Genomic DNA, 122736 nt, shown 5'->3' with positions numbered 1-122736 from the left:
ATGAATAATTGCTGTTGGTGTCCGGGTGGAATTCTATGACACCAAGTCTTTTATATATGGGAACAGAGCTGTGAAAGAAAAAAACTGGAGCAAGATTCACCACATGTGCACCACTTTGACATTTCGCACCAAGCTGACACCAACTGCAGGTGGTGGACAATTGCTAGTAAACATTCACAAAGAAAAAAAAGAAAAGTCCCTCCATGTTACCACACGAGTAACATGCCGGGTGTGGTCGAACCTTTAAAGCCGCTTAAAAACAGCAAACAAGCCAAAATGCAAATCACGATCGGGAACCTAAAAGAAAAATTCAACAGTCGTTTCAGTTTCTGAGGAGTCTGTAGTGTCATCACTAAGTTCAAATTTAATGACTGCAGTTCGAAAAACCCACATGAATCCATGGATGTGATTCAGCTCTTTACGTCTGGATGAATTACATCTGGCTTCAGCTCTTGCTGGTACAAGCTCCAAAACAGTAGTTCACAAAGTTCAAAAACATGTAAAATCCTGGACTCATGCCTTAATACGATTGGTCCTCTTCATCAGGAGGTGTGGCTTTGTTCTTCACTGCCATTGGCTGGACAGTGCTATCTCTGTCAGGTGGTCAACTCCACAACTAAATAAACAAAGTCAGGTTTCCTGCTTGACAGTCCTTCACCCAGCCAACTGACATTTAAAACCTCATTCACACGATTAACTATAGTTTGAATGGAGAAGCTATGGCTTTAACCCTGGATACAGACAAAGAACATAGATTCCCAGTAGACACACTTACATCTAAATATATTTGCATATAAATCTATAGTTCTCTCTTACAAGAAACACCACCTTAACCCTTGTGCTATCCTATGACCCCACCCTTACATTGGTGTGTTATCCCTACAATGACAAAGGTGGATAAAGGTGGAAAGATTTCATGTAATCCATGGACACCAGTGAAGATCACAAATCAGTGAAGAAAAAAAGGTTCAGAGCACTGTCTAGTGGGTCTAGATGACCCAACTCCCATTGTTAAAGTGCCTAGGATAGCACAAGGGTTACCATGGTGATGGAGGTTGAGTGATTGAGAAGTCCCAGGGGCTATTCTGGCAGAGAGATGTTCCCTTGGTTGAGTGATGCATGGCACACGTCCTGATGAAGTGGTTTACATAAGAAAGGTTCAAATATCAGAATGTGGTGTTAGACTTCAGTGCCAGTCATAGTTTCTTACTTTCCAAAATACAACTAAGTGACGAATAAAGGTATACAAGTCCTCCATCAGAAAAATACTACAAGAACATGTTAAAAACACCATTTGTATCTAAGTGGCTCTATAAATTGACCATGTTAATGCCTTCAATACACCTACTATTCGCAAAGCACATCCGCTTGAAACTTTTACCATAAACATGTGAAGTTATGTCGTCTATTTGTTTTTAAAATGAAATGCATTCTGGTTGGTAGCAGCAGTCATGAGGTGTCCGTTTTGTCTCTCTGGTGCCCTCTCCTGCCTGTTCTGTGCTGCTGCTCCTCTCCTCCACCTCCACACCACTATGCAGTTCCAGCAACCAGGCACGGGAGACTAAATTAAATCATTCCTGGATGTGTTTTCTGATAGTGATTACTTTTTAAAACCAATAGTAGAATATTCAGCTCCATAAAGACTTGAGTTTTGTCATCCGGACCCTCTTTGTTCAGACAAGCATGATGCTTTTGTTGATCTCAGGACGGAAGCAATTTGATGATGAGCAAGTTTTAAGTTCAAATCCCTTTTTTGCTGCATGCGTTAGTGAACTTTTCCAAGTTTTCTTCCTCTCAGCACCATGAATTCCCACAGGAGTAACAGACCCGGCTGATTCCCGTTGGACTCCCCCTTTCCAGCCCTCACTGTCAATTCCCATCAGGCCCTCAGATGCTGGGACATGTCCAGTTGTGGTTCATTAGCCCACATGCACCCAGACGAGGGTTGACCCAAAAGGGTACTGCAGGTTTTTGGGTTGTCTGGGGCCAATGGAGGGTTGTAGAGCGGAGGGGTTGCATCTTCAGAGGACCACAGGTGTGTCTTGCAGTTTCGTTAAAGCTTGTGGGGCCGCCTTAAGGGATGTCATGAAAATGGAACGTACCATTATGTATGTGAAACATGTATCATCAAGAATTTGTTGTGTTAATGTAAGTTACACCCACTCATGACATATGGGTGATGACGGCATACGGTCTCCATGCACCACAGTCTGGTCATTAGGAAAGTACAAGTACTGAATCCTTACAGAGTTTGCTCATTTTTGCCGGCAGACAGTCCGTATCCACCTATATGGGCAGTTGTGACCAAGACATTGGCATACCGCAGAGACCAAGCTGCCCCCCAACACAAATACCAACCCAAGACCTCAGTGTGACTCTAAGGGCACCTACATGTTTCCAAGGAGAGATAGTTTTATTCAAACATCCGTTTTGCAAAACATGTTTTAGCACAAAGAACCACAACTGCAAGAATACAGAATCCATTGTTGAAAATAGACTTCATTGGTTTTAGAAGGAAAAGAAGTAACCGTTTTACCAATGTGATCACTCCCTGACGCATTTCTAATCAGGAAGTTCTTCCAAAACGACTCTTCCAGAGTTTTCTCTGGAAAAACAGGGAGCTGGACAGAAACAGAAGAAAGAGAAGCTGCTAGTTCCAGAAAGAGGAGATGGAGGCTCAAATGTCTGTCAAAGTTCAGCCGAGTTGGGTTTGAGTCACGCCCTCTGTGACAGAAGCGCCTTCAGAACATTTCACAGTTTCTCCAAAGCTTCGGCGTCCTGTCGGACTTCTCAAATGCTGCTGAACTCAACTCTCAGACAATTTACTCCCAGAACATAAACAGTGATCCTAACAAACCTATACAGCAAGTCCAGCAGCTCCCGCGCTCAACCGGACCACCAGAACTCCTGAGTAGGTCCTCCACCCGGGACCAGGACCCGTTATTGGGCAAAGGCTTCACGCCCAGCGTCCAGCACATGAGGTTGTAGACGTCCACTGCTCGGATGGGTGCCGCTTGCACATGCTGCTTAAAGTCTGCATACAAAAACAACAATTCAAGTTCAGTGTTGTTCCAAAACCAGAAATGAATAGAGCTTCAGATGCAGCTCACAATAGAGCAGATCAGGAGCTGTCGCAGCAGAAGCAGCACCGGAACTTGGAAGGCGACCCAACATACAAACAGGTGAAGACTTTCTGTACAAACTACCCTAAACTGAAAAAGTGAAAAACCTTCCTGAAGGATCTTCAGGGTCTCTGAAATCAGACGCTCACTTGCTAACAGGCTAATAAAGTTGCTTTAGTCTCATGCGCACCTGCGGGGTTGATCTGTATGGATGCTGTGGGTTATTTGGGTTTTCCGAGCCCGTATAGGGTCATAAACAGGAGGGGCGTAAGCGTGTCTTAAAGCTCACTTGTGGCTCGTACGCCCCCCCTCAAGGGATGTCATGAAAATGGAACATACTGTACCATTGTTGTGCATGTAGTAAGCATTTTGTGAAGTATTTGTAAGGCTAGTGGAAGTTACACGCACCTATGACGTACAGGTGATGCTGTTGTACGGTGGCTTTTACACAGTACTCCAGTCTTTAGTAAGGTGCCAGTACTGACTCCTTACTGACTGCACACCTGCACGCACGGGGTGCGCAGGAGATACGTTAGTGCCCGTAGAACGCCCACACAAACTACACTCTGATTGTCTAATTATCTCTTTTCTAACAGCCAAGATGTGTGCAAGGAGCCTGCACCTCTCACTTGAACAGCACTGACAGACACCTTGCACCGTGTGCAGGATTTGGAGGGGTTGACAAAATGTAAAAACTGTACAACATGCCTGCATTTCACCTACTTCCACCTTACGTGTTGTATAAGTGTTCACTAAGACCCATTGCCCACAGCATACCCATAGAGAAAAATGTGCATGAACATTGTCTTTGATCCTAAAATGTTCTGCGTACAGGTCTGACTACTTTAGGGCAGTTTTGACCACGGCTTTACTTGTTCCATCTTATTCCTGTTGCCTGGTTTCCATAGTTACTGCTGTGCTCACAGGCCCTTTCTAACGTGTTAGAAGGTTCTCGGAGTGGGTGTGGGTTCTTACCAGGTCCAGCAGCCAGGAAAAATCCCCGCATGTCAACTAATTCGTTGTCATAACCGTGCCAACCGTTCTGCCAGCCTGAGGACTCGGAGCCATTTTTCCAGAACGGGAGCTTGGCCTTGTTCTGAAAAAGAAAGACACACAGGCACACTTTTAATTTGAGCAGCAGCTCAGAGCTTCAGCATCTTCTGAGCTGCTCCCCCTGTTTGGCAAACAGCTCCAGGAGAACAGGAGGGATGTGCTAAAAAGGTCTTGGAATAACTGATAGCTGGAAGTGCTGCATCAGCCTGTCTGAGCTTTCATGCAGCTACTGCTCACCTCACTGATGAACCAGCCGGGGTCCGCCACCAGGGTGAGGGGGGACACAAACCTCCCCCCTCTGTAATGGAAGCGTTCAGGAACCTCCTGCTGGCCATAAACACGCATGTTGGGCACCCGGGACAGAGCAGCATGCACCTGCAGCGACACAAACACCTTCAGAAAGACATCATGAGACAAAGATCAGGCTTTCTTTAGCCTTGACGTCCCCAAAGTCCTAAGGAGAAACATGATTCAGCAAAACCTAGTGTTATCCTTGTTTGTCTGTCTCTTTTGTTCAGCTGGAGGGTTGCCCCCTAATCCCAGCCAGCAAGGCCAAGTGGGCCCCATATGGTTTATATGGGCAGAAAATGTGGGCCCCGAATGGGTTTGTCTGCAGTTTTTGTAGTGGCCCCACCTGTGTTTACCCACAATGGCTTAATCAATTCAATTTTATTTACATAGCCACATATTTACAACAATAGTCATTTAAATAGAATAGAATAGAATGCCTTTATTGTCACTGTACACATGTACAATTCGCATCACACACACATGCAGTGAAATTAAAGCCGCTCACCATTCAGTGCAAACATGCAAGAGAGAAGTAAACTCGCACAATAATATAATAATAAAATAAAATAATTGGCTAGAAACTGGTAACTGTGTAATAAACATGAATCATAAAGAACATAAAGTCATAGAATTCAATAGCTGATTGCTAAACTAAACAAACTTAACTAAACTGGACATCCCTGGCCTTGACAAGAAAAACTCCTAAAAAAACAGATTCCAGAAAAAAAAAGAAGAAACCTCAGGGGTGTCCACATGAAGGAGGGATCCTCCCCAGGACTGACAAGCTTATCCAACTCTAAAACTACATATTTAAATAGTCCAGCAGATGGAGAGTTGGGGGAGAGCTGGGGGCGCAAGACGAACCAGAGGCAGAATCCAAAGCCAAGTGCAGGAGCACAGAATCTGGAGTCACACCCCGAAGAGGAGAGGGAGTGAGGCTTAATGTCCAGATAGAACATAATCATTTGTGCAAGCTCAGTTATCTACAAAGGAAAACCCCTTTAGTCATAGGAATGCATCAATGTCCATGTCCGTGTATTTTTTTCATACCCTCTGTGTTCCATGAAAGGTCAGGTTCATTACTCCTCTTTGATTTCCTCTGGAGAAACCAGAGACAGACCACGCTGTGACCATGTTCTTATGGAAAAAGTTTCAATATTACTGACAGATTTTAACAGGAGATTTCATGCGGAGCGCACAACCACAGGAGAGCTTTTTTGGAATGAAGCCGATGGTGCAACAACTGTGTGTCTGCAGGACAAATCTCAATTCAACCACTGATACAAGCAACTTCTTTGTGGTGGTCTTTCTGTCTCAGCTTAAAGCACTCCAAAAGGTTTTGGTTCACCCTATGATCATGCTTTTATTACTACAGTATACTGCATTGATTCCAAGCTTTACTTTTCGGTTGCTCCTCAGAAAGGTGGGCAGTAATTAGAGCAGTAAATAGTATTTGGTGTTGGACAAGAACTTTCACTGTTAGGGCTAAAGTGGCTTTTGTGTGCCTGGGGGAGCTGCAGAAAAAGCCTAGCCTTTTTGGAGCGTGGGGGGGTTCCACCTATGATCAGAGCTGCATTGACTTCTACAGTACCTGCTCTCGCTACATCCACATAAGCACAAAGACTGATGACTCTGCTTTCCACTTCATTTAGCTGTAAAGAGGACTGGCATCTTTCCTCGTCATACCCTCAATTTACTGCAAAAAGAGAAATTGCGCTTATTTTGCATATATGCAGACACTGCTTATATTCTGAAAAGCCCAAAACATTAACCTTAAATTAAGTCCAACAAACATAAATACCGTATCGCTTGTAATGCTTTCCTATCTACAAATTTGACTGACTAAATGAAGTTTGGTGTCCACACAGTCTTCATTTAGTAGTAAAATGTCCCGTCTGTCTGGACAGCACCTTCTTTTTGTTTTGGTTTATGTGTCAAAAAGATAAAAGACAGACGACTGGAGATTACTCAAGACTTTGTTTTCATTGGGGAGATGTCTCATCATATTTCATCTCTACATCTGGACTTAGTTTTGTTCACATGCAAAGTTTTCCCCGAGAAAGTTTCATTAATCTGGTTTTACATTCCAGAACATGGCATTCCACACATGTTTAGCAAGCAAGTGGATCCTCTTAACACCATTATCTGCAGGTGAAATAATCGTTTGACCTCTGCGGTCAGTTAACAGCAGTCATGATGTGGACAACTAATTATTTATGTTTGTCACCTCATTAACCCCTAACATCAAAGACAATCTTGCTGGAGACTGTCCTATTGTTGGGAACGTTAAGGCCCTAAGAGATATTGGATTTGGTTTAAATGAACTCCTCAGACGAAAAGAAAAAAACAAAACAGCCGCTGCTTTATATTCCTGACCAGAACATTCTGAAAGTTTGAGTACTTTATGAGAATTTTTATTTCTGATAAAGGTTTTGACATATTCATCTGGGCTTGACAACCAAGACACACTGGAAGTCTGTAAATGTAGCGTCACTGGGTTTCTCCTCATGCTCAGACACCCTAGCTGGTTCTGTTGCGCAATATTGCAGGAAACACAATGGTAAAGCCTTAACATAATATCCCTGCAAACCTTTACACCTGCTATCGAGCATCTAAAAGTGTATCCTTAAAAAATGTGTCTTTTAACGCTCCCTTGGTTACTCAGTGGTGTAGCACAGTGGTCCCCAACCTTTTTATCACCGCGGACCGGTACAACGAAAGACACATTTACCGCGGACCGGTGGGGGTGGGGGGTGGGGGGGGGGGTTGAGGTGCAACGCAAGGTACGTTTACCGCTGCCTGTTAAAGGCAGATTTCCCTTTTTTTGCAGGTGCAGGTTCCTCTTCTGTCCCTTCATTGGACCGTTTCCCCTTGTCAAAGCAACTTTCTAAAGAAGTTTGTTTTTTGCTCTTTTTGGTTGTTTGGGTTTAATTTTGGCGGGGTGTATCACGTGATGTTTGTGTCGCGACTTTGACGTGCGTTAAGTGTGATGGATGTAACAGAGAGAATCCGGTCAATTTTCAAAATAAAACGTTTTTTCGAAAAAAACAATTAAATGGAAATTATTTTTTCTGTCTGTGCGTCCCGGTGCCAAATTTCCCGCCCGGTGCCAAGTGTCCTGCGGCCCGGTACCGGTCCGCAGCCCGGTGGTTGGGGATCACTGGTGTAGCACACCTGAAACGGTGAAAATGTGCAGGATTTTCACACCTCTGGAGCCTCTGGACAGAGAAGGAGCAAAGTCAATAACACCACGAGTCTGCAGGAGACTGAAAGAGGAATTTAAGGAAAATAAAGTTCCAATTTCTGTTTGTCAGGGTGAGGATGAGTAAACTGACACTTGTAGGCTGCAGTAGAAATAGAAAAATAAAACAAAAATGGAATATTAGCGCGGCAGCACAGCTGGCAGCTCCTGAATGTCGGTCAGCAGAAGAGGGAAAGACACGCATCGCTGATGTCATAATTATAGTACGTTTGTCTCGGTTTAGTTTTCTCCATTAGTCCAAGATTACTGAGTTAATATAGTACTGAGCAGTTAAAGTCTAGTGATCTTTGGTTTTTGTTTCTGTGTGGCAGTAAGGCACGAGATGCTGAACTGTTTTTGCTAAACTCCCAATCCTTTCTGGGGCTTTTGGTCAATTATTGTCTAGTGTCCCCTGAACTTAATGTTACGGTCCTGTTTTCTGTTTCACTACATGTTTTCGAGGTGTTGATTGTGGGACCTGTGACTATTTCTAATCGGAGTCCTGAAGTTCTTCTGTGTCGCTGCATGACCAGACTCTAAACATCCTCCGTCAAGTCGGGCTCAGACACATGGAAGCCATTCTTGTGTGAACTGGGGGGTTCCTACACCTCCCTCACTGCAGATCTCTGCCTGCTCTTTCAGTTCTGACCCACACCGATATTTTTGTAGATCTTATTGTCAGAGTGAATGAACGCCGACTACAGGACTGTTACAGCCTCAAGTCTTTTGTGTGTATTTTTGTGTGTGTATGGGTGTGTGTGTCTATGCTTTACAGAAGTCGACTACACCACACCGTCTGACTTCACCCCCTGCAGGAGATGATTGCGGCCTCCTTCCCTCCTCCAATCACCAGGCTGGGCGGGAAGCATAAAAGCCTCAGCAGCCTCTGTTCCAGTAGCAGTTAAATCCCCATAGAGGGATCCGTTTGTCAGCTTGCCCCTGCTGTTGGACTTGGCTTTAGGAGCCAGTGAAAAAGGCCTGGTTTTCCTTCTTGCGAGTGGTCTTTTGTTTCATTTATTGTTCTGTTTTGGTAATGTCCCTCTGGTTTAAGTTCCTCTTTAGGTTTTGTTAGTTATTATTATAGTGCCTGAGAATTTAAGTTATTGTTATTTATCTTCTCTAACCCCACTGCATCTGTCATTTAAACTAACGGCTACCCTGGCTGTCTAAACCCTGTCGGCTTTAACTTTGTTATTTATGTTAGCTATTTTCTCCCTCCCCCTGGGATGGGATGTAACAAAGACCCTTCTGAGCCCACATTTACTAAGGATCTGGGGATTGAGGATTCTCTTCTTATGCTGCACTTTACACTTCTGTTTAGTAAGAAGGTACAGTTGTTGATCCCAACCAGAACAAACCCTCTACAGACTAGATGGAATTTCATGCTGTCCTGGCTCCTGTTCACCAACTGTGAAGACGAAACCCCACCTGAAAATGGAGCTCTTGAACCATCCATCCATCCATCCATCTTCTAAACCCACATAACCCTTTCCAACTACTGTTAGGCAAAGGCATGCTACACCCTGAACAGGTCGCCAGTCTGTCAGTTAACCTACAAAGCATGTTTATGGACTGTGGGAGGAAACCAGAGTACTTGGAGTAAACCCACACATGCACCAGGATAACATGCAAACTCCACACAGAAAGGCCTCCTCTTAGATTTGAAACAGGGCCTTCTTGCTGTAAGTGAGAGCACGGACCACTGCACCATTGTGCAACCCTTGAAAACCGTCCACTAAGGATAAAAAACCTCAAATGAAAAACAGTGCTGCTGTTTCACCTCCTGGTACTTGGAGTTTTTGGGCCACAAACTGACCACCGCTCCTCGGTCCATCATCTTCAGGATGTCCTCCATTGCGATGAACTTGTCCAGCTCGATGACCTTCTCCATCCACTGGATCTTTGTCATGCCGTGGTCTGAAAACAGCAGAACATTCAGCTGCTCCTCCATGTTCAGTTCCTGCAGGAGCATCACAACAACAGACGGCAGTGAAGAGCCGGAACACAGCAGACCCACGAGTGTGCATGCACAGCATCATCACCTTCATTTTTCTGTTGAACATCTGCATGACGACATCCAGCTGCTGCACCGTTGACCGGATCTGCTGGGAGTCTGGACCAAAGTGGTGTCCTTCCACATCCACCTTCTCATAGTACACTGCTGCCATGTCAGCTCTCCCCGACCTGCACAGAGATGCTTACAGCTTGGAGATGCTGAGCGCCCATCCAGTGCTACCATCATCAGAGTTCCTTTGATGACTTCCTGGATCTGGACGTCTGAAATTTTTAAAGCTCTCCTATCTGACAGAAGCAGTGTACCTGCTGCAGAAGCAGGTAAAAGTTCTCACCACATGGTTGTAGGTTATGCTTGTTCATTAACAGTTTTAAACAATGTTGTGAAAGATGTAAGACTTTCTGATGGTCTGTGTGTTTTCCATGAGATGTTGGTTCTGCCTGCTGCTCAAAACACACGAGCGGCTGCTGACAAGACGTACTTGAATGATGTCATCATCTCCATTTGTAGGAGGCCCTCATCAAGTCCAACATCAGATTACAATGATTCACTTTTCAATGAGTTTAGCAGGAAAACCTGACAACTAGGTTCGACGAACCTGGTTGGATGCAGGTTTCCAACTGCACTATCAGCATTTCATGAGAAGCTAAAGTGGGTTTAACTGTTAGATGTGCACAAAGGAGCATGACCACTTGAGTCCATCTGCAAACCTAAAGAAGTAGATGTTCTGCTTCTCTTGTTGTTGATCCTGAACAGTCTGGATCTGGTTCCATTTGTCTACCAGTTCTCTGTCCTTATACGTTACAGGTAAGATCTTAAGCCCGAGCCCGAATTTCGGGTCGGGTCGGGCACTAAATGACAATCATTACGTTCAGGTCGGTTCGGGCCGGGCTTCTCTCTCGCTGACTTTTTTAATAAATATATTTTAATGGCTGCAAAGAAGTTCCTTAGGTGCGCGGTTTTCAGACAGCTCTTTATTAATCCTGTATGTCAGAACGGTTACCGCATGAACCGAAAGGCACAGTTAGCTTCTTCTTACTCAGAGGGAGAACATTCACCGAATGCACACACACACACACACACACACCGGTAGACCCCGCCCCCTCCCACCAGTCACCAGCCCACCGTTGATTGACATACACTGTGGTCCAGCAACTGGCAGAAAGAGGGGGACGCTGGCCACCCGCAGCTTTGCGCACGTGTCGTGAATGTAATCTTCCCTCCGCAAGTCCGCATCTATTTTGTTTAGGTATCCCCGATATGGAGCAGCAAGATAAACTTAAGACAGGGGAACTGAAAAGGCAAACACGCACCGCGGCTGCAGAATTTCTCCGCGTAATGAAGCGAGTGCGCATCAAGGTCTCTCTTTCACTCTCTTTGTCTGGCCTTATTCTGTGTTCCAGCGTTATTTCGTTGTGCAAATACATTTATCATGTAGGGAGGAACCTATGCACAGCGCTTCCGGCGGAACTCTATGCCACAACAGCGAGCTTGACTACGCGCGGGTGCAGCGACCACTCTCTGTTCGAAAGAAAATAACTTTCATGATCATAAAAATATGTAGATTATTTTACCTTTAAGAAATCTTGCGTTTTTTTCTGCCAAAAATACTATGGGATAAATTGAACTTTAGGGTTTGCTTCGGGCTCGGGCCTGCAAATCAAGTTAATCGGTCGGGTTCGGACCGGGTTCGGCTTTAATGCCCTCGGGCCTGTGTCGGGTCGGGCTGGATTTTTTAGGCCCGATCTTACCTCTATTATAGGTCAACCTAAGTGCTGATGAGCAGCTGTCGTGGACTGTGGAAAAGAGCTCACTGGGTTGATGTGAACCAGAGGATGAAGATTACAGGCTTTCATGTACTGAACACACGTCCTGCTTAGTCCCGAGATCAGAAAAGAGCTGGACTCACCTAAGAACATCCAGAGCCTGAGTTATGGACTCAGACAAATTCTCCTCTGTTGGGTTATAGATGTACTCTTTACAGAAGGCTGGACGAACGCCCAGAATCTCCACCTCACAGCCTAAAACATGAACAGTGATACTAGCATCTTCAGCAGGACATCAAAGCCAACCTCCTTCCCTTTTTACTGATATCACACAGGAGTTACTCTGGATCACCCACCACCCCACCCTGTTCCCCGGTGAACACTCACCCGGCCAGTAGTACATGAAGACCTTCTTCCCCAGCTTCTGCAGAGTGACCCACAGCGGTTCTGACCCGTCCCACCACAGAGGCAATCTGCTGTCATCATTTGTCCCAATCAGAAATTCCTTCTGAGAGCTTTGGTCCCACATGTAGTTCCCTGTCATCTGGTGGCTGTTGCAGTGACGGCCTAAAGCAGAGAGGATACAGAAGCCGCAGGAGCACAACATTGCAGAAGTGTCTATGTCTGCGGCTCTTTCTACAGTACAATGTGCTCTATCAAAACACAGCATCAGCACACGATGGGTGAGGATTCTTTTGTTTCTGAGCCTCACAGACCGGATGAAACTCGCAGGCTCAGACCTGGAAACTCTTCAAACAGCAAGTGTGGAGCACAGTCTATGTAATGCACGAAAATCTGGGTTTCAGAATTCCACGGTAAAACGATTGCGCCACCCAATAAGCTCCACCAAATGAGAAAATGACTTTGAGTTCATTCTTCAAAAAAATGGGGCCAGTACCACCTCCTCACCAATCAGAGGCAGAAAAGACTGAACTAGCAGCCTACCTATTGACAATTGAGGCAGACCCAGACCCCTACACACGTCAATGGTGGAAGCACCAGGAACCAAACTTTCCAAGGTTCTTTAAACTTGCTAAGAAATATCTCTCCATCCCAGCTACAAGTGCTCTATCAGAGAGGGTTTTTAGTGTGGGAGGGGGAATTGCTGCCTGCCACAGGGCATGATGCAGTAGACCGGCTTGTCTTCCTTGCCAAAAACTTGTAAAGAGGGTTAGTTTTAGACCTTTTTTTTAATGTAAACTTATAATTTTATGTTCTGCCTCTAGCTGCAAGCATTTTGAGTTATAATCCTATTGTTCATAACACTGCAGCAGAGTCTGCCACGTTGTTTTACAAGGTTTTTTACAGCTTTGAATTCAGGTCAACTCCCAAAAGAGAGGTTAAATCAACAGAGGTTCTGTTAAATATATTCCATAATTTGTCATTTTTGTTTAGGACAGTAAAAAACAGATTAAAATTGGAAACTGAATTTGGTGTGAAAAATATCAAAGATACCATTTCTAGGCCAGCCCTATCCGGTGTAATTTGTTTCCAGTCACATGATCACCTCAGACTTTCAAATGTAAAAGGGTGAAGGTGCAGCTTCTGTTAATCATCAACTAACTTAAAAAGGAGAGCATTTGCAAGAGAATTATAAGAGCATGTGGATAAAGACAGAAAGTGGTGCCATAAAAACAACACCAAATATTTCTCAACCCTCTGCTGCATAGCGTTGCCTCAATGCAACAAACCATATTTTCATGTCTCACCATTGGCCGTCTTTTATTTATTTATTTTTTCAAAAAAATGCAACAAGTCATATTACTGTCCAATAAAATGATGAGTTGAATGTGGTGTGACTTAAATTATCCTTTTAATTATCCTTTTCTGTAAGCTGGGCAACAGGGAGACGTCATCATAATAAACTAAGACAAAGATCACGTTTTTACATGTTTATATTGATGTAAGTGTAATTTTAAAAAATGTCTGAATGTGCATTAAGATGTGAAGAAGTAATTTTGATAGTTTTTTCTACATTTAAAAATATTTATACTCTGTTTGTTTTCTTTCGTTTCCTCAAGGCAACACTGTGTAGTTAGTCATTGTCTTTCAGGTTACACAATGAAATAAAACGTAAAATGGCAGATAACCTGAGTTCTCATGTAACTTATATAAATGGAATCTGTGCTAAGCTGAGCTACATTATGAAGGGCAGTGATTTCATACCTCACAAACCAGTTTTATGTCAGACGATGTTTTTGGTCACCGAACCGGGGCGAGGCTGAAGTTAGTGTCCGATTTTTAGCTTGCAGTTTCGCATAACTTTTGAGGGTAAAGTTACTCTTCGTCCTCTATAAAATATCTGCAGCTGTTTAAAGTTTATTTGTAAACCAGATTTCATGAAGGAACCATTCAAATGTGATTTTCGTAGAACTCATAACTGTCAAAGTGGAAGCGGTAACGCTTTCTTTTACAGTACAGTACTTACAGTGTACTTAAGTGGTATTTACATGGTACTTATTGTGTAATAACTGGGTACTTTCAGGGTACTTATGGTACTTTTTATGGAATTTACTGGGTACTTACAGTGTGTTTACATGGTACTTTCTATGGGACTTTACTGGGTACTTACATGGTACTGACCGTGTATTTATGTGGTACTATTTGGTTCATTCCTATGTGGTACATACTGGGTATTTATAATATTCTTACTTGGTATTTACATGTTGTGCAAATGTGTCTTTTATGGTACTTAACACATTTATGAACAAGGTAAGTACAAATAAAGTACCTTGAATTTAAGTCTGCACTCGTATGTTTCATGGTATTTACCATAAATTTACCACAGAAACTACTCCTTACGTATACTGAAACTGGACTGTAAAAGAAAGTCAGGCCTATTTCCACTCAACTACATGGTAATTTCAGTACTAAATACTGGGTATGTTCACTTGAATATTACTTGGTACTGACAACTTAAGTACAATGAAACTGGACTGTAAAAGAAAGTCAGCCCTATTTCCACTCTATTACATGGTACTTTCAGTAGTAAATGCTGGGTATGTTCACGTATTACCTTCCCGTGCAAACAACAATCTTTAATATGAAACACTTCTGCATACAAAGAGTCATCACAATGAAATTTGTTTTTTTTCATGCTAATGCAAATTGTAGGTGCAAATAATATTTATAAAGAAGAAATACACACAGCTATTGCCAATTAAAACATTACTTTTGTCATTCTTTGTCTAAACAAATTAGATTTTTTATGGCAATACTGATTTTTTTCTTTTTTTTTCTTTTTTGTTGCTTTTGTTTATGTAGCTAAAATATAAAGTTGTGAATAATCCATCATGTTTATAAATGAGAATAATTGATTAATTTCAAGCATTACAGTCAAAGCAATAAAGAATTCACAGAGATTTATCAAACTCATTGCAGAAATGATTAAATAAGTCAAATATACTTTGTATTTAATAAAAATCTTTATGCTTTTTATGTTCATTTGAGCTCATATTGTGATTTTTCTTGCAGTTACAAACCCTGAAGAAGTCCTGCACCGTTACCAAACTCTGCTGAAAGAATTTTGACGGACAAAAAGCACGACCCTCAGGCCAATAATGTGTTTTTTGGAAAGCTCCTTTTTACTGTTTTGTTGAGAACTTAAAACAAATTTCATTGTGATGACACTTTGTATGCTGCAGAAGTGTTTCATATTAAAGATTGTTGTTTTCACTGCTGTCTTTTTTCTCCTTATATTTGCCTCATGTTACAAGAAGTAATCAGGCCACAATATATTTTTACATTGCAGTTATTTTACCCTTACCAACAAGTTACAATTGTCTCATTTGGTGAGGTCAGAAGACCAAGTGTGTATGTACACTGCACAGGAAGGTAATACGTGAACATATCCAGCATTTACTACTAAAAGTACCATGTAATTGAGTGGAAATAGGGCTGACTTTCTTTTACAGTCCAGTTTCATTGTACTTAAGGGGTAAGTACCAAGTAATATTCAAGTGAACATACCAAGTATTTAGTAATGAAAGTACCATGTAGTTGAGTGGAAATAGGGCTGACTTTCTTTTACAGTCCAGTTTCAGTATACTTAAGGAGTAGTTTCTGTGGTAAATTTATGGTAAATACCATGAAACATGCAAGTGCAGACTTAAATTCAAGGTACTTTATTTGTACTTACCTTGTTCATAAATGTGTTAAGTACCATAAAAGACACATTTGCACAACATGTAAATACCCACTAAGAATATTATAAATACCCAGTATGTACCACATAGGTATGAACCAAATAGTACCACATAAATACACAGAAAGTACCATGTAAGTACAGAGTAGACACTAAAAAGTACCATGTAAGTTCCCAGTAATTTCCAGAAAAAGTACCATGTAAGTATCCAGTAAATTCTATTAAAAAGTACCATGTAAGTACCCTGAAAGTACCCAGTAGTTACACAATAAGTACCATGTAAGTACCACTTAAGTACACTGTAAGTACTGTACTGTAAAAGAAAGCGTTACCAGACGGAAGCTAAAAAATCACCAACTACAACCTCATCTGACTTTTTAAGGTCCAATGGATTAAAAAAAGTCTTTTATAGATTTAATCACTGACTTGTATCCACCGTTTAAACATCTTTATTAGCAGCATCCTTGTAACATTAGACAGCCGGTTCTTAAACCTTCTGCATCTTTATGGTCTGTTGGAACTTCTGTCACAATTGATCCATATTTGGAGTAAAGAGTCCTAGTTTTTGGCTGGTAAATGCAGATTTCTTTTACTTTATGAGGTCAAAGGCTCTTCTTCTGTTTCCTCGCTAACTGTTTTCTGTGTAAAGAAACGTTCAAAATACATTTGTTTTTGGTTAACTTTGCTAGCCTGGGGTTTTCATTTTATTGGTCGGTGCAGCCACTTTACCCCTTGTGCTATCTTAGATGAACCCACCCTTACTTTGACGTGTTCTCCCTACCATGACAAAGGTGGATAAAGGTGGAAAGATTTCATGTAATCCATGGACACCAGTGAAGATCACAAATCATTGAAGAAAAAAGGTTCAGAGCACTGTCTAGTGGGTCTAGATGACCCAACTCCCAATGTTAAATTGCCTAGGATAATACAAGGGTTACGAAAGTAGCAACTAGATTTTCAAAATAAAACTTCCTTCAGAAGGAGAATATAAATCAAAACAAAAAAAGATGTAGGTTGTTTTTTTTTTTTTTATGCAGCCCCGGTACCAACTATTCCATGAACTGGTACCAGTCCTCGGCCCTGGGTAAGGGGACCACTGATATTAACCACAAAAACTACAAATGAGTAAACTTTGGTGCAATTTTAATGAGGAAGACCTACCTCACTTCCTGGTAAGCTGGTAAGCCGAACCGCCAAAAGACTAAAGACTACATACTACAGACTATTTCATGCACGTTTTTCTATAACATATAAATCACTGTTAACATTGCTAAGATCTCTCCTCATTGAAATCATATTTGGATATATCTTTCTCCTCAAAGATTGTTTCTGTTCTCTGAGCTTCATAAGCAGTCTGTGTTTGTGGGAAACATACAAGATCATTGGAGGCAGCTGAGCGGCAAAGTGGCATCAGTCACACTGTTTTTCTATCAGTATGCACAAGTGACTGTCTGGTCAGCCTCCAACTCAAAGGCATTTCAACTTCAAGTTGCAGCTGGGAGCTCTGGAGACATCAGAACCATGCAAAGTTGACAGTCTCTTGCACATTTCAAGTGTGAAGTTATGCTTTTGTCAAGAGCGCACTGCCAGGAGCACGTGTTCAAGGCCGGGACGTCCTGTTCACGGATGGATGGATTTACACAAACACATCATGTCTCTGGGCCAGATTTTGTTTTCTCTACTAAACCAGCTAAATGTTTAGAGTACAACAGATTCATCACCAAACACCAGATATGAAACACACCACAGATGACAGACTAAGGTAAAAACATTACATCTAAGCAGAATAAGTCCATCAAAGCAGAACATGTTCATGAAAGCTAAACATGCTTATCTAAGGGGAATATGTCCAACAAATTAAAACGTTCCAAAGTATAAGGTTTTTGAAAGACCATGTCTATTAAAGCACAATGTGACAATCAATGAAGAAAATCTTCCTTTAAGATGAACATACATGTCCATAGATCCAAACATCTCAATCAAAGAATAAAGTACCCATCAAAGCAGAACTTGTCCATTAAAGCAGGAAATCTTCATTAAAGCAGAACATGTCTGTCAAAGAAGGCAATGTCCATCCAGCAGAACAAGTTTATCATATCAGAACATGTCAAAACAAAGCAAAACATCTCCAAAAGATCAGAACATGTCTTTCATAATTGATGCAGTACTAACAGTAACCGCAGTACCAGTTGAAAACCACAGATGCACACAGGATTGTGTTGGTCAAAAAGTATCAAAGTAATCTCGGGAAATGTTCAACACCACGGTCGGCCAGTTAGCTGGAGATATTTTCAAAAATCGCCCGGTTGCGATAAGAGCCCTGGAGTTTTGCCTGAATAGAGCTGTCATCCCAAATATTAATCCAATCAGGGACCTCGCCTCCTTCCACTAACTGGTCTCAGCAGCATCATCCACCATGGTTGCTGTTTATGTTTTCGTTCCCACCTACTTCAACGCAGAATTATGAAGTTTGTTGCGTATCAATGACGTACGGTTCGGAATCAAGTCGCCTGGCCGTTCAGACGGCGGTCACATTTTAAAAGATTAGATACTTTTTCGGATTCAGGACCACATACCCAAGTGGCCTGGGTTGCATTTGAAAAGATCGGATCTGTGTCGTTCAGACTGTCATGAAAGATCAGATACAGGTCGCATAGGGGCAAAAAAATCAGAATTGGGTCGTCTCAGCCAGCAGTGTGAAAGTAGCCTTATATTGAGGCATCTGATTGGTCAGTTTATCACTTGAATAACAAGCAATAAAGAAAAAAAACAGGATTAACCGGAAGGTGTTAAAAATGTAACAGAATGGTTATTCTAAGAAATAGAATGACTGGGTAACAGCTGTTTATTTCTCTATAGAAGTCTAAGGGATTTTGGCTTTATGGTCAACAGTACTTCTTAGTTGGAACTCGACAGCAGCTAAGTCATTTCATCCAGTTCTCTACACAATCAACGCAGGAAGTACGGTAAATGTTTGGTTTCTGACAAATTTTATCAGTTTCTCTTCCTGTTGTGTTATCCAATGTCTGCCTTTTTATATTTTTGTATGTGACACAAACAAAAGAAGATGTCCAAAAGTAATGGAAATAAACCCCTAATCAGAATAAAAATGTGTCATGTAAACACGCCGTTTGGAATACTCTGCCCCCATCAGAATCATTCGGATCAGAATTTCCTTCCGGATTGAGATAGGTGGGTTATGCCGATTGTTGATTTCGATCGTGGTGCACGTAAACAATTTATGCCGATTGTGGGTCATTACTGCTCTGGTTTTACGTCATGCATAGACGGCTTTGGAGCAGGAACAGGACCGTCCGGCCGCTCCACTCGAGGGAAGCATGTCTCTGAGCAGAGCAGCAGGACTCGTATCTTTGTGTTTGTGGGCAGGCGAAGGTGCTTTGCTACAATTTGCATTCCAGAGGAAGTTTTGGACCGCAGTCCGTCCGCCTGCTCTGCGTGAGCGACTCAGGAGAACCGTGTCTTCCGAGAGAACTGTGTCTCCAGACGGCCCGTGAGCTAACGGAGGCGGCTTTTGAATGCAGAATGCCGTTCCACACAGTCCTGAGAAACCGTGTAAACAATCATGTGGATTTGTGTTTCCAGTTGTGTCCAGACAAAATAAAGGCTGATGTTATTCCCACATACCGGTATTTACATGTAGCCAATATTCACATTGCAGCATTGACCAGATGGGTTTTAAATTCATTCAAAGCTTAACATTATTGTTGGAACGTATTAGCTCAATCCTAACCTTGCTTCTTCCGGGTCCGTTTGGCCAAGGATAAAACAATAGCTGCACAGATTTCAAAAATTATTAATTTTTTCATTTTAATTTTGAGTCATTTGTTGCAGTTACATTTTGAAAATGAAAAAGCATTTCTATTAATCCATTTTAATTGTCAAATTAAACATTTCTAAATGAATTTTGCTATACATTTACCAGAGAACTTTTTTAAAATGAAATGTCAAATACCATTTTCATTATCATTTTAATTAAGTGACAGAATAAGCAGTGTTGAAGTAGAAAATGAAAAAGCATTTTGAAGGATTGCTTTTTCATTTTAATTTTGAGTCAAAAATGCTTTTACATTTTGGAAATGAAAAAGCGTTTCTGGTTTTGACTTATTTTTAATTATGCAACAGAATCACTTCCATACTGTTCTGGAGGGGCGCGAAACATTTGGGGGCCTTGCAAAAAATAATTGAGAAGCACTTCACCAAACCAAAAAAACATCATGTCCATCCAGACAGATCCTGTGTAACAAGAAATAGACAGTAAAACCTAAATAACGGTTTAGAACATGGAAGAAGTGTGCATTGGTTTATTTTACTGAAAAGTGTCCAGATGTTATCTGTCATGTTTGTTTGTTTCAAATAAATAAATAGACATAAAGATGCTTACCAGTCATTAAGGTGTAGTAGTTCGGGTAGGACAGACTCGGGAAGTCTGGAGTCATGTAGTCCACCTTTACCCCGCGCTCCACGAGCGCGCGGAAGCCAGGCAGAGCCTGCAGGTCATCCAGGTAATCGTACCGAAAACCGTCGATCAAGAACACGAGCAGCGGACGGGCAGCCAGACACCGCTGCAAGGCGACGAGCAGCGCGAGGGGCACGAGCTGCAAGGGGCGCGTGCGCAACATGCTGTCTGCCTCTCAGGCTGCACCATGCAGCGGGCTGCTAAATAAGGTCTGGGGGCGGGGCGTGCGGGGATGTACCATGTGTTGGGAACGCCCAGAGAAAAGGGGGTTTTAAACCCACACACCCTAGGACACAAACTTCAACAGTAAAGTAATCTAATTACATTATTAACATTACATTATCAATGATTATTTTGTTAAAATACGTTTATCCATCTTACTAACCAGTCATGATTGAATTGTGATCATTTCTAACAAGTAAATAGTAATTGGCGTGTACTTTTACAGCGCTTTACTATCTTAGAAGGCCCAAAGCGCTTTGCAGTCACATTTCCATTCACACACACGCATAGACTGATGGCGGCTCACTGACAAACACTGGTGCCAACCTGTGACCATCAGGAGCAATGTGGGCTTCAGTCTCATGCCCAAGGACACTTCCACACATCCAATCAGAGGTCAACAGCTCTATGTGTGACGTTTTGATTAGGCAGCATGGTGGTGTAGTGGTCAGCACTGTTACTTGCGGTCTGAATCCCAGCTGGGTGCTTTCTGTAGTTTGATTTTCTCCAGGCCCTTCCAACAGTTTGCTTCATTGGTTGATTTGTGGCTTTGTTTTCCACGAGTGTGTGTGCTTATGTGTGGGTGTGTCCCCTGTGATGGATTAAAGGACCGTCCAGGGTGTACCCCGCCTTCACTCTAAAGCAGCTGCGATAGTCATCAGCAAATCCCATGACCCTGCATGCATCAAGGAGGAACGGAATATCAATGGACTTTGTGTTTCACAGCTGGAAATTAATTTCCAGTTAGATTTCTTCTGCTACAGTTCTTGTGAGAACCCAAAATAATTCAGTTGTTTTGAAACTTTTGTGTTTTTATAACGGATTACGTTAAGATTTTCTGTAAATGTGCTGGATTTCTGTCAGTTTTCTGGGCCGTCCCTGGTTCTGAGGTCAGGCTGGGTTTCTTAGGAAGAAAATTTTCCTGTGAGACAGGCTTGTGCACACCCCCTTAAAGACACACTCCAAAAAATAGACAATCTTTAGTCAGGTTTCTGTGAAAACTGTGAAGTGAGGCAAGAATTTGGCATCAAAAACTGCTGTTTTATGCAACAATGTATTACCAAATGCTGCAGCTGCTGCAGCTGGTTTTACATCCCAAACATGAAACCAGATACAAACTGAACGAATGGTGATAATCTCAGCTGCATAAAGTAAACTCTGTGCAGAGAAGCTTAGTCTCCACCAGATTTCTCAAAACGTGAGAGTGCCTGCTGCAGAGGGAAGACGCTCCTGACTAAGATGACCATTTCAAGCTAATCGTGGTTCAGTCTGCAGGAGCTGTCAGGTTCCCAGTTTTATTTCCACATTAACAGAACTCACAATGATGGTGGGTAGTTAATGTTTTTTAAAAGCGGCTGTTATCCCATAGAACTCAAGCAGGTATAAATCAGGAATTGATGTTATTTCTGATGAATTTCTCTTTTAATATTATTAACATTTCGTCATTCGATCTGTTATCAGAACACAACACTTTAGGAGTCAGACCCTCTTTAAAAGTCGTGACCAAATTCCTTTGCTGATCCTGTAGTGTAGTTGAAAGTTATGGCCAGTAGATGGTGCTAATACCCAATGATTTGGACCAAAAATTACACTTTTTATCCTTTGAGACAAACCACAGTTCTGTGGAAGCATTTCTGTAGCATAATTAAAAAATAAAAGTCAAAACCAGAAACGATTTTTCATTTTCAAAATGAAGCTGCATTTGTTGACTCAAAACTAAAAAGAAAAAGCAATCTGCCAACGACTTTTTCCCTTTTCTAATACTAATAATAATAATAATTGATACTTTATTCATCCCACAATGGGGAAATTCTTCTCCGCATTTGACCCATCCCCTGTGGGAGCTGTGAGCTGCAGCCAAACCGCGCTCGGGAGGCAGTAGCATTAAGGGTCTTGCCTAAGAACCCTCACTGAGTGATGTTAATTGCTCGCCATTGATATGGTAATTGCCCCCAGTGCCATTGCTCATTCCCCTCCGGGAATTGAACTCTGGATTCCACCTTACCAACCGAGCTACCCAGCCGCTCTACTTCAACACCGCTCATTTTGTCACTTACTGGTAATTAAAATGTTAAAGAAAATGGTTTTTGACATCTCATTTTCAAAAAGTCTTCTGGTAAATGTGTAGCAAACTTCATTTAGAAATGTCTAATTTGAACATTAAAATGGATTAACAGAAATGCTTTTTCATTCTAACAATGTAACTGCATCAAATGACTCAAAAGTAAAATAAAAAATCAACCCTCCTACATGCTTTTTCTTTTTCTACTTCTACATCGTACATTCTGTGACATAATTAAAGCGAAAATGCAAAGAGGGAATTGCATTTTCGTTTTCAAATCCCCCTCGCAAAAATTGTGGGATAATTCAATGCCAGTCAGCATTTCCAGGGGGGAGGCAGGGCGATCTAAAGTTCTTCATTCAGTTACTATATTTTAATCAAATGTTATTTTTATTAGGTTTTCTGGCATAAATATTACAGTTTAAGGTTATTCTCATTCATTTTTCATCTTCTAATCCGTTTGTTTAATTTCGAGGTCACAGTGCTGCTGGAGCCTATCCCGGCCACCCGTGGGTCGCAGGGCCACAAATCACACACTGATCATGAACATTCATATTAACACCTATGGACAATTTAGAGGAAACAATGAACCTATGAAGCATGTTTTGGTGGGAGGAAGCCGAAGTCCCCAGAGAAAACCCCAGGATCATACACACAGCAGGGTATTTAACAACTTTTTATACTATTCAAATGAATAAAATTACAGGATTTGATACAATATCAGAAAATGCTAACAACGTATAAGGCATTTAATTTTTTACTGACAGACAATATTCAGAAGTTATATATAATCAAAGAAAATACCCCTGAAGTAAAAGGAATCTGAAACTTTAAGCTACCAGTAGCATGAAGAAGATTTCCTTTCACCATGTGCGGACCAAAAATCAGGAACAGCTTGGATCCAAAACAAAGACAATGAAATAATATCAAAATGTTCAAATATGCTTACAAACAAAGGATATGGGGCAAAATACAGAAATATAGGAAAATAAATTATAGTGTTGTGTGACATTAAGACTGCTAAACTATGTAATAATTATATTTGGAATGCTGAAATGTATCCACAGACTGTTTTTCTTAATTTTTTTGTATTTTTTTGTTTTGTTTTTGCGAAGGTTGCAAGGTGTTCGATCCCACCTTGCGAACTGCCACTGAATGGTTGTAAAGAGTCATTGAAGAAAGAATGCTTTGGGGGTAGGAGCAAAAGCCACAGATGCCCTGCTGTGCAGAGCAGAAGCTGCACAGGCAAACCCGCAGGAGGCCGACCAGAGGGCAGGGAAGCTGAGAGGTGAAGCATGCCCTCAGCCGCTGGGAGGGTCTATGTAGAGACCCATAAATGTTAACCCCTTAACGATGTCTGATGCAAACATGTATCAAACCGCTTTCGCTCCAGCCTTACCTTAAGGTAGCATTTACATAAAGTAAAAGCATATGCAATTTGTTTTCATAGCTGGAAATAAATTCAGGCGTCAAAGGATGAATGAGCAGCAGTCCTAAAGGCTGATTAATGATCGGTAAAAAGGAACTGATGAGGAAATGTTCTAACTTGATCAGACTTCAGGGAAAATAAATCACCTGAGAGCTTGCATTCTAACTTTTTCAGTTCAGACTTCAGACACGGTTTTTAAAATCAGCTTTTATTTTTATTTTCCTCTCAGAAATCTTGAAATTACTCTGCAGCAAACCAGTGGAACTTCCCTCTTGAGGTGGTCACCTGACTTCTGTGTGGATCTTCTTCTCCAGCTGTCAGCTTCCTGACAACCACATGGAGGTTAGGATAAGCCCCACCCCCAAGATCAGTATTTCCAGGAATCCCCTTTTTTGACAGCCCAAGGGATTCCTGGGAAAACTGGACCCCAGGAGAGAGGAGGAGAAAAGACCTTGATCAGCCACCAGGTTCAGGTTCACAGAGATCTTGACTGAAGTCTCCCTCTGGTCTTGAAGGCAGATAGGGGCTCTGGATTTGCTCAGACTGAGACTCCTGCCCTCCGTCCCGAGCTACAGTGCTTCATCTCAGACTATCAACTGACCAGAGATGCAGCACTGCACCATGGGCAGCAGAGATGGACCAGAACCACAGGACATCCTTGTAGGTGGACCTGAACACATCAGAGAGTTTCAGACTGGATCTGCACTCAAAGCAGGCTACATAATAGTCTTTGTTCAGACTGTTTTGAGCTCCTGAACCTATAAAAGCCGTTCATGCAGATGTTTATTTTGTGTGCATGTGTCTATTAAAGCATTCAACCAGATGCAGGTGTTTATGCAGATGTTTAATGTATATGCTTATGCTGCAAGTGTGCATCCAGGTTTTAACAAGGTGTGCCTTCAGGTGTTCATACACGTATGCTTGCAGGTTATAATGCTGGTGATAGGAGCTTGTGCATCCAGGTGTTTATGCAGGTGTGGATTCAGGTGTGCGTGCAGGTGTGCATGCAGGTGTTCATTTAAGCGTGCATGCAGGTGTGCAGCCAGGTGTGTATGCAGGTGTTGATTCAAGCATGCATGCAGGTGTTGATTCAAGCATGCATGCAGGTGTTGATTCAAGCATGCATGCAGGGGTTCATTCAAGCATGTATGCAGGTGTTCATTCAAGCATGCATGCAGGTGTGTATGCAGGTGTTCATTTAAGCACGCATGCAGGTGTTCTTTCCAGCAGGGGTTCTTTTGTCAGGGAGAACGTTTAGAACAGCGTCTCCTCATGCTACATTGCCTTTTCATATGGCCCAACATTCACATGTTCTCCTTTGTGCATGTGTGACTGTGTGTGGGAGGAGGGAGGCCTGCACAAACATTATCAGTATAAACAGGATATGCTTTGAACTCCCAGCTGAGCTTCATAGCATCAGCTTCCGGTCATGCTCATGCCCCGCCTTCTGCGGTGGATGTATGAGCAGAGTGTCAGTGCGGTCGTAAGTTTCTCCTGGGCATGCACATGTGCACAAAATGTAGAGATATGAGTTATGTCAAGCAGGGGCAGAGGCGACCTTGTTCTAACAGCAGGGGGCGACGTCTCACCTGCAGTGTAGAGGGTTGCACTTATTCATCCTGTGAGTTACAGAATGTGTCTGAGGAGAAACCAGAGGAGTCATGTCAGGGGAGAACATAAAAAAGAAGACTCGGGTGGGGGCAGACTTTCTGACTTTTTCATTCTAGGAGTCTTCTGGGCTGCAGCGTTCCGTTTTATCCTTATAAGGCAACTTTAGTGTTTTCAGAGCATGGAAAATAGGATGGCTGCGCTGGATAAACATTCCCTCCTCCAGTCTGCGATCGCTCCCACTGATAGGCTCCCACCCCCCTAATACGCTCTCACACACACATCTGCCCTTGCTGCTTCCAGCTTTCTGCATTCATTCCCTTTTCAAGCCACAGCGGAGAGGGGAGAGTGGGGGTGGGCAGAAGAGGTCTTCAGCTCCTGTCCTGCTGCTTCACACAAACAAGTCCTTATTAAGAAGCAGGAGCTGCTCTTTGGTTAGGGTTAGGATGAAAAGCTGCAGCTCAGGGATGTCCCCCCCCCCCAAAACCGCTTCCAATACCATAAATGCGCCGCATCTCCTTCATCTCCATCATAGTCAGGACGAAGTCTGGGTTTAGTTCAGAGAGATGGAGGGTTTGTCAGTGACACGCAGCAAGACCTGAGCGATCATGGAAGCAGAAGCAGATTTGATGCAAATGTATGTGTGTGCAAATGTGTGTGGGTCTCTCTGTGTGTATATATGCTTATTGTGAAACCGTGAGAAGAACCTCAGACTAGTTCCATAGATCACTTTGTTCCAAAACTGCACAAAAACTTAACAGAGAACAAGTTGCCGATGAGACTTGGGATTTTGGTTTGCTGCTGTGACAAAGCTGGCCTCAGCTGATCAACAAAACAACATCAAAACTTCAAAAGTTGCAGATTAGCACCCACAGGACTTTATACTAGCACGGACATCAGCATCACTCAGCAGGAAAATCCAAATGGACTGAGTCTGAAGCTGAGCTGGACTGGGTCCCCAAAGGGCCAAATGTGGGCTGCATTCAGATTTCTACCAGCCCGCTGGTTTCTATCATAAAATACACAATACGCGCCCCCAGCGCTTTCTAAAAACTGTCTTTACAAATTCTTGATTGTGTTTGGCCAAATTCGGTTATCCCTTCTGCTATCTTGTGCTATTAGATGACCCCACTAGACAGTGCTCTGAACCTTTTTTCTTCAATGATTTGTGATCTTCACTGGTGTCCATGGATTACATGAAATCTTTCCACCTTTATCCACCTTTGTCATGGTAGGGAGAACACGTCAAAGTAAGGGTGGGGTCATCTGGACCCCACAAGATAGCACAAGGGTTATTGTAAACCGGTGGCAGCACTGTCACAGGTTCCCTCTGTGACACTTTCTAGCTCATTTCTAAAATGTCGACTGTAAACAAAATGAACAAATTTAAAAAAAGTATGTGTTCATTTGAACACAAGAATTTTATTTACCTGTTCACATTTGCTCCTAAAAGTCTACAGTGAGCATTTAATAATGAATACTATGTATGTGAACACAGATTTAACATTGATAAAAGTTTTTTTCCTCCACACTGACTGTATTCTTCAGATACAAAATTCGCATTACATTGAGTGAAAATGTATTTAGATGTATTTCTGTTTTATGTGAAGTATCCCATTGCAATTTCCATTAAATAATTCGTTTGCATTTAACGTTATTGTAAAAGTTCAAAGAATGCAGACTGAATGGTTGGCCCTCACACATTTTCCGCAAACCAAATCAGATGTTTAGAGAACTGCTGTTTCCAAAATCCTGCAGTCTGAAGCGATGGCCCAGGCGGACGCCGTCACGTCACTGAGCATGAACTCAGAGCTCTCGGCCATCGTCTGTGTTCAGACTGTGACAGCGGTCGGACACAAACATTACCTAATATGGACTGAAGTCTGCTTCCTCTGGGCTCCAAAGGTCCTCAGGAACTCTCTGCAACGTTCTCCGTCTGGCCATCATCTTCATTCCACGGGACAGCTCCCTCTGCAGAAACGAGGAAACACACAATAAAATCATTTCGGTTAAATGAAGAAGTCAACAGTCATGTGAGGACAGCTGGCTCTTGGTTTAGCATAACGCTGCGATTGAACCAGAAAACCAACAGTGAATGAAGACACAAGAGGCAAGGAGCAGAATCACACCTGCAGCCATCATCTGACACAGAAGAGAGATGCTCTTCAAACCTGGAAAGGAAAATGAGGACAATTTTCTGTGAAGCTCCTCTTTCACTGTTCCTCTGTAAGAAGATCTGGAATCAGCGTGAATGGCTCTAAAAGCCAGCCCTGTGGAAGGCTCTTTCACATTTTTGAACGCGCAGAGGAGCTGATCACTTCCTGAGCACAGAGATTTCTCACCTCCTGAAAAAGACTCCTCAAGTTCCACTTCAGAAAGTCCATGCTGTCATAGAAAAATGGCAGTGAACCCTGGTCCTCAAGGTCCAAACCCCTTGTTTCATCCCACTCACTGCTGGATCAGGTGATTCACGGTTTTGATTGTCCAAACACCTGATCCAGGTAGCAGCAGATAAGAGGTGAATGTCTGGAAAACTAGCCAGACCTAGATCTGCAGGACCAGCACTAAAGACCCCTCATAGGACCACTGACTCACTGGGGTTTAAAAAAACAAAATTTTCTGTTTTCTGATCGACATCTAACAGGAAATAAGCTCCATGCACAGTTCTCATCTGGACTTAAATGCTTCCGTGGATCCACAGCTGGAGACACAGACCAGCAGAGCGTCAGCAGAAGCTCTCCCGCTCCACGTGAAGTTTCCTGCTGGAGGAGCTTTGGATTGATTACAGACGGAGAGCAGTGTCACATGGAGTCTTCTGACCACTCAGAGCCCTTCATCATTATGAACTCTGGGTTTACAGAACCTCTGCCTCTTCATCCTCCACATCCTGTGACCTTAACCCTTCACTCCCCCCACCCCCACCCCCCACCCCTCCTTAACGTGAGAACCCGGCTGGTAACTGCCCCTCTGGGTCTCTGGGGGGAACTGCTGCTGTCGAGGGTTATGTGAAAGTCTGTCCAGCTGAGAGAGTTCCAGCACATCCAGCTCTGTCAACAAACACAGACTTCCTTTGCCTCCATGCTCTCACAGAACCATCAGCTGGCTCTCTTCACGCAGCAGAACCTCCCTGACTCCATGAACGTCACCCTTCAATGGATCCTGCTCGTCACTTCTGCTTCATCAGGACGGATCTGCCATTCTGCCCAGAGGACCACAGCTTTTTGTCTACATAGTCCATCCAGAACCACCATTATTCTGTCATCCAGATGCTTTAAGAGTTATTCTTTATGTCAGAAACTGATTAAAAAACCCGTCTATGTATTGTCGGACCAGGAATAGTGGAGGTCCATGAAAACAGGGGCAAACCAAACAAGACAAGAGGGAAGGCTGTCTGAAAGTGCTCAGACAAAAAGAGGAGAGCCTGTGTGTTGAGGAGTGTGGAGTCTGCAGACCTACCTTCTGCGGAAACAGCGCCGGCTTCACACCGAAAGATCTCCATCTACAGCGGAGGATGAGGAGATGCTCAGTGAAGCTTCGCCCCACGCAGGACTCTGATTTATGAAGCAGACCGGCTGGACTCTCCACTCTTACCTTGTATGGTCGCTGCAGGGTGGGCCTGGCTGCTAGGAAGCCCCCCCCTTCAGACCTGACTGATTGGCCACAGATGAAGGAGAAGAGCAGGATAAACAGTGACGTGGAAGCATGTCAGCAGACACAGAATCAGAGCAAAGACAGGAGGAGAGGGGAAGTGGACTTAACAGGAACGGAAGAGTTTTAGTGGAGGGGGGGTAGAATGAAGGGGGGCAAAGGGGGAGTGGAAAGATCGGAGTGAGAAATGAAGAGGCCATGGCGTCTCAGCGAAGTTTGACTGTTCATTTTTCTTCTAAATTTGGGCTTTTCTTTTTGTGTGTGTGTGTGTGTGGGGGGGGGGGGGGTGTAGATTGAGCGAGGACAGGGACAGCTCTGCACTGAAGAATCCACAGCTTCCTGCTGCAGCTTCTGTGGCCCTGAATCAAAGGAGGATAGCAACCTTGTGAAGGTTAATAAAGATGACCCCCCCCCCCCCCATTCCACTTTATCTGTTTAGATCCGGTTCACAACAAAAGCGGTCTCAAAGAACACAAATGCCAGAACATTTTCTACACTTGGTCTAATAATCCAGATGAAATGAAAAATGGACAATCGATTTATCTTCCTACCAGATCAATATGTCTGAGGCAAGTTGTTAATCGAATTGACATATACCATTAAAGAATCATTACTGGGGGGGGGTCCCTCCTTCATGTGGACACCCCTGAGGTGTGTTAGCAGTTTTTCCTTACTGAGAAAGGAGGGTCTGGGCCGGGATGCCCCGTTCAGTTTAGTCTGTTTAGTTCAGTTTAGAATTTCCCCATTGAATTCAATGTATTCATCCTTATGATGTCATGTTTACTTTACAAGTAGCGGTACAAAGCCCATTGACACGACTGTTGTTGTGATTTTGGGCTACAGAAATAAAATTGAATTGAATTGAAAGGAAATCAGATATGTCGATAATGTCAAACACCATTTGGATTGAGACATGGTAGGATGATCGTTTTAAAAACTATCACAGCGGACAACAGACATGTGATGTCAGCAAAAAAAGATCAATCCATAATTACAGCACAGTGTGGGGAAACACTTTGGACATTGGATCCTTAAGACAGAACCTTGAAACACTATGAGTTGTATCATCAACCACAAATGGAATCGCTGTTCAAATGAACTGCTACGCCCAAACTATCAGTGCTTGTTCCTCTGCATCTTCTTTCTCTTTCGGCTTTTCCCATCAGGGGTCGCCACAGCGAATCATCCTTTTCCACCTCACTCTATCATGAACATCTTCTACCCTAACGTTAGCCAACTTCATGTCCTCTGTTAAGACATCCATATATCTCCTCTTTGGCCGTCCTCTTGCCCTCCGGCCAGGCAGCTCCATCTCCAACATCCTTCTACCAATATATCCACTATCCCTCCTCTGAACATGTCCAAACCATCTCAGTCTGGCTTCTCTGACTTTGTCGCTAACACAGGCAACGTGAGCCGTCCCTCTGATGTACTCGTTCCTTATCCTGTCTAACCTGGTCACTCCTAAGGAGAACCTCAACATCTTCATCTCCGCTACCTCCATCTCAGCCTCTTGTCTCTGTCTCACTGCTACCGTCTCTAACCCATAGAGCAGAGCTGGTCTCACCACTGTCTTGTACACCTTTCCTTTGAGTCTTGCTGGCACTCTTCTGTCACACAACACTCCTGACACTTTCCTCCAACCGCTCCAACCTGCCTGCACTCGCCTCTTCACCTCTTTTCCACAATCCCCATCACACTGAACTGTTGACCCCAAGTACTTAAACTCCTGCACCTTCTTCACCTCAGCCCCCTGTAACCTAACGCTTCTACCTTGATCCCTGTCGTTCAGACACATGTATTCTGTCTTACTACGACTGACCTTCATACCTCTTCTTTCCAGAGCAAACCTCCACCTCTCTAGCTGTTCCTCCACCTGCTCTCTACTCTCACTGCAAATTACAATGTCATCCGCAAACATCATTGTCCAGGGAGATTCCTGTCTTACCTCGTCTGTCAGCCTGTCCATCAGCATAGCAAACAAAAAAGGACTCAAAGCTGATCCTTGGTGTAGTCCCACCTCCACCTTGAACTCCTCTGTCTGACCTACAGCACATCTCACCACCGTCATACTTCTCTCATACATGTCCTGAACTACTCTGACATACTTCTCTGCCACTCCAGACGACCTCATACAGTACCACAGCTCCTCCCTCGGCACCCTGTCATACGCCTTCTCTAAATCTACGAACACACAATGCAGCTCCTTCTGACCATCTCTGTACTTTTCCATCAACATTCTCAAAGCAAAAATGGCATCAGTGGTGCTCTTACGGGGCATGAAACCATACTGCTGCTCACAAATCTCCACCTTCTTCCTAAGCCTGGCTTCCACTACTCTTTCCCACAGCTTCATTGTGTGGCTCATCAACTTTATTCCTCTATAGTTGCTGCAGTTCTGCATGTCACCCTTGTTCTTAAAGATCGGGACCAGAACGCTTCTCCTCCATTCCTCAGGCATCTTCTCACTCTCTAAAATCCTATTGAACAAACTCGTTAGAAATTCCACTGCTGTCTCTCCTAAGCACTTCCATACCTCCACAGGTACGTCATCAGGACCAACGGCCTTTCCGCTCTTCATCCTTTTCAGAGCCTTCCTAACCTCATCCTTTCCAATCTCTGCTACTTCCTGCTCCACAACAACCACATCTTCCTCCCTTCTTTCCCTGTCATTTTCCTCGTTCATCAGCTCCTCAAAATACTCCTTCCATCTTTTCTGTACACTCTCTTGGGTTGTTAGCACCTTTCCATCTCTGTCCTTAATCGCCCTTATCTGTTGCACGTCCTTCCCATCTCTGTCTCTCTGTCTGGCTAGCCTGTACAAGTCCTTCTCTCCTTCCTTTGTGTCTAACCTGTCATAAAGCTCATCGTAAGCTTTCTGTTTGGCCTTTGCCACCTCTCTCTTCACTCTACGCTGCGCTTCCTTGTACTCCTGTCTACCTTCCTCAGTCCTTTCTACATCCCACTTCCTTTTAGCCAACCTCTTCCTCTGGACGCATTCCTGTACTTCCTCATTCCACCACCAAGTCTCTTTACCGTCTTTCCTCTTTCCAGATGACACACCTAGCACCTTCCTACCTGTTTCCCTGATAATCTCTGCTGTAGTTTCCCAGTCATCTGGAAGTTCATCCTGACCACCCAGGACCTGCCTCAACTTCTGCCTAAATTCCTCACAAGTTTCTTCATTCTGTAGCTTCCACCACTTGGTCTTCTTTTCTGTTTTCCCTCTCTTCTTCTTCCTGACCTCCAGAGTCATCTTACACACCACCATGCGGTGCTGTCTGGCAACACTCTCTCCTACCACCACTTTGCAGTCATTAACCTCTCTCAAATGACCTCGTCTACATAGGATGTAGTCCACCTGAGTACTCCTACCTCCACTTCTGTATGTCACTCTATGTTCCTCTCTCTTCTGGAAGTAAGTGTTGACTACAGCCATTTCCATCCTCTTCGCAAAGTCCACCACCATCTGTCCCTCCAGATTCCTTTCCTTCACACCAAACCTGCCCATCACCTCCTCATCACCTCTGTTGCCCTCACCAACATGCCCATTAAAGTCTGCTCCAATAACAACTCTCTCTCCTCTGGGAAAACTCTCTATGACCTCATCCAACTCACTCCAGAATCTCTCCTTCACTTCTAACTCACAGCCAACCTGTGGCGCATACCCACTGACTACATTCACCATCACCCCTTCAATTTCTAACTTTAGGCTCATCATCCTGTCTGAGACTCTTTTCACCTCTAGAACACTGTTTACAAACTCCCCCTTCAGAATCACTCCTACCCCGTTTCTCTTCCTATCAACACCATGATAGAAAAGTTTGTATCCTCCTCCAATACTACGTGCCTTGCTGCCCTTCCACCTTGTCTCCTGCACACACAGTACATCTACTTTCCTTCTCTCCATCATGTCTGCCAGCTCTCTGCCTTTCCCTGTCATTGTGCCAACGTTAAGAGTCCCTATTCTCAAACCTATGTTCCTGCCTTTTCCCTTCTCTCTCTGGCCACGTGCCCTTCTGCCTCGCTCTTTCTTCGACCAACAGTAGTCAAATTTCCACCGACACCCTGTAGGTTAACAGCATCGGTGGCGGTCGTTGTTAACCCGGGCCTCGACCGATCCGGTATGTCTAAACTATTGTGGATGATTCGCATGGTTATTTGGCAATTTTTACGCCGGATGCCCTTCCTGACGCAACCCTCTCTATTTATCCGGGCTTGGGACCGGCACAGAGGCAACTGGCTTGCAACCCCTGTGGCTAGATTGCTTGTTCCTCTGCATGAAAGACAAATACCTTTCCTGTCCTTTTGACCCAGTGGTGGTGCCAGAAATGTTATGCAAGGTGCTAGCGGACCGGGAGCAATGTGGGGTTCAGTGCCTTGCCCAAGGACACTTTGACACGTTGCCAAGCAAAGAGGGAAGCAAACTTGCAGCATTCTTATCAAACGTGGACCGCTGTGCACCACAGATTCATTTAAACCTGTACTAATAGTCTGCTCATCTAGGAGTTGTTCACATGTAAATATTTAAATGAGACGGGTGCAATTCTGGAAAAAGCATTATTGCACATTCCTCTATGCTGGAGCTCCTGTGTATTTGGTTGTAAATTTAGAACTAATCTGAAAAAAAAAAAAAAAAAAAATGTAGAAATAAATAGGCCTATTTTTTTTTTTTTTGTAATTGAATGTTTCTGCTTAGAATTAGTCATGTTCATGTTCTATTTTAATATAAAACATTTTTATAATTATTATATACGACATTTCTCAGAGATCACAGATGTCGGATGAAGGATTATTAAACCCTGAATCACATCCTTTTGGGATTATCTGCACTTTCTCATAGTATTTGATCGGTCTGGTGAGTTTTCATTCTCTTCCTCCATAACAGATGGTGTGGTAAAGATGTGAAGGCGTTCATGCAGATAGCAAGAATATGAAACTCATAAAGTTATGGATAAAAAAGGAATAATGTATATGTGTATGTATTTTATAAAAGAGAATTTTTTCATTCTCACATTTCATAGCATTGATCTTTTTCTTTCCTTTGTAGAAAAAAAATTCTTAAAAGACTTTCAGAAGATTTTTTTCAAACCAACAAAAGAAAAGAATTGACTAAAGATCAGCCCATAAGGTGCTAAATGACATCAGAGATGTGGAGCAAATTACGTTTAACGTCTTTAAATATGACTTAATTATGGAAACACAAAATGAGAAGTGAAACAGATCAGATTTTTACTCTATCAACATCTGATCTACTGAAAGGAAATTTGTCAAATATCATCTTCCATTAAGACGCCCTGAATTGACTTCCTTCCTCCATGACAACAAAAATGAAACGATGAATCTGACGGATCCTGCAGGCTTTCAGGTGGGAGACGCCTGAACTTAGTCAGGATCTCTTCTTCTTAAAACCAGCAGCTGTGACCTAAGAAAATCACTACATTTCTGCAAAAATGATCATGAATAATGATGAAAATTCAATGGGAAGAAAAGGATAAACTGAAAAAATGGTTACAATTGAACAAATTAAAATAATTCTGAAGAAAAGGGACGTTTTAAAGATGTAAAACTGGTTTTAAGATCCAACACTTTTTCACCCAAAAACAACAAAGTTCCTGACTTAACCCTGTCATTGGATCAATAACAGTACCAAGAACATGAAGCATAGAGGCTATGCTTCATGTTCTTGGTACTGTTATTGATCCAGTGACGATTTTGTGTGTAGGGAGGGGGGCTTCCATCACTGCCCTCCACCTCTCTTTTCCACCTAGACAGTGCTGGTTTGGCCGTCCTGCTTCCCGTCAGGATCTCATGAGGACAAGCAGAGGTGTGTGTGTGTGGGGGTCAGGATTTGGAGACAGTGCAGGCCGACAGGAACGTTACTCTGTTTATGGAAAGCAGGACTCCTGCTTCCGCCTGCTTCCCGTCAGGTAGACGGCCTCATGGCGCTCCGAGATGAGCTGCAGATCCAGAGGATCTCAGACCGCTCTGACGACCCCGTTCGTCACACCTGAGCGGACGGCTGAGGCCGTCAGGAGCTACAGAGGCTTCTCCTCAGCCGCATCGCTGAAGCTTCTGAGTCATTCCACCGTCTCCACTGGGGGGCGCTGCTCCCAGTTTGTGAGCAAAGAGTCCACAGAATGTAAAAACAATATTCAGAGCAGAGTTTCACTTTCATCTGGCCCTCAAGCCCCCCGGCCCCCCAAGACACAGAGACACGACTCGACGTGGTCCGTTTGTGGGTTTATTAGAGTACAAATAGTTTAAAAACGTCATCAGATCATGGATCGTCAGCCATTCCTTTCATTGTGCCCCCCAGTCCCCAGTCCTGGATTCAAGGCTACTGCAGACTCGGATACTTCAGGCAGAACCTGTTGAAGGCGTCGTAGATGGCCTGCCTGGAAGAACAGAAGGAGAAGCCGTGAGGTCAGATGGGCTGGAGCTCGATGAGGAACGTTGGCTCACAGGGCACGTTTGGACCTGACGGTATCGCCTGTGCGGGCTCAGTACGGACAACGATCTGGACTGAGCTGGATTATAACTGTAATAACTCATGAATCGCTGTCTGTTCTTTGGATTTTGTGCAGTGCTGTGCTTTATAAGTACCTGACCTCTAGCGGCTGAACTGGTTCCCGTCGTGTGAAGGGTCACCTGAGCGACCACATAGGTGAGGAACTCCAAGATTATGCCAGTCTCTGAGAATACTGATCTGGAAAGGTGACTGCTTTATGCAGGATCTACCAGTCCACCAAAGATCAGAACCTGATCAAGGCTTCTATGGTAGAACTGCTTATAGGAAAGTTCTAACTTCAGAGGAACGCAGAGAATCTAAACAAATCAAATCAAGCTTTATTAATAAAGAAGCAGCTCAAAGCTTGTGGTATGAAAAAGGTGATGTCATTATCGTCACCTGCTCCATGAGCTGGCTAGTGAGGTTTACCTGAAGACATTCTGCTTGAACAGGTAAGCACTGATGTGCCCTCCGCTCAGATATCTGACTTCACAGCCCGGCCAGATCTCCTGCAGACTGAGGACCCCGGCCCGAGGAACGTAGGCATCCTCTTTGGCCTGGACCACAATGATGAGGCTGGTGTCTACAGGGACTGCAATGACAGAGAGGACTGCTTAGGGAGAGCTGCTGCCACCAAAACCACGAGCCAGGCAGTTGTTGAGACTCTGGTTCAACTCTGCAGCTCAGTTCTCTATTTCAAAAGCTAAAGTGTTGGTAGTCCTGGTCCTGCAATGGACTTCAAAGCACCTGGTCCAGGCGAGCCTCAGTTAGTGAGAAGATGATGGATGAAACATGACAGAGAGTTCTGCCGCCAAGGTCAAAGAATTTGCAAGTCCCCACTTTCTGTTGTTAAATTTGACAACCAGGAAGTAGCAACGGTTGCAGTTCCTCAAGTGATCATTAAGGAGTGATTGCAGACTGGACCAATCAGGACAGATTTGACACAAAACAGAAACCTCAGTACAGCCGGATGTCAAAAACTTTTTATATGCCGATTTATTTTCTATTCATCACAACTGTGTGTGTTTGTGTGTGTAACTATTTTAATGTGTGTAGAGCTTAATTTGCATACATTTAGGAGTTCATTTTGTTTGATTGACAGGTGGGTGGAGCCAACCAAACTCCAAACTTTGACCTGCCTAATTGCCCATTTTGTTAAATGTTGTTGAGGTGGGCGGAGTCAACTCCCTCCCCATCCTTCATTTCTCACTTAATCCTGTGTGATGTTTAAATATGTATGGTATTATCCAACCACTACTTGTTCAGGAGTTAGATGTGACCCCCGGTACAGGGGGCGTGTCAGGCCTGATCAGCCTGAGCTCCAGTGTGTGTCTGTCAACGACAGGCATCAGCTCCTGGAACAAGACTCGTATCTGCTGAGCGTCAGCGGTCTGGCAGCAGCGTGGCAAAACGGTGCAGCATCAATTCTAACACAGAGTTCAAATATCTGAACTTTGATGAAGAATTTGCATCATCTCAACCAATGAGGAACTCGGCTTTTGCCTGTGACGCATTGTTCTAGACCAGGGGTCGGCAACCTTTTTTACTCAAAGAGCCATTTGGGACCGCCCCTATTGAAAAAAGGCACCCGGAGCCACAACCCTTTTTGACATCATTATATATATTATGCATGTATATATTATATCAGGGGTGCTCATTACGTCGATTGCGATTGACCGGTCGATCTTCAAGGACATTTTTAATTTTTATAAAATACTCATTATTTTCCAAAGTCACAGGGAACCACAACAGAAGGATGAAAGAGCCACATGTGGCTCCGGAGCCATGGGTTGCCGACCCCTGTTCTAGATCATGGATCTGGACTGGAATTCTATGACATCAAGGCTTTCAGGTATCAGAATAGAGCTGTGAAAGAAAAAGGCTGGGGCAAGATTTGCTAGCTATGAGATTTTGGAGCAAGCCTCTTCCAACTGTACATGTACTAGTCACCAGTAGACAAAGAAAAAGAAGCCCCTCCATGCTTGTCCAGTGTGAACACCGTATGTTAAAAGCATGTTCATGAAACCGCCTACATGCCCACTGTGAAGGTAGCATCAGTCACACCTACCAGAGAAGTTGGCCATGTGAGTGCACTCATCCATCACGCCCTTCATAAAGCTGATGGACTCCACATGTAGGGACGGCCGACAGAACCGGGTCGACTCCGTCTTTTCTCGTCTGGGAGAACTGTAAAGATTTGACATCCATTTAGATGCACACAGAAAATGAAACATCTGAGTCTGTTTATGCTGAAAACTGTAGTCCATCTGTGTGAAAGCTGAATCCCAAACCAGGTGATTGACAGAATCCTGACCCAAATTTGTCCAGATGTGCATTGTTGAAGAAACTACAGAGTAATAAAGCTGATGAAGCACAAAATGACGTTATGAGAAAAAGCACGAGCTAGACTGTGATCAGAAGTGAACATTAGTTACAAACAAAATGATTTCATGCACAGAAAGAGAACCACCAATGTACTATTTGTATGAAGAAGTGTGGAGTGGCAGAGAAGAATGCAGGAGTTGTTCAAGAATTGGATGAGAGATGGAAGACAGTGCTGAGATGTGCTCTAGGTGTGCAAAGCAGAGGTGGGACGGCACCAAGGATCAGCTTTAAGCCCTACCTTGATGGCAGGTCCGAGCTGGCTCCTCTGTAGCCCAAAGCTGACACAAGATGGTATCGTCTGTCTGCTGCCTGGTGCCTATTATGGGCCCCATCAACTCCAGGAGACCTGCCAGCAATAAAGGTCTGGTCTGAAGTCATACTAAAGCCCTCAGGGAAGTTGTCAAGGTCCAAAGAACTTGATCTTCTCCAAGGTTCGGGCCCCATTTTAAAGGAATCAGCCTGGAAGTCACACACACAAACAGAAAGGTAATATCAACTCACCCAAGAACACAACTATGATCGCCACCCAAAAAACACCTGGGAAGACATCTGAAATCACACCTCCAAACATAGCTAAATATGATCCCCAAAGCACACACAAAAGATAAACATCAGAGCAAAACCATATTACACGCCTGAAAATATCCCTAAAAACACACCTGACAACATAGCTAAGATTATAACACTGTTAAAAACATCTAAAAACGCACAAGAGATCACAACTAATACCAAAATACATTACTAAAACATACATTACAATATAGATAAGTCATACCTAAAGCACACGAAAACTCACTCGATAACCAACCTAAAGCACATCTGAAAAATAAACACCCACCTGCAAACAATACTGAAAAGCCATCATATAAAAACACATGCAAACTCACTTGAGAACAGACATTGAGCCAATACTAGGAATTTAACTGAAAAGATACTAGAGAACACCTTTAGATGCGCATTGTATCAACAATCCCACTTGAGAAGATTCTTGAAAAAAACACCTAAAAACATAGCTGGAAAACACCCAAATACACCAAAGTCCTCACCTGAAAACCACTTGGAACACACCAAAGAAACCCTAAAAAACACCTGAAATACCATAAGAACACACCTCAAACTACTCCTGAAAAACACCTGAAATACCATAGGAAGACACCTGAAACTACACCTTAAACACCATAAGAACACACCTTAAACACCATAAAAACACCTGAAACTACACCTGAAACACAATAAGACCACACCTGAAACTACACCTTAAATACCATAAGAACAAACTTGAATCTACACCTGAAAACACCATAAGAACAAACCTGAAACTACACCTGAAAACCCATAAGAACACACCTGAAACTGCACCTGAAAACCCATAAGAACACACCTGAAACTGCACCTGCAACACCATAAAAACACCTGAAACTACACCTATAAAAACACACCTGAAACTACACTTGAAACACCATAATAACACAACTAAAAACACCATAAGAACACACCTTAAACACCATAAGAACACACCTGAAACACCATAAAAACACCTGAAACTACACCTAAAACACAATAAGACCACACCTGAAACTACACCTTAAATACCATAAGAACAAACTTGAATCTACACCTGAAAACACCATAAGAACACACCTGAAACTGCACCTAAAACACCATAAGAACACACCTGAAACTGCACCTAAAACACCATAAGAACACACCTGAAACTGCACCTGCAACACCATAAGAACACACCTGAAACTGCACCTAAAACACCATAAGAACACACCTGAAAACCCATAAGAACACACCTGAAATTGCACCTAAAACACCATAAGAACACACCGGAAACTACACCTATAAAAACACACCTGAAACTACACCTATAAAAACACACCTGAAACTACACTTGAAACACCATAAGAACTACACTTGAAACACCATAAGAACTACACTTGAAACACCATAAGAACACACCTGAAACTACACTTGAAACACCACAAGAACACACCTGAAACTACACCTGAAAAACCACAAGAACACACCTGAAACTACACCTGAAACACCATAAGAACACACCTGAAACTACACCTGAAACACCATAAGAACCCACCTGAAACAACACCTGAAACACCATGAGAACACACCAGAAACTACACCTGAAACACCATAAGAACACACCTGAAAAGATAAAAAAAACACCTGAAACACCATAAGAACACACCTGAAAACATAAAAACACCTGAAACACCATTAGAACACACCTGAGAACATAAAAAACACATGAAACACCATAAGAACACACCTGAAAACATATTAAAAAAAACACCTGCAACACCATAAGAACACACCTACAACCATACCTGAAAACCCATAAGAACAAATGTGAAAATACACCTTTTTTAAGGCACATCGAACAGAGGATGAGAACATGTGTATCCATTTCAGGATGAGACGCACCCCGCAGTACTCCAGCAGCTGTATGATCTCCTTCTCGTACACAGAGTTGACTGCGTATTGCTTCTCCAGCTGAGACCAGTTCACCGCTTTACTCAGCACTCCCTGCACACAGATATGCACTGTCGCAAATGTTGCCAAGATAAAAACAGAAAGAACTTTGGCTTTGTTGTGAAGAAAGTATCAAACTTTTTTTCTTTTCAGTTTGGCATGCAATATTTACTTTGTTTCAAATAAATATGACCGAATGTCAGAGGTGGTGTCCAAATATTTAATTTATTGTGGTTTTTCTAAAGCAGGTTGCTGATTCTGACACAAAGATGAGGTGAGCAGATGAGCTGAACCGTGTGATGCACACTGAACAAAGAGATTTACCGTGGTGAACACACTGGAGGCAGTGGACCAGGACAAACATGGAACCAGGGGGATTGGTTTAGGCCAGTTGGTTACCGCCAGAGACGCCATCTAGAAGGAAAGGAACTCCATCCACTTGATATACTGGACAACCCTTATGACTTCTGATATATTTTTGTGTAGATCTACAGGATGTTGGTGTGTGACTTTCAGCTGTGAATATTTGTCAAACATGGCAATGAGTCAGGACCAGTCCAACCCAATGAGGATGAGTTTGGAGATCTGACCACAGGTCTGATTGGCCACCACTGGGAAACCACTTCCAATGAATCTGCCCTTGACACTCACATATCCCCCCATTGAGATGCCAGTCATTCCCAGAGGCCAGTATCCTTCTCTCTCCAGCCAGCGGAGGAGTGCCGTCGACTCCAGGATGAGAGCCCCGCCCATCACAAACAGGTCTGACACATTCTTCAGGCTGGATCGTCTGAAACGGCCACACAAAACAGCTGCTAAGTGGATTTGATGAGCACCTAAAATCCCCACCCCCTGAAGGATAGACCCTCAGCTTCATCAAAATCATGAAGCACGGTGGCTGAAAAAAGTCAAGCATCGCACATGGGGGTGAGTCTTAACTTTAAGTGACTGTTAGAGGATGAAGCCCTGCAGTTCTGCTTGGATTATAATTACTGGGAGAGGGTCATTATTGTGGATCATGGTCCACATGTCACATTATACCTGCAGCATGCTGAGATGCTTCTTGTTCATGCACAAACCAGAAGGTTTTTTTTTCCTTCATCTGAAATTGATCAAAAAGTCAGACAAGAATTTACTTACAGCTGGTCCTTGGGTTTTCGATAGCCATGTGGTGTGTGGTCAAGGATCACTTATCAAGTAAAGTCGAAACAAAGATGTTACTGGAATATGCTGGTCTGAGTCTATGGGCATACCCTGCTATTGAGACACATTCTAGTCTGAAAACAAATCCAATTTTAGGACAGATCTGGGGATACATCCAAGTCTGAGAAAACATCCTGGTCTGAGGACAGATCCAGGTCTGAAAACAGTTCCAGGCCACTTTCAGCCCTCCTTCACCATTTTCTGGACCACTGCGAGTTCTGTGATGAAGGTAGTTCACGTTTAGGAGTGACCTGAACAGGTACCGCTAAACATCACACAAACAAAAAGAACAATTCAACAAAGGGTGAGCTAGAGTCACCTGACATGCAGCTTACTGAACTGAAGGCAAAAACTCAGCCAAGATTCAAACTAGCACCTTTCCTCAGACCGTGCACAGAAGAACAAGTCCATTCACATGTAGCAACACCAGCACTGACCTCTGAGGTGGCCAAATGTCCTGCAAGGAGAAGCGCTGGATACCTGACCCCTCAGCTTTCTGAGGTGTTCTGGAACACAGACACCAGGAAGGAGAAGATGTGACTAAGGAATTCAAGGTCACTAGGAGGGCTTAGAGCAGAGGTGGGCACTGAGGGCCGCATTCCTGCATGTTTTCCAGCATACCCTGCTCTGGCATGTTCTAATTGGCTGGACACACCTGAACCAGGTAATCAGCCATGAGTAGGGCAAGATTATTGGCTGGACACACCTGAACCAGGTAATCAGCCATGAGTAGGGCAAGAATATCTGGAAATCATGCAGACACACCGGCCCTCGAGGCCTGGAATTGCCCACCCCTGGCTTAGAGGGAACCACCTATGCGAGGTCACCAGCACCTAAAGGTCTGTGTCTCTCTTAAGCATGTGTGGCATGTTCGAGAAACATGCTGGACGTCTTTTTTCTACACGCTTTTAGCATATGGTGTTCACACTGGGCTGTCGCTACCCGATACTAGTACATGTACTCACAGTTGGAAGAGGTTTGGTGTGAAATGTCAAAGCGCTGCAAATCTGGTGAATCTTTCTCTAAGCTTTAACTTTCACAGCTCTATTCCGGTATGCGAAACAGTTGGTGTTATAATTCCGGCCGGGCACAAAAATCAATTATTAATTTATCCTTCATGATCACTTTTTTCAAAAACTTCCATGCTTTTAAAAGAATGCTACCCAAACGTCACAACAAAGGACCTGCGGCAGACTGGCGCCCTGTCCAGGCTGCCCCCTGCCTTCGCCCACAAGTGGCCGGGATAGGCTCCAGCAGCTCCGTGACCCCAAAAGGGACAAAACGGAAGATGAATGAAAACGTCACAACAAAATCAAAGTCCCTGATTGGTCAATGGGGTGCATTTTGTACCTAGAACCTGAAAACGGACTTAAAAACGTCTGTGTTGACGCACGAACACAGAAGTCTGAAGCACGCATGTGCACGCACTTAAATAGGCTTTTCATTGGAAGCAGTCGTTTGAACGTGCGTTTCCGAGCCTGGTGTGGATGTAGCATTAGAGGTGCAGTCAAAGACTAAAGACTGACTTTATCGACAGTTTAACACCGACATCAATGCTTTATCTTCCCAGCTACATCAAGGTCAGCGCTGATGTGGGGTATTTAACGCCCTGGCTCCATCACAGGACAGACTCGGTAATCAGAGAAAACCAACAACACCTTCATTCAGGTCTGAAAGATCAGATCAGCATCTGGTCTAACACAAAGTTGCAGACAAAAAAGGCCTCGTGCGACCTCCTGCTCTTTTTAGCGCACATAAGTGAACTACAGTACATTCAGGTTCCCATACAGCATAGTCACACACTGATGAGTTACAAATAAGTGATTGACATACAGGTAAATTACACACCGATGATAGACACATGTGAATCACACACAGATGACAGACACGCATAAATAACACACAGATGATAGACACACAAGTGAAGTAAATCACTCACAAATACACTAGAGCCACATACAGGTGAACCTCATATAGGTGAGCCACATATGGGTAAGTTACACATATAGGAGCCACACTAAGGTGGACCACAAATATTTGAGCAACACAGGAAATCAACACAAAGATGAGTCACATCCAGCTGAGACAAGAGTAGATGAGGAAGTAAAGACAGCAGCAAGACACAAAAGGATATAATATGGATTCTCCAGAAGAAGTGAAGCAATCCCCGCCTCTTTGATCATGGGCCGGGCCATCAGAGTCCTCCTCCGCCAGAAGAACTGAACACACAGGAGAGACACACATGAGGGTTAGTCTACTGAAAACATGAGCTTGTCAATGACCACCATGTTTTATTGTTTTGTTAAACATGTGGTAGTCAAGTAGGACCATCCAGCAAAACATGAACTCTTACTGTCCGCTTGTCCACCCAAATTACACTCAAAGTTGTCTAGTGGGACCACACTGCGGCCTGGAAGCCTGCTGAACTCACAGTCAGTCCTTTGGACCATGCTGTATCATCGTCCTTCTAGAACGCTGCACCTACATTCACTGCATCTGGATCCCAACTTTGTAATCGCCTTGTGGGACCATGCTGCATTCATGATCTTCCTAAGAGGTCATGCTGCATTCATGGACCTTTTTTAGGACAATTCTGCACTTAGGGTCTTGTGAACCCATAACAGGCTCATGGTTATGTCAAGAAGCATTCATGTTCGTCTCGTTGGACAAAAAGCTAATTATAGAAAAGCCTCACATGATCTCCAGTTCCAGCTAGCTGGATGCACACAGGTCGGTTCTTTTTCCACACCTTAGGAACGATAAACTGGAACCTGGAAGAACACAAATACTGTGTATAGAATATGTTTAAAAACCTGAAGGTGTTCACAGAGATACAGGACTGTTTTATTTTCTTGTCTGATTCAAGTTGCTCAGGAACGTTTCCACCATGAAAACTTTCAGCTAATGTTCTGTGTTTGAAAATGAAACGTTTATTTGCCTGATATTTCTCTAGAGTTAATCTGAGAAAATCTTCAAAACATTTGAAAAACTCCAGTATCTGCAGGGGAGACAGACCGGAGACTCCATCAGATTCAGTACCTGGCTTTAATGGCCTCTGGGGGCAGGATTCCTGGCACCAAGTGCTCCAGAGGAGAGATGAAGAAGCCATCGTGGATGTGACAGTCAGCCTGTTCTTCGGTCTGGAACCAAGGAACATCAGAACGTGAGGAAAGCCCAAATGAGCCAAAAAAAAACAACAAGTAGAGAAAATGAATGAGACCTTGTCGATGTGAACTGGATAATCTTCTGAAACCAGAGCCTTGCACTTCTCCCGGTCTCCAACGATCTTACGGAACTCAAAGATTCTGCAGAACAAGAAACACATGAGATGGACTTTGGCTGCCGTCTGGATGTATGTGGGTATCTGAGAAGACGTTCGGATCACACAGCACATTTAGTGTTTTATATGTTTATTAAGTTTTCAGTTTTAAAACACAATACAAACAAATTCAAAACCCAGTCCCCCACCCCCTGATGCTGTCAGTGACATACACACCAATATCAATTTAAGTAAAGAAAATATAAGAAAATGAAATGGTACATGTTATAAGTAGAGAGAAACATGAATATATAAAATCAGTCACAGTATAGATGAAATAGCATATTTATATAAAATAAACAACAAGTAACGTGCAAATGTATCAATACACGTAGAAAAAAAGAAAATAAAAAGAGAGAGAGAAAAAAAAGTGGGGCATCATTCTGTCACACTCGTAGATGGTAGACTAAAAAAGTTGAGAAATGGTCTCCATACCTTTTAAATTTAAGCTCTGACCGTCTCCCAGTAAATCTTATTTTTTCAAGTTTAAGATGGTAAAGCACATCTCGAATCCAATGTGATAAAGTGGGTGGGGCAGCATCTTTCCACTTAAGCAGAATGAGGCGTCTCGCAAGCAAAGTTGTAAAAGTAATGATTCTCTGACCACCTGCAGGCAATGTGGGAGCCCCACTGTTTATTCCAAACAGAAATACAAGTGGGTTCAAAGTCAGTTGGACTCCCAAGATGCAGCTAAGTGCCTCACATATATTTCCCCAAAAGCACTGTATTTTTGGGGCAGTACCAAAAAGTGTGGATTAGTGTGGCCTCTGCTGATTTGCATCTGTTACACAGTGGATCAATTTGTGGATACATTTGGGCTAATCTGGCTTTACAGAGGTGAGCACGATGCACAACCTTAAACTGCAATAGACAGTGTTTTGCACACATTGAGGATGAGTTGATGTTCCTTACAATATTTTCCCAGTCTGTTTCACTAATGGTTTCATCAAGATCCTGCTCCCAATATGTTTTTACAGTTAGCATCGAGGGAGACTCTATGGCTGAGATCATGCTAAGCAATTTAGATATGGATTTCTTCCGGGTGGGATTGAAGATCAAAATGTTATCCAGAGTATTTTGAGGAGGTTTAATAGGGAACCCTGTGATGGAGGCACACAGCACTTTTATGTGGGATCTTTATTGTTAAAGGAAAGCCACCTTTCCCAAGCTGCTAGCCTGTCCTCAAACCCAGAGCAGTTAGCTTTCACTGCAACCCAAGTATTTTCATAAAGAACAGAGTTCCCCCATGCCAAAGACCTCAAAATGATCATTGATAACTCTTATACTGGATCAGCAGATCAGTTCTGTGGTCAGAAGTTTTTTTTTTTTTTTTAACTCAATTAAGAATGCTCAGAAAGGTTAAGATTGACCTCCCAGGAAAGGAATTTGAAAGTCATTCATCTATTATGCCATGCCTGGTCTTTATCATGGTCTGGGTCACCTCTCCATCGTCTACAGCTCGCTCAGAATGCAGCTGGTCACATGCCAACGGGCAGAAGACCTCATGACCACGTCGCCCCTGCTCTCCACTGGCTTCCAGATTGCATTGTTAAAACATTTCTGAATGGTCGGGTTCCAGCGTATACATCTGATCTGCTGCACCCATCTGCTCCAGCAGGACGTTTGAGATCTTCCACTTCACCAGAAGAAGACTCAAATCTAGGGATGACAGAGCATTTGCAGTGGCAGCACATATTCCACTTATGGAATGGTCTTCAGCAGCTCTTTCATGTTCTAAACCTGCTTAAAAGCCACAGCTGAGCTCGACATGGATCCTAAGTATGCTTCTATTTTTAAATACGTTTTTTTTTTCTTAAAGAATTTGTTTTTATGTTGATGAGATTAAATAGACGCCTGTGATTGGCTAAAATGTATTGATCCTAAACAGACTTGTTAAGTAGAGGTTTGATCCTGAAACCCAGAGAAATGAAGTCATAATCATATTTTAGACAAAAATATGGACTACAGGGGAAAAAAATCAGTTACTTAGGAACAAGTTCTGAAGACCACAGAGCTTTGAAACTGGTTCTTTGATGTTAGGAGCCACTTAAACTGCATTTGATTTCACATAGAGCAGAAAAAGGCAGAGCAGACACGAACTCCTAACCGACCCAACAAACAGAACCAAAGCACAGAAAGAACAGAAGCAGCTGTATTCCTTTCATAGAAGGACGATGTCTCTGTGCTATGAGGAGCTCGTTTCTGCTCACCTCTTCAGATCTTCTGGTTTTCCCCATCCGCCGATGAAGAGTTTTGTGAGGAGCAGTCTTCGGTAAAAGACATCTAGCCGGCTCACCCCCATGGACCACAGCTTGGCATCTGTACAGAATGGGACGAAGGGCTTCACCAACGGGACCAATCCTGACCTTCAGGACACGAGCTTTAGGATTTGAGCTTCCCAGTCTCACATGCAAGACCTGAACTTCAGGACCTGACGTTCAGAGTCTGAGCATCTGGTCCTGAGCTTCACAGTCTAACCTTCAGGGTCTAAGTTGACTTTTCACCATCTGAACTTCAAAGTTCCACTCCAACTGTCTTTGGATCAAAGGGTCCCAGCGGTCTAGTAGGTAAGGGTTAATGGCCAACAAAGTGTGCATTATCAGAAATTAACACACGCTGAGGAAGCCTGAACCATGAACATCAAACAAAAAAAAAAACTTTTCATTGAAGAGGGTTTCAAAAATTTGACCTTTGGCGTCTGATCTTCACAGTCTGACCATCAGTCTACCCTCCATGGTCTGATCTCTGAACTCTAGGCTCCTCCCCTTTGAGCACGTGTATCAAACATCGTGATGTCACTAAGCTGTGTGACTGTGAGCGTCAGCGTGAACAAACCACACTGAGGATCGTCGTGAGTTTGGGACATTACGGCGAAACGTGATGGTTCTGCTTTACATGATTACCCTGACTCTGCCTCTGATCGGAGCAAAGTCTTCGATGATAGACCCAGACTCCTCCTTCTCTACCTGTCCGAAATCACTAAAGTATTACATAAGTTTTTTTCTTTTTTTTTTATCCACACGCGGTCTCCTGACCGGCCTTTCAGCTCAAACGCCCGTTGGACAGAACCAGAACTAGAACGGGTTTGCTACCTCAGAGCCACAGCCGATTCTGTCCACCTTCCCGCGGTCCTAGTCCTGGTTCTGTCGCGCGCAGACCCCACGGTACAGTCGCTCCTGAGGAAACACACGGTGGCTGACAAAGGTCAGTTGCGCATGCGTCAACATTATGTGACGTCACCGCGCTGGCTGCGTCCCCTTTGACCGACTTCTTCCCGGGAAGGAGACAAGAGAAACTGTCCCAGCAGGACAAATTCTAGTTTCTTTCTAAACCAAAGTTCAAATTTCATACCCACAAAAGAAATAACGTTTAGAGAATTCTGTGATTCTGCAATAGTAGAATATGCCCATTAGCTAATGCAAATTCTCTGTCCATAGTAATAAACTTCAGCTCTCTTAGTGAAATAAACATATTGAATGGGAGAGCCTCAGGGAAATTGTAAACAGTAAATACAGAATTAGGGAAACTACAACAATGGTTTGACAAAAATAAACTCAGTGTAAACAACACTAAATTTATGATTTTCGGAAATCGCCACATTCTTACAGATTCAGAAATAAAAGTTGCCATTGATAACCATGTTCTGGAAAGAGTGTCTGAAATCAAGTTCCTTGGAGTAATTCTGGACGACAAAATAAACTGGACACCACAAATAAAGCAGGTCAGAGCTAAAATTGCTAAAAGCATAGCAGTGTTGGGAAAAACGGGCCATACTCTCAATAACAAAGCACGTTTACTAATATATTCATTCATAATACTACCATATGTACAGTACAGTGTAGAAGTTTGGGGAAATTACATATAAAACAAACCTACAGTGTTTATATATCTTGTCGCGTTTATTGAAACTATGGGATTTGGTGATACTGAAAACAGCTCTCGTCATGTACAAAGCCAGATACAACTTACTTCCAATAAACTTACAGCAGATGTTCAAAGACAGAGACGGGAGTTACAATCCAAGAAAACAACTGAATTTCAAAAAGCAGTGCATTCGAACAATAAAAAAGAAAATGTATTTATCTAATTGTGGTGTGGATTAATGGAATGGATTGGATGAGGGTTTAAAACAAACCAAAACTTTACATGTATTCAAAAAAACCTACAAGAAGTCACTAATAGAACTGTATAAGGCCAGAAATGATTAATTAAAACAAAAAATGTCACTTTAGCACAGTTGCCATGCAGAATTGTACCGTGAATTTTTTATACCTATCGGTAATTAGAAATACGCACATCATCAGGTTTTGTAAAAAGGGGTGGGAGCAGACAAGATTTCACTTCAACCCACTCTTTTTCAAGCATACTGTATTGTTTTATGTCTTTTAAACCACTGTGTTGATTTTTCATTTGTTTTGTGTTTGAAATAAAAAACTAAACTGAAACTAGCGACCTGTAGGTTAGCCCCTAAGACTCATGGGAAGTGGGGAATTTTGATGTGAAAACCACGAGTGAGAGGGCTGGGAACATTAGTGACCACCATGCTGTTTGGTTGTTTGTGGTTAGTCCAAAGAACTAGGCATTGATGCTAATAAGGAGACATTGTTTCTCTGCCTATGTCTTCCTCACTGAGACTGTGCAGGATTGTGTGGTGTATGAGGCACTTACAGCTCCCCAATGAAGCCACTTGAGTAGCAACTCGGCTATAGTGATATACCAGCTGGGTCATTAGATTGGTGTCAGAAGTGGGATCCTTAGCCAATACTGCTGCGCCATGGAGAGCTAAGCTGTGGAGCGAGAGAAGGCTGAGATGGAGGAACAAATTCACAGCCTGGAGCCGACTCGGGACAAGGGAGGAGCAAGTGCGAAATCATACCCCTGATGGTACGAGCACCTTCCGTCATCTGCAGCCTGTCCCTGCGAGTTGGGTTTCCACGCCAGTGCAGTCTAGAGCAGTCTGTGATGACGGTGTGCAGCCCAGTCGAACTTTTGCGACGCATTGCCTTAACACCACTGGAACCACACCTGGCTCAGGTCAACTTGGCGACCGGCCATGAGGGCTGGAGTCCCGAGGAGACTTGTTACACACCCAGGCCTGGCGTTGGAGGACGCTACACTCCAGGTACTACTGGGCCTCTCCTCTGCGGAGCTGCGAGACCTGTCTGCACGGACAGCAGCATTAGAGCGACAGTGTCAGCAGGTAGTTTGTGTCGGCTTGCACAACTTGCTGATTGTGGATGAAGGACACCTGTGTGGGAGGGCGTGGTCACACACAGAGCAGGGAGGCTGTTATTCTCTTATAGAGCACCAGTGTGTGGCCGGTGAGGGCAGGAAGAGGACTGTTGGAGCCAGCGTGTGGGGTTCCTGACACTTGGGCACAGCCTGCAGCAAGAGGACTGTTGGAGCCAGCGCCTGGAGCCTGTGGCGTTTGAGTTTGGCCTGCTGTCGGAGCCAGAGACGCGAGGTCCTTGACGCTTGGGTGCAACCTGCAAGGGGCAGGCAGGAGAGGGCTTGGAGCTGGAGGTGTGCAATTCACGACGGGGAGGCGGCAGAGCACTGGCCACAGCCACCACAGGTCTTCATCAGGGCGTGGACCAGCAAACCGCTCACGTGGAGGAGGAGGGAGGCAGCACAGCCCCGGAAAGATCTCACACTGCCATTTGGAGACGCAGAGGGGTGAACGGGCTTCACCCTTCCTAAAGTTAAGTGTGCCAGCTACACCCTGAGATTCTATGAACAGCCTGTAGCTCAGTCACCAGTGGATTTTAATTGGGTCTGTATGGATTGACTTTTATCTCTCTTGCATGACTGTTTTAGTGCTTTTAAGACTATTTGTGGGTTTGCCTTGTTTTTATTGCATGTGTACTGGTGGCTTGGAGTGCAGGCCTGCTCATGTGAAGGACTTGGGTGTGGGACGAACGTCAAGGTGGACACTTGGACAATACCGTCATTTGGACAATAACCACCACCGTTCTCCTGAAGACTCCTGATGCGACGGCTTTACATGTGTTTTATGTCATTCTTGTTTTTTTCGTTTTTTTTTTTTTTTTGTTTTTTTTTACCATTCCTGGTTTTAGACAATTTTATTAAAACCTTTTAACTACCAAGGCTTTGGCTGTCTCAGGAGTGACTGGCAAACTCCCCAGCGGATCCCTAAAAGTTTTGATTGCTCTGGGGCTTCACCCCCACCCCTCTGACAACAGCAGCTGGAGTCTCTCCAGTCTATAGTAGAAACGACAAACGCCTGGGGACCTTCGCCGCTGATGTGCAGCTCTTTGTTTTGAGAGAGTGTACTTCCCCAAGGTGACGTGCACCCTGATGGAGGTGTTGCCGCGGCTGCAGGGACAGTGTTTGACTCTGCTGGCTGGGCACATACTAGCATGAAACGGTGTCAGTAACAGGTGTGCGAACCCAGCTAGCTGGGAGGTGGTGGTTGGAACCCAGGATTGTGAGCATGAGTCTTCAGCCATGGTGTTCATGTGTTTTGCTGTTTGTGTTTGGTTCTCAGCTATGTGAGGGTTGTGGGGGATGCTTAACCCTCTCACGTGGGGGCAGTTTAGCAACCTGGGGTTAGCCCTGCCTCCAGCCCCTAAGACTCATGGGAAGTGGGGAATTGTGATGTGAAAACCATGAGTGAGTGGGCTGGGAACACAAATCACGTCCATGCTGTTTGTGTGTTCAATTAAATGGGTGTTGATGCTGAAAAGGAGACTTTGCTTCTCTGCCTATTTCTTCCTCTCTGAGACTGTCCAGGGTCGTGCGGTGTATGGGGCACGCTCAGCTCTCCAATGAAGCTGCTCTATTAGCAGTTCAGTTATAGTGATGTACCAGCTGGGTTGTTACAATATTTACTTAATTTGAGAAAATCGTATAAATGTAATGCTGCATTTAAACTGGGCATGTGATGCACGTTCTTGAACCCACGTTTAGCCCTTGTACAGCAGGGAGCAGATTCTTCTTTTTCTTAGCACGTGTCTGCCACCTACAGTTGGAAGAGCCATGGTGAAAAATCTAAGTGGAGCAAATCTGGTGAATTCTGCTCCAGGTTTTTTCTTTCACAGCTCTATTCCGATATATGAAAGATTTGGTTTTCATAGAATTCCCGCTGGGCGCAAACCGCAATTATTAATTTTTCCTCTATGACCAATTTCCAAACTGTTGGTACTTCTGTAAATTAAAAGTGGACCTCATCTATACATCACTACCAAATCCAAGTCCCAGACTAGTCAAAGTTCAACCTGATTGAACTTTTAATGGGCATTCAAAGGTCTCATGTGCTACTCGTAGAGCCTGAAAACAGTCCTAAAAATAGATGTAGCTACAAGTGAATGTGAGAGTTCTGAAAAGCCTGAAACATTTATGAGCATGGATTTTTCATTGAAAAATGAGCGCTTGAATGCATATTGGTTTCAGGTTAATTAACTTAGTTTAAGATAACTGGACTTAATGAGTGTGACTGTGCTCCAGGAAAAACGACTCACCTCTGACTCCAACGTAATGAAGCCAATTCAGTCACCATTTTCCCTTAAACATTTGTCAGAATTGTGTTCTGCATTGGTCATGTGAACATTTCTCTGGCAACCACTCTCGCCAATCAGGAGTGAGCTTGTTGGAATTCCACACCCCGACCACAGGACAGCGGGCTCAGGAGAATCTGTCAAGCAGACATTTCAAAGTTTGGACGTGACACCAGATGCTTTTACAGAGGCTGCTGATAGTCAGTTTATAACTTGAATAGCTTGAACTTCAGAAAACACGTTAAAAAAATAACATTAAGAAGAACATGCTAAAAAAGGTAGTAGAGCAAGAACGGTTAATCTGACAAATAGAAAAAATAATTAATGGTCTTCTTGGAACCAGCTTGTACTTCCTGTTTGGAGTGCTGGGATGAAGAGGTCACTCAGTCCCACATACAGCCAAAGGCCACAAGACACTGAAGTTCTAAACTGCTCTGACCTTTTGTTCTGAGGTTAAAACCATCGTGCTGTCACATCCTGTTTCTGCTTGGAATGCTGTGACTGTTTCTCATTAAAGTCTCTCATCTTCTGCAGTTTTTCTCATAAACACATTGGAATTCTCCATAAACATAAGACCAACAGTTTCTGTTCAATAAAATGCTTATGAATTAAAAAAAAAAGATGGATCCAAATTTTCTGAACCCAAACCAAGATCCCTAACTTTCCATGACAACTTTACCATCTCCCTGAAAACACCACCCCACCCAAAAACGACTCACTCTGACTATAATGATTTAAAGCACTAAGTTGTGACCTTTGAATGTGTTATTGTTTTTGTTGATATTCTTTAGGTTTGTGCTTTTATTGCACCTGTCAGATGTCATGTTTTCATTCATGATTCTGCTACTTTGGCTTGTCTTTGGTTAGACTCTACACTAACACAGTAGTTAATTTTGTATATGAACTAAACGTGTTGTCAATGAGAAAGCAGACTGGACCAATTTATAGACTGCAGTGATAGCTCTGTAACAAAAGGGACAACAGTGTGTTGGCTGTGACAGAAGGATTTTTGAAGATCATCTGTACCAATAAAGGAAGAATTGACATTCTGACCAGAAGCTGTTTCAAACGGGTCTGGATTTAACTGAAGTTAATAAATTACTGGTTAAACATAGTCGTGTCTGCACCTTAGCCTACTGCAGCACCCTTCAGACAAATTGAATTGCAGTTTATTGCTGCAGAAGAGAGAGCTGAGCCAGAAAGCGAAGCTCTCATTTTATCTGTCGATCTTCGTTCCAATATTCACCTATGGTCATGAGTTCTGGGTTATGACCGATAGAACAAGGTCCCAAATACAAGCAGCTGAAATGAGCTTCCTCCATAAGGTGGCTGGGTGTTCCCTTAGAGATAGGGTGAGAAACTCGGACACTTGTGGAGACCTCAGAGCAGAACCACTTCTCTTCCACATTGAAAGGAGCCAGTTGAGGTGGCTCTGGCATCTGGTTCGGATGCCTCCTGGACGCCTCCGGTGTGTTCCGGGCATGTCCCACTGGGCGGAGGTCCCGGGGAAGACCCAGGACATGCTGGAGAGACTATGTCTCTTGGCTGGAGAGGAGCTGGAGGAAGTTGTCCAGGGAAAGAGAAGTCTGGGCATCTTTGCTCAGGCTGCTGCCCAAGAACCTGGTCCAGGATGAACAGATGAAGAAGGATGGATAAATGCTGCAGATGACAGGTAACATGTTCAAATAAAACCCCATACGAATTATACTGACCAAAAACATAAACGCAACACTTTTGTTATTGCTCCCATTTTTTATGTTATGAACTCAAAGATGTGAAACATTTTCCACATACACAAAATAACCAATTCTCTGAAATATTGTTCACAAATCTGTCTAAATCTGTGATAGTGAGCACTTTTCCTTTGCCAAGACAATCCATCCCACCTCGCAGGTGTGCCATATCAAAGATGCTGATTAGACAGCATGATTATTGCACAGGTGTGCCTTAGACTGGCCACAAGAAAAGGCCACTCTGAAATCTTTAGTTTTGTTTTATTGAGGGGGTCAGGGGACCCAGACAACCAGTCAGTATCTGGTGTGACCACCATTTGCCTCATGAAGTGCGACACATCACCTTCGCATAGAGTTGATCAGGTTGTCTATTGTGGCCTGTGGAATGTTGGTCCACTCTTCTTCAATGGCTGTGCGAAGTTGCTGGATATTGGCAAGAACTGGAACACGCTGCCGTATACGCCGATCCAGAGCATCCCAAACATGCTCAATGGGTGACATGTCCGGTGAGTATGCTGGCCATGCAAGAACTGGGATGGTTTCAGCTTCCAAGAATTGTGTACAGATCCTTGCAACATGGCGCCGTGCATTATCATGCTGCAACATGAGATGATGTTGTTGGATGTACGGCACAACAATGGGCCCCAGGATCTCGTCACGGTATCTCTGTGCATTCAAAATGCCATCAATGAAATGCACCTATGTTCTTCGCCCATAACATATGCCTGCCCATACCATAACCCCACCACGACCATGGGCTACTGGATCCACAACATTGACATCAGAAAACCGCTCACCCACATGACGCGACACACACTGTCTGCCATCTGCCCTGAACAGTGTAAACCGGGATTCATCCGTGAAGAGAACACCTCTCCAACGTGCCAGACGCCATCGCATGTGAGCATTTGCCCACTCAAGTCGGTTACGACGACGAACTGGAGTGAGTTCGAGACCTCGATGAGGACGACGAGCATGCAGATGAGCTTCCCTAAGACGGTTTCTGACAGTTTGTGCAGAAATTCTGTGGTTATGCCAACCGATTGTTTCAGCAGCTGTCCGAGTGGCTGGTCTCAGACGATCTTGGAGGTGGACATGCTGGATGTGGAGGTCTTGGGCTGGTGTGGTTACACGTGGTCTGCGGTTGTGAGGCCGGTTGGATGTGCTGCCAAATTCTCGGAAACGCCTTTGGAGACGGCCTATAGTGGAGAAATGGACATTCAATTCCCTAACAACATTCCTGCTACCAGCATGCCAATTGCACGCTCCCTCAAAACTTGCGACATCTGTGGCATTGTGCTGTGTGATACAACTGAAGATTTCAGAGTGGGAAGGATTGTCTTGGCAAAGGAGAAGTGCTCACTATCACAGATTTAGACAGATTTGTGAACAATATTTCAGAAAACTGGTTATTTTGTGTATGTGGAAAATGTTTCACATCTTTGAGCTCATACCATAAAAAATGGGAGCAATAACAAAAGTGTTGCGTTTATATTTTTGGTCAGTGCATGTTTGTGATTTTGACTTTTAATTGAGCATGTGAGAGTATGAAATCCGTCTCAGCTTGTACAGATTTTGACTTGTCATCCTTGCAAATGAGATCTGGTTTTCACTTGACCTTGGTAGTTAAATAAAAGTGAAATAAATGATGTAACAGAAAAAAAAGAGAGAGAGAGAACTCTGGTTAACTCCCTCTCTTGGCCTTCTAGAGAGAGGGAGTTAACTAGAACATTCTTGGTTGGGACTTTAACCTCCTACTAGTATGTTATAGGTTGGATCTTTCTCTACCAATCTGACCAATCACACCTCTGTCTACTGCTCCTTCTCCACGTAGCATATAATTGATTAGAGTGGCCAGTCCTAGAGTCTTACATTTTCTATGGCTTGAACCAAGGAGCAACATTTATTTTCTGTTTATCTTTAACACCAAAACTAATTGGAGCCAGTCAGTTCACCTGGTAGGGGGTTTGTTTTTCTTTTTAATTTCATCATTGAGAAATATGTGGCACAGAAACTTTGGTTGCAGAAATGTAAAGCTAATAATAAGCTAAAATCAAGTCAGAATCAAACTCTATGTTGAAAAAGAAATGTCAAAGCCTGGATGGAATTTTTTTTCCTGAGAGGTCACATGAAAATAAAGAAGAGTTTAGATATTTCTACATTGACATCAGTCCTTCATGGTGGATCTTTGAGATGAAGAGTCACGCTGTACTGCATTGACCATCAGCTACTGGGAGGGGAGGCTGGACCTGGTTGAAGGAGTTTAGCTCATTTCATTGCTCTACCATCTAACTTACTCTGTCACTATGGCTGCTGAACTGATGGATCCAAATGGCAGAAACTTGGTGCAACAGTACAGAGCACCCCAGACAAATAGATACGTCTTCGTCTTTGTTTTCCTCATCTGAGCTGGAATCTGGTTTAACCCTTGTGCTATCTTAGATGACCCCACCCTTACATTGACGTGTTCTCCCTACCATGACAAAGGTGGATAAAGGTGGAAAGATTTCATGGAATCCATGGACACCAGTGAAGATCACAAATCATTGAAGAAAAAAGGTTCAGAGCACGGTCTAGTGGGTCTAGATGACCCAACTCCCAACGTTAAAGTGCCTAGGATAGCACAAGGGTTACTTGTTAGGTGAATGTTAGGTTGGGGTTGTGAGGGACTGTGAGCTAACAGGAGGGTGTGTAAACAGATGGATGATGGGAAGGTGGCAGGCTTATCTGAGCTAGTAGTCTTGGCCACAACTCAGAGGTGAATTTCTAATGGACTACTACTGCTCTGCAGAAACTGTCCTAGAAAACAACATGTTTATTGATTCGGGATAAAAGATCACTGGCAAAACTTTTACAGTGGATCAAATGATGATTGGAGTGGGACTATGAAGAGCAGGGTTTGATGAGGTCATATCCTGCCAACATAGCGACAATCAGGAAGCTAAAATCTGCTTTGCATCGTACCATTACGTTTATCTGCAGTAACTGTTTCAAACAGGGATGGTCATATCCCAAAGCTTGAAACTCTTCCACCCCAGCAGGGTAAATACACACAAACAAATCAGAGGTCAACATCTTCAGGTTTATTTGGGTCAGATCTGCCTACAGGCCCAAACACTAAACTGAGCAGGGGCAAGGTAAGCCAGGTGGCACACCTGACGGGTGGAAAGTGATGACAAGCAGAACCAAACATCCTAGGAAACATAGACACAAAAGATTCTCCTCCCACTGTTCTTACATGCTCTCACGTGTGCCCCACCCACTTCTCCAGCCAACAACCAGCACTACACACAGACAAAGCCCCACCCACATAAAAGACGATGGTGCATGTGTTCACGCCACCAGGAAACACGTCAGCGCTCAACAGCGGTGGATAGACCCAGAACTCAACAAAACCATGAGGGAGGGGCACACACACTACCCCTTGCTGCTCCTGATTTCCACATCCCGCCACCACCAGAACCTGCTCCTCTGATTGGTCAACCATTGTTTTTTCTTTGCACCAAAGTGGATCCAGGGGAGTTTAGAAGAGGGTTGGATTTACAGATTGCCAGGAGCCATGGTGCTGTCTGTTTCTAACATTCAAACAGTCTCCAGGAGTAGAGGCATGTTGTCCCGTTCCGGATGACCACAGCATTACATGGGACAGGCCCATTAGTGGGTCCAGTTAGCCCATGTTATGACGGTTCCCATAGCCTCTGCGGTGGCTGTCCTTCCACTCGTCCCACTGCCTGGCCTTCTGCAGAGACTGCTCGTCTTCCTGCTCCTCCTCGTCCTCCTCGTCGTCCTCCTCGTTGTCCCGCGTCGCCCTCTTCGGGATGCCCTGGTCAGGCAGCTGTCCGTGTTTGGCGTGCTGCTCATACCAGTCATTGACTGACATAGTGGGGAGGCTCGGGTAGCCGGCACCGTACACCTGAGCCTGCAAACAGAACCAACACAGTTACTCACAGAAAACAGTGATGGACCTCCAGAACCAGACGCCAGGAGGGAAAATGCTCTGTTCCTAAAAGAACTTCTGTTCCGGTACAAACTAATGGCTGAAATCACATTAAAAGACAAATCCTAAGTCTTTTCAAAGGCGTCGCTTCACCTCTAAAGTGTCTTTTTCAGACTCATTTTGAACAGCAGATTTATTTAGCGTCTACATTGAAGTTAAATCAGACGCTCCTTCATAAAATCTGTATTTAAACCGTAAATAGAAGAACGGCTCGTCTGTCCACGCGTGGATGTGCTTGATCAGATTCAATATTAAGGTTTGCTGGCAGTGCAGCACAAAGTCGTGAAGTCAGTCTGATGTAGTCTCAGAGTTTTTCTCGTCGTCAATTGTCTAAAATAAAAAATTTGAACTAATCGATTAATTGCCCAGACCTAAGAAATAAACAGCTAGTCCTCATTCTATTGGTCAGATAACCATTCTTGCTCTGGTACTTGTTCTTGATAATCCTCTTTTTTCATGTTATTCTTCTGTGAATAGTGAAGCTAGTCAAGTTATAAACTGACAAATCAGATGCCGCAATAAAAGTAGATGGTCTCGTGTCGATATTTCTAAAGTTTGACAGATTCTCTAGAGCCCGCTTTCAGGTGGTAGGGGTGTGGCCTTCCAACAAGCTCACTGCTGACTGGTGAGAGGGGTTGCCATATAAACGTAGACACCGACCAATCACTGCTTATTGACTATGTCTGGTTCCAACACTGGGATGGCCGTATTGCGAAATTTTTGGTGTAGCCAGAAGTTATTCACATTTTATTGGAGATGTCACACTGACTCAGTCCAGTTCTCATATAGTCAATGGCTATAATGATTCGCTTCGCTGTTGTGCAGTGAAGCCTCACCATGGTAACCAGGCTGAAACCCCTTAACTTTAATGACCAAGTGTCATTTGTACAGTTAACCAGGCCCTCCAGATGTTTTCCCAGATGCTGTTGGAGGTTGCTGCCCAGATCTTCTACTCGTCTAGTAATTGTATCATTTGACAGATTTTCTTTTGCTCTGGACAAACAATGTCAGCTACTTTCAGCATTTGTTCTTTTTACAAACTCCCCGTCACCTAAAGGTTTGCTATGCCGGGCCATTTCTAAAGCCACATCTTTGTAAACATCTGCTGTGCAGCATAGCCTCGTTCTAGTTGTTGGAGCTCATTGTTGCGCTCCTCGTTGGTAAATTTGTCATAGTGGTTATGATTTGAAACACAGTCACGATTTATATTGAATTTTTTGAGCATTGCATTTACCTGCTTGCAAATAAGGCACATGACTTTATCCAGCCCTTGAGGAACGACAAAGTAAGCATTTGTTCATTTAGCTTGAAAGCGCCTTTTCTCCTCGCCAACACAATATTTTTCCTCAAAGGAACCTGCTCTGGCTCCCTTTTATTGGGGGCCACAAAAATTGGCCCCAGGGACGCATTTGAGAACCCCTGCTTTAGAGTGTAAAGAGGCTGACCTGTGCTGCGTCCCTCGTGAGGATGAAGGGCTTCATGGGCTGCCTCCCTGGGTGGGATGGGGGTTTAGATGACCCCTGATTCATGAACTCCTTGCTCTGGAGGACCTGCATTTCCAGGTCCATACTCTGCAGCTCATCCAGACACACAGCCACCCATCTGCGGACGTGCAGCAGGTGAAACTCTCTGGTGACCTCATCGTCGGCCCGTCCACTCTCCACAGCCTTCCTGACCTCAGACAGTCGGGCCTCCAGCTCCTTCTTCTGCCGGTGCTGCTCAATTTTACACTGTCTCCTCATTGCCATGGCAGCCAGGCTTGGCTGACCCCCAGGACCAGACTGGAAAAACAGAACACAGACAAACTAAATCCTGAGGAACCAGACATAGACAAAGATCCCAAACCATAGGGGGTGCAAGAGCTGTCCTCTATAGAGCAGTGTTTTTCAACCTTTTTGGAGCCGCGGCACACTTTAACCTTGACAAAAATCCCGCGGCACACCAGCATCCCAAAACAAAACAAAAAAGCAGAAACTCAGTCTGTTTTGATCTAAAACAGTTATAGCTGCAGCTAAATCGCGTTACCGTCATTCTTATCAAAATGTCTTTAATAGAATCAAATAAACACAAAGAAAAAAGTATTTTATGATCGTTTATATTCCTAACTACTCAGTGTTTTATCAGGACCTGTTTGGATGAACAAAGAGCTGATTTCCTGGAGAGGGGAAATGTTTTTAGATCAGTAAATGAAGGCAATTTTCCACGGCACACTTGACCATCTCCCACGGCACACTAGTGTGCCGCGGCACACTGGTTGAAAAACACTGCTCTAGACCAGCGGTCCCCAACCTTTATTGCGCCACGGACCGGTTCGATGTCTGGCAAAATTCTCACGGACCGGTTTGTTATATGTGGCGGACACACGCTGCAGCAACGCTGCAATAAAGGCAGAGACACGTGATAAGACGTACTCTGCCCTTTCATTTTGACACGCTAAACATTGTACATCGCACAGGTGTCATCATCCTCTCCCCTTCCCACACTCATGGTGCTAAAAAGAAGTAAACACAACAGGAAGAAATAACTAAGGGTGGAACAACGTAACTGCCAGATGAAAGGACACGTAGGCAAAAAGAAACATCCGTGCTTAACCCTATTTTGACCAAAGCAGGCAAAGGGGATTGATTTAATTCCCTGTGATGCCAGCTCCGACAGTAACCCCTGCACCCTGAGGAACTCCGACAGCAGACCAAACGATCACATGACGGACACTACAGTACAACAAAGTAATATGATATGACCTGCATGAAAACTGTGGTATTTTCTAAACATAACAATAAACACGAATTATGACGTGAGCAACGTCCTCTCTGCCCGCAACACTCCCTGGTCGCTATTATTATAACAAAAATAAGTGCATGGAAAATCCGACTCACCACAACAATGCTGAATGGTTGGAGGGAATCTCCCGTTGGGATAAATCCGTATATAAAGTAGGACTCCTGATACTGTCTAATAAATGTAGCTTTCTTTTTTTGGAAATGGAAGGCTCCTCTTCTGTCTCCTGGCTGGGCCTTTTCCACTTGGCAAAGAAACTTTCCAAAGATGTTTGTTTTTTATTCATTTTGGTTAAGAGTAAAATAAAATAAAAAAACCCAGGATCTAGCAAAATGAGTAAAAAAAAAACATTACTGGAAAGTTTCTTTGCCAAAGGGAAAAGGCCCAGCCAGGAGACAGAAGAGGAGCCTTCCACTTCCAACAAAAGAAAGCTACATTACAGACAGTACTTCTTTTTGCACCATGAGTGAGGGAAGGGGAGAGGATGATGACACCTGTGCGATGCACAATGACATGCATGTCAAAATAAAAGCTCAATGATCATCTTGTCCTTTTTCATCGTTGCTACATCTTAAAGACTCCGTGAAAATGTTGTCTGACGTCATACCGGTCCGTGGGTTAAGTTGAAAACTGCTGCTCTAGAGTGTGTGTGTGGGTGTGTGTGTGTGTGTGTGTCAGCAATGGTCAGACAGACTGATCTAACTAATGTCTAATCTAGCGTCCAAAATGTTTGCACAGACTTAAGTAGGTATTTAAATGGTCTATAAAACGTCCCAGAAGGACTGTATGACAGTGTTATGATGGTTTTAGAGCAGCTGATAACGGAATTTGACCAATCACAATCAACAAATTGTACAGACAGAAAGTGCTGGAAGAAATTTGAGGACAAAACGTTCCTTGTTTTTTTGCTGTATGTCACCTTTGTTCTGAATCAATAATAAAAAAAAATTGAGGACAAAGCCATGGGGGCCGGTGGGAATTTCAAAGTGGGCGCATTTGGCCCACGGGCCGGACTTTGGACATGCGTGGTTATAAAACGGAGGCGCCTCTCTGCTTACCGGCGCTCCTGGGCCATCGCGTCCGGGCTCAGACTCTGCTTCTTCTGGACTGTCGGCCTCGCCGGGTTCGGGCAGGTCGGCTTTGCAGAGGCCGTAGTCTTTACACCTCCGGAGGAAGTCCAGAAAGAGCTCCCTGGCGGAGCAGAGGTGCTGCAGCCGCCGGGCACGGTCGCTCAGCTTCAGCTGCAGCGCTCCGAGCAGCGCGGGCAGCAGCAGGAACCTGAGGTCGGCCGTGGCCACTTCCTCCAGGTCCTCGTTGCGGCTGAAGAGCTCCAGCTGCGCCACCATGGCCGCCGCCTCCTCCAGCGCGCTGACACCGCGCCTCACCCGGGCCTGCACGCTGCTGGAGTTGAGGGGCTCGTTCGTGTTGTCCACCTCCTCGTAGATCTTCCAACCGAGCTCCAACAGCTCCGGCAGCTTTAGATTCTTCGAATCTGGGTCCACTGGAGGTCCGGCTACGCTGCTGGGCCCGCTGTCCGCCATCTTTGAGCGTCCTCTTCTCTGACGTCTGATTGCTTTGGCGGGAAGGACCAATCACTGTCCAGGGCCGCACCGCGCACAATTGTGACGTCAACCGTTTGTTTGTTTGTTTACTGCTTTACAACAGCTGACCTGCAGGGGGCGGGAGTGCGTCTCCTGTTTACCGGCAGAGGAAGAGGGGCAGGATGCGGAAGCGCCGGTAGGCGTTCTCGGACCCGGATGTTCTGGTCCAGTTCGATCATGGAAAGCCCAGAACTGTCCTTCACGCTGGCTTACGTGGTCCTCGCGTTCTGCTTCGTCTTCACCCCGAACGAGTTCCGCGCGGCCGGGCTCACGGTCCAGAACGTGTTTGCGTCATGGCTCGGGAGCGAGGACGTCGGCTTCATCCAGTACCACGTAAAGAGGACGAGCGTGACCGCGCTTGTGCACTCAGCACTGCCTCTGGGTCAGTCTCTCTCTCAAACACACTCATGACCAGAAACGCGTGAATCACACACACATGCACTTTGTAAAGGACTCCTAGAGCTTAAAGAAACCCGTCTTATCTTGAACTTGGAGTCTGAACTAGCAAAGCAGAACCTTCAGAACCTTTCCTCTGTTCTCCTGTTCTCTGCAGACAAAGATGGTCAGAACTTCAGGTCACTTCTCTGCGCTTTGGTGTCTTCTTTTGGGCACAAGCACAATAAACCTCCCCTTCACTGAATCTACTTTTTGTTTCTATTCTCCCCCCTCCTCACAGGCCTCTCATGATGTTCCTGCTGTCTTCTCTGCAGGTTATTACCTGGGCATGTGTGTGGCAGCTCCAGAGAAGAACCTGGCGCTCATCCATCAGGTTGGTTCTGATTCCACGCCTTTGCTTCACATGTCACTTGACTGAGACTGGGCTGCTCCCTGCTGCTGCAGAGGTTCTGTTCTGATGGTTCTGATGGAGTTGTGGGGGTCCCCGCAGGTGAGCGGCAGCTGGAGGATCTTCCTGTTGCTCTCTCTGTGCCTGCACTTCCTCAGCTTGGCGTTGGTCATCTACTGGTCCCGCCGTCACTGGCACAACCACCCCATCAGCCGGGCGCTGCAGGCCCATGCGCGTGCCCCCAACTCCAGATGGGGCGCCATGGCAAGTAGCATCAACACAGAGTTCAGGCGGATAGACAAGTTTGCCACTGGCGTTCCTGGAGCCAGCGTCATCGTGACGGACAGCTGGGTGTTGAAGGTGAGCGCTCCACTTCAGGTCTGCAGAGCCGCGTGCTGAAAGCATGGAGCTCTGGAGGACTTCTCGTGAAGAAGAAAGCTTGGAAAGCTGCAGTCACGCTGAGTTCTGGTTGGATATTTTGTTTAGTTTGTCCTCTTCATCCAGCCCTTTGATTTGCACATTTGGTGGTTACATCTTCTTCAGCTGAGTTCCAATGAGAAAGAAACATTAATCATTGGTCCAGAGAAGAAGATCCCTCTGATCAGACAACACAGTGATTCTCTTGGCTCGTCTGTCCAGTCCAGCATCTGGATGCAGAAGTTTATTTTAAAACATTTGAGCTCCTTCAACAAACCGTCTTGTGCTCTTAGATCCTGAGGTTGTCCCTCTAAAAAGTTCTCGAATCTCAGTGCATCAAATGCTCCAAGTGATGGCTCCTAAACCCTGGAATGCACTGCCTCTGTCCTGTCTAACTGAGGCTTTTAAAATCCACCTAAAGAGGACTTTATTTCAGCAGGAATGGCATTTTTCTATTGATGAAATTTCCCAATTCTATATTTCATCTTTTAAACAAATGATATGTTCATTCGACTTGTATTGTTAAGCACTTTGGGATTTTTTTCAGATACGCTTGATATACTCAGACTGGTGGTCTCTGACCTGTATTAACACACGGATGGTTCACGGTTCTGCTTTTTCTCCAGGTGACCACCTACCACGTCCATGTGGCCCTGCAGAGCGAGTGTCATGTGACCGTGACGCAGTCCAGACGGCACCAACTGAGTCCTGATTCTGGCTCCCCTGTGGAGATCCTGACCCTGAGGGTGGACAGCATCAACCCTGCTGTCAAAGCCTTCACCATCAGGTACAGCTGGGTGCTCAAACCCTGATCTCAGGTCAGCTGGTCGTGGTGGATCTGCAGAGGCTGCACTCTGCAGGCTGCAGCTGATTGTTTCAGTGGTTGAAAGTAATAAGCAGGAGAACGGATGCACAAAAGAAGAAAGGAAAACCAGCTTGGTTGGTTTATACAAACTTTTAACTGCCCGAAATGCAAAAAAACACAAAAGTTTTTCAGAATGATGTCCTTGTTTCCACAGTATAACAAAAGTCTGATCCTTTATTTTATATTTATTTTCCATCAATACCTGATATGTGACTTTATCCACTTTGAAAACAGATGAACAATTTTAAAGATTCACTCTGTTTTTGACATGTTTTTGTAGCGTTTGTCTGAAAATTGAATACACTAACATTAACCCTACATATCTTTGTGTTTCTTGATTCAAATTATTGTGAATCAGGAACAGACCCCCACAGAGCCCCCACCCTTTACCCTGTCACTTCAACCTCCTCCCCTCAACAAGACGAATCAGAGCAGAGGACATAAGAGTCTCTGAGATTGAAGGGCATGGTTCATTTTTGGCCCCAAGCCCTGGTTGAGGTTCTGAGCTAGTCCACCAGGGTTTGTTTTGTCTGCAGCTGAGCAGGGAACCTCAGAGGGAGGCTCTGCTTCGCCATGGCCACTTTCAGCTCAAAGTTCTTCCTCTTGACAGAGCAGGAGCAAACAGTTCAAGTCCCTTTTGTGTTCTCAGGGTCAACTCCTCTGATTATGCAGACTTCAGGGAGAAGCTCCATGCTCCTATCAGAGTTTCTCCCAATGTGGTGATTCACCAAACTATAAGTGAGCTCTTCCTGGAGACCTTCAGAGCTCAGGTGGAACTTAACCAGGTCTACAGGCTTCCAGCAGGACAGGTATGCAGGTATAAAAAAAAAAGGCTCTAGGTGAACGCTAGAACTGTGAGTGACACCTGTTCTCTTTGATCTTTAGGAGCTGGAATCCTGCATCGGCTGCATGCAGGTTCCTGCCGGAATCAAATTGGTCAGGCTGTGCCAGACTGCAGGTGAGTGCATGCACCAGTGTGCCTGTGCAGTTAAAACCAGAGCCCAGAATGCTTCTGTGATCATATTGACCAGTAGATGACCTTGGCGTGTACTTGTACAGCGCTTTCTAGCTTCCCCACAGTCTCAAAGCGCTTTACAGTCACAAACCCATTGGCTCATTCACACACATTCACACTCTGGTGGCGCCTCCACTGCCGAACACTGGCCCCAACCTTCCACCAGAGGCAAGGTGGGGTTCACTGTCTTGCCCAGGGACACTTCCACACATGGAAGGGCGGGACTCGAACCTGCAATCCGCTGCACCACGGCCGTCCCCGTATGGAACCCGTATGGGCTCTGCTTCTATTCACTGGGAATTTGAATCCTGGACCAGAACTACGGTTGTAGCTGTGCTGTAGTCCTGGTTCTGGACCTTTGGGGCAGGGTTGGTCCTGGCAGTCAGTGCCTGTGACACTGTGTGACTGTGTTTTTTAATGCATTTCAGGACCGGATCAGGAGGTCGAGTGCCAGCAGTGCTTCTGCAGGCCCATGTGGTGCCTGATGTGTTTGGGCCGGTGGTTCGCCAGCCGCCAAGACCAGCAGAGACCCGAGACCTGGCTGTCCAGCAAAGTCCCCTGCCCAACCTGTAGATCCAAGTTCTGCATTCTGGACATTTGTATGGTCCATTAATAGCTGAACCTGTCACTCAGGGGAGTGGATCGGGCCCGTTCTGATGATGGTCCAAGTGACGTGAATCTGTTTTTGGAGTTTGAGCTTCAACTGCCGCATTCTGACAAAGACAATTAGAACTTCCTGACCGCTGTGGTACCACTGTGACTTAGCTTGTACGATTCTGATCTTCTCCATCAGTGAGTTTCTGGACTGACCGACCTGAAGGAACTAAAATGTTCAGGAACTCTTTGGACTGGAGGTTCCGACCCGAGCATTGTGAGGATTCTCCATCCAGAGTCGTGCATGTGAGCACAAAGACTGCAATTGTAATTTATGACTTCAGAACCTGACAATTGGATCAAGTTCTGATCCAAACAGGCTGATTACCCCTTCTCAGACAGGTTCCTTTGTCACGTACAGCTCCATCAGAACCAGAGCTGCTGCCATCAGCGCTTATAAGGCTGTCAGGTTGATGTGCACTCTGATGTGTGCACACAGGTTAAGTCCTGTTATGGAGCGTTACACATGACACACATATGATTTTAACACTTAAAGCCAAAGCATCCTTTGGGAATGACCCCCATTTCTCTAAACAGTAATTTCAAATGAATATGAACATTTGTCTGTCCTATAGAGGATTTCTGTGGGATTTCAGCCTGTCTGAATGTTTTTCGAGTCAAACTTAATGAACTTGTGCATTGCCCAATCTTCACTGCGTGCAAAAATATTTGGCAAGTAATTATTTTGATCATAAAATAGTTGCCTTGAATGTACGATGCATGTAATGCATATCTGGTGATGGGCATTTATGTAACGAGGGAGGGCATGGCCTAAGGAGGTCAACATCCTATATCGAGGTGGGCAGAATTATTCTCCTCCTCAGGTATAAAATGAGATTTAACAGAGTCCGTAAAGTAAAAAAGTGTAAAAAAAACCTCTTGCTCTCTTGAAATATCTAAGACATAGGGGTGGGATCACAGCACCATCAATTGTTTTGTTGCAAATGGTCAAAAATGGTCACAAAAACAATGTCGAGATGAAAAGATGCAAATTAACTGCCAAAGAGTAAATCTTGAAGCTACTAGAAACCCATTATCCTCCAGTGCTGCCAGTTTCTACAGCTGCAACTTACCTGGAGTGTCAAGAAGTATGAGGCGTTAAGTTCTTGTAGATGTGACCAAAGTAAGAAAGGCTGAAACCCGAACATCTCTCAACAAGACACACACGTTGAAACGTCAAAAATCGGCCAAGAAATATCTGAAGACTGATGTTTCAGAGGTTTTGTGGACTGATGAGATGAGAGGGACTCTTGATGGACCAGAGGGATGGCCTGTGCTTAGATCAGTAATGAACACAGAGCTCCATTTCTACTGAAACGCCATCCAGGTCGAGGTGGGGTGCTGGTATGGACAGGTATTATTGCAGGTGAGTTAGCTGGACCTTTTTGAGTTAAAATCAGCCCAAAATAAACTCTCAGACCTACTCCCAATTCTTCAAGCAGTGGTATTTTTCAAAGTCTGCATCTTTCAAGAAGACATTCATTCTTATGTAAGACAGCGCTCCACCACATGCATCAAAGTCCTCCACTGTTGCTGGTAAACAAAGGCCTAGAGATAGAGAAAAAATCTCATGGCATGGCCCCTTCTGCAGCAACTTAGACCTTATGGAGAACTTTGGGGCCTTTAGCAGGAACTCTACAGTTCAGGTAAACACTACACCCCTCTGGTCGCACTAAAAGTTGATTTCAACCTAAATAAGGAAACTGACTCCATGAATGGAAGTCATTAAAGTTATAAAAAAGAAAAGTGGCTATTTTGTTCAATGAGGTTTTTTTTTATTATTTCAGATATGCTGATTTGTAAATTTTCAGTTTCCTCTCAATTTAACAGGTGAAAATAAACAATTGACATGGGAAATCGTGTTTTTTATTGAGTTGCATAGTAATTCTGCACACTAATAGTTGCCTAATAATGATTTACATGTAGATACTCTTTTTAAGAATTCCACCACTTCACTTTTACAACAAAAATGATTCTGTTTTAGGGTTTTTAAACACTTTGAATTGACCAGGAGTACTGAAGTTGTGTAATAATAAAATAATCCTCATCAAATGCTGACCCATCTTCACTCTGATCCAAAACCACCTGAACCAAAAGTCCTGTTAAATGCCCCCTGAAACCAAACCAGCAGCTCCGAGTGCTGCAGCTGGGAACTGTGGAAGGTCTGAGGAGCAGTTCAGAGGTCTGTGAGCTCATTTCAAATAACTTTATTTGTACAGACAGAATGATGGACAGTTAGAAGAGGGGAAGTGGATGTGTAATAATTAATCAATTTATATTCCGAGAATCCAACAAGATCTGTCTGAGCCACGTTAATTAAATTGATCTAGACCTGTTATAATTTTTTTAATGAAATAAATGAATTATATAAATATTGGAAAATAGAATTTAGATTGAGGTTTATTTTACTATGATGTAAAAACAACCAAGTGCATTCTAGTTTACTTGTTTGTTTGGACACATATTTAATTTACACTTGATGATCTTGAAAAAATCAATGAATCTGGAAAACTTCACTGTTCAGTAGCAGGAATTTCTCTCTGAGTCACACTAATTGTGGTTTGGGCTAAAAATGTCCTGGATCATCCAAATAGAACCGATATTGAAAATGAATTGGATCAGGAACCACAAATTATGATGTGAATAAAATCCTTGTTAAAATGAATCGTTATGTCCCCAAGGGGAAGTGATTTCGGTCCCTTCAGGAGCCCGGGACCCTCACTGGGTCTGCAGCCAAGCAGGGTGGGGCTGCTGAGCAGGTCCGAGTGATCTGCAGCTTCAGGTTCTGAAAATTTCAGGACAGATCCAATTTACACGAGCTAAAAACTACTGGAGGGTAGCACACCCACAAGCCCTGTAAGAACTTTTTTGAAATCCAGTCTTTTATGCAGACAGTTTTTAGTACATGTTAAAGAACCTCGAGTCCAGCTGACAGGTTGCTTGTCTCCGGTTCTGGTGCACCTCCACATGGTGCTTTGTTCACTGCAGCTCAGAAAAAAAAATCCCCTTTTGTCAGGATCAGCAAGACTCCCGTGCTAGATCCGAACCAGCTGCTGGTGGTCCTGCAGGGGTCTTCCTGCTGTGAGATCTGCTGCAGTCTGGCTCCAGACAAAGCTGCAAGACACCTTGCTCATAAGGCACATCCTGCTAAGGAGAGGGGTGGAGTTCACTGTCTGCCCACTGGCTCCAGAAAAATAAGGGTGTTTCAAATCAATATCAGGACAAAGAAAAACAAACATGAATATTCTTCAGTCCTCCATCTTCATCCTCTGTGTGCTCCTCCTCTTCATCTCACTCCTGAAACACACAGAAAACCTTCAGTCCAAACCCTCATGGCTCTCCAGTTTAGTTCTGAAATAGAGACATGAGCCTCTGTGAACACAAAGTGCATCTTTCACTATATGTGTGTAGCTGGTTTGCTGTTTTACATTGCAATGTCAAAGTGCAGTTTTTCAATGAAATGTTTCTTGTCAACTCCGGTGTAAATAAGTATTAAGGAGTGTTTTGTTTTAGAGTCCAGGCTTCTGCTGTGCATTCGATGTATCGCGTCTCCTATCTTCTTTCAATGGTTCCTGTTCCCACACCAGCATAACTGAATCCAGGCTTTTCCTGTTAAGAGTGTATGGGGGAAACCCTCACCTGTGTTAGTACTTTTGGGTTGAGCACTTCTTTGACATAGCAGTTATAATCTTATGCTATCTTAGATGACTCCACCCTTACTTTGACGTGTTCTCCCTACCATGACAAAGGTGGATAAAGGTGGAAAGATTTCATGTAATCCATGGACACCAGTGAAGATCACAAATCATTGAAGAAAAAAGGTTAGGCGCTCTGTCTACTGGGTCTAGATGACCCAACTCCCAATGTTAAAGTGGCTAGGATAGCACAAGGGTTACCAATAGCAAAAAAAAAAACACACACACGCACACAAAAACTGCTGTTCTTCTCAGTTATTCATTCATTTTCTATTCCGTTTTATCTCTTTTGGGGTCACGGGGCTGCCGGAGCCTATCCCAACCACTTGTGGACGAAGGCAGGGGACAACCTGGACAGGTCGCCAGTCTGTCGCAGGGTAGAGTGTCCTCAATCACACACCCATTCACTCTCACACTCACACCTATGGACAATGTAGAGTTGCCAATTAACCTATGAAGCATGTTTTTGGACGATGGGAGGAAGCCGGAGATCCCATCTTCTCAGTTCTGCTCTTTATAACCCAACAGCTGGATTCCAGACCTCAGGCCTCACTGGACCAAACTGGACCCGTCTATGGTTATGGCAGCCGAGGCTTAAAACAGAAGGAGTCAGCTGAGAAGAACCGCACTGGAATGAATTCTGAAAGTAGGAGGTTTCAACATTCCCACTGAGGCTGCTGCTCCCCAGAACCCCTAAAAGGAGGAACATGATGGGCTGTGTTCCTTCATGTGCTCGGTTCTGTATCACATTGAGGTGTCCTGGGTTCTGAATAAGTCCTTTCTAAATAACTTACTGCTTCTACTGTTAAGTTCTAAATTTCTTCCTGAATATCTACTCAGACGTTTCCATGTACCTGTCATCTCTCAACTAACCACTAGATGTCAGTAAATATCGAGATTTTTTTCCTGGAAAATATCGCATTTAGAACCAGAACCGGAGCTGGACCATGGCAGTGCCTTGTCGGATTGTGTAAAACTGGTGTGATGAAAACTTTTTTTAGAGCTGAATGTGGAGAAAACAAAAGGACTCATAATTGATTTCAGAAGAACTAAAGTGAAACCCTAAGCGAGCTCCATTCCCGGCGGGAGGCTGAAGTTGTTGAAAACTACAAGTGCTTAGGCACTGTGTTTGACTCCACCCTAAAATTTGACACAAACGCAGAATCTATAGTGAAACTATACCAACAAAAAACACAACTGCTAAGACTGATGGCCTCTGTCAAAGTTTCTAACAAATTCGTTTGTATGTTTTTTCAGTCTCATCAAGAGTCTTTTAATGTTTTTCTTTGTATGCTGGTTTGGTGGCCTGTCTGTCAAAGACAAAAACAAACTGCATCCACTGCTGCTCAGTGCAAACATCACTAACCTACCATCCTTCAATGTCAAAAGCACATCTGCAGCATATTGATAAATTCATTTCTTCCTACTGTTCCTTCTTTATCCCTTGTACGGTGGCCCAGAAGGGTCACAACACAACACATTAACTTTATACACAACACACTAACTTTACACACAACACATTAACTTTACACACAACACATTAACTTTATACACAACACACTAACTTTACACACAACACACTAACTTTACACACAACACATTAACTTTACACACAACACATTAACTTAACACACAACACATTAACTTAACACACAACACATTAACTCACAACACAACACAATAGCTCACAACACAACACATTAACTCACAACACAACACAATAACTCACAACACAACACATTAACTCACAACACAACACATTAACTCATGGCCCAGAAGGGTCACAACACAACACATTAACTTACCTCACAACACATTAACTCACAACGGAAGTAAAGCAGCAATTGAAGTGCTTTTATTCTGAAATTTCTACTGGGCTGAGCAGCTAACTACCTAACAGAAAGTAATGTCACAAAGTTAGTGTGTTGTGTGTAAAGTTAGTGTGTTGTGTGTAAAGTTAGTGTGTTGTGTATAAAGTTAATGTGTTGTCGTGTGACCCTTCTGGGCCACCGTACCCTTGTGCTATCCTAGTCACGTTAATGTTGGGAGTTGGGTCATCTAGACCCTTTTTTCTTCAATGATTTGTGATCTTCACTGGTGTCCATGGATTACATGAAATCTTTCCACCTTTATCCACCTTTGTCATGGTAGGGAGAACACTTAAATATGAGGGTGGGGTCATCTGGACCCCATAAGATAGCACAAGGATTAGAGGAGCAGACGCACTTGCACTTTTCACCAGGCACATGGTGCAGCAGCACCCTCTTGTGGCTGTTCGCTTTATCACAGTCCTTGATTTCCTGATCTCAGGTGTTCAAAACGTCCTCCAGATGAAGCTGTGTGTGTGTGTGTGTGTGGGGGGGGGGGGAGGGGGTTAACAGCTGCACAATTTCTGAGGAAATAGCACAGAAAACACACGTGCACGCCCCTCTGTCCACCAGCTGCTGCTGTCTGACAGGCTGACGATGACTGTTTTCCTCCTCCCCGTCGGAGAGCCGGGGCAGCAGGGAGATCAGGGGAATGTGGGGGTGGGTGGGGGGCTGCTGGGGAATGTGCCAAAAGTGTGTGTGTGTGAGAGTATGGTTGTGTGTGGTTGAGCTCGCGTGCCTTCTTTCTGCCCTCTGCCCTTCATGGCGCCAGCTCCACTTCCCTTCCACTCTAAACATCTGCTGTCTGCGCCTCTCATGCACACGCACGTGCACTAGCAGCAGGAAAAATCTCTCAGCTAGTTTACATGTGAAGGAGAACCCGACTGCGGGGGCTGCACGTGCTCAGTACGACTCTTGAGCGTCCGTATCATTTGAGGACAGCCTCACATAAGTAAAGAGCTGCGGGTTTGATTATTGTGTGGAAGCGCAAGTCTGGTGCGTGTTTGTGTGTGCGCTGGCAGAACTGCACGGAAATGTCTCATCTCAGAACTCTGTCCTTCACATGATTGTGCACGCCGGCCTCACATGCACGCCGGCCAGTGCGGACCTCCCTCACCTTCCTTTTCTTGCTGCGGCCCTCGGCCTGCAGCGTCCTGGTGCACTGGTCCACGCACTCGGTGAATCCGCTGCGGTCCGAGCCGGGGTGCAGCTCCGCCAGCTGAGCCAGAGACAGGATGTAGTTGCAGGCGATGCGGAGGATGGCCAGCTTGGAGAGCTTCTGGCCGTACGAGTAACAGGGCACCTGCGGGTCGGGAGAAGGTCATGGGTCACAGCCACCCTCCAAGACAGGAAAACAAACTGATGAATGCAGACGAGGTTTGACATCAACCTCTCATGTGAAGGACCTGACTGAAGAACGTGAAGTACTGAGTCTGTCCTCGGCTCCTCAGTTTGTGGTGAAGAACATCAGAAGTCTCCTAAAAAGTAACCCCCTTATTCATCCCTTAACCCTTGTGCTATCCTAGGCACTTTAACGTTGGGAGTTGGGTCATCCAGACCCACTAGACAGTGCTCTGAACCTTTTTTCTTCAATGATTTGTGATCTTCACTGGTGTCCATGGATTACATGAAATCTTTTCACCTTTATCCACCTTTGTCATGGTAGGGAGAACACGTCAATGTAAGGATCGGGTCATCTGGACCCCATAGGATAGCACAAGGGTTAAGGAATAAGCCGTCATGAAGACCACTACATGTCCTCATGCTGGAGACAGGAGCCAACAGAACTGGGACCAAGGCTGCAAGACTGAGGGAGGCTGTGAGGTCTGAACCGGCAGGTCCATGTAGACCGGGTCCGGGTCAAGTGCAAAGTTGTGCTGAACTCCTCAGATGCTTTCTTTGTTCATCTGGGTTTAGTGATGGATGGGACGACTTGCATCCTTCAGACCCAGAAAGGCCGGTTCTGGTCTGAGCTCTGGCTCAGGGACTCACCTGCTTCCTCAGAGCCTCAAATGCAGCGCTGATGGTGTGGACGCGCGTTCTCTCCCTGGCATTGGCCAGCAGCCTCCTGGTCTGCTGGATGGCTTTGACCTCCGGGCCTCGTGGATCTGCATCGATCCCGGCTCGTTTCCTGGGGGACTCCTGGAAGCAGAGAGAGACTGATGTCAGAGGTGCAGCTCTTTCTCCCTTTAGTGTCTGTTCATCAGAGGAACTGTGGTCTTCAGGCCTTCATGACAGCCAGAGACAACTTGGACCTCAGCGGTAACCATAGAAACCCACAGGGGGGGGGGTCCTCTGTGAACCCGACTCAACCCCCAGGTTCTGCACCCAGGGTTCTAGCACAAATGATTGAAACCAACCCCAACTCCTCTGATCTGGTTGGACCAGCTCCAAAATCCCCCCCACTGAGACCGTTTAAACTGTGATGGTCACACTCACCTTGGGCGACAGGAGTGGGCCTTCACTGTGGTCCAGGCATGGAGGGGACTGGGGGGACAGGTGCGTTCTGGGCCCAGATTGACATGGTGGGGAGGTCTCCACAGAGAATACCTGATGAGGGAAGCCCGACCCTGCGGGAAAGGAGGAAGGGGGGCCCAGCTTAAGTCTGCCAGACAGCGGCTGGGAGATGGAAGGGGGCCAGTGGGAGATCTCCTGAGTCGACAGCGAGAAGGGGGGCTGGGACGCCTTGGCGCCGAGCACAGGCCCGTTACTGCCAGTTCTCATGTCCAGGGCCCTGATCTGAGCCCCCGCCTCGTCAGACATGTCCTTAGACATCATCAGCTGTCTGTGCAGGGGGGCCAGCTTGCTGACGTAACGTGTGCCCATGAGGGTGTCCTCTGAGGAGTCCACATCTGACAAGTCCAGAGGGGGGGGCGCGGTGTTCAGCAGCCTTTTGGGCTCCCTGGACTTCCTCTTGAACTTCTTGGCGCTAGGTGTCTCCCCCCGCTCTCTGTGCAGGGAGCTCCACGCATCAGTGGGGGGTGCTGGGTTCTTCATTCTCAGGGTCCACTCCAAACGGAACTTTCTGGACTCTCTGACTGAGTTTAGAGGGCCGACTTCAAACCAGGCCAGAACCGGTCCAGAACAAACCGCACTCGTGCACGGAGCGCGTTCACAGGATGTTTGTAGAAGGGAGGCAGCAGGTCCCGCGTGGCTCCGCTCTGTCTGCAGCATCCACGCAGATCCGCATCACACCAACATCTGTTGCAGCGCGCGCACGACCGCGTGCAGCGCAGTCTGGCTCCAGCCTGTCTGCATTTCTGCGCCGTGAATAACCTCAGGCACGCGCGCGCGCCACGGTCACTGTCCAGCCCCTCATAACCAGGGACCGGTGCCGAACCTCTGTGCCCCACGAACCGCGAAAGAACCGGGTTTAACGCCGCAGGAGCTCACACGCACTCCAGATGAACTCGGGAACAAGACCCGGGGGAAGTCTCCGGTACCGGTTCCTCTGAAGTTATAAGCGTCAGTTTAAGTCCTATTCCGGCCCAGTTCCCAATCGAACTGTGCAGACATAAAGTTCTGATCCGGGTTTAACATCCGCCTTTTTCTCCTGGACTTTTGAACCGGTTTCGAGCGTGTCCGTGCGGCTCCGTGACCACCAGCAGCCGCTTCCACAGAGAGTCTGCAGCGAGAAGAGATCCGCGCTCCCGCTGCCGACTGGCGTCGGACTGGCGGAGCTCGTGCGCGCGCACACGCACGCGCGCACACATGTTGGGTTTTCTGCGGCTGTTAGGGGTTCCCATTGACACAATGCATTCCTCAACAACCCCCCCACCGACCAGAACCATCACTACCCTGCAGAGTCAATCAGAAGTAAGGAACCTGAACAAACCGAACCTCAACTAAGGCAAGAACTTGACTTTGAATCAGAACCTCAAAAAAGACAGCCTGGACTGGAACCAAAACCTGAAAAAAAAAAAAAAAACGGCACCAGAGCCTGACAAAAGCATGAACCTTCTGAAAGGGAACCTGAACTAAAAGTAATAGAATTAAAACCAGAACCTGAACCAAAAAGAGAACCAAAGCTAAAGCCCAAACCTGAACCTAAAAAAGAAAACCTGACATCAAACCAGAAACAAAAACCACAACCTAAATCCAAACCACAACCTCAATCTGACAAAACATCAACCCTAAAACCAAAACCCAAACCTGAACTGAAACCAGCATTAAAACAAACAAAACAAAAATTAATTAAAACAAAAAACAAAAAGTGGAACCTGAAAAAACGCACTGCAGTAAGTTCAGAACCAAAATTGAAACTAGAACTTTACCTACACCTTTAAATGTAAAGCCTGAACAAAAAACAAAATTGAAAAAGCATTTCTACATCTAGAACAAGAACCAAACCCAGAACTATACAAAAATAGGAACATTACGCAAAAGACATTGATCTAAAGCCAATACTTAAACTAAAACCAGAACCTAAACTAAAATCTGAAAGGAACCTGAGCTTAAACCCAAATATCAAACAACTCCAAAGAATGACCCTGAACCAAACCAAACTAAAGTCAGAAGTAGAAAAAGGATTCTCTGTACTTTATAGTACTTTATAACAAAATAAATACCTAAGAAAAACCATTGCACAAAAAGGCTCAATGATCATCTCAAAATGATAACGTATAATTATTGTATTTGTGTTATGTTATGGTCAATGATATTAATAATATCAGTACTATTTATAACTATTTTATCCAATTATTATTTGTTTTGTAGTCTATTCGTTTTACTTGTCCCTCAAGGTCTCACTAGTTTAGCACTAAAAACATACGTTTTAATAGACAGTAGCTAACTTTTTTATTTGTGTACCAATAGAACGTTTCATGAGAATCCCGTCTCATCAGAGCAGAAGACTGATGTCGATCTGCAAAGATGAACTAAATCTGAAAATGCTGCTGTTTCGAACAGACGGCTGACTTTCACAGCGTTATGGTGATGCAATGCACCGTGTTTTCAGGGATTGCTTTGTTTTTAAAGACTCTGTGCTCGGCTCATTGGCCAGATCCTGAAGATAGAAGCAAGAGAAATGCCTGGCATGGAGAAAAAGGACAGTTCAGTTTCATCTACATCCACATTGTTTACATGACATCCATCCATCCATCATCTAGACCTGCTCCACCCCGCTCACGGTCACAGGGTTGCTGGAGCCTATCCCAGCTGCTTTTGGGCAAAGGTGGGGCTCACTACAAGTAGTTTGCTACTCACCTGGAAAGTTTCACTTTGCTGACCAAAGTAGTGACGGGGGTTAAGGTCAGGATGAGTAAAGAGGTCCTTCAGTGGATGCAACTAGAGGAAGGAGAGTTTTTATGGAGTCTGAATAAAACATTACCACCTAAACTGCTGTTTATTAACCTTTTATATCTTTTTAGTATTTGATATGGATTAGCAATGTAGCAAATGGTTTATTTAAAAAAGGATGAAATATACAGATTTGATGTGTAATTTTTGTTTGCTCTTTAAAAACATATTAAATGTGTGTGTGTGTTTGTTTCCTCTTCATCCTTGAAAGTCCACTTGATCAGTTTTCAGAGAGTTCTCAGTGGTCTTTTAACCATGATTATGCAGTTTTTGGCTAAAATCTAAAAACCTGTGTAATTTAGCAGGAAATAAATTCTGCAGAACGGCAGAAGTTCATCAGAAATTCACCTCTGACTTGTGGGTAGACTTTGGCCCAGAGCAAGCCCACCACCATTTGCCATCATCCATCTGTTTACGCTCTATCCTGCTAGCTTACAGTCCACCGCAAACCCAAGTTTACATTAGTGGTGCTACAAAAATGATGGGCAATATCAGAGCCATCCAGCCGTACAGTTTAGATCCAGATTCCAGCTAAGAGGAGGAAAACAATGATGTACATGGATCAGTAGCGGTTTTAGGAATGGGCAATACGGGCAATTGCCCGGAGTGCAACTTCAATGGGGGGCGGCATCCACGTGCTTGGAAGAAAAGAATAATAGCCGCACTATCGTTTTTTTTGTTATTTATTATTTCACAGACTTTGGAACGGCCTAAAACCACAGAATTAGCGCCCCCCCCCCCCCCCCCGCAGCTGCGCCCCCCCCTGTCATAGAGAAGAAAAAGGGGAGGGGTAGTGGGCTTAGGCTGCGAGGAGCACAGCTGCTATTAATCAAATCAAATCAAATCAAACTTTATTTATAAAATAGCGCTTCTCATGCATTTTTTGCAGCTCGAAGCGCTTAAACATTAAAAACAGAAAACACACAACATTACAGTAAAAACCCTACCCACCCTTCACCCTTCCCACTCCCCTCCGTTAAAACACATGACCCATGGCCCCCACGTACAAAGAATAATGACTATGTAACTTTAAATAAATAAATAAATAAATAAATAAATAAGCAAACAAACAAGTATGGCTTGGCTCTGCTGTGAGGAAACAGTATTTGGGAATCCTTTCATACCAGGAGCCAGCTTGGCCATTGGAACATCGCCACAGCGCCCACCCAGACTGGGACAACACTGGGGTCCACTTCACAGCCGTGAAGCTGCAAAATTAGACCCCAGCTGCCCCAGCAAGGGCAAGAACTGCAGCAACAACCGCTGACCAAGCCGGCAAGCCCTGGAGGAAAAGATCCCCACAAGAAAGACTGGGGCTAAAATCATGATAAGATACTAAAACTAAAGATACAAGATGTATATAAAACCTTAAAATTGAGAAAAAAGATGCATGAAATGAAATTAAATAAATAAAATTGCCAATACTAAAACTAATAGAATAAATTAGCAGTTAAAATCAACTAAAAGCTAAATTTAAAAGGTGGGTCTTGCGCCTCTTCTTAAAAACTTCCACAGTCTCTGTGACCCTGAGGTTCTCCGGCAGGCCGTTCCATAGGCGAGGACCGTAATGGCAGAACGAAGCCTCACCATAAGTTTTGGTCCTCACCTTCGGAACAACTAAGAGGCCAACACCGGAGGACCTCAGGGTCCGCGAGGGCTCATATTTTAAAATAATATAATTTAAATAAGAGGGCCAAAAACATTTATAAACCATTAAAAGAATTTTAAAATCAATCCTGAAATGTACAGGGAGCCAATGCAGCGATTTTAAAACCGATTTTTATTACGCAACACTTGGATCATCGCGCACTGTTCATTACTCAGCTCATGTTGACAATGTCGTTATTTACTAACTATTGTAGATCTTTTTGTCACTTGTCTTTTCTGTCGTTTAGTTTGTGTCATTATTTGACATAAAGAAAGCAGGAAATGCGGGAAAACAGCTGCACTTTGATCATGAGATCATAAAAAAATTGATCATTGTTTTTTGTTGAATGGATTGAGGTTTGAATGTAGGATTTTTACTGTTGGTGTTGCACAATATTAGAAAATGGCAAATATTTTTGGAGTTCTATGATTTAGTTTTGAATGTTTTAAGACTTAAATAAGACTTAAAAATGATATTCACAATAACAGGTTTTTTTTGAAAAATCATCCCTCTGACACGATTCACACAGACAGGACGTCACACACCAATCAGAAATTAGCTTATTGCTAAAAATGATAAAAGAGCAAAGAATAAAGAATACGGAATGATTTGATTTGTTATTTCAAATTATTAATATTTCCAAGCTTTGTTTGGTTTGTTCTGCATGTTCATATTTGTACAGAATATAGTTTTATGGAGAGCAAAATATTATACGTTATTTAAGGTTTAACTTGATTTATTCCAGATTAATATTCCTGTTTTTATTTATATTTATGCTCAAAAAGTTCAGTTTTAAAGGTTTAAAAGTTTAGCTTAAGTGTGTTCAATAAATTTTTATCTCGTTCCGCCCGCAACCTTAAGTGTGTTTTTAATTTAGGCCCCCTGTGTGTCTAAGTTTGACCCCCCTGTAATACGAGTTTATAAAATTCATGCATTATAAAATCAAATACACTCATTGATGCATTTGTGTAAAACAGCCAAATAAAGATAGGGAACACTTAAGGATGTCATCAAATTTGTCGGGGGGGGGGGGGGGGGGTATTCGCCCCGGGAGTAAGTTAGTGTAGAACCGCCACGGAAATGGATCTATTTGTCTGCAAGTGGATGAAATGAAGAAATGCTGCAAGAGTATTTTTGTATCTGGTCAGAAAAGATGAGTTGTTCTTGGGCTCCCTCTTGTGGCCAGAATAGGTATTAATCTTTTAATCCCTGAGCATGAGATAAATAAAAGGCTGCTGTTTGAACTTTTTACTGAAGTTTTAAGAAATGATGGAATCCAACAGCAACTTGGCTTCTTCTGTGACTTCATTTTGTATTAACTCCCTAATTTGTTTTTTAATTCTTTACTGTGCACATTTACCAGAATCAGACACACAATAGAAATGTTCTCAAATCATCTTATTAGCACCTTGCTGTGGGCTGACAAGTTTTTACAAACTCTAATTGCCTTTTCCGAAGATGCATAGATCATGACTCTGAAGGTGAAGGAATTAATTACCAGCTTTGATGGTAATCAAACCTCTCAGCATAACTAACTAACTAACTAACTAACTAACTAACTAACTAACTAACTAACTAACTAACTAACTAACTAACTAACTAACTAACTAACTAACTAACTAACTAACTAACTAACTAACTAACTAACTAACTAACTAACTAAACGTTCCTGTAACTGTCATCTGTGAATAAAGCTTTTTGGGGGGATTAAAGTCATCGTGCCATTGCGCCTGCGCAGCAGTCGTAAACACGGAAGATAGGAACGTCTGTGATTGGCTGACTGCTGTCCAATGGGGCACTGACAGGAGTGAAGCGCGTGCTTGTGTGCGCGCGCTGTAACAGAATGTGGGACAAACTTTTATTTTCTCTGCTTTTTCTACTCTTTTGCTGTCACGAGCCCGGACATGCGCAGAAAAAGAAAGAGGTGAGGAGCATTTACGTTATCGGAACCACCTGTCTAGAAGTTCTGACACTTTTCTTGAGTTAATTTCGGACCGGCTAAAGCTAACACACAGCCTTTCAGCACGCGCCTTTCTGCTGTTTAGGTAGCACTAACAGACATCAAACTACTGACGATGAGTCACGTGTGCCGATTCTGGATCTAATGTCTTATCTTATGGCTGTGTCCAAATTCGAAACCATAGAACCAAAGACCTAAAAAATGCTTGTGAATGGCAACTTCCGGTTCGGAGGATAAAGGGATAGGGGGCGGTCCGCCGTATTTACACCCGGCAGTTCATGTATCTTTCGTCAGTTCTGGGTCAAAACATGTGGGTCAGTGTTCCTGCAAATCATGAATGATTTTTTTAAAATATATATAACTTTAAGTGTAGTCATGCCTGTCTGTGTCAAGTTAGATTAGAACCTCAGCTGATCTTGATGTTCCAGCAGGTTTATTGTTGCTAAGGATCCCGGCTGAGCTCATGAAAAGCTACAAACGTGTGCGCATGCGTGTGTGTCTGTGTGTAGACTCTGGTGTCAGAGAAGGTCTCCCAGATGATGGAATGGGCCTCCAAACGCTCTGTCATCAGGATGAACGGGGACAAGTTTCGCCGCTTTGTGAAGGCCCCACCCAGAAACTACTCTATGGTCATCATGTTCACGGCGCTGCAGCCGCACAGGCAGTGTGGCGTCTGCAGGTGAGTGGCAACCAGAGGTGCGTCGCCCTCCATGCTCTGGATCTGCTTCTGCCAACATAAAGCCTTCTCTCTTTCAGACAAGCAGACGAGGAGTTCCAGGTGCTGGCTAATTCTTGGAGGTACTCCTCAGCCTTTACCAACAAGGTCTTCTTTGCGTCTGTGGATTTTGATGAAGGATCGGACGTCTTCCAGATGGTAAGTTGATTTGTGTGTTTGTCTAAACTGATCACCTGAGGTGACATGACTAAACGCACAAACAGACCCAACACTCACTGTAGAGCTGGCCTCCTGCAGAAGCCCTGCTTTCCTCTCCTCTGGAGCAGGAGTTTTTAATGCTCTTCAGGGCAACACTGTGATACAGGCACATGCCTGGCACCAATGAGCATCACAGGGGCTCAACAGGTTTTTAGTAGCACCGGGGGTGCTACTTTCTCCAGGCTGCATTCGTTCAAAGTCTGCAGAAGGTTTTTCACGAGAGGATCAGGAAGAACCAAACCTCTGCTGAAGAGCAATGCTGCCCTCTACAGGAACATTCTGGAACTGTGGGAACTTGATTGAACTCAGTTGTTGAAGCATTTAGAAACTGATGTTTGACATGTCTGTGACTTCATGTCCGGTTTCTCCCTGATCTTGTGAAAACGTGATCTAAGAATAGCAATGGTGAAACAAAGTAGTTCAAACAAACATTTATTGTGTTAGCTAATCTCCAGGTGTCACACCTTCTAACCATGTTGTGTTTGCAGATGAACATGAACTCTGCTCCCACTTTCATCCACTTCCCGTACAAGGGGAAGCCGCGCAAGTCAGACACATACGAGCTGCAGGTGCGAGGCTTTGCAGCCGAGCAGCTGGCTCGATGGGTGGCCGACAGGACGGACGTACAGGTGAGTAGATGGAGTGAGCATCTTAGGAAAGCACAAACACTCCTCCAACACTTCCTGCTGTGCTTTCAGATTCGGATCATTCGGCCACCTAACTATGCCGGGCCCCTTCTGCTGGGATTCATGCTGGCTGTGATTGGGGGGCTTGCCTACCTGAGGAGGAACAATCTGGAGTTTCTCTTCAGCAAGAATGTCTGGGCCTTCTCTGCGCTGGTAAATCTGCACCGATATGCACAGTCATGTCCACATGCACATACCCATGTCCACCCACACACTCAAATATGTATGTGCACATGTCCACGTGCACACAAGGATACATGCAGGCGTGCACATGGAGTTCTGGAGGTCGGTGTGAAGCTGACTGTTTTTTTTTTTTTCCAGTGTTTCACCTTGATCATGACCTCAGGACAGATGTGGAACCACATCAGAGGACCTCCGTACGCACACAAGAACCCGAGCACCGGCCAAGTGGTAAGCAGTGATGCGGAACACACCGGACGCTGGATTTACACTGGTCCGTGTGCAGTGCGTCTCCCTTGCATTGCGTGGGGAGTCCGTCTCACCACCGTCAGTTAGCTTACATTGTCTCTGTTACGTCTCCAGTCTGGAGGAGTGGTTTGTCCAATGGAAACTTCAGATTGTTTAATGAACGTTGTACTTTTTTTTTTTTTGTGTCAACGCAACGGAGACACACCGCAGACGGACCAGAGTAAATCCGGCGTTAGCTGCACCTTGAGCTGAGCCTCACATGAGCGTGTGCATTCACTGGAGTGTTCTTGTGTTTTCAGAGTTACATCCATGGCAGCAGCCAGGCCCAGTTTGTGGCTGAGACTCACATTGTCCTGCTCTTCAGTATCCTTCAGCTGTCAGAAGTTCTGACACTTTTCTTGAGTTAAATTCGGACCGGCTAAAGCTAACACATCATCTCTGAAAAATACATTCAAACTTCTGGTGTGCTTAACTTACTTGGAGCCAGAACTCTTTGAAGATGTAAAGATAGTCTAATGCTGCATGCTCACCAAATGCGATTGCCCCGTCAAGTTTGCGTCTACTCTACTTGAGCATCAGTAATCACGTCTCCATTCATCAGATCATTCAGAGACTCTGACAGTACGGTGAGCTTCACCATTTACCGCTGGAGCTGAGTCTGAATGACGGACGCTTTTAGCAGTACTTCTGCCTCTCTGTGACCCAGTTTGATAGACTTGCTGTCCTGTATTAGTCCAAATAGGGCAACATTTATAAAGAATGAAATAAAAGGGACTTTTTATTATTTTGTCAGTGTAAAAATAAAGTTAAGGTTGAGAACAATCAGCTTTCCTTCATGTTGGTTTTGGACTCCACCAGCTGATCACATTATCCACAGGTCTTGGGGCAAAGGCGAGTCTCTGATTGGTTGACCCGACAAGTTCAGATATCTGAACTCCAAAAACATTGTGCGGTGACACTAGTTGTCATTCAGTGATTGCTTATCCTGTCAAGCAGAAAACTTGATCATGTTTGTAGAAACTAGAGGTATCATGAACTGAAATTTGTTTATGCTCTGGTATACAAACCAATGCAGCTGCTGCTTCCCACTGAACAGCCCTTTCCTGTTGCTGTCATTTACTTCCTGTTTGACCCTTGACCTTGCCATCAGATGGTGCTGTTACAGCTGGGATGGTGCTGCTGTGTGAAGCTGCCACAGGTGACATGGATGTGGGAAAAAGGAAGAGTAAGTACTGCCCCCTTCAGCTTGGTGACCTGCACTGATGTCACGTGACCCCGTGCTGTTGTCATGCGACCTGTTTGTGTGTTTGTGTCTCAGTGACGTGTGTAGCAGGCATCTTTCTGGTGGTGGTTTTCTTCAGCTGGCTGCTGTCCATCTTCAGAGCAAAGTACCACGGTTACCCGTACAGGTAAGTCTGCCCCCTCTCCCCCCCTGCCACCTGCACATGTCGGGTCTGAACTGCATCTGTTCTCGTTGCCTTGCAGCTTCCTCATCAGTTAGGGCTTCTCGTCGCCTCGTCCAGGTTCAGGATGAACTTGAATCTGTCGGTGTGCAGGGCGCTGCTACAGTGACCAGCGGTCCTTGAGAAGGGCACGTGGTGTTCAGGCATCCAGCGGCCCAGCCCTCACACCGCCTTGGAGCTTCCTCAGCCGCCTTCTACCAAACGTGTCTTCTGGGTTGTTACTATGAGGAATAAATGTTTTTAAAAATAAATTGATCTCATTAATCAAACGGCCGTATTTTTTTTTTGTTCTGCTTAAAAACGTCTAGTTTCCTTCGTAGTTGAAGACCAACTGAAGATTCTTTGTGCCTACAGCCTGGAGAACCGTCTGTCTTTTTCCATTTACAGCTGCTCTTCCTCAGGCTCAGATGTACATCTCCAGTCATGTGGGTGAACTAGTTCAGAACTAGAACTGTACCTGCAGCTCCAGGAAGATTCCTGACCACAGCTTCCATCCACTTCATGAGCTCACTGAATCCCTTTGGCGTTCTGCTGGAGCCCAGCTGTTGTTGGGTTATGGTGGGGTACAACCTCAACAGGTCGCCAGTCTTTTGCAAGGTCACACACACACACACACCTAGGGACACTAATTAACCTATGAAGTATTATTTTGAATAAAACCAGAGTTTCTGGAGAAAATCCACTCAAGCATGAAGAGAAAATGCAAACTGCACAGAAAGACCCTGCTGGGATTTGAACCAGGGCCTTCACAGTGTGAACCTATGTTCAGACCACTCTCTGCAAAGTGTCTTGCCACTTCTTTGGTAGTGGCCACACTAACACCAGTGAAATGTCTTCCCTGTTAAATGCCTCACAAGAAGCTATTCAAGATTAAAATCCGTTTTCAGGCTCTATGTGCCAAACACGTGGCGATTGAACAGGCGTTAAAAGTTAAACTGGGTCAAACTTTGCTCTAACAGGGACTCTGATTTGGTGGTGACGTACGGATCACGTTCCTTCCCCGTTGAAGAGAGTGGTTTCAACATCTCCAGCCTCCGATTGCTCGTTCTCCTTCATGGCCGAGTATAACTCCCTCTGGGTCAGCTCTCCTGTCAGGAACAAAGATGGAGAACAGTCAAGGACGGGTGTCGTCTTCCTGTTCAGATCTTCATCTAGCTGCTTTCAGTTAACCCTGATGAAATCTAAGACCTCCTTCTGTTTCAGCTTTAGATTTACTACAAAAATGTTGACGTGTGTTGACTTTAAGGCCAAAATGGCTTGCCAAACTCAAACCTGGGAATAACTCCTGCCGGAGTCATGTGACACCAAGTCTTTCATGTATCAGGATAGAGATGTGACACAAACGCCTGGAGCTCAATTTACGAGATCTGCACCAAGCCTCTTCTAACGGCAGGGTGGCAGACATACGCAAGTAAGCAGTGGAAAAAGATGGAGAAGAAGCCCCTGTTTCTGAAGCTGAAAGCAAGAGTGCTAACAACTAGACCATGTGCAACCCTCTTCTACAACCGTGTTACACAAAAGGTTGTATTCTGTAATGAGCACAAAAGGTTTGGGACAACTCACAGATGTTAGGTGTGAAATGTCAAAAAAATGTCACTCGCTCATTCATGCTTTAAGCGACAGAAACAGACTTTTGTTTAGAAATTAACAAATAATCGTCCCTACGAGTGAGAATCTATTTTATTCTCACTTGTACTTTATAACCTTGAGTGTCCGAGAAGAAGAAACGCATTTGTTTTGAGAACGACTAACTCTGTCACTGAAAATGGACGCACGGCTTGCCATACCAGCAGGAGTTGACATTTTTACGTGATGACATCATTGTTGCACGTTGCCTGACGTCTACAGTGGAGTTTGCAGAGTCCGGTCGGTTCGGAAAGATCCGAGCCAGCCAGTGTTTCTGCGGGTGACAGAGGCCCGCTGGGTTCGGCCCGCATCGAGCAGTCGTGTCGTGGGACTGCGTGAGCGTGCGGGACTTCTCTGCGGGTGACGTCCGAGGCCTTTTTGTTTTGGACACATCCGAGGCCTCCCGAAACCAGCCGAGCGGGTTAAATAGCCATCGGCGCCGCAGATTGATGCCGGACTCCGGCGGGCCAACCATGGAGCTCTGACGGAGCCGCTCGGCCCAGCAGCAGGTCCGGGAGTTTAGGATCCGTTTCAGATCCGGCTCGTGGTTCCGTCCAGCGTCCGCAAAGATGTGGCTGAAGCTCTTCTTCCTGCTGCTGTACTTCGTGGTTCTGTTCGTGCTGAGCCGGATCTTCGAGGCGGTGGTCTGGTATGAGACCGGCGTGTTCGCCACGCAGCTCGTGGACCCGGTCACGCTGAGCTACAAGAAGCTGAAGACCATCCTGGAGAGCCGGGGACTCGGACACCCCGGACTGCCCGGGGGGAAGGACGTCAGCGAGCTGGTGGAGAAGTCCGGTGAGGCTCGGTCCCGGTCCACATGTGTGAAACCCAAACACAACGCTGTATGGCAAGCCGTTATGGCCTTAAATTCAACATTTCTGTAGTAAATCTAAAGCTGAAACAGAAGGAGGTCTTAGATTTCATCAGGGTTAACTGAAAGCAGCTGCATGAAGATCTGAACAGGAAGACGACACCCGTCCTTGACTGTTCTCCATCTTTGTTCCTGACAGGAGAGCTGACCCAGGGGGAGTTATACTCGGCCATGAAGAAGGAGAAGGAGCAATCGGAGGCTGGAGATGTTGAAACCACTCTCTTCAACGGGGAGGCGCACTTCTACGAGCTGGTGGAGGACACCAAAGACGGCATCTGGCTGGTTCAGGTAAAACCCCAGGTTTCTCTTTTGAGGATCTGGAGCCGGCAAAAGATGCATCCAAGTTATCTTAAGAAGGGTGAGAAGATAGACTTTACTAAAGAACACCAATTTTATTCATTCATCTTCTAAACCCGTTTGTTCCCTTTCGGGGTCACGGGGCTGCTGGAGCCTATCCCAGCCACTTGAGGGCAAAGGCAGGGGACATCGTGGACAGGTCGCCAGTTTGTCGCAGGGTCACACACCTATACCTTTCTATACAAAAAAATGTGCTTCCCATACATTGCACAACTAGAAGCGCTTTAACATTTAGAACAAAAACAAAACAAAACACAGTATTATAATAAAAACCCAACCCACCCTTTCCACTCCCCTCCGTTAAAACATACGACCCCACACACAATGAATACTGATAAAAGGAACTACTAAAAGAAATGTAAGGCTTGGCTCTTCTGTGACGAAACAGTACTTGGGAATCTCTTCATGCCAGGAGTCCGCTCGGCCGTAGGATCATCGCCGCAGTGCCCACCCACACCGGGACAGCAAGGGGTCCAATTCACAGACGTGAGGCTGCTATGTTAAACTCCAGCTGCCCCAGCAAGGGCAACAACCACCGACCAAGCCGGGAAGTCAAGGCAGGAAAGACCCCCATAAGAAACACTGGGGCTAAAAACCTGATAAGATACTAAAATTAAAGACATAAGATGAATATAAAAACAAAAGACCGAGGATAAGATTAAATGCATAAAATGAAATTAAATACATAAAATCATATGTATTAAAACTAATAGAATAAATAAGCAGATAAGATCAACTATGGACAATTTAGAGTAACCAGTGAACCTATGAAGCAGATGTTTGGATGGTGGGAGGAAGCCAGAGTCCCTGGAGAAAACCCACGCATGCACGGGGAGAACATGCAAACTCCACACACAAAGTGTTCTGTTTCAGGTCCCCCAGCCGGGACTTGAAAGAATCAAGAGCGCCAACCACGGCACATCCAAATTCCGTTGTTTGCATGCACAAATTTCCATTTGGTTTATGTAACATTTTAAAGTGGAGCGGCATTCAGCTGGTCTGGATCCTCTCAGTCCTTTTCAGAGCTGGATACGTGGTCCAGAGAAATGTTCCCTCAACCCGTCTGTCCCTGCAGGTCATCGCCCAGAATCGAGAAGCTCCGCTCAGCAAGTCCAGCTGGGGGAAGGTGGTTCAGAAAGTGTCCCAGTTTGGGATAAGAACTGGAACCTTCAACTGCTCCAGTGACCACAGGTGAGGCCTCGGGTTCCTCTGTTTCAAACTAAGAAGGTTAAATGGACCTCTTGTTCATCCATGGCTTTATTTGTTCGTGTAACCCCCCCCCCCCCCCCCCCCCCCCCCTCACCTCCTTGGCAGGTCGTGCATAAAGCGAGGCTGGCAGCGCTCCACCCTGGTCATGTCGGCTCCGCAGACGTCAGCGTCAAAAGGAAAGGTTATGCTGAAAGAATACGACGGATGGCGCATGGACACGGAGCACATCTTTCGCTGGATCACATCCCACGTGGCCCACCGGATCAAGACACTGCGCCGCTCCGACCAGCTGATGGAGGAGTGGCGCTCTGACTCGGATCACCCCGTTAAGATGTTTCTGTTCGCCCGCCTGCCGCAGCCGCCTGCCTTTTTTTCCTCGCTGTCCGTCAAATTCACCGGCAGGATTGACTTCATCTTTGTGGACGTCTGTCGCTGGAGCAACTTCAGCAGCCTATCGGCTATTGGTGTGACACGAAGCCCCGCCTACATTCTGAAGATGCCTGAAGGCACCTATCACTATGGCAACAGGTAAGTACTTAACAGGAGTCCCAGAGACGCCAAACATCAGTTCTCATAAGCCACTTTCAACCCTGCCTCCTAGTTTTGGGGAGTTCCTGTCCCTGGCGTCCATGGACGTGTTCCTGCGCTCGGTCCAGCCTGAAGTCAACGACCTGTTTGTGCTCAGTCTGCTGCTCATCAACCTGCTGGCCTGGATGGATCTCTTCATCACTCAGGTGAGATTCAGTTCATACAGGTTTGCGTGTCCTACGTGAACGGGAACTCAGAGGAACCCTTTACGTGATCCATCGAGGAGGAACTTTAGGACAACCTGTCAAATATTGTAGCAGATAGTTTATCAGGAACCAGACCTTCAGTGATCGATGAACATGAATTTTAAACCTGATCAATATGTCTTTATCACACAACGTTCCTCGAGATTTCAAGGTTTGTGTTACTAAACCTCTACCTAAAAGGTCGACTCCTCCTCCACAAGCTCTATCTAAATACAGGCCAACTTCTGACCCCCCCCCCTTTATTCCCAAACGTCCAATCATCTTCTGATCTGTTGTAAAACTGTTCCCAGTGGTCTTTCAAATATGATGATGCCGCTTTAGCCCAAATCTAATAACCTGTCGTTTTCTAGGACATAGTTTCTGCAGAGAGTTCATCAGAAATTCATCTTTGAGTTGTGGGCAAAAATGTTGGAGCAGAGCAACTCCGCCCCCTTTTCTCCTCTCCATTGTGGAGCAGGGCAGGAAGCTTGTGGCCCACCCAGCGTTTTTTATGTCGCTCTATTTCTAAAATCTGCTCCGGATTCACAAGGATTTGCAAAAAGAAACACTCAGAAATGCAATTTAAGCCTGATTGGTTTAATATATGTCCTTTAATAAAACGGTTGCAGATCAACCTTATGAGCATTTGCTTAGAAAGGATCTTTGAGTAGTTTCAGTCAGGATTTTCAGCACATTGTTGCACTAACACATCTCTGCTGAAGGTAGCAATGATCTTAGGGCTGCAGATATTGGGCATGTGACTGTTCCTGTTCATTTAGACCCCACTTATGCATTTAACACAGAGGTTCAGATTGTTTCATTGCAAATACTGGAACATGTCACTTGAATTACAGGAACTGCTTAAGCTTCTCTGCTTTGCTGCCTTAAACCCAGAAACTGCAAAAGTTCTGGCTCCATCTAATGTGGAGAACTATGATGAAATAAAATTCATAATATTGTCACTACAGAGCTGGTGCTGGTGTCTAACATGTTCTTTCTGATAGGGAGCAACTGTTAAACGATTTGTGGTTCTGATCCGAACTCTGGGAACCTACAACTCCATCCTGCTGGTGTCTTGGCTTCCCGTGCTGGTAAGAAGTCATGGATCCATGTGGTGTTTTAGGCCCCGCCCTCTTGTTTGGCTCCAGTCTGTTGGACACTGTGGTTAGCCCCGCCCCCTGTTCACTCAGTCATTTTTTTAACATGAACTATTTGGTTCTTTCATTTACTAGCAGCCTGTAGAAACAACGATCAGTTGGTTGACTTGTCTGAACACCTTTGCCCCTCCCCACCCCTCAGGCCCTGCTGCAGCTGCCCTACTTGGACTCTCTGTATGGTTACAGCCTGAAGCTGCTGCGTTACGCCGACACCACCACGCTGGCCAGTTTGGTGAGAGCCGATTGGATCTTCTACTCGTCCCACCCTGCTCTCTTCCTGTCCACGTACCTGGCCCACGGCCTGCTGGTGGACTACTTTGAGAAGAAGCGGCGCTGCGGATCCAGGAGCCAGGAGGACAGCTCCACCAATCTGGAGTGGCTGGCCAGCCTGTGGGACTGGTACGCCTCCTATCTGCTGCACCCCATCACCTCCTTCCAGCAGGTTCCGTCGGACCTGTCGGACTGGGAGGATGATCCCAGCTTCCTGTTCGAGCGCCTGGCATTTCCGGACCTATGGCTCCGCCCCTTAGTGAATATGGACTACATGAAGGCTTTACCCACCTGGAGGCTGTCGGTGGACACCCCCTCACCTCCTGCAGGTCCCTGCAGAGACGGCAGTAAAGGCCCGCCCCCTTTAGGCCACCACGACTACAGTGTGTCTACCGGTTTGGCGCCCCACAGTGGCTGTCACAAAGAAGGAGCATCATCATCATCATCAGTCAACAGAAAGCCTGAGGATGGAGGAGGGGGCGTGTCCGGCCGGGAGCTCTGTGATTGTTCGGAGTGGCCCCCTTCTGTCCTGCCGTGCTCCGAGTGCGTGGTGTGTCTGGAGAACTTTGAGGGCGGCGAGCTGCTGATGGGGCTGCCCTGTGGCCACGCCTTCCACCAGCACTGCATCGTGGTGTGGCTGGCCGCCGGCAGGCACTGCTGCCCAGTATGCCGCTGGCCCAGCTACAAGAAGAAGAGTGCCGTAACCCCCCCTCTGGACTGACCCGGCCTTTAGGTGAAGGAAGAAGATGGTGGTCCTGATAATTTCCCCCTAATCCAGACCAAGCAGGTTTCAGTGCTGAGGCTCCACCTGCAGCAGCAGCAACCCAAAGTCCTGATCTAGAACTTGGTTTTCGAGGATCCAGCCCTCGATGGGGCCGGATCAGCAGATCTTCAGGTTTCTGATGTGTTTGTCCGTTGAGCTTCGCTGTGTCTCCTTCGTTTGTGTTGCTGAACATCTTCAGACGATGAGCTGTTGAGAAGATCCCAATGATTGTCACAACCAGAAAGTCCTTGTCCTGGAGAAACGGCCGGAACCAGAGTCCAGCACACTGCTCGTCTCATATCAGAACCACCTTAGGAGGTCATGAAGTCGAGAAGAAATGTAGTAGACCGAGATCTGGATCAGAACTTTGCACCAGAACTGCTGAGTCCCCCTCCTCCCTCCGCCCTGCTGTGTTAAATACTGGAGTTGTGTGTAACCTTTGCTGGTGGACTTTAGCAACATTAAATATTTAGAGTTCAATAAAGATCTGTGAAGGACTACTGGGAGTGCTTGTCAGTCTTTTTAATCCTGTGGTTCTGATGAAAGCCCGGTTTATCTCTGCTCCCTTCATCACACCTTTCCATGAAAGCAGATGCTGCAGAAAATGCAGCCTCATGGATCCATCTTCTCCTCTGAGCCTGTGCTGCCAGGGCTCAAGAACAGAAGCAGATTGGAGCCTTGATGCAAGAAGCAGCTGCTGGAAGTGTTCCCCCCTGCATGGAGGTGAAGAGGCAGCTGTGTTCTACACGACCCAAGCTCCTCAAACATCAAAAGATCTCTGCGTTCCAGTTCTCTCTGCTCCCTCTGCAGACGGATGAGCTGCACGTTGGAATCCAGCTGGCACTGATTGGTGCCCTGCTGTAAAAAGGAGTCCTTGCCACGATGACATCATGGTGACCTCACAGTGTTATCTGTTGAGCCTTTGCTGTGGGTTAGTGAGCTGCTGTCATACTGACATGTTTTTGTCCTGAAGAAGTTTGATTGAAAATTGATTTATGATCAACTTTTGTAAGCAAACAGACCCTCGTTGGGTTTGGAACTTTGTTGTCACTGCCTCCTGGGTAGAGCTGCCTTAGTGTGGTCGAACCCAACATAGAAGGTTGAGAGCAGAAACTCAATGAAGGTTTTGAACCCCATCCTTTGTAAAAACTAAAAATCCAAAATGCAGGCTCACAACACACTAGACCTAGAATGAGATGAGAATCAGAAGCAGATTTGTGACTTGACCCCTTTTCTCCATCTACAGTCAGGACTATAAATATTTGGACAGAGACACGTTTTTTCTAATTTTGTTTCTGTACATTACCACAGTGAATTTTAAATAAAACAACTCGGATGCCATTGAAGTGCAGACTTTCAGCTTTAATTCCATGGGTTGAACAAAAAGATTGCATAAAAATGTGAAAAACTAAAGCAGTTTTTAAACACAGTCTCTTCATTTCTATGGAAGCGATTCTGTAGCATAATTAAAAATAAAAGTCAAAACCAAAAATGCTTTTTCCTTTTCTTCTTCAACACCGCTTATTCAGTTGCGTGAGTGCGTGTTGGTCCAACCAGCAAACGTTTAGCATGGCGAAATCTGCTAGAGCTGTTGATGGGGCTCCAGCTGTCATCGAACAGCAAAATCAGCGCGAAGCTGCAGGAGACTATCTTCTAAATGTGCTTTATTACTGTTGTGATTATTATTAAGGGTCTGCTCGCTCATATTTTTTATAAATCCGTGCGGTCAGTGCTTTTTCCTTCGCTGCAAGGAGGACCCGAAAGATGGGTTAGCATTAGGCTAATATGTACTTAAAACTCTGAACGGGCATTGAGCATCTTGGATGTAAATATGTGGGAATTACATCAGACTTTTTTTTGTTCTGGACACCACTGGAAACACAAATTAGTCATGAGAAGCTGTGTAAAATCAACAGAAGTTCACAACCATCACAAAGCCGTCTTCTCTGCCGCTAACACAAAGCTACACTGCTCCTTGCATGTGTCTGTGTCTCTTAGCAGCCGGACACACTGAGATAGCAATGACGTCATCGCCCTGCCTCCCCTCTGGAAATGCTAAGTCAAATTGAGATATGCGACACTACTGTATTCACAGGGTGGATGTTGAAATGAAAACGCAATCCCCTCTTTGCATTTTCGTTTTAATTATAACACAGAATAAGCGGTTTTTAAGTAGAAATGAAAAAGCATGGACATCACCAGATGCTGGGTTTTCTTCTTCTGAATGCTCTGCCAGGCCTTTACTGCAGCGGCTTTCAGTTGATGTTTGTTTGTGGGCCTTTCTGTCTGAAGTTTAGTCTTCAAAAAGTGAAATGCTGCTCAATTGGTTTGAGATCAGGTGACTGACTTGGCCATTAAAGAATATTCCACTTCTTTGCTTTAATAAACTCCTGAGGTGCTATGGCTGTATGTTTTGGGTCGTTGTCCATCTGTATTATGAAACGCCGCCCAATCAGTTTGGCTGTATTCACCTGGATCTGTGCAGACAGTCTGTCTCTGAACACCTCAGAATTCATTGGGCTGCTTCTGTCCTGTGTCACGTCATCAATAAACACTAGTGTCCCAGTGCCACTAGCAGCCATGCACGCCCAGACCATCACACTGCCTCCACCGTGTTTTACTGATGATGTAGTGTGCTTTGGATCAGGAGCTTCTCCACGCCTTCTCCATACTTTTCTCTTGCCATCATTCTGGTAGAGGTTGATTTTGGTTTCATCTGTCCAAAGAATGTTTTTCCAGAACTTTGCTGGCTTTTTTAGATGCTTTTTAGCAAAGTCCAATCTAGCCTTCTTATTCTTGAGGCTTATGAGTGGCTTACATCTTGCAGTGTAGCCTCTGGATCTACTTTCATGCAGTCTTCTTTTTACGGTAGACTTGGATATTGATACGCCTTCCTCCTGGAGAGTGTTGTTCACTTGGTTGGCTGTTGTGAACGGGTTCCTCTTCACCATGGAAATGATTCTGCCATCATCCACCACTGTTGTCTTCTGTGGACGTCCAGGTCTTTTTGCGTTGCTGAGTTCACCAGTGCTTTCTTTCTTTCTCAGGATGTACCACACTGTTGATTTTGCCACTCCTAATACTGTAGCAATTTCTGGCATGTTTTTTTCTGTTTTCTCAGCTTAAGGATGGCTCCTTTCACCTGCATGGAGAGCTCCTTTGACTGCATGTTGTCTGTTCACAGCAAAATCTCCAAAATGCAGCACGAGTCCTCTAATCAACTCCAGGCCTTTTATCTGCTTCACTCATAATGACATAACAAGGGAATTGCCCACACTTACTTACTTACTTACGAGCCCATGAAATGAAGAGATTGTGTTTAAAAAATGCTTTAGTTTTTCACATTGTATACAATCTTTTTGTTCAACCCATGGAATAAAAGCTAAAAGTCTGCGCTTCAATGGCATCTGAGTTGTTTTATTTAAAATTCACTGTGCTAATGTACAGAAACAAAATAAGAAAGAATGTGTCTGTCCAAATATTTATGGTCCTGATTGTATGTAGCACTGAAGTCCAGGCTGACCTGGTACCTTCACCCCTAGAAATCACAGATTGATGCTGATAACCAAGGAATATCAGAACCAAGATTATTCAAGTCGATTGGATTGTTTTGATGATTTTATTTAACAGGTGTTTTTTTTTAATCTTCAATTGAAAATAAATCAAAAACAGACATAAAGAGGTTTTGGGTTCTTTGACTTACTTCCAGGTCCTGCAGAAATTCACATTCCAGCATTTCAGATACTAAACAGCAAAAATAAATAGGTTTAATAGTAACAAAAATTCACAATCTCAAAGGAGTATATTTTAAAACATTTAAAACAGTAGTTACAAAGAGGAGTAAAGACTTCTGGTAAAAGTTTCTCTGACCTGGAGGGGCTCTGGTGGAGGTGATTGTCCTCGGTGATGAAGAAAGCCACCCTCATCACTTTGCAAATTGCCAGGTTTTAACTTTAAGGGGGGAAAGGAAAATTCTTCCTTAGCCTCCTAGTGCTCATTCATTGAGATTAAGGGTCAACAGTGAAAGTCTCATAGTTAAAGTGCTTTTTGAAGCACTTTGAATGACTTTGTGTACGAATTGTGCTATACAAATAAACTTGCCTTGGTCCTGTTAGCGTGAAACCTAATTTTCAAAATAATTAGGGGATTAGGGTGGGAATCCGGACACAGCCCTATAAATCTATACAGTGCTGGACTATGTAGTAATTCGGACACCACACTCACCAATTTTTTATTACACAGCGAATATGACATGTTTTCAAGAAGTTAAAGTCAAAATAATATGAGCATTTTGCGATGATTATTTATGAATCCTCACATTGTTTCGCATGTTGTAAAGGTGCAGTCTGTTCAATAAATTTAAAAAAAAGCAAAAAATGTGTCACCACTCCGCAAGCCTGTATGATGTAACATGTCATCAGATGAAAAAAAGGAAAAAAGCATGTAATGAAATGAAGTCACATGTCATGAGATGGCGTCACATGTCATGAGATGACGTCACATGTCATCAGATGAAGTCACATGTCATCAGATGATGTCAGATGTCATCAGATGAAGTCAGATGATGTCAGATGACATCACATTATCACAGCTTGAAATCTATGAATACACCCACTTTCCTTTCCATCATCCATTTCAAGATTTCAAGGTTGTTTTAAAGATTAAACCAAACACATCTTACGATTTACCAAAAATGTTCAACCAAGCCTGTAAGCTTTTTGTGGGAGGACTCAAGGTGGACACCAATGATGACGGGCTGCGCAAGCATTTCGAGCAGTTTGGCACCCTCATCGACTGTGCCGTCGTCCCACACAAGACGGCGCAACGCTCTCGCTGTTTTGGCTTTGTGACCTACTTAACACCAGAGGAGGCCAACGCAGCCATGGCGGCAAGTCCACACACAGTGGAAGGGAACTGGGTTGAGGTCAAACGAGCTGTTCCAAAGAAACAGACCGATGAGTCTGAAGCTCGTGACAAGGTGAAGAAAATCTTTGTTGGTGGCTTGAAAAACGACATCCAAGAGGACGACCTCACCGACTACTTCTCTCAGTTTGGTGAAGTGGAAAACTCTGAAATCATGTCAGAGAAGGAGACCGGAAAGAAACGGGGTTTCGGCTTTGTGCACTTCACGGATCACTATGCGGCAGACATGGCCGTGGCTGTGCCTTTCCACACAGTGAACGGACACAGAGTTGAGGTAAAGAAAGCTGTTCCCAAGCAGGAGATGCAGGCACCCAGCAGAATCAGAATGACGCCAAGAGACAATTCACGCCGCACCATGATGGAAAACCAAAACGACGCCATGGATTATGGCCAAAATTACGGCTATGGAAATGGCGGAGGATATGGCGTTTATGGGGGGTGCTGCTGCCCATGCAGAGGCGGCTGTTCCGACCAGCAAAATGTTTACGGAGGCGGCTGTTCCGACCAGCAAAATGGTTACGGAGGTGGCTATTCCAACCAGCAAAATGGTTACAGGGGCAGGAATGGCTACAAAGGTCGTGGCCATGGCCAGCAGTCTTCTGGCTCTGGTCCAATGAAAAAGTCTTTTGGTGGTCAGAGAAGCTCTGCTCCCTACACAAGAGGCAAACAGTAAAGACTTAGAGGAAACGTGAAATAATTGTAGGAAATTCACGTCCCAGAAAAAAAATGAGGATTTATACTGACAGGAACCTCTTTTATGATTTATATTGTTGTTTTTTTATGTTTAAAAGAAAAATAGAAGTTTTAAGGGAATTAAGCTAAAAGGTTAAACAAATTTATTAAATAGGAAAGTTTTTTTGTGCATATTCATTTTTTTTAGTTGTAGGAATTTTTAATATGATTTAGAGTAGCTTAACATTGATTAATTATTAATGTGAGGTTTCACCTTTATGAATTTACATTTGTGAATAAAATGTTGTGCAATGCAAATCCATGAATTGATGATAAAGTCTAGACTTTTTTCAAAAATAGTTTTTTTATTTTATTTTAATAGCATTCCAATTTAAATTGTCTATTGAAACATTTTTACTGGTCAACTGATTTAGAAAAGAGGACCAGAACAGTTCAGGATGTAAACAATGAAAAAACAAATGTTGTACAGTTTTAACCTCATTTAACAGAAAACATAAAGATTTTAACAGAACAAAACATGTTTATCACAAGAGACGCTCAGCCAGAAGGAGCTTTTGTTAAGGATAGAGTTCATCCATCTCAATTACAGAACTCGCTCATGACTGAAAAGATAGAAAAAAAATTTAAACTCCGTTAAGGACCAAAAATCAACATATTGTGCAAATGCAAGAAAACTAAATCAGAGAAGATAAAAAAGGAAGAAAAACAAATGCAATGCAGGTCAAAAAGTCAGCACTAAAGAGTTTCCACAGACAGAACACAGCCCATTCTTCACAGCTGCTCCTCCAACCCAGACATTGCAAAAATCAAAGCTCAACAGGTGGAATGGTGTTGCTCCATTCCCCTGTTTTAACTGCACACCTCAGTGTACACCCACAACAACAAGAGGAGGGGGGTCACGTCAGGCCCTGTCTCTTGTCTTGAGGTGGGATGGGCCTATGACTGATGCCGGGGGGGTGGGGGTGTCTTGGGGGATCCTGTTCCCCGTAACATCTGAGCTGGGTGGACCACACTTTTTTTTAGCTTGCACTCACTTTGAATTAGAAAACTATGAACTTAACTATGTGAACAGAGCAGACAAAAAGGGTGGAGGAGTCACAATATATGTGAAAAGAAACACAAAGTTTACAGTAATTGATAAAGTGTCAGTAGCAGTGGATGGAAGATTGGAATGTATTAAAATTCAAATATTCAGGGAGAAATGTCATTATACGCTGTGTATATAGGTCACCAGGGTCAAGCTTAAGCCTCCTGTTATGGTCAGGGTCAGATTGACCCATTTTGAATTTTAAAATCCAAAAAATAAATAAAAACTGAAAAGCATTTTTCTACTTTGAAGCTTTAATGTAATCACCATATCAAGTAAGGGTTCATATACTTTAATTATAGTTCAAATAGGGACTGCATATCGGTCATTAGCATGTGTGGGTTTCCTCCAGATACAATGGATGGATGGATGGATAGATAGATAGATAGATAGATAGATAGATAGATAGATAGACAGACAGACAGACAGACAGACAGACAGACAGACAGACAGACAGACAGACAGACAGATAGATAGATGACTTTATTAATCCCACAATGGGGAAATTTCACTTCTGTGGCAGCAACACGACATTCAGAAATAATCTATATAATATAACATCAATAAAGGACATCACAAATGACATTTATATTAGATAATTAAAAATATTACTAAAATTATTATGAAAAATTATTATCAAAAATGAGATTCTTATTAAATAAAGAAATAAATATTAAATAAATACAGCTGCAAAAGTGTAAAAAAACATGTGGTCTGCAAAACATGTAAAAAAAACATTACAAATTTTTTCAAAATACAGAAATAACTAATGAAGTTCACACCAAAAACAAAAACAAACAACTGTTCAGGAACAAAAAACAATTTAAAATTGAAAAACAACAACTACAACAAAAGTAAATGAATCAATGACTAAACAGAAAAACACCCCTGGGACCGTGGAGCGTCACTTTGACACAGTGTTGTACAGTCTGATGGCTGTGGGGAGGAATGACCTGCGGTAGCGCTCCTTCTTACACTGAGGGTGCAACAGTCTTGTGCTGAAGGAGCTGGTCAGCGCCTCTACAGTTTTGTGTAGGGGGTGGGAGGGGTTATCCATGATGGATGTCAGCTTAGCTAACATCCTCCTGTCTGCCACCTTCTCCATGGACTCAAGTGTGCAGCCCAGGACAGAGCCGGCCTTCCTAACCAGTTTGTTAAGCCTCTTCAAGTCTCTGCCTGCACTGCCCCCCCCCCAGCACGCAACTCCATAAAGGACCACTGAGGCCACCACAGTGTCGTAAAAGGTCCTCAGCAGCTGTCTGCACACGCCAAAGGACCTCAGTCTCCTCAGCAGGTGAAGGCGACTCTGACCCCTCCTGTACAGAGCATCCGTGTTGTTGGACCAGTCAAGTCTGTTGTTCACGTGAACACCCAGATATTTAAATGTGTCCACGACCTCAATGTCTGAACCCTGGATGTTCACCGGTGACTGTGATGGTGAGGACCTCTTGAAGTCCAGGATCAGCTCCTTTGTCTTGCTGGTGTTAAGCAGCAGGTGGTTAACTTCACACCAGCTAACAAAGTCAGTGATGACCCCCCTGTACTCCTGCTCATCCCCCCCTGATACACAGCCCACAATGGCACTGTCGTCTGAGAACTTCTGCAGATTACAGATAGATGGATGGATGGATTTATGGATGGATGGATGGATGGTAATTCAAATAGAAACGAGCATCAATGCTGTTCCTCAGAAACAAACAAAGCAGGAGGGTTAAAGGTGTTCAGTGACTGGATGGAAAAGACGTTTAACTCTCAAAATAACAAAATATTATTAATCTGTGATTTCAATATCAATCTGATAAACCCCAGAAAACATAAAAAACGATGATTTTATCAGCAGAATATATGCTATGAGTTTATGTCCAACCATAACTAGACCCAGCAGAATCACTACTCAAAGTGCTAATCTGATTGATAACATATTTACAAACAATATAGAATACACTCATATGAGTGGAATAATGACAAGTGACATAACTGATCATTGACCAGTTTTTATAACTAACCAATCAATCAATTAACCAATCAATCAATCAATCAATCAATCAATCAATCAATCAATCAATCAATCAATCAATCAATCAATCAATCAATCAATCAATCAATCAATCAATCAATCAATCAATCAATCAATCAACCAGTCAGTCAATCAATCAATCAATCACTCAACAAATCAATCATTATTTATAAAGAAATTCATATGAAAGCATTACTCAAAATGCTTTACATTAAAACAAAACAAAATAATACACAATAATAATACATACAAGTCTGAAAATTGAAATAAACAAGCCCAAATATTAAAATAGAGCCCCCTCCCCATACCCATACACAACCCCCACCCCTTTCACACACCCCAACCCCTAACTGATGGGGATAGACAATAAGAAATAGGCTGAGCACAAAACCAAGATGTTTGTTGTTGGAAACACTAATCATTTGGAGCTCCCTCTCTGTGAACAGCTGCATAGCAGCAAAATGCAGCATCACAGGCGGGGACCGCTCCACCACAGCAAAGTGGAGATGCAGGTCCCCATTTAAAGCTGCAGTGGCTGAACAGCAGCCGACCCAGAGGGAGAGGATCCAGCTGAGGAAGCACCAGAAAGAAAAATGAGAATGAAAAAGTAAACAAACTGATAAAAGCAACAAACATATAAACAATAAAATAATGAAATAATGTAAAATAAAATAAAGGAGGGGAGGGGTCTTGAAATAAAAACAATTAATGGACAGGAGTTTGAAAAATTAAAAAAGCTGATGCACACCTTTTTAGTCGTTTCAGAATGTATCATTAAAAGCGACATGTAGATCAGCCTCCTGAGTGGGGGAGGGAAAGAGCGCAGCACGTCTGGGAGTTTCTCTGGGATATCCAGAACCGTGGCTCCCGGAAAAAACTGAGTTACCGCGTTGAAGAAACGGACCTTCCCTATTATGGAATCCCAGATTTATGATTATTCATAATAATGATGATGATTTTTATTATTATATATCATTCATTTTTAATTGTCTCTGAACTCTCAAGTTTACCACCAGAAAACCTAAATGATGAGCAAAATTTAAGATGAACCTAAACAGCAAGAAGGCCCTGGTTCGAGTCCTGTGACCCCGAAAGGAAACAAACGGATTAGAAGATGAATGAAAAAAAAAGAAAAGATTTACAATTCAAACTAGACAAAATGTACAAAGCTAAGGCTGAAGGAGCTTTTATAAGATTCCAACAAAAATGGTTGGAACAAAGGGAACAAATGACTTCTTATGTTTTCAAATTAGAAAAATCACAAGCAAAGTTTAACCCCGTTAAATATAGATGGAAAAATTACAAATGTTACAAAAACTTATTTCCAATTTTATTCATGATTATTACTTTATAAGATAAAGTGTAGTCAGGAAGCGATGTTTGTATTTAGTAATTCCTTGAATAACATAAATACAATGAGTGAAGAAGATAAATTGGCATGTGATTCTTTAATTTCTTTAGGAAGTTTTAAGCAGGAAGAATTTCTAGACGGGTCTACATTGCTTCCTCGCTATCTCTGGACACTAAAAATGCAAATAGGATTGATCGGATACTTTTTAATTTCCTTTGGAGAAATAGAATACATATGTACGAACACCAGTAGTAATTAATTTATCAAAACACGGAGGACTTGACTTTCTTGACATCTCCACTCAATGTATTTAAAATTAAATGGTTAAAAAACTTCTTATGGTGGAACTTCATTTTGAAATTTCTAACCAAAATATGTATTTGATAAGCTTGGAAGTCTGCCATTTAGTCTATTACGTAACTTTAGAATCCTTTAAAACTGTCTTACTTTCATTAGCAGGTTTATTTGCATGGACTCTGATCTATAAACATAATCTTTCTCTTCAGCGCTAATATATTTGGAATAAAGATATTCTACACAAAAACAAGAGTATTTTTCTTGAAAATTGGTTTGATAATAACATTTCTCTTGTGACACAACTGAATAATCCTCAAAATGATCTGACGTTACACAGTGAGTTTCTGTCCACCTATAATCTGCATGTCTCACCTGCAGAGTGTGCACTGGTTATTGGTGTTAGACTTCTGTGTAGCGGTTCTCCTTCAAATTCTCCACGTTCTCCTCCCAAATTTACAGAATTGTGGTTTGGAAAAATGTTTTCTTTCGCTTGTAGAAATTATCAAAACACCTGTTTACTTTTTCAAAATGAGATTGGCACGAAGCCCCATGTTAACCCTTTAGTGGAATACGTTTTGTAGTAGAATTCAGTGGGAAAAAGTTTGGTCCCTGGCCCAAGAATTTTCATCACCAATAAAATTAAAGAAATTTATTTGAAAATTATCCAGAAGTTTTACCCTGTAAAACACTTATTTATGTATTTATTTTAACCAAATTTTAAAAAGATCTGGATATAAACTGTTCATTAAACATTCATCACCAGTGAATGACTGAAATATTTCACACTAGTTGGTTTAAAGGCATAGGTATGCGTGTGTGAACACTATCTGTTTTGTGTACATGTCGACAGGTGGACATTTTTGCAGCTAACAGGTGTGTTGATAACATTTGAGTGTGGGTGTGAACAGGCCCCGCCCTTTTTGTACTACATTTGAACCTTACCATAATGATTAACAACCAGTAAACTTGCTGTTCTATGCTGCTCCATGGTCTTATCCCCCTTCCCCTCCTATTATCACCCTCCTACCCCCCCCTCTCTCTAACATCCCTCCTTTTTTCTTCCCTTCTTTCTTTTTCCGTCCGGTCCAACACCCAAAATTTTCAAACATGGTTGAAATTAATAAAGTTTGGCCTCAATTACAAAAGGGGTTTATTCAGACATACCTTTGGTTTGTATGAAGATTAATAACCCCTCTTGTTAAAGTAAAATATGTCCAACACAAGAGGCCCTCAGCTCTCATCTGCCTGGACAGGACAAGTTAAAAAAACAAAAAAACATTCATCACCAGAAACTGTGCCTCATCTTTCTTGATAATGCACTTTCACCTTTATTATTTTCTTTTTTTTGGAAAATCTGCTTTAGATTTCTATTATTATAGTTTATCTAATTATGTATTTAATTTTCCTGGTAAATGTGAAAATGTTGTCATTTTCACATAGTGTGGAGGGTGAATGTTCGATTTTCTGTATGTGCAGTATTTGTCAATAAAGTTTATTAATTTTTTTTAACTTCCTGTTTATGATCCCACTTGGTCGGTCTGTAATTTACGTTTCCCCCCCTTTAGAGGGCGGTGAAGAACTTCAAGCGCCAGTTTTCCACATGAAGAACAAGAGGCAACTCTTCTTCGCTGCTATCTGCTTCTGCCGAGTATTCCTACTTCAAGTTCGATTATAAAGGGGAAGATCTGGTTCTGAGTGACCCGAACGGATCAGCACTGGTGGGTCATAAAACGGGCCTTGGTATCACGGGTGAGGGCTTTAGCGCGGTTTGAGCGCACGGTTAAAACAAGCTTTGCTACAGGCGGGTTGTTGTTTGCAGCCTCGCTCGGTTTAGCTTGCGTGCTTTTCTCCTTTTTTTTAGTTAATTAGAAATATTTCCGTTTTTGTGTACTCCATAGGGTAAGGCCCCGTGTTTACATGAAGCCTCCCCCTTAACTGTGGGGGAACAGAGTGGAATTCTGAAACGCTGTCGGCCGTTATGGAGCAGTGAAGGAGGGATGTTGTCCTTCTGCTCAGATCATCAGTTACCTTCTTAGACTCACTGCCCCCCCCCCCCCCCTCGAAGCCCCTCCCACATTGAGATGATAATAATGTAACTAACTTTTTGGGTCTTTTATTTGGGGGAAGGTGTGTCCCTTCCGGGCTACCCTAGAGGCCAGGTAGGCGTGGCAAGTTAAAGGAGCATTGTGAGTTTTGCGGTTAAAAAGAATAAAAAGGAGTGGATTCACCGAATGGCGTACTCGCTGTCCTGTATGTCGTTTTTACCACAGAGTGACTGATAAATGAACCTCCCCCATGACTAATAACTGAACCTCCCCATCGCTCGGTTACAATAATAATGATAACAACAACGGGATGTTCCTCTCCTTAAGCCACAGGAGCTCCATCTTCGTGGTCTTTGCATCCTGGAGGAGTCGGCGGTGGTCCAGTCAGCAGCAGGACCCCGTCAGTCAGATCAGATCTTTGTGGGGGGGAGGGTTGAGCCTGGGTGTCCTGACTGCCCCCCAGAGATCTGCAGGGAGTCATGCCGGCTGCAGCCGTTGCGGTGATGGTGAGCTGGGTCAGTGAACACAGCAGCTTCAGGTGGTATGCAAACCCCCCCCACACTGATCCTTCCCGTGGTGTTTTTCCAGAGTGGATGATCCTCCCCCAGGAGTCCGGGGCAGTAGGCGGTCTGTTGTGCACCTGCGGGGTAGATAGAATGGCACCGAGGAGGAAGGCTTCTAGACTGCTGTCCTCAGTGGACAGTGCTGGGGGGCCGTCTGTCCCCAGACCCCCTGAGCCCAAAGACTACATCAATGAGCTGTCCCACGAGGTTCTGTGCCACATCTTTAGGTAGGTCCCAACACGAGAGCAGGTCTCAGAGCTGGAGTGCTTCTGTGATGAAGAGCACCATCTTCTGCAGGTATCTGACCATGAAGGACATCATGTGCATGGAGTGTCTGTCCAGGAAGCTCCGAGAAGCCGTCACCCTGTACCTACGGGTGGTCAAAGTGGTGGATCTGTGTGCGGGTCGCTGGTGGGAGTACATGCCTTCTGGTAGGACCTGACCTGTGACCACACCTGCTTTCTTTGTGGCGTTTCTGCCAAGGGGGTTCAGGGACTGCTGTGTTTTTGTGCGCTGCATAAAAAGCTCGGGCTGTGTGTTCAGGTTTCACAGACGGCAGCTTTCTGATCCTCCTGAAGAAGATGCCAGACCTGGAGCAGCTGTACGGCCTCCACCCTCGATACCTGGAGAGGAGGCGTGTCAGAGGCTTTGAGGCCTTCAGCATCCCTGGAGTCCTGGAGGCTCTCCAGGCCTGCCCAAACCTGCTGGTTAGTCCAATAACACAGTATCATGTTATTTTCAGAGCGCAGCTCATCTGATATGGAAGCAAAAAGGAAGAATAAAAACACGAAAACATATCATACCCCCCACAATAAAGGAACAAGATTAAAGTGAAGTCAATCATCAAAATGGAGAAACTTTTGTTGTGTCTCTAACATGAAAAAAAATGAGAAAAGAAATTAAAAAAATAAAACTTCCTAAACTAACTGTGATCAAAAGAAACACTTTGGTTACATCACCCACAGAAAATGGATTTCTTCTGGCTCAAACCAAATTAAATCAATTCAGACGCCATATTTTGCGATATGACCGCCGCCATGTTGGAGTCAGACATAGTCCTTAAGCAGTGATTGGTCCGGGTCGGTCTGATTCAAAGTTTCTACGGGAACCACTCTCAGGAGTCACCTTGTTGGAAGTCTACACTCCTACCACTTGAAATTGGGCTCAGGAGAATCTGTCAATCAAATGTTTCAGACATTCAAGGTGGGGGCCAGCGGGCTCCATATACTTTTATGGTGCCATCTGATTGGTTCGTTTATAATAATTTGCATTAAAGAAAACATACAATGTAAAGAAATAGGAGAATTATCAAGAACATGTTTAAAACGGGTATCAGAGAAAGAATGGTTCTTCTGATCAATAGAATGAGTTATAACTGTCTATTTCTCTATGGTCTATGGGGCTTTGACTTTATTTTATTTATTTATTTATTTTTATTGAACAATTGCAGAATATAATACAAAAATGCAACATTCATACCAATACAATATAAGAATACAACACAGTTCTGAATACAGAATAAGATTGGGGCTTTGACTTCTTGGAACTAGCAGGTACTTGAGGTACTTGTTTGGAGTGCTGGGGTAGGGGTGGGGGGTGGGGACCACTCAGTCCAGTTCTCATATACAGTCAATGGTTGCAATATAGATTTTTGTATTTGTGTTGTCGACGACCTGCTGCATATTGCTCCATTCCCCATCATTGTGTTCTGTGGCGTTCTCGTCTCAGCACTGAGCTCAAGAGTTTGAAATCTGCCACAAAAGCAGCCAATCACAGTCAAGGAGCTTCATGGCTCTGAACTGGATCTCAGAGTCCTATGTGGTCTGGATTTAATAGTCCTGAAAAACAGTTCTGAAGTGTTTTTTGCTTTGAGGGCAACCTTGCTCACCCCCTGGTCTTCCTGCAGGGCGTGGAGACGTCCCATCTGGAGCTGGTGGAAGCTATTTGGAACTACATGCCTCAGGTTCACATCCTGGGGAAGTTCCGCAACCGGAATGGGGCTTTTCCCATCCCCGCGGAGAACAAGCTGTCCATCCCAGTGACGGCCAAAATCCAGACGCTGCACCTTGTGGGTGAGTTCCCCGATGAAGGCAGCCCCCCTTTAGGCACGGTCGGCGCCTGAGCTGTGGTCTTTGTGCTGCAGGTGTGAACGTCCCGGAGGTGCCGTGTGTGTCCATGCTGCGCCACCTCTACATGAAGTGGGTCCGCTTCACCAAGCCACAACCCTTCAAGGACTTCCTTTGTGTGAGCCTGAGGACCTTTGTCATGCGCAACTGTGCCGGACCCACCAACTCCCTCAAGTACGTCCCCCTGGTGACCGGCCTGGCATCCGCCCGCAACCTGGAGCAGCTGGAGCTGGTGCGGGTTCCTTTCCTGGGGGGGCTCATCCAGCATGTGGTGGAGGACAGCTGGAGGTCAGGTGAGGGCTGCTGCTGCTGACTTGTTTTGTTAAGCAGATAAACAATCAGAAACTAAAAATCCCTCAGTTCTGTTCTGTCCTCCTTGGGTCACCAGGATGAATCTAGTGAGCATCGATGCACATTGGTTTTTTGCAGAGACTTCTGGGAAATCGCTAGGGGACTGATTTTGGAAGTTTAGGCTGTGTCTGAATTCCCAGCTTAACCCCTAACTACTAAAAAATTATATAGCGCGGCACTATGTAGTGCCCTGAATTTAAAAAGCAAATCAGACACCATGCTCCCTACTTTTTATTTTTATAAACGGTGGATATGATGTCATCGATTTCACGAAGTTAAAATCTCATTGATATGAGCCGTTTGTGACGATTATTTATGAGTCCACTGTCTTCTGAAGAAAAAACATTGATGATTTAAAAAAAAAACACAAAACATTTAAATACATTTTTTTTTGGCAAAAATAGTTCTGAAGCAATGCATTGTGGTCTATGTGAGCATCAATCCGCAGAGACTTCTGGGAAATTTCTAGGGCACTCGATTTTGGAATTGCATACAGTGGAATTGTAGTGGACAGCACTACAAAATGGCGAACGCACTACATAGTGAGTAGGGAAGGAATTCAAACACAACCATTGCTTATTTCTTTGAAGTTCAGAATGTGGGTGAGTGAGAGAGAGAGAGAGTGTGACAGACAGACGGTGGAAGAGAAAATAAAACATGGCTACAGAAAACACACATATCTGTGAAGACCCACCTGACAAAACGGCACCCACACTCACACACATCCGTGTTTGTGCAGAGGTGAACAGGGAGGTGTGTTCAGGTGAGTGTGTGTGTTTACCACAACGTACCATAGTGTTACTGAATGTAGAAGAGAAAGGAACCCACACACACAGAGGGACTCGGAGGACTTCCTTCCCATGGACCACCTGATGCCAATCATCCAGAGACTGGACAAGAAGGTCCTCCCCATGAGCATCTCGCTGTAATGAGAGTACAGGGCGGTGGTTGGGGGCTTCCTGACTGTCACCAGTGTTCAGAGCCCCCACTCCAAGTCTCTAACTGGGAAGTAGCAGGCCCACCAGTTAGGAGATCGTATCAGAGGCATCACCAGGCCTTCCAGACTCTTTTCTAACCAATGACGGGTCAAGTCTTCTGAGACCTGCCCAGAGGTTTCTGCAGCCCTATCAGAGCCCCAACAGGCCGTTCTTTAGGGTTCAGTTTCTTTGGTTGGTGCCTTACTTTGGTCTTTGTCCTGATTCTGCAGAGGTGCAGAGTAGTAGAGTTGACCGAGGTGAACCTCAGTAGGAAGAAGAGATGAGCAGGACTCTAAAGGTCTGCAGGTGTCTGAGCTGTGTCACTGATGGAATACTTTCCCCCCACAGCAGGATTCCGAAATCTCCACACCATTGTGTTTGGAGCATGCAAGAATGCTCTGGAAGTGGATCTGGGATATCTGATCATCACAGCTGCCCGCAGGTAACCACGGCGACTAGGTCAGGAGGCCACACCCCCTGTTGTCGTAAAGATCTGTTACAGTGATCAGATGAGCGTGTTTGTGACGAGGTTTACTCATTTAAGTACATTACAGTACTCTGATTACACTGATACAATGACAATACTCCAAATAAACTTATAGACCTGGATCACAGTACTCTGATTACATCAGTGAACTCTAATGACAGTACTCTGAGAACACTGATAGATTTGGATGACAGTACTCTGATTACACTGATTGACTTTAATGAAACTACTTTGATTAAATCGATGAATTCAAATAAAAGTACTCCGATTACACTCTTTGACTTGGGTGACACTACTTCGATAAGACTCAAAGACTTGAACGACAGTACTCTAATCCCATCGATTGACTCAAATCAGAGTACTCTGATTACACTGATAGACGGAGACTGCAGTAGTGTGATTGAAGCCTCTGTGGACTCCGCTGCAGCCTTTCTCACCAGAGGAACAGCTCTTTGGGTTAATTCTCATCCTCTGCTCTCGTCTGGGCCCAGGCTTCATGAGCTGCGCGTCCAACCCTCTCTGACCAAAGACGGAGTCTTCTCCGCCCTCAAAATGGCTGAGCTGGAGTTTCCTCAGTTTGAGACGCTTCATCTGGGATACGTGGATGAGTTCCTGTTGCAGTGTGAGTTTTTCTTTTCTACTGTCAGTAGGAGTAGGGAGCTGCAGTTCTCTTTGCTGCATCATGGAGATGTTACTCTGCATTCTGACAGTCATTAACTATCTACTAACTCCAGAAAGGCCAAAGCGTCTTTAGCAGTGAACTTGTGACATGAGAGAGAATGAGTGTCTTGCACTTTATGTTGAAAGCTCCCGTCAGCTCAGGTGAGTTTCTTTCTGCAGGTAAGATGAGTAACTCTGAGCTGGTGAAGTACGGGCTGGCTGATGTCGTGGAGAACCCAGGCATCATCACCGACATCGGGGTGAAGGTGGTGAACGAAGTGTTCACCAACATCAAATACTTGCACATCTACAACTGTCCACACCTGCACAGCCCCCACCATTGGATCACAGGTCAGCTCTGCTCTTAGCTGGTGGGTGGTGGTGCTTATGTATGTGGGGCTCACTTCTGTCTGTCTACAGATCAGTCCAGGTGGAGCCGGCTGGTGGACCTAACTCTGGTCCGCTGTCATGCCATCAAACTGGACTCCTTCTCCCACTTTGTTGAGCTGCTGCCATGCCTGGAGTTCATTTGCCTAGACCAGATGTTCAGAGAGCCCCCCAAGGTGAGCTAAGCCTTCTATCCATGAGAGCTTGTGTTCTGGTGGGACGGCTTAAGCCGTGACACGGCTCTCTGTTGTGCGTAGAGCAGTTTCTTGTTTCTTGGAGGTGACCATTTGGTTCACAGTCTGACGTGAAAAGCTTCGGATGAGACTTGTTTCTTTGTGTTTTCCAGAGGGAACCAGATGTTTCTGTCCACTGCATTGACTTCCTAGGTTTGAATTTAAACCATGGGTTTTTATAAATGCGTACTTTGAAACACAACATGAATGAACTGGGTGTGTCGCCTAGGTAATGGTGAGATGACAGGAAGCGTGTGGCTTGAATGTGATGTATAACAGAGTAGAAGATCCTGGTAGTTTTTTTGTTGGAACCAAGGAGACCAGAGAAGAAACTGGATTTGGTTTGTGTGATGGAATCTTTGTAGAGAGTGGGCTGCAGTGTTAGAAATAAGGAGATAAAAAAGGCAAGTAAACTTGGTTGTCCTCCCCAATTTTTGGTTGTCCTTCGATACCAATAGCAACAAAACCTACTCAGATGTCAGTACTTACAGCTTTATTTCTTCTATACATCTAGTATCAACTGCCTCTTATGATGGACATTTAAAAAAACTCTTTAAATATTAAAAACAAACATTTTACTAAATATTGACGCATCTGGTTACGCAAAGTATTGCCAAAAACTTGAAACTAATATCTTTTTAACTAGTATCTTTACACAGATTTAAATATCTTGGTTCTTTTTTTTGGTTTTGATAATTGTTGCTTAAAGAATATAAAATGCAAAGACTGTTGTAAAAATTTAGAATATCATATCAATCCCATGGAAAAAAAAATTTCAGCTCATGTCAGTCTGTTCTGCTATGAGTGAAAGTTATAGTGTTTTATGAATGTTTTAAATCTTTTTGCGTGTTTTGGGAGACCTCTAGCGGTCGCGTCAGGTACTGTTGTTCAACAGCATTTGAATAATCTTTATTGAAAAATGCACATGTAGAAACAGAAAGGATTCGCTAGCATGCACACACTTCGTTTGGCAGTGGAAAGCATTTGCTGCATGTGTCTCAATTCAGAGGTTGCCAAAAACTAACCCTTGGAACTTGAAAAATAGTCGAAAAATACCAAAATGTTGAATAAAAAACCTGGTTGTCACACGGACAACCATCAGGTTCATTTTGGTTGTCCTCCGTGAAATCTGGTTGTCTGTTTGGAAAACCGCTTATTTCGAATGCTGGGGCTGCTATGTAAACATTTCTTTTTTGTGTGGCCCGTTTTATCTACAAAAATGTTCCAGCTGACAACATTTTGCCTCCATACAGCAGAGTTCAGAGGTAAACCAAAGGGATTGTGGGAAAACAAACTAGGAGTTCAGTGGAGCAAGAGAATTGAGGACAGAACTTCAGGACAACCTTTACTTTTCACAGAAACCACCTCATCAAAAGAGGACAAAGAGCCAGAGAAAGAAAAGCCAGCAATGCAGGAAGATAGAATATCAATATTCATGTCCTTAATATTTTAGAATGAGATCATTTGGGAGAGTTTTAACATGAATAGACACAGATAGAGATCACAGAGATGAGAAGATGGTCTGATATATGAAGTATATTAGCTGTATGGTAACACCAGGGCACTTATACAGTTACGAGAAGGAAAGTTGTTGTATTGCTGGAGTCCAAAACTAACTAGACATGAGTCAGTATGTGGTGAGAGGAAGACTTGGCATTCTTTATATGAATAATGTAATCCATGGAGGTTTGGAGACTACGAGGATTAGTCCATTTTTTACAGTAAGCAGTGGCAGCAACTAGCATCAATGAACACTCAACCCAAAGCCGGTCTTTGATGTGTTGGAATCCACTCTCTACACGACTACGTTTGGCATTTTTTTGGAGGGAATGTCTGAATCTACATTTTCCAGAAGTCTCTGCGGATAACCAGTGCTCACGTTGCGTTTGAATGGTTTGTCATTTGTGGCGGGAAAAGGGTCATGCCAGGGGTTTAAAAAAGTAGTGAGCATTAGGTCAAACTGCATTAAAAGCACTATATAGTCTTTTAGAGGTTAGGGAATAGTGAGGGAATTCAGACACAACCTCTGTGTTCTGAGACAAAGCTTAGGTGGACTTAGTGATCCGTGTTTCCTACCAACAGTGTTGTGAGGTGTTTGGCCACATTGTAGGTGATGGAGGTTTGTGCTGCTCACTCAGGGTGTGGGTTAGGGGGAATTTGTAAGACAGCTGATTACGTTTGCTGTGATACTTGCTGTGGGATCTCTCTGAAGTATTTAGTGTGTCGGCGTGGATTCAAAGGGGAATGTATTAACCCTTGTGCTATCTTAGATGACCCCCCCCCTTCCATTGACGTGTTCTCCCTACCATGACAAAGGTGGATAAAGGTGGAAAGATTTCATGTAATCCATGGACACCAGTGAAGATCACAAATCATTGAAGAAAAAAGGTTCAGAGCACTGTCTAGTGGGTCTAGATGACCCAACTCCCAACGTTAAAGTGCCTAGGATAGCACAAGGGTTAAAGCCCTCTGAGCATCTTCGTTTGTCATCTGGTTGGACATTGTGGTTCTTTTGTAGAGATGTTTCTGTTTTGAAATCTTTTTTTCTTCCTTCGATTGCTAAATGTGTGTGTTCCTAAACCGTGTGTGTTTGTGTGTGTGTGTCTCAGGGCTGTGCCAGGGTGGGGCTGAGTGCAGGAACTGGTATTGGTGTTTCCTCAGCTCTGGTCAGCAACCAGAACCCCAACAATGACAATCACCATCATCCAGCCAACGAGGCCAACATGCCTGCTGCCCCCCCCCCTGCCAACATCAACAACAACCAGCAGCAGCAGCAGCACAACGGCAAGCTCTTCCTCTTTGTGTTCTGTACAGCTTCAGGGGCTGCCTCTGCTGCAGCGGATCAGGGATTCTTTTGTGGGTCTGAACATCTGGCTGTGACATCTGCCTCATGCTGCTCGTTTCTTTAAACGTCTGAAGTGAAGGTGCGAGCTACGGAGGAAATGTCACAGATGTGCAGCTGAAGCACAGCAGGGGTGGGAGTAGCTTTCCTCTTGTCCGTCTCCCCAGGCTGGAGCTAACGGATGAGACCTGCAGCGTTCTGTCAAGTTCAGTTTCAATATAATTCACATTTATTTCTATAGCCCAATATTTATAACAATAGTCTCAATGGGCTTCATACTGTGTAATAAACCTGAATCATAAAGAGCATAAAGTCATAGAATTCAACATGAAATGGCTGAACTAAACAGACTAAACTAAACTGGACATCCCTGCCCTTTGACCCTCCTTCACAGTAAGGAAAAACTCCTAAAAAAATGGATTATGGAGAAAAAGAAGAAACCTCAGGCGTGTCCAGATGAAGGAGGGATCCTCCCCCAGGACAGACAGGCGATGCACCAGAACTCTTAGAGAAGAATTAACTTAAATAACTCTACAACTACATGTTTAAATAGTCCAGCAGATGGGCTTCATCCAGATGAGTGGGGGGACGGCTGGGGGTGCGATTCATGTGTTGTCCCTCTGTCCCGCTGGGGTGGGACAGAGGGACAACACATGAATCACACTGCACCCAACAGAGGCACGGAGAACTGAATGATCGATAAATGATCAAGTTCTCTCCATGTTCAGAGCAGACTGGCTGCTTTCACACAGGCTCTTCATGAGCTCATTCATGCTCTTCACAGAACCACTGGAAATAAATGGAATGGATGAAGAGGAGGAGGAAGAGGAGGCTGCGTACGAGGAGGAGCGGCGGGCTGAGGTGGGGGGGCAGAACAATGACATGGTCGTAGCTGCACCTCCCCCTGATGAGGAACAAGCAGGTTCATAGCATCTTCTCTTTGACACTTATGCTCACTTCAGGAGTTTTTAAAATCTTCAGTCTGACCCCGCCCCCTCCACTCCTGCAGGTCCCAGTGGGTTGAGTGGGCAGAGCAGACCAGCTGCCCCTGTGAAGGCCCCCCTGACCCTCTCGGACTCTGACAGTGAGGAAGAGGAGCGGCTACTTTCTGAGCTCAAACCAGCTTCCTGTATACAGCGACCAATTTCTTGCAACAAAGGTCAGAGGTCATCTGTGTTTTCTCTGTGGGCAGGTTGCTGATGAGCAGGTGACAATCAGGACTGACGAGGGGCAGACTGTCCTCTAACAGAAGTCTGTCTGCAGGTAAAGGAAAGATGCCCCTGCGGCGCTGCAACAACGCAGCGGTCCAGGTAAAAGCCCGGGCGACGCCCAGCAGCTGTGAGAAGAGCTGCCAGGTGAGCAGTGAGCAGATCAAAGCCGACACCAAGGCTGCAGCTGAAAGCAAGAGGGGCAACAGGGGCGTCTGCACAGACCCAACAGACGCCACAGTGCCCAGGAGCAGGGGGAGGTCGTGGGCCGGACCCGTGAGCAGGGCTGCCCCCGCTGCTGGAGCGTCTGGACCCGTTAGTGGCTGTGGCAGGGTGGCGGACGGTGGTCCTCTCGGGTCAAACACAGACAGAACTGCAGGACTTCTTAGGACCAGCACATCCTCCGGACCTGAAGTGGAGACTTCTAGCACAGCAAGCACAGAGGCCGCCAAGAGTCCCAGTCCAGGTCCAGACTCTGTTTCCACTAGCGCTGAGTCGGGGTGTCCTTCTCCAGTGTCGCGATTGGGTCATGGAGGGGCTGCCAATGTCAATAGTTCACAGCAGACTCCAGCGGGCGCAGATCCCAGTCCAAGGAGACCCCTCACCAGATCCCATACGCGCATGTCTGCTCTGCCGCTGCTTCCTGAGACAGGTGAGGTGGGCGGGGCTTTGTCATTCTACATCTAAGTTCAGCTTTCTTGGTCTGGGCTGCAGCTTGGTCTGCTTGGCATGGTTGGATCTGACCTTCAGCAGGTCACAGTTGAAGTGTTCGATCCTCTCAGAGGCAGAGATGCTTGAAGGAGTCTGCAGATAGTTTCAGCAGACCTGGAGCACCTCTGCACCCTTTGCGGGTCTCTAAAGTTCAGCGGCAGTCCAGCAGAACTTTAGAAATGTGTTGTTCGTGTGACGGCAATGCTACGTTTACGCCGGCCAAGTGACACAATTATTCACTTCCGTGAATTAAAGGGACGTCATCCATACTTCACTAATATGCCCGAAAATTATCTTAAAATCCTGTGTAATGACGCGTAAACATGAGAGTTCTGTACGAATAAGTCTGAAACCCGCAAATAGGTGCATTTACATCGACTTTTCATTGCCTGATGCTTGATCACGCGTTGCAAAGGCCGGTGTGAGTGAAGCTTTAAAGGTTTTGTTTTGAAAGTCAAGTGGATCCTTCTCCTTCTTCCTCCCCCCACAATAACTTCCTGTAAGCTGGTGTCTCTTTTTTCTTTTATTTATTATTTTCTTTTTTTTAAACTTTATTTATTTTTTGAGCTGGTTCCTCTGCTGCAGCCTGGTTCTGTTCAGTGGAGCAGCAGCTCCTCAGGATCTCCGTCATGCCGGGACTATGACAATTTAAGAACCAGAGTAAATTGACTTCAGTAGGGTGGGTTTAATGGCTCACATTTTCTTACATGCTCCTGTTTTTCCCACCACTTTTTGACAAATGTAGTTTGCTTTTTATATGTCAACATAAACTACACATTTTATTGGACAGTATGGTTCTGATTTGGCTAAAATGATAAATTGGTTTCTTTTAGCAGATTCTTCAACCTGTCCTTCCTGCTCACCAGATTTTTCCAGAACAAGACCTCGGGCTGCTACAAGGAAGAAACGGATGGCTGACAAATCCACCAGCACCTCAGACCCGGTTACAGAGGACGACCACGTCCAGGTGAGGAGCTGTGGTGGAACTCTGTGCACGGCTCTGGGCTTTGGAGCTGCATTCAGAATGCCTGCAGCACTTTGCTGATCTTTGAAAGACGTCCTGTAGACTCGGCGTTCAGTCATGGTCTGGTCTCCTGCAGGTTCTGTGTCTGAAAAGTAAGAACTTGGTGGGCATCACTTTGACAAACTGTGGAGTCACAGACCTGGTCCTGAAGGACTGTCCCAAGATGATGTTCATCCATGGTAACCATCTTTGTCTGCTCTCCCCGATGACCATAGATGAATTAAAAACTGAAGAAACGTCTTTACCTGCTGTTCTCCTCTGCAGCCACCAGGTGTCGCGTCCTGAAGCAGCTGCGCATTGAACGGGCCCCCATCGTGAACCGCTTTGACTACGCCCAGTGTAAGAAGCTGGACATGGAGCAGGTTCTGGATCAGATCCTGAGAACGCCTCCAGAGAGGAACCGCATCATCTACATGCGTCCCATGCACCAGGTTGGTCATCTGGTGTCTCCACGCTGTTCTCCTGTAGGTCTGAGCTGGAGCCTGGTCTCTGGCAAAGAGGAAGAGTCTTGAGGTCTTCTCTCCTTTACGTGGAAGTTGAATATTGGCAGCATTTACAGCTCTGGTACCTTTAGGCAGACAGAAATGCTGTAAAAAACACAGACTAAAAAAAAGACACAACAAATTCAAGCAAAGAATGACTTCTGTGTTGAATTATTAAATATTTAGGAACAAAATAAGTGGGAAAACAACAAACAGGCAGAGAGGTGGGGGCGGGGCTTAGACTCACCGCTTATGATTCCAGACAAACTAACAGCTGCTTCCTAATAAAAAATAGTTCTCATCCATAAAATTAATACAATTCTTTGGGTTTACTGGATTTAAAGAAAAAAAAATAGAAAGGAGTCTGCATCAAAGTGAATTTGTTTCCATCATCTCACTTATGTTAACTCTGGGTGTTTGACAGACAGAAAAGTCTATTCAAGGTTGTGGAAAATGGACAAAAGATCAAAGGAAACATCACACTCATAAAGAATAAAAATAATTAGATTAAATAACTTAATAAATGTCCCGACAACATTTTGAATCAATACAAGTATTGCCAAATTAACTATCTTGATATGTCGGTAAAAACATTTTTTCTAACACATCCAGTGTTGCGGCCCCCTGTTCCTTTCATCTCAGTGGGAAACTGATCCAAATGGCTCTTTGAGAGGTTCAGGTTGCTGACCCCTGTGTTAGTCTGTTTGGTTTGCAGCTCAAAGCTCAGACCCTCGTCTCTCCTTCCTCAGATTGACTCGGTGGCTCTGGAGCGGCAGCTCTTCCGGGGCCCATATCCGTATCACATCGCCATCGTGCACGAGTTCAGCAACCCTCCAAACATCCGCAACAAAGTTCGCATTCGCAGCTGGATGGACACAATAGCCAACATCAGCCAGTAAGTTTGTGTGCGTCGTTTTCCTGTCGATCCTGGAGTCCAGATTTGTGCCCACCTCCATATTCACCTTGAGCGGCAGCTTCCTGAACCTCTGTCTGTCTGTGGAGCTGTTTGAAGGTGGATTATTGAAGCTGCACCAGATCGGGAACAGGACCGTCACGGCCTGCCAAGGTCAAGGTTCTGGATTCTGCTAAGATTCTGGAACAATCTCTCACTTGTCTCTTAGGGAGCTGATCAAGTACGAGTTCTTTCCAGAAGCTACCAGATCTGAAGAAGATGTGAAGAAGAATCCTCAGTATCCCTGGGGGAGGGACATCTACACTCTAGAGGGTAATGTGTGCGAGTCATATCTGTGTGCCCTAAGACCTGTGGCCTTTGATGTCTGAGAGGCTGTAGAAGCGAGAGGTTCTGCTGAAGCTCTCCTGTGCTTCCAGGCGAGGTGGACGGCGCTCCCTACAGCATGACCACAGACTTCCCTTGGCTGCGTACGCTACGAGCCGCCTACCCGAACAGCTACGCCCGCTGCGACTTTGAGGACGATGAAAGCAGTGAGTACCCGGCCCTCATCCTACTGGAGGACTGGAGGTTCTGGAGCTGAAGGTGCTTCTCTCTGCAGCCACCATCTACGCACCGCGGCGGAAAGGACAGCTGTCAGCCGACATCTGCATGGAGACCATCGGAGAGGAGATCTCTGAGCGCAGGCAGAGCAGGAGAGCCGTGTTCCAGAGGGTCGCCGTCGTCTTTCTTCACCACTGTGACACGCCAGGAGAGCCGGTGGAAGACGACTACATCTAGACCGCAGAGACCTGACGGAGGTCAGGAGGAGGGTGGTCCTCTCTGGAGAACGCTGGAGAGACTTGCAGCTGTGCACATTCCCCTCTGATGGTTCCAGATTCAGCACCACCCCTCCCACATCTAGCTGAGAAGGAGCTGAAAGCAGTCTACCTCCAGCACTCTGGCTTTTCTCCTTCAGCTTCATGGAGGATGCTAAGCTGCTGAAGGTGTTGATGTGAGCACAGTGGACATATTTGTATCTGCAGTTGAAGGACTTGGAAGGATCCTAGTAAGAGATCAGAAATCTCAAGCATCGTAATAACAGCTGAGATGTTTGGACTCCATGAGCCGTAAACCTTCAGGAGGTCATGGGTGAAGCTGTTTGAATAAAAAAGGTGAATTTCTCTCAATGCTAAATGAATATAAAACCAAAATGATCTCTGTTCTCATTTTTCGACATCTCACATGGGTTCAAAACCTCCTTACTGCTCTAATTCTCATTGTTGTCGCTGCTGATGGACTCTGACCTGATCACCTACAGGAGAAAAGAAGAGTGAAGGAAACACTGGAATTCATGAGTCTGCATGTGATGACAGATATGATGAAGACCAAAGTGATGCTAATGCGTGTGTATGTGTGTGTGCTTGCATGTGCGTGTGTGTGTACATCATCTCTGATTTTCATATGGGAAGGACTTTATTTCTTGAAAATGAACCTTTCTCTCATGTTATCCTGGTAAAAGGGACAATTCAATTATATTTATGTAGCCACATATAATAACAATAGTCGTCTCAATGGGCTTCATACAGCAGGAGCTTTGGTATTGTAGACGACAACCTCTTGGTTCAACCTGCAAACTTCCTGTTTCTGACCAGAAATCAAGAGATAAAACCTGAAGCCTCACCGAATGTGGTCAGTTATGTGTGTGTGTGTGGGGGTGTGTGTTGGAGGCTGTGTGTGTCTGTCTCTGTGTTCATCTGTTCATCAATAAGCTGCGTTCAGCATAAACTCAAGACTCTGCGGTTTTGCTGGCATCTTCAGGAGCTCTCTGGCTCTCCTGTGGCTCTGCCATGTAAATCTCAATCCTGAGCTTTGGCGTCATGAAAGCTGAAGAAAAGAAACCATCATCAGCTCTAACGGGAGAGTCTGAATTTCATCGATCCTTCCTGAAATCCTCCTTTCTCTTGGCTCATCAAAACTCTCCAGGTAGATTGGATGTGTGCCGGCTCATTGAATGAATTTGTAATTGCTGCAGCTAGGGCCACACATGCATCTGTCATCACGCTCCTGCTGGTGACATTTTTCTTTAGGAAACTCCATCTTATCCTTCATAATTCATTCCATGATTTTGGAGTTTTAGGAAAAATTACCCAGAAGTTTCTTGTGTTATCCTGACAGAAACTGCAAGTTGATTTCTGAGGGGAGAACTTGACATGATTATTCGCACATTCCTTTGATTATGTCTGGATTATATAGGAGGATCTTTTAACCTATTTAAGCTCTTCAGAACTGCAGTTTTAGCAGCACTCCACTTGTTCTCAGTTTTTTTTTTAAATTTTACTTCAAATTCATCTTAAACTTTAGTTTTTTTAGAGCTCTGCACGTTCAGATTTTGAATCAACAAACCTTCTCATACTCTCAGATCATAAGGTTGTTCCTAGCACACATTTTAAATCTGTAAGGAAGTAAACATTCCCAGTGTTGGTTCCTGAACTCTGCAACGCTCTGCCTCCGTCTTTATGCGCCACTCAGGCTTTGAAACAAACCTGTAGACCTTTTTTATGTCAGCAGGCTTTAGCTCGAAAGGGGTTAATTAATTGACATTTTTAAAAATGTTTTATTTCATGATTTATCCCATTTGATGTAGCTGTGATTTGTATTGTTAGGTGATTTGTGCATTTTTCTAGAAAGAACCAAATGAACAAAAGTGGCAGAGATGTTCAGCAGATTTTTGACCACAAAGGTTCTCAGCTCCAGTGCAGGGAAAGGACAACATTCTGTGCGTTGGATGGCCAGCTCATTTGCATATTTTCTTAAAACCAGACTGAGTTTGTTCTGTAACTTTCTGAGCTGCAACTTTTCACACGAAGTGAACCCCCCATGTCAGCTCTGTCATACAGTCTTATCCGTCTGGTTCAAATGATGAACGATATTCATTTTCTCGTAACCCTTGTGCTATCCTAGGCACTTTAACGTTGGGAGTTGGGTCATCTAGACCCACTAGACAGTGCTCTGAACCTTTTTTCTTCAATGATTTTTGATCTTCACTGGTGTCCATGGATTACATGAAATCTTTCCACCTTTATCCACCTTTGTCATGGTAGGGAGAACACGTCAATCTAAGGGTGGGGTCATCTAAGATAGCACAAGGGGGTACAAGTCACTTTAGGAGGAAAACTAAGGAGAAAGAGAATTTTTTTAAACCTCTGCAATTATGAGAAGTTGTTTTTAAAATGTGCATTTTCTGTCTTGCCACAAGATGGCAGACCTTCATCAGAGGAAAAAGAAAATGTTTAGTCCAATGTTTTCCAAGTATGTCAATAAGTAAAAAAGACACAGACAAAAGTGCAGACAGGAACCAAGGCAGGCAGACACATAGACAGGAAGGCAGACAGGTAGGGAGGAAGACGTAGGCTGGCAGACAGGACAATAAAGACAGGGAGACAGACAGGTCAACAGGTAGAAAGTTTGCAGGGTCCTAAAGAACCAGAATTCCAGCATTATTTTCTGGAATTCTGGGGGGGGGGGGGGGGCAGTGTGGGTCAAAGGCAGACACAGTTCCTTGACCCCCCAGGTAAAGAACCATGTCAGAAGTCACTAAAGTCCCACAAACAAGAAACCCTCCCCTAAAGATTCTTTCATTACAAGAGCTGTAGAGGAGCTCGGAACCCAGTTCTGATGAAATCTGATGGTCTGGATGTGGACGGAAACTGATAGTCTGAGCAGCCTCAGTCAGCGCACTGCCCCCCCCCTCCTCAAGGCTGATGTGACAGTCTCAGTAAGCTGATTTCTGCTTGGATAAAGTAATTACATCTTCAGCCCTGCGAGGGCCAAGTCTTCGTTCAAACAGCTGGAGGAGCATGTCTGCAGGTTTACTACCTTCATTAGGCTGTAAATCTGAAAGTGTCCGCCGCGGTGAAACAAGTGAACGCATCGCCTCACATGTAAGAATCGTAAAAGCCAAAGTGTTTGCTTCAGTTTCACTGCAGGTGCGGAGACGGAGGAAAACCCTCAATGATTTATGGGAACATAAAAGGAGGAAAGAAGAAAGAATCTTCCCGCATGATGTTGCACTTGGATGGAGACAGAAACGAGTAAACCTGGAATAAAAGTCCACTTCCTGTAAGCATCCCAAACCCGTGCAGCTCAGTTCTTGTTTTGGAAGAATGCATTGAGTGAAACAATAAGTTCTGACTTACAGTTAGACTAGAATCGTCTTTGGAGGCTTTGTGCTTCAACACAACCTGGAGAAACAAGTTTTCTGCTTTTTTAAAGACAAAGGGAACTGAGGTACTGCAACACTGTCACACACACCACAATTATACTACTGTACTACAACACAATAATATTAATTTACAGTAAACTGTCTCCATGTTTGGAGCAAAAAAAAAAAAAAAACTGACTGCAACAGTCACTAGCAGGAGGTAAAATATTGCAGACATGACCTAAACTACAATAGAGACATTCTCTGTGCTCTAATCACTTCAATAAAATAAAGTGAAAATACTGAAGGCAATCAAACACAAGTCCTGAACATTTGAGTATGGGTTAGGGTTCCATCTTTATGCAGATGACGCTCAGCCAGGAGTTCTTCCAGTTGATATGATTTTCAGCATTTTCATAGATTCAACATGCAGCAGTACTTTCAAAACAATTCTATATGTGACTGGTACTCAGTACAAGGACTACAGACCGGGAGTGAAGCGCTCCATTCTTCAAGCTCTGGTCCAAACTCTGGCAGCAGTGTTCTGATCGAGCTACAGATTTTAAAGTGTCCACTACCAAGTCTGCAGGAGATAAAGACATTGCCTTCACTCTTTCCTAAAAAGAACAACAGAGCTGCAAAAAGCTGAGGGTTGTCTGCACGACTGTGGAATGAAACATTGGGACTCAGAGGGAGCCACAGGATGTACAGGATAAACAGCAGCTGTTTAAGAGTCTAACCCTGAGGAACTCCACTTGACATGAAGACTTTTGCAGTTCCCCTCTCACTTTTCCAGACTTGTAGAGTGTAGACTGTGTAGATTTTATGGTCCCCCATTTTAACCCTTGTGCTATCTTAGATGACCCCACCCTTACATTGACGTGTTCTTCCTACCATGACAAAGGTGGATAAAGGTGGAAAGATTTCATGTAATCCATGGACACCAGTGAAGATCACAAATTATTGAAAAAAAAAAGTTCAGCACACTGTCTAGTGGGTCTAGATGACCCAACTCCCAACGTTAAAGTGCCTAGGATAGCACAAGGGTTACATAGGTGCACTTAGACCACTAAAACTTTTTGCTGAGTCAGCGTTGACATGGTTTTGGTTTAGCCTATTTGACAAGTGCAGTCTCAAAGCTGCGATGTTGCCCCCACTGAAGTTTGTCTAAAAGGTTGTTGGAAGGAGCCAAAGCTTAGAAAACATCCTGAAGTTGTTAGACGTGGAAAGATCCATGCTGCTTTTTTCAGAAGGGGTTGAACAACAGCTGTTTGGAGGGATTTGGGACAAAACCCTGACCAAGGGAATCTGTTGATATTTTTTTACTCATCATTTTTTTAGAGTGCTGAAATGTTTTAAAATAAATGTATTTGCAAATTGTCCAAACAGCAGGACGATGAGTTCATGGTTGAAACTGCCCTCCAGTGTTTTAGCTCTGATTCCAGTAAATCTTGACAGCTTGATCAGATTATGCTACCAGGCTGCAGCTGATGTTGTTGTCCTGCTATTTTCTATTAGTCTCTTGAAAAGGATGCAAACTTAATGCCCTTGCCTTGAGATAATAAATCAGCAGTCAGCTGAGTAGAGGATTAGTTAGCCTTTCAACAGTAACAAACAAACTCAAGAATTATTGATGTTACTGCTGATGACATTTGAAAAAAGCCTTGCCTGGCTCAGAGCTGTAGCAGCCAAGATGCTCTTTATACCTTTCACAAACACAGAGACGATTACTGATACAATATTTTCACTCAAGTTTTTCATGCTCTTTATTCTTAGCTTACAAACAACCAAGGAGTTCCTCCACTCAGCTTCTCTCCTGC

At 44.4% G+C, this 122736-nt stretch overlaps 9 protein-coding genes, 1 long non-coding RNA gene and 2 other non-coding genes across 16 annotated transcripts; 6 read left to right on the top strand and 6 right to left on the bottom strand.

The window, feature by feature from the left end:
- Positions 1–2392: 2392 nt before the first annotated feature.
- Positions 2393–20299, bottom strand: enpp6 (ectonucleotide pyrophosphatase/phosphodiesterase 6). Its single transcript, XM_004086505.4, has 8 exons — positions 20034–20299; positions 11875–12054; positions 11631–11742; positions 9750–9891; positions 9488–9667; positions 4413–4550; positions 4098–4218; positions 2393–3034 (listed from the first exon to the last, which is right to left on the bottom strand). The coding sequence occupies exons 1-8, from the start codon at positions 20269–20271 to the stop codon at positions 2823–2825; spliced, it is 1323 nt and encodes a 440-aa protein (XP_004086553.1). The 5' UTR covers positions 20272–20299; the 3' UTR covers positions 2393–2822.
- A 2676-nt stretch (positions 20300–22975) lies between these two features.
- LOC111948083 lies at positions 22976–24011 on the top strand. The gene is made up of 2 exons (XR_002874067.1): positions 22976–23054; positions 23508–24011. It is a non-coding gene; the product is annotated as an uncharacterized LOC111948083 (long non-coding RNA).
- A 176-nt stretch (positions 24012–24187) lies between these two features.
- On the bottom strand, positions 24188–24247 carry mir145 (microRNA 145). Its single transcript, NR_107226.1, has one exon. It is a non-coding gene; the product is annotated as a microRNA 145 (primary transcript).
- A 113-nt stretch (positions 24248–24360) lies between these two features.
- On the bottom strand, positions 24361–24469 carry mir143 (microRNA 143). The gene has a single exon (NR_107225.1). It is a non-coding gene; the product is annotated as a microRNA 143 (primary transcript).
- A 10836-nt stretch (positions 24470–35305) lies between these two features.
- Positions 35306–48214, bottom strand: abhd18 (abhydrolase domain containing 18). Of its 2 annotated transcripts, none has more exons than XM_011473170.3 (14): positions 48084–48214; positions 47202–47310; positions 44893–44977; positions 44712–44812; positions 44368–44443; positions 43807–43891; positions 41610–41637; positions 41121–41259; positions 40794–40883; positions 40359–40523; positions 38212–38432; positions 37657–37775; positions 36018–36180; positions 35306–35475 (listed from the first exon to the last, which is right to left on the bottom strand). In XM_011473170.3, exons 2-14 carry the CDS (start codon positions 47291–47293, stop codon positions 35418–35420), a joined length of 1422 nt encoding a protein of 473 aa, XP_011471472.1. In that variant the 5' UTR covers positions 47294–47310; positions 48084–48214; the 3' UTR covers positions 35306–35417. The 2 variants fall into 2 exon arrangements, with proteins under 2 accessions (XP_011471472.1, XP_023815322.1); XM_023959554.1 differs by having other exon boundaries at positions 35316–35475; positions 40422–40523.
- Positions 48215–57302: 9088 nt separating this feature from the next.
- Positions 57303–62695, bottom strand: igbp1 (immunoglobulin binding protein 1). The gene is made up of 3 exons (XM_004086502.3): positions 62075–62695; positions 59684–60019; positions 57303–58160 (listed from the first exon to the last, which is right to left on the bottom strand). The coding sequence occupies exons 1-3, from the start codon at positions 62555–62557 to the stop codon at positions 57909–57911; spliced, it is 1071 nt and encodes a 356-aa protein (XP_004086550.1). The 5' UTR covers positions 62558–62695; the 3' UTR covers positions 57303–57908.
- Positions 62696–62743: 48 nt separating this feature from the next.
- tmem129 (transmembrane protein 129) lies at positions 62744–68404 on the top strand. The gene is made up of 7 exons (XM_004086555.4): positions 62744–62999; positions 63328–63386; positions 63504–63761; positions 64445–64605; positions 65333–65492; positions 65569–65641; positions 66127–68404. The coding sequence occupies exons 1-7, from the start codon at positions 62774–62776 to the stop codon at positions 66309–66311; spliced, it is 1122 nt and encodes a 373-aa protein (XP_004086603.2). The 5' UTR covers positions 62744–62773; the 3' UTR covers positions 66312–68404.
- A 140-nt stretch (positions 68405–68544) lies between these two features.
- atoh8 (atonal bHLH transcription factor 8) lies at positions 68545–75855 on the bottom strand. The gene is made up of 4 exons (XM_023959552.1): positions 74355–75855; positions 73908–74057; positions 73033–73218; positions 68545–69649 (listed from the first exon to the last, which is right to left on the bottom strand). The coding sequence occupies exons 1-4, from the start codon at positions 75087–75089 to the stop codon at positions 69644–69646; spliced, it is 1077 nt and encodes a 358-aa protein (XP_023815320.1). The 5' UTR covers positions 75090–75855; the 3' UTR covers positions 68545–69643.
- Positions 75856–80641: 4786 nt separating this feature from the next.
- LOC101174815 (magnesium transporter protein 1) lies at positions 80642–84602 on the top strand. The gene is made up of 10 exons (XM_023959551.1): positions 80642–80785; positions 81331–81500; positions 81578–81695; positions 82244–82384; positions 82454–82594; positions 82763–82852; positions 83170–83233; positions 84021–84095; positions 84189–84279; positions 84356–84602. Exons 1-10 carry the CDS (start codon positions 80705–80707, stop codon positions 84369–84371), a joined length of 987 nt encoding a protein of 328 aa, XP_023815319.1. The 5' UTR covers positions 80642–80704; the 3' UTR covers positions 84372–84602.
- A 1547-nt stretch (positions 84603–86149) lies between these two features.
- On the top strand, positions 86150–91859 carry rnf103 (ring finger protein 103). Its single transcript, XM_004086500.4, has 7 exons — positions 86150–86754; positions 86970–87118; positions 88263–88378; positions 88502–88924; positions 88998–89130; positions 90174–90260; positions 90469–91859. The coding sequence occupies exons 1-7, from the start codon at positions 86529–86531 to the stop codon at positions 91315–91317; spliced, it is 1983 nt and encodes a 660-aa protein (XP_004086548.1). The 5' UTR covers positions 86150–86528; the 3' UTR covers positions 91318–91859.
- A 4131-nt stretch (positions 91860–95990) lies between these two features.
- On the top strand, positions 95991–96955 carry LOC101168026 (heterogeneous nuclear ribonucleoprotein A0-like). The gene has a single exon (XM_004086553.3). It carries the CDS (start codon positions 96053–96055, stop codon positions 96953–96955), a length of 903 nt encoding a protein of 300 aa, XP_004086601.1. The 5' UTR covers positions 95991–96052.
- A 6339-nt stretch (positions 96956–103294) lies between these two features.
- On the top strand, positions 103295–117936 carry fbxo38 (F-box protein 38). 4 transcript variants are annotated; one of them, XM_011473166.3, is made up of 22 exons: positions 103295–103445; positions 104100–104278; positions 104361–104562; positions 104633–104766; positions 104879–105042; positions 106242–106407; positions 106479–106754; positions 108138–108231; positions 108768–108898; positions 109117–109287; positions 109357–109499; positions 112166–112340; positions 113183–113320; positions 113408–113557; positions 113662–114258; positions 115184–115284; positions 115418–115520; positions 115606–115772; positions 116573–116718; positions 116945–117048; positions 117153–117266; positions 117335–117936. In XM_011473166.3, the coding sequence occupies exons 3-22, from the start codon at positions 104366–104368 to the stop codon at positions 117511–117513; spliced, it is 3450 nt and encodes a 1149-aa protein (XP_011471468.1). In that variant the 5' UTR covers positions 103295–103445; positions 104100–104278; positions 104361–104365; the 3' UTR covers positions 117514–117936. The 4 variants fall into 4 exon arrangements, with proteins under 4 accessions (XP_011471468.1, XP_011471469.1, XP_011471471.1 ...); XM_011473167.3 differs by having other exon boundaries at positions 104100–104287; positions 108141–108231; XM_011473169.3 differs by having other exon boundaries at positions 103296–103445; positions 104106–104287.
- The last annotated feature ends 4800 nt before the right edge of the window (positions 117937–122736 follow it).

The sequence above is a fragment of the Oryzias latipes genome, chromosome 10 (assembly GCF_002234675.1).
Source record: "Oryzias latipes chromosome 10, ASM223467v1".
NCBI classification, from domain to species: Eukaryota; Metazoa; Chordata; class Actinopteri; order Beloniformes; family Adrianichthyidae; genus Oryzias; species Oryzias latipes.
The sequence above is the reverse complement of the archived record's forward strand: the minus strand, read 5'-3'. Positions and strand labels throughout refer to the sequence as shown.

What these genes read in the sequence shown, in the direction of transcription:
- enpp6 (XM_004086505.4), bottom strand. Translation starts at nt 20,271, where the DNA reads ATGTTGCGCACGCGCCCCTTGCAGCTCGTGCCCCTCGCGCTGCTCGTC. An exon ending in CTACTACACCTTAATGACTG is followed by an intron (nt 12,055 to 20,033) that starts GTAAGCATCTTT and finishes TCTCTGCTTTAG; the next exon opens with GCCGTCACTGCAACAGCCAC. An exon ending in AAAACTCCAAGTACCAGGAG is followed by an intron (nt 4,551 to 9,487) that starts GTGAAACAGCAG and finishes GTGTCGCTGCAG; the next exon opens with GTGCATGCTGCTCTGTCCCG.
- abhd18 (XM_011473170.3), bottom strand. Translation starts at nt 47,293, where the DNA reads ATGGGGGTGAGCCGGCTAGATGTCTTTTACCGAAGACTGCTCCTCACA. An exon ending in CCAGAGGCCATTAAAGCCAG is followed by an intron (nt 44,444 to 44,711) that starts GTACTGAATCTG and finishes GTGTTCTTCCAG; the next exon opens with GTTCCAGTTTATCGTTCCTA. An exon ending in TAGCTGGAACTGGAGATCAT is followed by an intron (nt 43,892 to 44,367) that starts GTGAGGCTTTTC and finishes CTGTGTGTTCAG; the next exon opens with TTCTTCTGGCGGAGGAGGAC.
- igbp1 (XM_004086502.3), bottom strand. Translation starts at nt 62,557, where the DNA reads ATGGCGGACAGCGGGCCCAGCAGCGTAGCCGGACCTCCAGTGGACCCA. An exon ending in GCGATGGCCCAGGAGCGCCG is followed by an intron (nt 60,020 to 62,074) that starts GTAAGCAGAGAG and finishes CTGTTTTTCCAG; the next exon opens with TCTGGTCCTGGGGGTCAGCC. An exon ending in TCACGAGGGACGCAGCACAG is followed by an intron (nt 58,161 to 59,683) that starts GTCAGCCTCTTT and finishes TTCTGTTTGCAG; the next exon opens with GCTCAGGTGTACGGTGCCGG.
- tmem129 (XM_004086555.4), top strand. Translation starts at nt 62,774, where the DNA reads ATGTTCTGGTCCAGTTCGATCATGGAAAGCCCAGAACTGTCCTTCACG. An exon ending in GCACTCAGCACTGCCTCTGG is followed by an intron (nt 63,000 to 63,327) that starts GTCAGTCTCTCT and finishes TCTTCTCTGCAG; the next exon opens with GTTATTACCTGGGCATGTGT. An exon ending in ACCTGGCGCTCATCCATCAG is followed by an intron (nt 63,387 to 63,503) that starts GTTGGTTCTGAT and finishes GGGTCCCCGCAG; the next exon opens with GTGAGCGGCAGCTGGAGGAT.
- atoh8 (XM_023959552.1), bottom strand. Translation starts at nt 75,089, where the DNA reads ATGCTGCAGACAGAGCGGAGCCACGCGGGACCTGCTGCCTCCCTTCTA. An exon ending in GCCCACTCCTGTCGCCCAAG is followed by an intron (nt 74,058 to 74,354) that starts GTGAGTGTGACC and finishes CTCTGCTTCCAG; the next exon opens with GAGTCCCCCAGGAAACGAGC. An exon ending in TTGAGGCTCTGAGGAAGCAG is followed by an intron (nt 73,219 to 73,907) that starts GTGAGTCCCTGA and finishes CCCGACCCGCAG; the next exon opens with GTGCCCTGTTACTCGTACGG.
- LOC101174815 (XM_023959551.1), top strand. Translation starts at nt 80,705, where the DNA reads ATGTGGGACAAACTTTTATTTTCTCTGCTTTTTCTACTCTTTTGCTGT. An exon ending in ACCCGAGCACCGGCCAAGTG is followed by an intron (nt 82,853 to 83,169) that starts GTAAGCAGTGAT and finishes TTGTGTTTTCAG; the next exon opens with AGTTACATCCATGGCAGCAG. An exon ending in TCACATTGTCCTGCTCTTCA is followed by an intron (nt 83,234 to 84,020) that starts GTATCCTTCAGC and finishes CCTTGCCATCAG; the next exon opens with ATGGTGCTGTTACAGCTGGG.
- rnf103 (XM_004086500.4), top strand. Translation starts at nt 86,529, where the DNA reads ATGTGGCTGAAGCTCTTCTTCCTGCTGCTGTACTTCGTGGTTCTGTTC. An exon ending in ACCTATCACTATGGCAACAG is followed by an intron (nt 88,925 to 88,997) that starts GTAAGTACTTAA and finishes CCTGCCTCCTAG; the next exon opens with TTTTGGGGAGTTCCTGTCCC. An exon ending in TGGATCTCTTCATCACTCAG is followed by an intron (nt 89,131 to 90,173) that starts GTGAGATTCAGT and finishes TCTTTCTGATAG; the next exon opens with GGAGCAACTGTTAAACGATT.
- LOC101168026 (XM_004086553.3), top strand. Translation starts at nt 96,053, where the DNA reads ATGTTCAACCAAGCCTGTAAGCTTTTTGTGGGAGGACTCAAGGTGGAC.
- fbxo38 (XM_011473166.3), top strand. Translation starts at nt 104,366, where the DNA reads ATGATCCTCCCCCAGGAGTCCGGGGCAGTAGGCGGTCTGTTGTGCACC. An exon ending in AGGCCTGCCCAAACCTGCTG is followed by an intron (nt 105,043 to 106,241) that starts GTTAGTCCAATA and finishes GTCTTCCTGCAG; the next exon opens with GGCGTGGAGACGTCCCATCT. An exon ending in GGACATCTACACTCTAGAGG is followed by an intron (nt 117,049 to 117,152) that starts GTAATGTGTGCG and finishes CTGTGCTTCCAG; the next exon opens with GCGAGGTGGACGGCGCTCCC.